The sequence below is a fragment of the Eptesicus fuscus genome, chromosome 17 (genome assembly GCF_027574615.1).
Source record: "Eptesicus fuscus isolate TK198812 chromosome 17, DD_ASM_mEF_20220401, whole genome shotgun sequence".
NCBI lineage: Eukaryota > Metazoa > Chordata > Mammalia > Chiroptera > Vespertilionidae > Eptesicus > Eptesicus fuscus.
In genome coordinates, this window is record NC_072489.1 from 3,783,199 (window position 1) to 3,892,500 (window position 109,302).

The 109,302-nt window shown below is 48.5% G+C and overlaps 1 protein-coding gene and 1 pseudogene across 1 annotated transcript; one reads left to right on the forward strand and one right to left on the reverse strand.

Moving 5' to 3' along the window:
* Window positions 1–30,791: 30,791 nt before the first annotated feature.
* On the reverse strand, window positions 30,792–87,180 carry FRMPD2 (FERM and PDZ domain containing 2). Its single transcript, XM_054729328.1, is given in 24 exon segments — window positions 30,792–30,840; window positions 36,449–36,763; window positions 40,786–40,867; window positions 40,870–40,893; window positions 40,896–40,920; window positions 42,771–42,795; window positions 42,797–42,911; window positions 42,914–42,959; window positions 43,144–43,184; window positions 44,588–44,734; window positions 45,806–45,837; window positions 46,676–46,727; window positions 46,730–46,753; window positions 47,568–47,661; window positions 48,654–48,761; window positions 50,618–50,823; window positions 59,109–59,285; window positions 62,048–62,132; window positions 63,418–63,448; window positions 63,450–63,544; window positions 74,315–74,390; window positions 78,349–78,578; window positions 86,686–86,884; window positions 87,143–87,180. Coding segments are annotated over 24 exon segments (2,316 nt in total).
* LOC103292891 (40S ribosomal protein S24-like) lies at window positions 87,163–87,667 on the forward strand (annotated as a pseudogene).
* Window positions 87,668–109,302: the final 21,635 nt, after the last annotated feature.

Below are 109,302 nucleotides of genomic sequence, written 5' to 3' on the forward strand. Positions count from 1 at the left end.
CCGGTGTGCCCGGTGCCCGGCGGTGGGCTGGTCCGGTGTCGCTGCGTCGGCCCTTGGGTCTGCAACGGTGGCCAGTCGCTGAGCGTGCGCACCTGGCCACTTCGGGGCATTGAGATTCTTGAAGGACTCGGAGGTCAGCAAGCACGGAGTCTCCCACCCCATGTCTCCCAGGGGCTCGTCTGTCCGCGCTCGGCAGCGAGTGGAGCCGTCCCCTCAGCCGGAGACCGCCGGGGGAACTGCGCCGAGCACGTTCCAGGCCCCCATTGTGTCGCCTGAGCCACAGTTCTTAAAGTGTGGACTTTGGGTCACCGGCATCAGCATCATCCTGCGTACCCCTCTCTTTTATTCTAGTTGTAGAGCATCTGCTCAGCCAGCCCCCCGGTCTTTCTGGCTGGTGTCTGCTCTGCTCTCCCATCGTAGTCTCAATATTGTTGTGGTAGGCAACGATCAGGCTGCCGCCCTATGTCTCCATCTTGGTCCTCCTTTGTACAGTTAAGTCTTGATTGTTGTTGGTGTCACTGGGAGGAATTGTCCTCCAGGCCAATTGGCCGTGAGGACCCTCTTTGTCTATATAGGAAGAGTTGCTGTGCAGGAGACATGTTTGTGGGCCGGGTCTTGATGCAGCAATGCCTTGGCGCTCACTGAGTCTGCCTCTAGAATGCCTCCCTTATGCAAGTGATTGAAATCTGGTGTCATCTCCCACCAACCACTAGATGCCCTCATTTCTGGGTCTCCAATGTAGTGTGGGTCAGCCACTACCTGAGGCACTCAGCAGGAAAAAGCTTCTGCTCAGCTTGGCTGGGGCGGAGCTACAGGGTGGAGCCTACAACCTTGGCTTCCTGTCAGCCCCGCCCTATGAGGCTCCTGTGTCTGTGTCCCTCTGTATTCCTTGCAAACACCTCTGAGAGAAACGCGCCCTGGAGTTTCGCCCACTGACAAACAGTCCAGTCCCTCCCCTAATGAACCTGGACTCCCAGATTCTCGCCTGGAACTGGGTTTCAGTGTAGTTGGAACTGGGTCTCAGCGCAGTCTGGCGTCCCTGTCTCCTTCCCAGCAGGGCCACCCAGTGGCGCAGGCAAAAGTCCGTCCTCTGCGCACCTTCCAGTGCGCGTGTCTGGAGCCGCCGCTTCTCTGTGCCTCCGCCACCACAGCCCAAATTCATTCCCCCAGCGTGCGCCTGGCTTCCCAGGGTTTCGCCCGGAACTGGGGTTCAGTGCAGTCGGAACTGGGGTTCAGCACGGTCCTGAGCTTATGTCTCCTTCCCGCTAGGGCAGTTCAGTGGCGCAGGCAACAGTCCGTCCTTTGCGCCCCTTCCCGTGCGCGCCTCTGGAGCTCTGCCTTCCGCCGCTCCTCTGTGCCTGCGCCCCACAGCCCAGATTCATTCCCCCAGCCTGCGCCTGGCTTCCCAGGGTTTCGCCGGGAACTGGCGCTCAGTGCAGTCGGAGCCGGCGCTTAGCGCACTCCGGAGCCTTTATCTCCTTCCTGCCAGTGAACGCCGGCCAGGCCGTCAGCCGCCCCTTCCTCTCCGGCTCCATCCTCCCCGCAGGCGCGCGTGCTCGTGTCTCCGCCAGTTTCTCCATACCTCAGGTTTTTACGGCTCCCCCGATTGTCCCCGTGGCCTTCTCCTTCCCCCCAGCTGTGGGCATTTCAGTCCGCCAGCTCTCCTGTGGTTCTGGATGATGTCCGTTCTGACCTCTAGTTGTGCCTTTGAAATTGTTGTGCCCGGCTGCAGGTTAGGTGTTTCACCTATGCCGCCATCTTGGTTTCTCTCCCAGTTTTCTTATATCTGGTTGGTTATTTTTAGTTTGTGATGCATTTTTTTCACGTACTAGGCAAAGTGCCGAAAATTAGGTACAGCGGTATAGCAACAGATTCGGAAATTACCAAAAAATCAGTACAGCAGTTTGGTAGGGTTAATAGCATGCTATTTAGCCTCCAAATGTTTGATTTTTTTCATTGTTTTTATTGTACTTGATTTCTAATTTTATGCCATTGTGGTCTGAAAAGATGCTTGATATGATTTCTATCTTCTTGAATTTGAAGAGATTTTGCCTGTGTCCCAATATGTGGTCTACCTTTGAAAATGTCCCATGTGCACTTGAGAAGAACATATATTCTGTAGCTTTGGGGTGAAATTTTCTGAAGATATCAATTAAGTCCATCTGATCTAGTGAGTCATTTAGGATTACTGTTCCTTTGCTGATTTTTTATTTAGAGGACTTATGCAGTGGTGTCAGTGGGGTATTAAAGTCCCTTACTATGACTGTATTGCTGTCGATCTCTCCCTTGATATCTTCCAGGGTCTTTTTTTAATGTATTTGGGTGATCCTGTATTGGGTGTATATATGTTTACAAGAGTTATATCTTCTTGTTGAATAGCACCCTTTAGTATTATGAAGTGGCCTTCCTTATCTCGTTATGGCCTTCACTTTGAGGTCTAATTTGCCAGATATAAGTATTGCTATGCCATCTTTTTTTTTTTTCATTTCCATTCACCTGAAAAAAAATTTCCATCCATTCACTATCAGCCTGTGTGAGTCCTTTGTTCTGAGGAGGGCCTCTTGTAGACAGAAAATATATGAGTCGTGTTTTCTTATCCATTCAGCTACCCTATGCCTTTTGTTTGGAGTATTTAATCCATTTACATTTAAGGTTATTATTGATAGGTACTTGTTTGTCACCATTTTTATTCTTAATGCCTGTGTTCTTTCTTCCCTTCCTATTTCTTCTTTTTAAAGCAGTCCCTTTAGCATTTCTTGCATTGCTGGTTTGGTGGTACTAAACTCTGTTAGCCCTTTTGTGTCTGTGAAGCTCCTGATTTCACCTTCAATTTTGAATGTTAGCCTTGCTAGGTATAGTATTCTTGGATTCAGTCTCTTACTTTGCATCACTTTGTATATATCATTCCATTCCCTTCTGGCCTGATGTTTCTGTTGCAAAATCAGTTAATAGTCTAGTTGGAGATCCCTTGTAGGTAACTTTCTGTTTTTCTCTGTCAGCCTTTAAGATTCTTACTTTGTTGTTGGTGTTTGCCAATTTAATTATGATGTGTCTTGGTGTTGGTCTTTTTGGGTTCATCTTGTTTGGGACTCTGTGAGCTTCTTGGACTTGTATGAGTTTTTCTTCCCAATAACAGTGAAGGTTTCTGTCATTATTTCTTCAAACAGGTTTTCTATTCCTTTATCAGTTTCTTCTGCTTCTGGCACCCCTATTATGTGGATGTTGTTTCATTTCGTGTTGTCCCAAAACTCCCTTAGGTTCTCCTCCTGTTTTTTAAGTTTTTATTCCAGTTGCTGCTCTGCTTGGGTGTTTTTTCCTATCTTGTCTTCTAGCTCACTGATGCAGTCCTCAGCTTCTTCTAATCTGCTGTTGATGCTTTCTATTTTGTTCTTTATTGCAGATATGTCATTCTTTATTTCTTCCTGGTTCTTCTTCATTTCCTCTTGATTCTTACACATGTTGAATTTTTCTTACATCCTTTTCAGCATAGTTATGACCATTTCTCTGAATTCTTTCTCTGACAGGTTGCTTGCCTCCATTTCATTTACTTCCTTTCCTGGTGATCCCTCCTTTTCTTTCATATGGGAGCTATTTCTTTGTCTCCCCATTTTCACTCCTCTCAGGGTGTTGTTTATGTGGCTCACTCCCTACCACATTGACCAAAAGGCACATAATACAACTCAACAAGACACAACACAGAGGGAACAAAATACGAATGTATTCATGACCCCGAAAACCCCAAGTAAAGGTGGCCATTCTCTTTAAAAGAGAATTAGGGGAGAGAAAAGAGTGCGAAAAAATGATATTGAGAAAAGGAAAAAAGGTAAGAGAGAAAAGAAGAAGAAGAAAGAAGGATAATATATATATACTAGAGGCCCGGTGCACGAAATTCGTGCACGGAGGGGGGTTGTCCCTCAGCCCAGCCTGTACCCTCTCCAATCTCGGACCCCTCAAAGGATGTCCGACTGCCCGTTTAGGCCCGATCCCTAGGATCGGGCCTAAACGGGCAGTCGGACACCCCTCTCATAATCCAGGACTGCTGGCTCCCAACTGCTTGCCTGCCTGCCTTCATGATTGCCCCTAACTGCTTCTGCCTGCCAGCCTGATCACCCCCTAATCACTCCCATGCCAGTTTGTTTGCCCCCAACTTCCCTTCTCTGCTGGCCTGGTCACCCCTAACTGCCCTCTCCTGCAGGGTTGATCACCTCCAACTGCCCTTCCTTGCAGGCCTGATCCCTCTCAACTGCCCTCCCTTGCAAGCCTGATCCCTCTCAACTGCCCTCCCTTGCAGGCAGGGTGCCTCCCAACTGTCCTCCCTTGCAGGCCGGGTGCCTCCCAACTGCCCTCTCCTGCTGGCCATCTTGTGGTGGCGATCCTTTGTCCACATGGGGGCAGGATCTTTGACCACATGGGGGCAGCTATACTGTGTGTTGCAGTGATGATCAATCTGCATAGTTCTCTTTTATTAGATAGGATAGAGGCCTGGTACAGGGGTGGGGGCCAGCTGGTTTGCCCTGAAGGGTGTCCCTGATCAGGGTGGGGTTCCCTTGGGGCGTGGGGCGGCCTGAGCGAGGGGCCTGTGGTGGTTTGCAGGTGGGCCACGCTCCCTGGGATGCAAGCGGAGACCCTGGTATCTGGAATTTATTTTCCTTCTACAATTGAAACTTTGTAGCCTGGAGCAGAGCCAAGCCTGGGGCTCCCTCCGAGGCCCGAATCCATTTGTGTTGGAGTTATAATTGAAACTTTGTTGCCTTAAGTGGGTGGGCCCGGCCAGGGTGTGTGGAAAGCTTTGCTTCCCCTGTTGCCGGCGGCAACCCTGGCCTGCTCTCTCAAGCTCCATTCTGCCGCCATTTGTTTGAATTTATTTACCTTCTATAATTGAAACTTTGTAGCTTGAGTGGAGGCTTAGGCCTGCAACGGCTGGCAGAAAGCTTGGCTTCCTCTGTTACCTAGGGAACCTTGCTCTCTGTGGCTGCAGCCATCTTGGTTTGAGTTAATTTGCATACTCGCTCTGATTGGATGGTGGGTGTGGCTTGTGGGCGTGGCTTCTGGGTGTGTCAGAGGTATGGTCAATTTGCATATTTGTCTATTATTAGATTATATATATACACACACACACACACACACACACACACACATATTTGGGGGGGAGGGGAACTCCCCAAAACCAACAACTAAAACAAAAAATACAAATAACAAATACCCAGAAAAAAAGGAGTGGAACTGTATCTGAAGAGGCAGAGCTTATTTCCAGATGGTAAGGTAAAGGAAGTGAATGAATGGGGGAATGGCCATGATTCAGTATGAAAGTGGTAGAAAGAGAATGAGTGTATACAAAGAAAAGTAAAAAACAAAATACTCAATAAAAAAGAAATAATAATAAATAATTTAAAACAATAATTAAAAATATGTATTAAAATTTACATATATAAAAAATTAAAAATTTTTCCCCTTTCTTTTATCTATCTATCTATCTATCTATCTATTCATCTATTTTTGGAAAAGGAGAATAGAGTAAGGAGCAGATAGGCCTGAGTTTGATGAATGAAACTAATTAAGTTATTAGTAGATGAAGACAACAAGCAAGGAGAGGAAAAACAAAAGCATAAAATAAAAAACAAACTAACAAGCAATCAAACAATGACATCAGGAAAAAATGGCTAGTGAAGAAAGAGAAAAGAGAAGGGTGCATGGACTTGGAGAAGGGGAGAGGAAATTAGATATATGAGTAAGCCAACTGAGACTACTATAATAGTAACACATCAGTAGAGCAGATAAAGGAGATAAATTTTTAACAAGGAGTAAACAGAAAGGAGAAAAACTAAAGTAGGAATAGGAGAGGAGAAACAGGCTGAAAAAGGGGAAAGTGAGGAAGAAAGGGTTGTCATAAAGAAAAAAATGACATACAGTAAAATAATGATAAAAAATAAAATAAATAAAAATAGAATGTAGAAAACTAATCCAAAAAAGGTTTAAGAAGGTTAAATAATAATAATAAAATTATAATAAATAAATATAATTTTTAAAAAATTAAAGAAAAAGTATTTTCTTAAGTATAAGATTTTTAAAAAGTGAAGTAGTGAAGTTTGTTCAATTCAGCTGAGTATTTAATGTCCCATGAGGGCTGGTCTAAGACCCCTCTCCACTGTTCTGTCTGCCATGTCTCCGCTTCCTACTAGACAATCAGCATCTTGTTGAAGCTCCCAGCGATCCACCACTTCTCTGTTTCAGACGCCACAGCCTTGGTTTCAGCCAGGCGGGACCAATCTGCCCACTTCGTTTTCCTGCCTGCTTTCAGTTGTATTTACACAAGTGTTTATATTTCTGACACGGCCTCTAGGTGGCAGTGTTTCTGTATTAGTTTCTGGGACCAAATGGCCCCACAACCCAGTCCCCGAGGGCTCCCTGGGGGTATTTCGAATCTTTGTTTCCCTGCCAATCTTAAGGCTGGGTGTGTCTGTGCTGCTAGGAGGGGCCTAGTCTTCAGGAGAAAAATGTCTGTTCAGGGTTGGAGGGATTGGAGAGTCCCAGAGTTGGCTTCCTGACCACCTTCCCCTATTTTGTTCCCCAGCTTCCATAAAACCACCTTCCTCTGCATTGTAGCTTTGGTTAGTGTTTGTAATTTAAAGATCCTGAATTTAGCAAGTAAAAGCAAGGGAATTATAAAGACAGAGCAACTACGCTGCTAACGTGGCTCTCTTCCCCTAGGTCCGCCGCCCTGGCAATACGTGGCCATTGCAGAACTTCAGAACTTCAGGCTGCCTTTCTGGGCACAGCCTCCCACAGCTGTGGGCTTAGATCTAGAGTCCCCCACTGCCAGCAGCCCTGTGGACACCCTCCCACTGTCAAGTGCTACAAGTGTCCCCAGTGTACACAGACTTGGTGCAGCACAGGCTCCTTCTGACACTCTAGTCCCAGCTGAGGGCATTTCTCCATCTAGCCCAGATCCCCAATCCCACCAGTCTCCAGGCTACCTCTAATCTTTCTATCCACAGATTATCTCTCCAGCTGTGTTTAATTCGCCAATTCCAGGTAGATATTATTTGATTCAGCTGTTTCTTCTATCTGTTCCGTGAGAAGGCACTGGACCTGTCCACCTATTCAGCCGCCATTTTGTCTCCCTCTGGAGAAACTTTTTAGGAGCCCACAGCCAGGGAGGCTGGTGTCTCAGTGTTCATGGGTTCACAGCAAAGGCAGCTGGTCCATGGCCAGTGTGGCTGTAGGATCCTGGGTGGTGTACGAGGGCTCCCTGGTCTCCCAGACACAGCTGCTCTCCCCTTCAAGATGGCACAGTCTCTGTGGCAGAGCTGGCTGCCCTGTGAGAGATTTCAATGGTAGTAGAGGCTGCCTGGCTAGGAGAGCCTGATCCACCAGTTCCCAACAGTCCTGCAGAATTTAACTGTCCCTCATACACACACACACACACACACACACACACACACACACACACATGCCTCACATGTCCATGCACTCCCCTTTCGCTCTCTCACTCACTCACACTCTCTTTCTCACTGCTGTCCCGTTGGCCGCCATCTTGGATCGTTTCCCCTGCTTTATTTCTTAAAAGCACTTTTCAATTACCTTAAAGCAGTGGTCCGTGAGGTCCAAAAGGCTTAAAGTGTACTTATGTATGTAAGTCCATATGAATCTGCTCACATGTTTACTGTCTATCTCCCTCAATATAAGCACAATGAGGTTGTTGACTGAGTCTCTGGTCACCACTGTGTCACCTCAACACACAAAATGGGCACTCAATACAGATTCATTAAAAGCAGGAATGAGCAGAAAGAAAGCACACTGAGCTAAGTAAATGTGTAGGGGTGTGGAGCCCAGTCACAGTAGTCTGAGGAGGAACAACCTGCTGGTGTGAGAGAAAATTAATTTAGACGAGCAGTCGCCAACCTTACGGACTTCACGGACCACTGGTTGGTGACCACTGCTCCAAAGGTTTTCTTAAATCAGCAATCACCAACCTTTTGGACCTCACAGATCACCAGTGGTCCAGGTACCACCAGTTAGTGACCGCTGATTTAAACCAAAGGGACTACACATTAGAGAACTTTGCAAAATCCCAAGTTCAGGCCACACCAAACCAATAAAATCATGGGACCCAAGCACTAGTTATTTAAATTCCCCAGGTAATCCAAATGTGTAGTGTAGGCTGAGAAGCACTGAGGAAATGGGACCTTGGCTTTGGAGCTATACACACCTGGAAGTAAATCTTGCGCAAGCTACTTAACTTCCCTCAGCCCTAAAATTCTCATCTACAAATGAGTATAATGCACACCTCCTACTTGCTGTTAGATTGAGATTATATATAAAGATCTCAGTAAATGTTAACCTCATTTCCAGGGAAAACTTGATGAAGTATTTATTGTGTGATAAATGCTAATTCAGTTATCAATTCATGTCATTCATTATTTACCTTATTATTAGATTGAATATTTGCATGAACAAGTTTAGAAATGCTAATTTTTTTAACTTTTCTGATAAGATGTTGCCTGAAGTTAAATCTATGTTAAATCTATGAGTGACTAAACTCTGAAGGGAACTCTAGCTAATCATTTAAACCAATGATTCTCAAACCTGGCTACAAGTTAGAATTACCTAAGAAGCTTTTTTTTTTTTTTTTTCTTTTCAAAATACCAACATGAAATGCTCAGACCTCATCCAGGTCAATTAAACCAGAATCCCTGGGGGGGGGGGGGAAGGGGAGTGTGGAACATCATTGTTTTGTTTTGTTTTTAAAGCTAATTGAACAGTGATTCTAAAACAGCTTCAGGGCTGAAACACGTTGCTCTGTACTGATATACCATGCTCACTGCACATCTGAGTCATTTGGGGAGCTTTTAAAAAGTTGATTGAGCATGAACTGCATGGCTCAGTTATTGAGCATCAATCTATGAACCAGGAGGTCATGGTTTAATTCCCAGTCAGTGCACATGCCCAGGTTGTGGGCTCAATACCCAGTGTGGGGCATGTAGGAGGCAGCCAACCAATGATTCTCTCTCATAATTCATGTTTCTCTCTCCCTTGCCCTTCCTCTCTGAAATCAATAAAAGTATATCTTTAAAAAAGTAGATTGATTCCACAATCCTGTCATGACTTACTGATTTAGACTCTGTGGACATGGAGCCTATATTTTGCAAAGCTTCATAAAACTCCCCCTGGTGGTTCTGATGCAAACCCACTGGGAACTCTGCTTCATTTCATGCATTTACTCTCCCTTTTGTGAATTTTCACTGGCCTCCCATGCCATGCCTTTCTAGTTACTTTTAAGCAGTAACTGATGCCACACATCACAGCAAGTCTAAATTTTACAGGTCTTTTCAGAACTTTTATGTACAATCCAACAACAACACTGCCCAGCACCAGCTCTGTAGTCCATTAGCCTTTCTAACAATCTCTCCCATAGGCTGCCCATTTGGGAAAGACAAAATGGTATCACATTAAGCCTTATTTATAAGTGGCATGCAATGCCTAGACTAATGAAATGAACATCATTGGTCAGATGTGTCTGAATGAAGTCTGAGTTGTTAACTGCACTGAGAACCATATTGTTATGTTTGCTTCCATCAGATAGATAATAAAAACAAAGGAAACAAAGCTGATGCCTGAGTTGGGAGCATTAGCCTAATGCTCTGCAATTTTTAAATTCACTCTAGACACAGTCACAGGACACATCCCATATAATAAAAGAATAATATGCAAATAGACAGAACGACAGAACGACCAGACACCTGTGGCCCGCTGTCCCACCCAGTCCCACCCTCCATCGCCCCCCCACCCTGATCGGGGGTGGGGCCAACCAGCAAACTGCCCAGGGCCCCTCACCCCACCACCTCTGGTGGCCCCCATCAGAGGCAGGCTGGCTGGACCCCACCAGTGCACGATTTCGTGCACCGGGTCACTAGTTAATTATGAGGAAGTCAATCAATCATCACACATACCACCATGGTTGCAGGACCAGGCAAATGATAATAGCAGCATTTAAATAAGCTTATTACATGCATTAAGTCATGTGATCCTTCAGGCAGGACTATTATTATTCCCATTTCATGGATAAAGAAACAAAGGTTAAATAATTTGCTCCTAGTCACATAACTAGTAAGTGGCAGCATTTGAACCCAGATAATCTGTATCAGTCCATTACCCCTGCACTACAATATAGATAAGTGATGGCCAAGCAGTCATTTTTCAAAAAGTTAAAGTCTGCAGCAGAAAATGGAGATCAAACTATATATACCTTGGATGAGTTACTTAACTTCTCTGAAACTATTTTTGCATCTGAAGTTTAGATATAACAATAGTACTCGCCTCACAGAGTTGTAGTCCCAAGATTACATATATGATGTGCTTAGAACAGTGCTTGACACTTTCAAGAGTTGCCGATATCCGCCACTATTATTATTTGTACAGTTATCATAACACATCCCAAGTGGTCAGGGAGAAATGACAAACTATTAAAATGAAAATTGCCGGTGATCTTAGAGCTGTAGATTCCATAGACTCCCAGTATATCAGATCCAATATGAAATACCTAATAAAAGATTTTCACAAAAAAACTTACGCACTGCACTATGACAAATCTGCACCGCGTCCAGTCCAAGACTATGAATTAGTCTGACAATGGAGAGCTCTATTTTGCTTATTTTTAGCAAACATCCTCAATTTTCAAGCTATATAAATGCAACTTCATAAGAAGTCAGATTCCAAGAAGATGCAAACTGCAGTGGTCTCTGGTTTGGCTGGAAAACATGTGACAGAAGATCCCATTAGATGCTAAATGTCACCCCTCCTCAGTCCCATTTATATAAACAAAAGAAAAAATGAGGACTCAAAAAAAATATGTAACATTCATCATATACTTCTCACTATACTGTTACCCATGCATTATCTCATTTAATCCTCACAGCACCCTCCCAACATTGAACATTCCCACAGAAAACCACACAACCCCGAATGGTTAATCTCACTTTAAATTTATGACTTTACATCTCAAACGGGTACTCAACACTGCCTAACAATCCAATCCCATTTCCCTAGTTAGTTCACTTTCCCACTCTCCAGAAGGACTGTGTCACTTCTCTCTCCTCCAAGTTCCAGCATCTCTTACCCTCTCTTCTGCCGCCCTTACTCTCAGCCAATGATTGCCTTCACAGACCTTGCTTGTACACTATCTGCATCCGCACCCATTATCTTGGTGTCCCCTCCAGTTACTTTAAAATATGTGTTCCTGCTCATTTCAAAGCCAACTGTCCACCTGCTCTATGATTTCTCAGGTATTCAAGGAGCTCCCCCTGCAATGTTCCCTCTCATATGTATCATGTTTCCTTTTCTGAGTCATTTGGGGAGCTTTTAAAAAGTTGATTGAGCATGAACTGCATGGCTCAGTTATTGAGCATCAATCTATGAACCAGGAGGTCATGGTTTAATTCCCAGTCAGTGCACATGCCCAGGTTGTGGGCTCAATACCCAGTGTGGGGCATGTAGGAGGCAGCCAACCAATGATTCTCTCTCATAATTCATGTTTCTCTCTCCCTTGCCCTTCCTCTCTGAAATCAATAAAAGTATATCTTAGTATATCTTATGAGTTTGAGCCCACTGGCATACAAACATATTCTTTTTTCCTATCTTAAAAAGAAAAAAACCTCCCTTGATCGTAAGGCCCTTTACTCCACTATAGTTGTTCTTGTTAAATTAAAATCCTCTGAATTGCCAAGTCCACCTTACATAGGATTCATCAGCTGACCACCACCTTCCCCCTTTGTTGGCTTCCCTAGATAGAGCACATGCTCTACCTAGATGGTTTCATCCAGTTCCTTAGTTTAAACACCATGTATATGGTGATAATCCCAAAGATCAATTCTAGCCCTGACATTCCCCCAGGATTTCAGACTCAAATTTCCAATGGATTATGTGACATTTCAACTTAAATATCTACTAGGTGAATTTTGTTATGTATATTTTATCACAATAAAAGCTAAATCTACCACGTGATTGACAGATGGAAGAGGGCTGGAGATATGAATAAATGTGTGAAAAAAGTAAGTGTAACTGAATGTTAATGGTGGGATAGAGGTGGAGGGTATACAGAGTTCACTGGAAAGTTTTTTTCAACCTATACTGTTTGGATGTTTTATGTTGGAAAAATCCTACTAGGCATCTCAAACCTAACATATTCAAAACATAATTCTTGATTCTATCTCCCAAAAAATCAGGAACTTTAACTATCTTGTTCATCAATATTCCCAACTTCTAGAACAGTACCTGGCACATAAGAGGTGTTCAAAAACAGCTGTTGAACTAATTGACGAATTACGCTCTGTCTCTAAGTCCCTCAAGCCTCACCGGTCCCGTAGTGAGAATGTTCTTGGCCTCCAAAGCTCCCCAGCCCAAGTCAGCGCGGACCGCGACTCAGAACCTGGTTATGTCTTCTTACCACTCATATCAGCCCCATGCTCTTCAACGAGAGCTCGAGGCCTTTCTGTGCCAGACAACCCGTGTCTCCTGTCCCAAACCTGTCACACACAGGAACCGCTGTCAGGACAGCCGCACATCGCACTGGCAGGCTGTGCCCGCGCCCCGCCCTCGGCTAAGAGCCGCCCAAATCCAGCCCCGGAAGGCCTCCTGGGGTCTGGGAGCCCCGCTCAGTCAATGGCAGCTTCCACTCGGGACCCCTGGGTGGCCGGCCTCCGCCCTCTCATGACACAGAGCAGCGGGCAGTCGGTGCCCTCCCCTTGGCCTACCTGATGCGCCAACTCCCCTCACCTGGCCCCAACTGCCCGCCTGCCCCCACACCGCCCGGCCAGTTGGTTCTCGCGGGAGCCCACATCCCGCGGGATCGGTGCAGTCCAATCCTAGCTGTGCCCGCGAGCCTGCGCACAGAGCCTCCCCCGCGGCCTTCCTTCGCTGACCTGGCTGGGCCGGAGCCACAGCGCCCCCCACCCCCACCCGGGCTGGCCCTCGCGGGCACCACAACGCCCACGCTGGGCTCTTCAGCCATCACCGCTTCCTGAGCGCTGAACACTGTTCGCCAGGGTGGTCCCTGCTCAGATCCGCCCTGAGCCGGCCGCCTCTCAGCGGGCAGGGTTTGGCGTCGGTTCGCAGTGTGGGAGCGGGCAGGTGAGTGTTGAGGCACTGTGGACGAAGATTATTGCAGGGGTCACTCACCTGAACCAGAGGTGCGGTCAGTTGGCTACCAGGTTTGTTGAAGTTCAGCTAGAGGGGCCAGTGGCGGGGGGATCAGGCGTGGACATCCCTCCGCCCCTGGAGCCGGAATCTACCTCGCTCCACGGGGTCCTGAGCAGAGCCCCTCTGAGGTCCCGTCTCCCGTGAAGGCAGGACAGGGTTGCCCTTCTTAGCCCATGGCATTCAGTGTTGGTCCAAGGAGAGGACCATATCCTTGAGCTGAACTGGGCTGAGCAAAAGCAGGCCCCTCTGCCGGGGCCTGGAGGGACCAGCCTCCTGCTCTGTGAGTCACGGGAGGCGGAGGCGTCCTCTCCAGCGGGGCCTCGCCTGCTCTCCGCAGCCAGGCACACCCCGCACCCCCACCCCTACCCCGCCCCCCGTGAGCAGCGCAGTGTCAGCGTGGGATTCCGCGTGAAGATGGACTCGGGTGTGTCTTACAGAACTGCACGTGGTCACTTCACAGCTATGAGCCGCTCGATGGAATCTGAATGTATAGACACAGCTGCATCCCCACGGGGATCGTGGCGTGGGACAGAGGGGAGATTCCCGAGAACAGAACCAGGGAACGGGTGAATGGGGAACAATGAACACTTGATGGGGGTGGGCCCTGAAGTCTCTCCTCCCCTCCTAATGTCCTGCTAACCCACACAATACTCCCAGAAACCACTGCGCCAGAAGATTCTTTTTGGCTGTTTCACTTTTTATTAGAGAAAAAAAAATCAAAGAACTATAAAGTTTAGTGCTTTCACAAGGTGTCTGCCACTCTTTGGAGGCCGTTTCAAATCCCTGTTTCTGCCAGTTATCAGTAGTGCAAGGGTCTTACCGGCCTGGACTTAGTCCCTGCTCTGCCAAGGGATAGCTGGTGACCTCGGGCAAGTTAACTTCCCAACTTCTGCTTACTTTCTCTCTTTTTTAAAAATATGTTTTATTGATTTTTTACAGAGAGGAGAGGGAAAGAGAGTTGGAAACATCAATGAGAGAGAAACATCAATCAGCTGCCTCCTGCACACCCCTTACTGGGGATGTGCTGGCTACCAAGGTATATGCCCTTGACTGGAATCGAACCTGGGACCCTTGAGTCCACAGGCCGAGGCTCTATCCACTGAGCGGAACCAGTTAGGGCTTGCTTTCTCTTTTGTTAGAAAGAAGACACAGGGTAATCAGCCTTTAATGAGACAAAGAGTGGAGCGTCCAGCACCGTGCCTGGCGCCAAGTGCTGCTTCCCTTCCCAGGAGGTTAGAGCCACACGGTTCCCAAGTCGTGGCTCTCCCAGAGCCTCTGTGCTCACTGTGCCCATCTCTCCGTTTCTCTCCAAGCAGAGGACCCGCCGCAGTCATGGTCTCTGTTCTGCTATGGGTAGGGTTGGATACCCTTGACAAATCAGGCCAGATGTATTTCTGCATCAGACAGTTATTTCAAAAGCAGAAGCCTGCCAGGCCGGTGTGGCTCAGTGGTTGAGTGTCAACCTAAGGACCAGGAGGTCACGGTTTGATTCCTGGTCAGGGCACATGCCCAGGGTTATGGGCTTGATACCCAAGGAGGGGGTGAGGGGCAGAGGGCCTGCAGGAGGCAGCCATTAATGATTCTCATCATTGATGTTTCTGTCTCTCTCCCTCTCTCTTCCTCTCTCTGAAATCAGTAAAAGCATATTTTACAAAGAAGCAGAGGTCAGAAGACCAGATTGCTAACGCTTCCTTTCCTCTTGGCTCAGGACTCCATCTCACAGTACAGTCTACTGCACAACCGCAGCCCTTGGTCCTCCGTGCAGGCCTGGCCCCACTCTGGTCCCCAGCCCAGGCCTCAGCTCTGCCTCTCCCAGTCCATTGCTCCAGGTCCCTTTTCTAGCCTGGCTGAGAAGCCTCCTGGTTTTCCCCTCTCTGCTGCCCTCTGACCCCCAGAGACCATTTCTGAATGTCCTGTGTGGCCCTAAGCTCACTGAAGATCCCCAGGGAAGCTCAAATGGGGGAGCAGCAGTGACCAGCACAGGGAGGCAATGCTGACTGCGGACTGTCACTGTCTGCATCTTCGCCCCTGGTCTGAGCATCCAGATTCCCTCTGGGATGGACCCTGGGAGCCAGGCAAATGTCTGCTCTCTGCTAGGGGGCCGTCTGCTCCTCTCGTGTGAGAATTGACTACCAAAATGACCCCTCATCCCAAGCATGGGTCTCCAGGCATAATCAGAGAGGACCCCATGCTTGACGGGCCCCCAGACAGCCTCCAAGGTCCATGGCTCAAGTTCAGGGCTTCTTAACATTACATGGGGCCAGAGAAGGGCAGAGAAATAAGAACAAGAAACAGGGACAGAAAAAAGCAAATCATTTGGGTGACAATACACCTCCACAGGCTTCGCCGCAGTACAGGCCTCAGCTTTGCAGCCCAGTTTATTTTTATATATTTTATTTTTTTAATCCCCACCCAAATATATGTTTATTGATTTTAGAGAGAGAGCAAAAGAGGGAGGAATAGAGAAAGAGAGAGAGAGAGGCATCAATGTGAGAGAGAAACAATTGGTTGCCTCCCACATGTGCCCCAAAAGGGGATCAAACCTGCAACCTAGGTGTGTGCCCTGACCAGGAATCGAACCCACAACCTTTTGGTGTGCAGGGTGATGCTCCAGCCAGCTGAGCGGCCTGGCCAGGGCCCCCAGCTTACTTTTGGATGGTGTTCTTCATGCCCAACAGCACCACGCATGCATCCATGAGGACCGTGGGCTTGGACGAAGCTGTGGGGTATGTTCTGGGTGTTTCTTTCTCTCGGCTCAGCTTTGCGAGGCTTCACATAAAAAACTATAAAAATCAACTGTAGAAAGTACAATGCCAATAAAAATGCTGAAAACTATTTTATTTAAAGTGCAGAAGGACATGTACTGGCCTTGCTGTTAATTCCCAGCTGTGTAGTCCCTGAGCCTGGGACATGGTAGACGCCCAGCATACATTAACTGAGTGGCCCGTTAGTTGGCTGCTCTCCCGCTTCTCAGAGCTGAACCAGTCCACAGCTCTGCATGCACACCCCACAAGGAGAGAGGACCCTGAGGCTTTGCTGGGAGAGCTGCTAAGTTGGCAGGTGAGCCGGCCACGAAGTCAAGTAGTAAATGCCCGTGCCTTTCGCTGCAAGCTCTACTTCCTACGTAAAACAGTGATGTGGCAGAAAGTGCCCTGCAAACTGCCACATTCTAGGAGAGGAGCTGGATACATAGCTTTCATTTCTCGCGCCTTACCACTGGGTCTGCACCAAGCCCTGTGCTTTACAGCAAGAATACAAATGTCACCATCTTATTGCATCTTATTAGCCAGGCAGGACAGAGCGCATGCAGAAGACAACTTTCTTTCTTTCCGATGCCATCCAAACTCAAGGCCTAGATGCTTTTCCCCGGACCCTTGCTTATGAAATCCTGGGCAGGCCCATGGCATTGAGCACCCTGACTGTCCCATTTCAGTGAAAGACTCTCTCTGACTCTGGCCTAGGGGTTGGGTTCTCTCTGCCTTGCAGCCAGGACTGCTTTGGGTTGGAAACAGGCAGCGGAAATTGGAATGTCAGTCTTTTCTCACCACTTCACACCCTCCAGACTCCCCTTCTGATATCTCTGCAGCTGGCATCCAGCTAACCCTCTGGGCTTGGCATATATTTTGAATGGGCAGAGTTCTGAGAGCGAATCTGTGGTTTCCCTAAGAATTCCCCCGGAGATGTGTCCAAGTGCAACTCCTCTGCCTGGCGAGGCTGCCTCTGGCCCCTGTTCATAACGCCCTCCCTGGCCTCCTGCCTTCTGTGGGTTCCCTCCAGGACACCAAAGTCTGCCACAATGAAGGCACCAAAAGGTTTTATGTCCCAATGAGGGCCTCTCAAAGGGAGGAAAGGCCACGCCACGTAGCTCCTCGGCCACAGGAGGTGTTTTCTGTGATTCTCCCCAGGGCAGCCCCTGTGTGAGCGGAAGCTCTGGCTCTCTCTCTGTTTGGGTCCACATCCCTCCTGCTTATGTTGCAGCAGCTCCAGGCTGGGCCCTGCCTGTAGGTCCACTTGGCTATAAAAAGGGCTGGTGCACCCCTACCCTAGCAAGGGTGTTGGCAGTTCACTCCTGGGCCAGTTCTCTTGCTCATTGCTCTCCCACCAGGAGTGTTGTTTCAGCCATCGCCTCACCCTTGGGTTGCTCAGGCATGGGTCAGACACCAAGCCCTTGTGTTCCCCCCAAATTGCAGGAGGCACATATCAAGCCTCACAAATTACCCTCTTAAAGTCACTCTAATGAAAGCAGAGGGGCAGGGGAAGCATATCTCTCTCTCTCTCTCTCTCTCTCTCTCTCTCTCTCTCTCTCTCTCTCTCTCTCTCTCTCTCCTTTCCTCCCCCAAAAGGGGAAACAGGTGTGGAAAAGCCATAGTGTTCCAACAACTCTTCAGAGAACTCTTCTATTCCTGGCTTCCAAACCCTCTAAACCCTCATATGCACCCCTATGTTCATAGCAGCAAAATTCATAGCAGCAAAAGGCTATGGATGGATGATGCCAGTCCTACTGGCTTGCTGGAGGCAGTGACTCTTAGAGCATGAGTAGGTGTTAATTGGATGAAGAAGGGCGAGTGTGCCATGCGGGTGTGTCAAGCCCACAGTAGCATAGGAAGGAGCTTGAGAGCATAGCATATTCCACAAGCTCCATATGACACATGAGAAAGACTTTGAGGATGGCCAAAGAGATGGAACTGAAATTTGGAGAACTGAGTTGTACCAGATCCTGGAGTGTTTTGAATACTATCCTATGAGATTAGCCACCAAATATTTAAAGAGATAGTACATGTTTTTGTTTTCCTCTTAGTATGCTTTCTTTGGGTATAGTGTGGAAAGTTTTGGTGGCCTGGCCGGTGTGGCTCAGTGGTTAAGAGTCAGGAAGTCACGGTTTGATTCCTGGTCAGGGTACATGCCCGGGTTGTGGGCTCAATCCCCAGTGGGAGGCGTGCAGGAGGCAGCAATCAATGATTCTCTCTCATCATTGATGTTTTTCTCTCTCCCTTCTTTCTGACATCAATAAAAATATTTTTTTTAAAAAAGAAAGTTATGGTGAAAGTGGAGATTTCTAAGAACTTTAGTAAGCAATATTCAGAGGATCTTCCAATCACTAGCCATGGTTAAAGCAGAACTGGGAAGACCATTCTTTTCATTAAACTTTTTTGAGATAATTATAGATTATCACACAATTAGAAGAAATAATTAAGATGATTCCCTTTACCCAATTTTCCCCAATGGTAATATCTGACAAAATTATAGTACAATATCACAACCAGGAGATTGACATTGAGACAAGCCATCCCTCTTATTTAAATTTCTTTTTTTGTTGTTGTTGCTCTTTCTTTTTTTTTTTTTCCTTTTATTGTTGAAAGTAATGCAGGTGGCCCTTTGTTTGTTTTTCCCATTGACTTCCTCCACCCTGACACCCGCTCCTCCAAGGCCTTCACTACTCTATAGTCTGTGTCCACATGTGCATATAAGTTGCCCAGTTAGTCACTCCCCACCCTCGCTCCCCGGACTTCCCTCTGAGATTCCGCACTCTGTTCTATGCTTCTACGCCTTTGGATCTATTTTGTCCATCCATTTATTTTGTTCATTAGATTCCATATATGAGTGAGAGCATGTGATACTTGTCTTTCTCTGACTGGCTTATTTCACTTAGCATGATACTCTCCAAGTCTGTCCATGCTGTTGCAAATGGTAAGAGTTCTTTCTTTTTTACAGCAGCATAGTATTCCATTGTGTAAACATACCACAGCTTTTCATCCACTCATCTGCTGATGGACACTTGGGTTGTTTCTAGATCTTAGCTATTGTAAACTGTGCTGCTATGAACAAAGGGGTGCATATATCCTTCCTGATTGGTGTTTCTCTTTTCTTAGGATACATTCTTAAAAGTGGGATCACTAGGTCAAATGGGAGTTCCATTTTTAATTTTTTGAGGAAACTCCATACTGTTTTCCACAGTGGCTGCACCAGTCTGCATTCCCACCAGCAGTGCACGAGGGTTCCCTTTTCTCCACAACCTTGCCAACACTTGTCATTTATTGATTTGTTGATGGAATCCATTCTGACAGGTGTGAGGTGATACCTCATTGTCATTTTGACTTGCATCTCTCAAATGATTAGTGAATTTGTGCATTTTTCCACATGTCTCTTGACCTTCTGTATGTCCACTTTGGACATCCAGAACCACTGACTCCTAACCACTCACCTGCCTGTCTGCCTGATCGCCTCTAACCACCTTTGCCTGCTGGCCTGATGCCCCTAACTGCTCCCCTGCCTGCCTGATCGCCCCTAACCACCTTTGCCTGCCAACCTGATCTCCCCTAACTGCCCTCCCCTGCCAATCTGATCACCCCTAACTGCTCTCTCCTGCTGGCTTGATCACCTCTAACTGCCTCTGCCTCAGCCCCCACCACCATGGCTTTGTCCAGAAGGACATCCGGAAGATGTCCAGTCTAATTAGCATATTACCCTTTTATTAGTATAGATTCTGATACATATATAGAGATATCTTATTAAAGGTTTGAGTTTACAATTCTCTAATAATTGATGAAGTTGAACATCTTTTAATGCTCTTATTTGCCATCTGCTTATCATCCACAGTGAAATGTCTATTACCTATTTTCTAATTGGATTTTTGGGTTTTTTTACTGTTGAGTTTTGAGAGTTCTTTATATATTCCAGATACTGTTTCTTTGTTGGATATGGGGAAAGACCAATTTATCCTTTTTTTTTTTTTTTATGGATCATGCTTTTATGTTAAGCCTAAGAACTCTTTGCCTAGTCCTAAATCCCAAAGTTTTTTTATTTAAAAAAAATCTTATAGCTTTACATTGACTTTTAAATATGTGATCCATTGGAGAAACCAAGATGGCGGCATAGGTTAAACACCTAACCTGCAGCCGGGCACAACAATTTCAAAAATATAACTAGAGGTCAGAACGGACATCGTCCAGAACCACAGGAAAGCTGGCGGACTGAAATGCCCACAGCTGGGGGGAAGGAGAAGGCCACGGGGACAGTCGGGGGAGCCGTAAAAGCCTGAGGTATGGAGAAACGGGCGGAGACACAAGCACGCGCGCCTGCGGGGAGGATGGAGCTGGAGAGGAAGGGGCAGCTGATGGCCTGGCCAGCGTTCACTGGCAGGAAGGAGATAAAGGCTCCGGATTGCGCTGAGCGCCGGCTCTGACTGCACTGAACCCCAGTTCTGGGCGAAACCCTGGGAAGCCAGGCGCAGGCTGGGGGAATGAATCTGGGCTGTGGGGCGCAGGCACAGAGGAGCGGCGGAAGGCAGAGCTCCAGAGGCGCGCACGGGAAGGGGCGCAAAGGACGGACTGTTGCCTGCGCCACTGAACTGCCCTAGCGGGAAGGAGACAAGGGCTCCGGACCGTGCTGAACCCCAGTTCCGACTGCACTGAACCCCAGTTCCAGGCGAAACCCTGGGAAGCCAGGTGCATGCTGGGGGAATGAATTTGGGCTGTGGGGCGCAGGCACAGAGGAGCGGCGGCTCCAGAGGCGCGCACGGGAAGGCGCACAGAGGACGGACTGTTGCCTGCGCCACTGAATTGCCCAGCTGGGAAGGAGACAAAGGCGCCAGACTGCGCTGAGACCCAGTTCCAACTGCACTGAAACCCAGTTCCAGGCGAGAATCTGGGAATCCATATTCATTAGGGGAGAGACTGGACTGTTTGGCAGCGGGCGAAACTCCAGGGTGCGTTTCTCTCAGAGGTGTTTGCAGGGAGTGCAGAGGGACACAGACACAGGAGCCTCATAGGGTGGGGCCGACGGGAAGACAAGGTTGTAGGCTCCACCCTGTAGCTCCGCCCCATCCAAGCTGAGCGCAGAGGCTTTTCCCTGCTGAGTGCCTCTGGCAGTAGCTGACCTACACTCCATTGGAGACCCAGAAACGAGGGCATCTAGTGGTTGGTGTGAGATGACACCAGATTTCAACCACTCGCATAAGGGATGCATTCGAGAGGCGGGCTCAGTGAGCACCAAAGCATTGCTGCACCAAGACCCGGCCCATAAACGTGTCTCCTGCACAGCAACTCTTCCTTTATAGACAAAGAGGGTCCTCACGGCCAATTGGCCTGGAGGACAATTCCTCCCAGTGACACCAACAACAATCAAGACTTAACTGTACAAAGGAGGACCAAGATGGAGACATAGGGCGGCAGCCTGATTGTTGCCTACCACAACAATATTGAGACTACGACGGGAGAGCAGAGCAGACACCAGCCAGAACCACCAGAGGGCTGGCTGAGCAGATGCTCTACAACTAGAATAAAAGAGAGGAGTACGCGGGATGATGCTGATGCAGGTGATCCAAAGTCCACACTTTAAGAACTACGGCTCAGGCGACACAATGGGGGCCTGGAACGTGCTCGGCGCAGTTCCCCCGGCGGTCTCCGGCTGAGGGGACGGCTCCACTCGCTGCCGAGCACGGACAGACGAGCCCCTGGGAGACATGGGGAGGGAGACTCCGTGCTTGCTGACCTCCGAGTCCTTCAAGAATCTCAACGCCCCGGAAGCGGCCAGGTGCGCATGCTCGGCGACCGGCCACCGCTGCAGACCCAAGGGCCGACGCAGCGACACCAGACCAGCCCGCCGCCACGCACCGGGCACACCGGAGCTTCGCTGAGCCCGCCGCCCAACGAGTTCTGCGGCAGCCGCCCTGGAGCTCTGAGAAAATGACCGAAGGAATTGCTGAGAGGAAATTGACCAACAGGAATTGGGATCAAGAAGACGAATCCCCGCTGAGACCCGAGTCCAGGCGAGGCTGCGAGCCTCTGGGCTCAGGTGTGGTCACACGCCCTTGGGTCTAGGTGAGGCCTCACGCCCCTGGGTCTGGGTGAGGCCACGCGCCCCTGGGTCCAGGTGAAGCCGGATTCCGGGTTCGGGTGAGGCCACGCGCCCCTGGGTCTGGGAGAGGCCACGCACCCCTGGGTCCAGGTGAGGCCATGTGTCCCTGGATCCGGATGAGGCTGGGTCCCGGGTCCGGGTGAGGCCACGCGCCCCTGGGTCTGGGAGAGGCCATGCGCCCCTGGGTCCGGGTGAGGCCATGTGTCCCTGGGTCTGGGAGAGGCCACGTGCCCCTGAGTCCAGGCGAAGCCGTGCCCCTGGGTCCGGCCGAGACCAAACCAGAGGGAGTCGGACCTACGTTACCACCATTTGTCCACCATCCAGAGCTGAGGGGTCAGTGCTGACATGTACACATAAGGAACTGGTGGACATTGAAATTGGGTCTCTAAAGAACTGTTGGTCCAGAAGGAAACTCACTGCAGACTGATTCATTTGCCTGTCAGCATAACTATTATTGCTCGTCTCACATTCAGTTCTTATAAGTATATCTCTAGGGACACATGATCTCGCTCATCTAGGGGAAATGATGAACAACATAGACTGATGAACAAGAACGGAACCAGAAACAAGGAGGCATCGATCGGACTAGCGGGCCTCAGAGGGAGGATAGGGGAGGTTGGGGGGAAGGCGGAGAGATCAACCAAAGGACTTGTGTGCATGCATATGAGCCTATCCAATGGTTAAGTTCAACAGGGGGTTTGGGGCATCTGTGGGGAGGGGTGTGGGATGGGAATGGGGGGATGAGGACAAATATGTGACACCTTAATCAATAAAGAAATTAAAAAATAATAATAAATAAATAAATAAATAAATATGTGATCCATTTGGAGTTCAGATTTGTACAAGGTGTGTAGTTTATGTTAATGTTCTTTTTTTGGTGTGGATATCCAATTGTTCCAGCACTATTTGTTAAAAGACAAATTTTTATCAATTAAAAAAAATAAATTTCTTCTGCACCTTTGTCAAAGATCAGTAGGAAATTTCTGTGTAGGTCTATTTCCAGGGTTTCTATTCTATTCCATTGATCTATATGTCTGTCCATCTGCTTCTACTATAATGTTTTGAGTGCATTTGCTATATAATAAGACTTAATATAGAGTACAGTGATTCCTCCCACTTTATTCTGCTATTTCAAGATATTTTTGTAATCTAGGTCTGTGCCTTTTCCTATAAATTTCAGGACATATTGTTTTGTTTCTATGATGTAAATTATGTTAAAAACATAAAATAAAATATATAAAATGAATTTTGGAATAAGCATGTTTCTTTTTACAAAACACCTTGCTGGGAATTTGATAGGAATTGCAATAGGCCTCTAACTTAATCTTTACTGTTTTTGATTGAAAAGCCCACTTTTGCTTTAAAACTTAGTGGTAAGCATGCATATGTTTGAGCAACCTTATACAAATGGTGTGCTGGCACATAATGGGAGCTTAGTAAATGTTTGTGGTGAGGATGGAGGATGGGAAGGCCAAGCAAATTCTTGAAGTGTGTGTGGGTCATTGGTTCCCAAACCTGGTCTGTCCCACACCCTCTTCTGAGCTTCATAAAAGTACAGATTTCTGGTTTCACCCAAGGCCTGCTGATTCAGAGTCCCCAGGGATGATACTATCAATCTGATTGTTTTTCTTTTTTTATTTAATTTTTGTAATTGAGGTAATATTGGTCAGTAACATTATATAAATTTCAGGTGTATGAAATTATAATTCAATATCTGTATACTCTTTTGTGTGCTCACCATGTAAAGTCCAGTTTCCATCTGTTACCATATATTTGACCCCCTTTTTCCCATTGTTTTTAAAACTGGCAAGAATTCATTCTCAGGTGAGCGGGGTACGCTAGAGAAGCAGTTTTCAGGCAATGAGATGAGTCCCTCAGGACTGCATTTTTCTGACATTTGCCCTGAAACAAAGTGAGTGGCAGTTGCTATCAAGTTTGCATAAAACAAATGAACAAGTTCTTCATGAGATAGGACTCAAAATGAGTAAAAAGGCCTGGGAAAAGGGGAGGCTAGGTCCACTTTGAACCTATAGCCACCCATTTCTTTTCCAAATAGGAACTGAGGAGCCGAAGTTCAGCAGAGGGCAAGCAGCTCCAAGCAATACTGTCCATTCACTGCTCTGTGGGCTTGATCAACTCCCTGGCATGAGGCCGACAAACTCTGGAAGACAGCACCCTGCACCGAGGGAGCTGCACTGGGAGCCTCTGACACCAGACTCTTCAGAGCCTGGAAACTTCTTTTCCGTAGACAGCAGAACAAGCCAATTGGAAGGAAATGAGAAGGAAAGGCACACAGAGGAGAGTGCATAAATTAGTTTTTAGAGCACAGGTTTTTAGGCATTTTCAAACCTTTGTTCTATTTGTTTGTTGCTTTCTTCTTAGTTTTGTTTTTGTTGTTTTGTTTGTTTGTTTGTTGGCTGTTTCAGTCTCTTTATTTTTAATGTAAAATTCATTACATAAGTAATCTTATCTAATAAAGAGGGGAATATGCAAATTGACCATTACGCTGTAACACAAGATGGCTGCGCCAACAATGAGGACCGAGTTCCTGTAATGAGCCTTAACGAGCAATCAGCAGTGACCTGAGGCTGCGTGGCACTGGGCCGGGGCAGGGGACCTGAGACTGCACCCGCCCCCCGCCTGGTGGGGCTTGAAAGGGGACCTCAGGCTGCGCCCCCCACTCTGGCACCAGGCCAGAGGACCTGAGGCCACATCCCCCTCCATGCAGGGCTTGACGGGGACCTCAAGGCATGCCCCCTGCCCTGGCCCGGGCCGGGAGACCTCAGACCACGCACCCCACCCCGGGCTGGGGGACATGAGGCTGCACCCCCCACCTGGCAGGGCTTGACGGGGGACCTCAGGCTGCGCCCCCCCCCCACCTGGCGGGACTTGATGGGAGTGGGGCTGGCTGGGTCTGGATCTAGCCCAATGGGGGTGGGGCCAGCTGGGTCTGGGTCTCATGCAATTTCAAGGCACACGTGGGTGGGCAGGGACTTGATTCTGATTCCCATGGCATGCCCCACACTCTTGTCAGGAGGAAGATTTTCATATACATTTTACTAATTTTCTGTCATCTCTGACACTTCTATTATAGAGAAAGGGCAAATAGCAATATTGAAATATTTCCTCTAATTCCTTTTAATGTGCATGAATTTCTTGCACTGGGCCACTAGCAAATATATAAAAGTAAAGGCATCTTTAACAAGATGAAGTACAGTCTCCTAATTCCATTACCCAGGCACTAGGTGATTTTTATTTTTCTGCTGCACCTGCCTTCTATTCTCTGACCTGTGTGAGTACATGCTCTTCTGTAGCTGGCATCAGGGAGCGCTCAACTTGACATTACTATTCCAAACACTTTTCTTAGTTGTCATTTTTTGTATTTATTTTATTGTTTTCTTGGCTGCATAAAATTCCTTTATGCTACTGTACCCTGTCTGTTTTCCCATCACACTAATATTACTGTATTTTATTCTATCACCATTTCTACTTTTTTCATTTTTCACCATGTTGACATCATTGTCTATAATACTACCATATTCTAAGGCATTTTAGCTATTTTCAATCTGTTGTTTTTACCAAAAGCACTTCAATAAACATCTTAAAATATACAGATTTTACTTCTGATTTCAAATTTCTTTGGGATAAATTCTCAGGAATGGCATTGTTAAGTCATTGGACATAAGCATATTTATAGATTTTAATATTTCTGAGTCTATCAGCTTCAAAATTTTGTCAAAATTGGATTTTACTTTTAATTTTGCAAATATTGTTGAATGAAAATGAATACATTAACGTTATTTTGATTAGAATATGTGATTGTCTGCCATTTGTGTTTCATTATATACCTTGCCTATTAAAATCTTTTATTAATCCATTATAAATTATAGTGGGCTTTACAAACATTATAGAAATCAATCTTTACTCACAATTATGTAAATGATTTCCCAATCCTTTGCTATTTTTCATTAATTTTGTCATTATTTTAATATCATCAACTTTGTAATTCTTCATCGTTATGCTTTTTATATATTATTGTAAACCAGAATAAAAATATGTCAAAACACATGACTCTGTAGATCTGAAACGAGAAAGTCTGTTTTCTACCAGCCTTTTTCTGATGTGTTCCTGTGCATTTAATCTATCTGAATGTACTTTTCGTAGATGAAATACCTTTGAGTCTAATCATGGGTCAGCCATCCTTGTCCTCTGTGAGGTGCCCTCTCTCCCCCACACAGAGACACTGACTGCCATGTGTCTCCATCATGTAGAGCTGAGTATGCCCCCTGCTCACACCTGGGTCCACCAGATCTATTTCTTTTGTGCAGCTGCTATTCCCACCTGGTTTAGATCTTGTCATGGTATTGGCTATATGTCTTTAACACCTGGTAATGCTGGGTCTACCTCTTCACTCTTCCTCTTGTATTATATGTTCCCATCTTATATTTCTTTAATATAATCTTTAGAACCAGGTTGAGAATCAGGTTGTTGAATCCCAAAAGAAAACACTTTCAAAATAATTTATACCCATAGGGAGTTGCATAGGAAGAAACAGAAAGATGTCAAAACACATGACTCTCATGGCCTTTGAGCCAAGACCCTGAGCTGAATAGGGACATATTGAAAACCACAAAAACTGTTTCAACTAATGGGGAACTAGATGGTGCAAACTAGAACAATGCACCTGCCCCAGAAAGTGGGTACCAGCGCCTCCCCTTGTTCCAAGGTTGGGCAAGTTTATCTTAATGTAGGAAGCTGGTTCTCAACATCCTGCACAGATGGAAGTCCCCGCCCCAGCCATGAGTGCAAGGGTACACACACACACACACACACACACACACACACACACACACAACATACACCCCAGAACTGAAGAGAGGTCATAGACACTACCCAAATGAGCCTCAGAAGTGACAGGCATTATCTTTTCAACGTTAGTTCTGAAAAACTGGACCAGACCCTCCATCTCAGAGGGTGGACATCACGGTCATCTTCTCAGGCACCTTCTTTTTCCTGGTGGTGGAGCTTGATGGCATATTCTCTGGATCAAGGTCATCTGAGGGCTCTTCCATGTGACCACAGTCAAAAGGACATCCACGCAGAAACTTCAGGTCCTCCCTCGGGAGACTGTATTCACCCAGACAATGCAAAGCTCTTACTGGGTGGCCTCTGCCATTTGGCCAGCAGCCTTTCCTAAACAGAACATTTGCATTGACTCCAATCCCACTGAATAGCAGAGCTTGTTTTAGCCTCTTTAGGGAGAAATGTTCTGTAAGGGAAAAGCAGGACTCATGACACGTGATGGAAAGGCATCTATGTTATATTAAGTTCACACCGAAAGACACATTAAAGGGAAGTGCAAGAATGTGCCAAAGGTAGAATCAGAGAGATGCAGTGTGAATCTGCCTCTCTTAGCTGCCTGATCTTGGAATAATTAAATAAACATTTTAAGTCCCATTTATAAAAGAGGAATGAGAATATCATTCAAAGTTGATGTGAGGGTCAAATTCAATCACTGATAGAAACTCCCTCTGCACTATTCCTGTCTAATAGGACAAAAGAAAATAATTTGTTATATAGGTTCAAAGGATGCACTGTTCCATCTGTAAGCACAGTCCTCTGTGCCCTCCAGGACTTCTCCCCGCACCGGGATGACAGTGGAAATATTTACAACAGAGGTAGGTCCTCAGCCTTTTGGTTATAGATCTCTGAGAAAATTTAAAGAATGTGAAGAGCTGCTTTTTCCAAAAGAACCACACAAGTCAACATTCCAGGTGCAGAGGTCGATGGACACCTTGAAGCACATCCGTGGGCTGCTCCATGGGGCCCAGGCTAAGCGCGCAGGCCTTGAGCAGTCCCACCTGCACGCCCACCTTCCGGCAGCAGGAAAGGAGGAGTGACGGTGACAAGACTCAGCCTAATTACATCCTAAGCCATTGTCCACAGCTGAGGGCTATTCAGTCCATCCCAGACCCTGGCCATCTTCCCGATTTTCCCCACCCGACTCCACACCTCAGGGAACAAGTCTGACTGCCAGTTCCTTTGTCAAATGGGGAAAATCCAAAAGGATTGAATGTGTTCATAAGGCTGCATCATCTTACTGATGTTTCTTCCTCCCTTTTATTTATAATAAAAATAGCTAACACCTTTTTAGCCCTTACTACATGCCAGGCAGTGTGCCAAATACCTGGCACGGATTGTCCCCTGACTCTTACAATAACAGCATGCGGTAGGATTGTTATCCCCATTTGGCAATCAGTTAGCTGAATCTCGGATGGTTGAAGACCATTTTGCTGCAGGTCACCCGCTCTTGAGGGTGGAGCTAGGTTCAGAGCCTGAGCCACTCTGCCTCGAAGCCCCGTTCCCACCTCTCTGGGCTCCACAGCCTCCCTCCATTGCACGGAAGGCTCCTGGGCATTTCACAAGCCCAGCACTCATGGGCGTCCCTAGTCCTCAAAGCTGACTCTTCTCGTAGCCCCAGCCCTGAGGAGCTCTCTCCAGAAGACTGCCCTCCACAGAGCAGCCGCTCCCTGCTAGCTCCACACTCTGTGAATCATGTTTCATTCCCATAGTTGTCAGATGTCCAACTTCCCCATAAATAGCATGTGCGGTCTTCAAAGCTTCCATGTCGTGCCCCCTATTAACTTGTTTTCTATTTCAGATAAGAACGAACCCTCTTGTCCTATTTGAATTTCAAATACCCACCCACATTATCAGCTTGCCTGTCCCTGTCCTCTAAGAGTCCAGTCCAATCGTTTGTGGTGAGAGTGTGCTGGGCCACCATGGATGAAAGTGAACGGGTGTGTTTCAGTTACAGCTCAAATCTGGGAGCCAGTGCTCCAGCACATCTCAGTGCACCTTCAGAGTGTGTTCATGTGGAAGTTTCTTGAACACGCAGCATTCTTTTAAGACTAGAACTACATATGTGGAGGCATTTTAACAGCCTGTCAAGATGTCAACTCGCTCTACTCTCAGTCTGACATTGTTACGCTTCTTCCTCCCGTGATCTCAACAGCACAATCAGACCCCAGCCTGGTGACCCAGCCCTACTTCTAGTGGCTTTCTTGATCAAGAAGGAGCTTGTGTTGAGCCACGGTGGCTCAACAAGAAGAGCCACATTACGTGATACCAGGACTTGTTTTCTGAAATTTTCAATACCAAACCCAGAGGCAGGCAGGAGCCAAGGAAGCAGGAGCCAGCACTTCACAGGCAGCACACAGTGGTTGTGCGTGTGCGAGGCGGCAGGGTAGCACTGAACTCATCCTGCACGGAGTAGGAGACTAGGGTGCACTGGGACTCTGTTACTTACTCACTGTAAGATGCTGGGAAAGTCCCAAATGTGTCATCTGTAAATGTGAGCAATAATAACCTTTTCTTATGGGGTGGTTGTCATGGACATGGACCATGGTGGAAACACTTGCATGGTGACATGTGACCAGAGGGGCCGGGATGGGAGCACGGTGCTGCCCACAGACCAACAGGCAGCCAGAGTGGCTGAAACAGTGAGCCACACTGGGAGAACTCAGTCCAGCCCCATTCTGCCCAAAGTGATACCCACCTGAGGGCACCATCAACTGGGTCTGTGATCTCCTCACCATCCTCCCATTCACTCTCACTATTATGGGACTGTTCCGGAGGCAAGGACTCTGAGAGAGCACCCCAAGAATAGAACTGTGGCAAGGGAATGCTCCCTGAATCGGCCTCCAAACATTTCCCACAGGCAGCCAGTCTCCAGACGCACAGTTGATGGGAAGATACACTTCATCCTCCATGGAGGGAGAAGGGACTTCAGCTGGATGGCACATGCCAGCTTCCACACCATCCAATTCAGGACTAGAGAACAGAAACCCAATGTCTTCTGGCATCGATCAGAAATGCCTCTCCCCATCTTCCCTTGCTTTTCAGGATTCTTTCTCATCATGACACATCACAGGAAAGCCAGCCAAGGTTCAAACAGTTCTTGCCAGAAGCTGCTCTGGGGCCAGGAGGTAAACAGTGAGTAAGACATGACCCCTGGAAGAGCCCCCAATTTAATGGGAATAGTGAGCAGTAAATGTCACAATTCAGGTAATGAGTGCTATGGTAGAAGCAGCACAAAGCATTATGGGTTCAGGGGAAGACCCTGATCAAGCCCAGGAGATCAGGGGGACTTGCTAAAGGGCATAGCTTTGAAAGTAGAACGATGACCCAGTTCCAGGAATGACTCTTCTCATGGGAGTCAGTCAGACCTCGAGCAAGTTTATTAACTCATCTGGAACCTCAGTTTTCTCATCTGAAAAATGGGAAGGTCAAGCAACTTACAGGATGTTGGGATGCTTAAATTAAATAATTCTGACACAGCCATCCATGGTTCCTATTATAAAAAAAATATCTCAGAAAGTAGGAGATGCTGTTACTACACTGACTGTGATTATTAACTTCAACAGAAGAATTCGATGGAAAAGGAGAAAGCAGGGGGTTGGGTGCAACTCGGGCAGGTGACCTTCAAAGCACTTTGTGCAAATATCAGGTCTTTTCCTGAGCATGAAGAGGTGCCCGTTCGGAGGCAGCCACTACATGGACATTTCCTCCTTGTGTGACACAAGAGACAGATGAATGCTGGGATGGTGTCTGGCAGCGAAGACACAGACACAACAATGAAGAACGGCTTCTAGAGGCTGCCCGAAGTAGCTCGCATGCTTTTCGTTACAAAGAGCAGCCCATGCAGACAGAGGAGCATTTTGCACATGCAGAGAAGGTGCTCAGAAAGTATCTGTCGAAGGTCTGGTTAGAGATGACGAGTAGGAAAATCTAAAACTAATGCACACAGATCTAGTTTTTTACTAAATATATGCCTCTTTGTTTATGAGCCTCCCTCCCCACTGCCAAATCAATGCCTTGGCTTTGTTACATTATGGGGTGTAAAGTCTCTTGCACTTGAAATCCGCTCTGGCACCTCCCGACAGCTACAAGCCCCCGACCACAACAGGGCCGTCTTCCTCTCCAGTAGAGTCCAGTGTCTGCTCCAACCTCAGTTTTGCTGTCAAGAGAGCTTACTTCTGCTCATGAGAGCTACAGGGTGCATGTAAATGTGCATTTCATGTAGGTATACACTCATTCCTGTGTATATAAGGAGGCCATGCAACAGACTAAAGAGGAACATTCATTTAAAAAGAAGCAATATTTAAAAATCGCTAAGCACTTCAAGGGAAAATTGGTTTTAAACCTTAAGATACTTGGCTGGATTGTATAGAATATGTGGTTTCTTAATTGTATAGAAATTGTGCTGAAAACCATGGAAGTTTGTCAAAGAACGGGGAAGCCAGCCTGTTGCCCAGCCCCCGCCCCCGCCCCCAGCCCCCCAGCATCATTGCTCTGCAGACATGTCCATCAGCCACAGCAGTGAGGGACTGTCCACCACCACACTGCTCCCACCTTTCTAACGAACCCCTTGCTCTCCTGCTTTGATTTGAGGCTCCAGCTACGGGCCCCGCCTGAAGAGAGACCCAGGGAGGCATCAGCTGGGAAGGCAAGGGCAAGAGGTCCAAGTGTTCGGAGATGGCTTGGGACCCCCAGGGTGAAAAGCCCTGGCCATCATCCCTCACAAGTCAGGGAGCGGCTGCCTCTCCTCCCGCCCTTCCTCATACCACCAGTCTGCCCTGAGCTGTGACCTGGAGTTTGATTATGGGTGTGGGGAATGGTGAGCAAGGAAAACAGGGGCCAAAGGGCCTGTGAGAGCCCCAAGTCACAGCCCATTTCATGGAAGGGGCAAGACCTGGAGACTTGGGGAGTGAATCAGAGCAAGGCCAGATGTCTGGGCAGGTGACCACGCCAGGTGAAGAGGCAGAGTCCTTCATCAGGGCTCACAGCCAGCTCAGGGAGCCCGGGAATAATGCAGCAGGACTCCCACCTAGAGCCTGAGGGACCCAAGGTCAAGAGCTCGCTGCAGACCTCCAGGTACAGTCAATGACCTAGTTGCTCCCGTCCTTTCCCCTCCCTCCCAAGCTGTCTGACAAAAGAAGCCTTTTATAGGCACACTAGGGGCCCGGTGCATGAAGATTCGTGCATGGGGTTGGGGTGGGGTGGATCCCTCAGCCTGACATGCACCCTTTTCAATCTGGGAGCCCTCAGGGAGCCCTCTCCAATCCGAGAGTTTCTGTCTGTCTTTGCAATCATATGAGCGAATTGTCTGAGACCCCAACCCAGTTTGGTTTGGTGCTCACAGAATAATAGAGGTCTTTTTTTTTCTTTGCTCCATTGGTGGAGATTTCCTAGAAGTTGCAGGATATCTTCCCTTTAATTTTTCCTCGACATTGCGACTTTACTTATGTCTCTCACCTTTGCTTTCCCTCCATCCCCCACCACAACAGTAACTTGCTCCAGGCTCACTTTGCCCTAGTGTCTAGACAGTGATGGGCAACCTTTTGAGCTTGGTGTGTCAAACTTCACCAAAAAACTGAGCATAACTCGGGTAGTGTGTCACTTTGAGGAAAAAACTAACTCCAAGACTCTAGTCGCAAATGTTTCATCCTCAGGAGCAGCAAATGTTTCATCCTCGGCATGCGGCCGCATGTCGTCAGAAATAGCTACGCGTTTCAGTGCTGACACGCATGTCATAGGTTCACCATCACTGGTCTAGGAGATCCCACAATGCGTCTGCCACCAGAACTACAATTCCCAGCATTCCTGGTGCTCCCCACGCTCTGGGCTTCCGCTTCCAGTCCAGGAGCTGCCACCAGAACTATGATTCCCAGAATTCCTGGTGCTTCCTGTGCTCTTGGTTTCTGCTTCCCGTCCAGGGGCTGCACAAAGGAAAAGGACTTCGAACTCCAGCTGCCCCCAGGCTGGGCTGACAGGACCGAACACTCCAGTGGTGTCCCCAGGACCCCGGCCACTTGGCGCCGGTGTGCACACACGCTGGCCATAGGCTTGAAGCGGGTGGGGTCCCAGGGACGTCCACCCCACCCCTTGGCACCTGCGTGCTTGGTGCCAAGTGGCCAGGGGGTGGGAACGCCCGCTGCATCGCTATGGCAATGATGCCAGTGTCCCGCCCCACCCCCTGCCGCTCAGCGCCTGCATACCTCTGAAACACCCACAGGTCCACCATCTTTGTTGGGTTAATTTGCATACTCACTCCTGATTGGCTGTGGGTGTCACAGATGTATGGTCAATTTACACATTTGTCTATTATTCTTGTAGATCCTAGAGAAGGATCGGGAGACCCCAGGTGAGCTCCCCACCCAGCCATCCTCCTCACACAAGCTGGCAGGGCCCTGGAACCCAAATGCAGCCGTGAATTCTTCCTGAGCTGCTTCCAAGGAGGAGGCCCGCCAGGCTCCAAGCCAATGAAGTCACTGTGAGGCGTTTGCTTGTAGAGGGTGTGTACTTCCCTGGACAGTGCTCCTGAGACACGTGGTCACCAAAATCAGTCCACCTTCCAGGAAGATAAGTCAAATAAGTAGACGGCATCTCTAGGCTGCAATACTACGGTTTTGTAATCGCCCTAATCGCTGTGGTTAAACTCACAGCCAAGCTCAGGTCCTGTGTCTTTCTGTGAGGCTGAGCCTTCTCCAGTTCTCCAGGGACAGGCCCCACCCACGTTCCCATCAGCCCTGGTTAGCGTGGCGGTGGGGAGCTCAAGGCCAAGTTCCAAGAGTCCCGAGTTTCACATTTGGAGGCGGGATTTGCATGGTCTCTAGGATGGCTAGTGGAAAAGTCAGTGGCTGCTGGGCTTGAAGCTCAAATGATGATCCTGAGCTGGAGATCAGGATTTGGGAGTTGTCACGGTGTGTATCAGGTCGAGGCGGCAGTAGGGGCAGTCCCCTGGGAGCTTGTATGTGGAAAGAACCTGCTGAAGGCAGCACCAGGCCCAGCCTACTGAGGGCTCTGCTCTGCTGTTAGACCATCCTGTTCCTAACCAGGCATCTGCCTCATTGGCTCCCCTCAGCTCACAGGTCCCCTGTGTCCTCCCATGTGACCAACAGCCCTCACCTGGCAGCCTCATTCACGGCTCAGCCAGCTGCTCTGATGACACACCTGGCAGGTGAGCTGCAGTGTTAGACCTTTAGCCTCCTATCACCCTTTGTTATTCCAGGGACAGTCCTCCCTCCCCGAAGCTATGCAGTCACTCAGTTTATTTCAAGGACTCTTAAGTGGCTCTGAAGGCTTCCATCACCTCTTTCACCAAGTGATGGCTGCTGAAACTACATGTTTAATTGCATGAACTTAACTATATGTGCTGGGGGGTTGGAGGGAGAGAGAGAAAGAGAGAGAGAGAGAGAGAGAGAGAGAGAGAGAGAGAAACTAAACATTCTGCAGTGACCAACTTTCCACTCAGTGAGAGTCAGCCCTGAAGTGAGTGTGTGTGGAAAGTGAACCTGCCGTTTCTTCATCCCAACAAGCCAGCATTCACAGATGAGCATTCTGCAGAGCCCACAATGCAAGTCACCAGACTTCACCTGAGGTTCAACCAGAGAAAACGTGATCTGTTCCTACACCATGGGGGACGTCACATCTTCTACAGTGATGCGAAGGGTAATGTGGCTTGGTGTGATTTTCACCTTATTCCTAACTTTGGGAATATGATGATAAAATGGGTCACCTCAAGAAGAAGCGAATTCTGCACCCCTAGAGATACTTAAGCAAAAGCAGGTCCCCTATTTCAGGGATGCTGCAGAGCAGATTCCAGCATGGGCTAGGAGGTTGGGTTCCACTGTTTTTATACTGAAAAACCCCAAGCTTCTGTGAGTTAATGAATGAAACAGTGACTATGCCGGGGTTCTTTTCCCAGCCTTACAAAGGGTTCAGCATTCTGGAGAAAGGGGCTGCGTGTAGATGATTAAAGAGTCCATGGACGAAAGATAGTTTTGAAAGGCATTGGGGGTCAGAGGAGCTTCAGCTGAAGGAGCTAGAAGACTCTCCTTGTCTCAGGACCCCTTGCTTTTATTCAACACAATTTGTCCCAAGGCAAGGTGGAAATATACACTTCAAAGGGTAAGGTATCAAAGGGTTTACAGAAATTGTCAGTTTGGGGAATAGCCTACAGTTGTTCAGGTGTTTGGCCAACAGGAGGCAATAAAGTGCCCTGAGCTGTCTGGCAGCTAACAATCCCATTCAGGTTTGGGGGAAGTGCCCTTTAGCGGTTCCCAACAGGTAAACTACATTATGTGGCTCACCCTTGTTGAGCCCCCCAAGTCCCATCAACCTTTTGACGGAACTGTTATAATTATTACATGCTGGAATTGGTTTTGGGCAGACTACCTATACTAATAATTAGGGGGGAAAAGTAGTAATATTAACTGATAACTATGTTAGATTAAAGGCACATGGCAAGTCCAACTCCAGGCTTGTACCTAAACCCAGAGTCTCTTTTTAACCCAGCTCTCAGGGTCTCTGTCCATCGCCCCAAACTAGCTGGCAGTAAAACCGTTAAAATCCGAGAGAAGCCCCACGTACAGGGAAGTACAGTTCCTTGTATGTTTCCTATAAGATCATATCAATAGTTGTCCTTAGATTAATCTCTGTATGTTATTTCTTTGATCATTTAAGCAAATATTCCAGTTACGGCCTAGAATACACTTGTGCATTTTCAGACAATGAAAAGAATACCACTGACGAATGTGCTTACCCACTTTTTTTTTGCTTTTCAGGCTAGTTGGGTTTTTTTTGGCAAGGAATTCTTTAAAAAATGTGTCTAAATACTTTTAGGGAACATATGTCTGGCTCCCATTGGTCACAAATCTCACCTTCCTAATGCAGTTCGTCAGCTACCTCATACTTCCGGTCACCGGCCAGTCCCTACAGATCTGCCCTTGTCAGTCTTCTAATATGATCAACAAAATCAAGCCATGTAATCTCAGTGGGTTTGCATGGTTCCACACCACCCTTCCTCATTACTGTCTGCTTTGTGCGCATGCACACACGCCTAGGCGCAGTACCCCACCCTTTCTCAGTATTTGTACCGTCTCTCTGCCCGTACCAGGTCTCCGTGCACCTTGGGTATCTGTAATAAATACTGCCAAACTGAACCAAATAGTATGCCATCCATCAGGACAGGACTGTAGATCTGTTTTCTTAAGAAAAGTTGAGTGTGAAGCATCGTATTAGCATAGAAATGAGGATGCACAGCGGGAATTCTTTACCGCAGTGCTTCAAGAGGCCAGCGGGAGGCGGGACCGAGCTGTGCTGCAAGAGCCCCAGGCCTGCCATCTCTAGCCCCCGGGGCACCACTGGGTGAGGCTGGCTTTCCGGAAAGCTCTCGAGCGGTGGTTACCATGGCTCCAGATGTTATGCTTCTCTGGATTTTTCCTCCCCTCCAATGCAGGTGGCGTCTGAGCACAGTTACCGACTGCTTGGTTGGAATTTCTAGCAATGAAGGGCATACAGCTCACAAATTATCTGCAAATGTGGTGAGTCTCACCTTGCAAGTCTTCTGATATCACTAACCGAACTGCAGCTTTGCCTCACATCTTCCTCCAGAGCCTAGCCAGCGCCGCAGCCCCGACTTCCTGCTGCGTCCGCCCGAATGAGGCTGGGAAGCCCAGCGCGGCAGGGTCGCTCTCCATCTGGGTCCCATTGTGCCTCGCTGGTGGCCTGTTGGAAAGACTCGGGCCTGGGACCCAGGCCTCCCCTGTGTCCGGGGAGGCACTGCCCGCCCCCTCCTCTGCTGTCCTCTTGATCCAGGCTGCGGCTCCCAACAATGCATGATGCCCGGGTAAATTCTTTGTCTGCAATGCTAAGGATTAATAGATCCATGGTGCAGCCTGAGCAGAATCTAAAAATTGCTTCTTTAAAAAAATAATCATGTGTTTTTCATGTGATTGTAGAACAGAATAGTTACGAGCAGCTCTGGACCATCCTCCCTCTGTCCGAACCCCAGCTCCCGCCAGCCTAGGCGCAGCCTTAACCATCTCTGAGCCCCTTAGCTTGAGCTATTGGAAGCTCTTGATAAATGTGTTATTTTCTAGTGAAATGTATTTTGAGCATTTAAACAATATGAAAACAAGTAACACTGCCCTTTACCCTGCCTTCCAATAGGAAGCGTTTTTAAGATTGGCTGTCTTCATCTGTCCTCACCCCGGACGGCCTCTGCACAGCCTCCCCTCCTGCCATGCTGCCTTCCGGGTCTCCTCCTCACTTCCCCAAAAGCTACTTGATTCTCCTCAACTGTCTACATTCTCACTGGGCCTGTTAGTTCTGATTTCGATGGCTATGGTGCACTAACACCATTCACTTTCTAGAGCAAGCATGTCAAACTCAAAGGCTAACATGGGCCAAATAAACAAGGTTTAAGTTTATGTGGCCACAAAAAAACAAAAGCTTCAATTTTCATAGAAACATGCTGAATACAAAGGGCTAAAATAAATGAGTAATATTTACAACCTGCTGTAGAGCCTAAGACCATCGGAAAACACAGATATTTACATTACAATTCATTAACAGTAGCAAAATTACAGTTATGAAGTAGCAGTGAAAATAATTTTATGGTTGGGGTCACCACAACATGAGGAACTATATTAGAGGGTCGTGGCATTAGAAAGGTTGAGAACCACTGATCTAGAGAAAAGAAGGAACCTGTACTTCAGGAGGAAACTGTGCTTCGTCCACAGCACCCCGATGGTGATCTCACCGAGCTGTAGTCACTGCTCTGAGATATTCCATAACTCTGCATAAACAAACGTGCTCTTTGAAATCTCTTTGGCCTACCTTTAGTATCTGCCTGGTTCCCTCAATGAATGAGTTAGATAAAATATTTAATAAGTGTTCGTTTTTACATCTACCTGGAGTCATGATTTTACCTTTTCCTGAAAATTATCTTTTGTTACTTCATCCCAGGACCCACATCCATGGTGCAAGGGAGCACATGGACTTTCAGGCATGCGGGGCTGAGCCCCTATCCCTGCCATCACCTACAAGAAAAACTTCCACCCAGCCTCGCAGTCTCCTCACCCATCTGATTGCTAACTCCCCACAATGAACGGGACCCACAAATATGTTCTTTTATTTCAATATGAACCATAAACACTAGGTCTCTATTAATATACAATGTACATTATAAAGGGTATAGCAAAAACAAAATTTGACATGGGTAAAAGTAAATAGGAAAAGCAATTATTATTTTTTCTCTCATACTCTTTGGGAGAACTCCACAATCTCATTGTTAACCATTGCTCTCCTTCCATCCTCTTCAAAACTTCCAGAAAATACAACTGCTGCGATTTCACCACCACTCTCCCTCCAGGCACTGATGTCCTCACTCTCCTTTTTCTCTGCTTAGATCCCATGGCTGTCAGCCCCATAAGCAGTCTCTGAAAAATAAAGAAATCCTGCCTGGTCAGTGTTGTTCAGTGGTTAAGCATCAACCTATGGACCAGGAGGTCACAATTCAATTCCCAGTCGATCGATTCCCAGTGGGGCACATGCCCAGGTTGCAGGCTCAATCCCCAGAAGGGGGCGTGCAGAAAGCAGCTGATCAATGATTGTTTCTCATCACTGATGTTTCTCTCACTCTCTCCCACTCCTTTCATCTCTGAAATCAATAAAAATATATTTTTTAATTTTTTTAAATAAAGAAACCCTGAGGTCTCATCCTCTTGCCCCCTCTACCTCCATCACACATTAACTTTCAGGTGCTATATTGTAATTCCAATTCCTAGTGAGACTGTGTACATGTGGACTTCGCGCCTGCCTGAAGTGAGATACTGACAAATACCAAATGTATGAGTGCAGAGGTCAAATGGACACTCAAGACTTCCATATAGTCTTTCTCTACTTTCTCAGTAAATTCTGTTTCCTGTTCTCTCTATTCTCTAAATTGCTTCTCATCTTCCAGCCACCTTGGATCTCTGCTCTTCAAGGAGTACCTGTACGCACTATTTCTGTACCTCTCCCTTCTCCCTTGCACCCTCACTAACCAGGTTTCTGTCCCCATCATTCAGTCACCAACTGAAATTGCTCTAATTAGGGTCTCTAATGAACTACTTCTTTCTAAAGTGCAAGGACAAGTCTCTGTCCTCATCTCACTCTACCGCTCAGCAATAGTCAACATAATTGGCCCCTCACTCATTTACTCTAGTTAAATGTCAAGTTGACTCTGAACTCTGTCCTTACCTGCCTTTCCTACCACCTCCCAGGCCACTTCCTCTCAGTACCAGCTGCTAGGAGTGCCGGCTGCTGATGGCACTCAGCTAGCCCCTTATGCAGCTCAAGGGAGCTTCCTCAGCCAAAGTCAGAGTCAGGCCCCTCCCTTGAGGCAGCCATGCCCAGTGCAGGTTGATGCTCATGAAAAGGCACGGGCTCCCTTGCCCCACTTAAGGACAGCTCAGAGAGGCCCTCCCAGCTCTGAGATCTCTGTGGGGTCAGCCAAGGCCCCAGTTACAGCTGCACCACATTCCTTCCACCGCCCTGCCTCCCTCATCCTCCCAGGAGCAGTAAATCTCTGCTGCAGAGTCTGTGCCCCAGGCACCCAACACTCAGCATTGTAATGGTTAATTTTTATGTGCTAACTTGACCAAGCCACAGTACCCAGTATTTGGTCAAACACTAGTCTAGATGTTTCTGTGAAGGTATTTTTCAGGTGAGATTGATGTTTAAATCAGTAGACTGTGAGTAAAGCAGATTGCCCTCAGGCCTCATCAATCAGTTGTAGGTTTTAAGAGAAAAAGGCTGAGATCTCCAAGAAAGAATGAACACTGCCCCCAGACTGCCCACATGCCCTGCAGAATTAGACTAGCCAGCCCTGACAATTCCTTCAAATTTCTCTCCATTCCTCTCTCCTCCCCTTCCCACCCCTTCCTTCTCCCTTCCCTACTCACCCTCTCTCTCCCTCCCTCCCTCCCTCCTCTATGCATATACACTGAGTGGCCAGATTATTATGATATCTGAATGCATAATAATCTGGCCACTCAGTATATATATGTACCGGGCCTCATATACATACATGTATATATATGTATGTATGTATATATATGTATATATATATATATATATATACATATATATATATATCTATATATATGAGGCCCGGTGCATGAATTCGTGCATGGGTGTGGTCCGGCCAGCCTGGCCAGGGGGAGGGGACATAGGTAGTTGGCTGGCCTGCCTGCTGGTCGAACTCCTGGTCAAGGGGACAATTTGCATATTAGCCTTTTATTATATAGGATTATATAAGATATACACTGAGTGGCCAGATTATTATGTGTTCAGAGATCATAATAATCTGGCCACTCAGTGTATATGTACTTGCTATTGGCACACATATATACCTACACACACACACACACATCTTATTGGTTCTGTTTCTCTAGAGAATCCAATACAGGCATCAAGGTAAAACTTCTGAATTTGCCTGATCCCAATGCCTTTCTTTTCCCGGGACCACATGCCAAACTCATGCTTCAGGAGAGCGGATGCACATTCTGTTCCCCATTCCACTCCTCAGAATGGACACTAGTTTCCCATCTATTCCCCTTGTTTCCAGTTTCCAATAATCAGCCTGGGCTGCCGGGGAGCCTGGCTCTAGCGCTTTCGTGGCCTAGATCTGCACATGTGATCACATGCAGGGAAATTCAAAGGTCAGGAGAGGCAGAAGCAGGAAGGGGAAGGAAATGGCAGAGATAAGACCTCAGGAACTTGTTGCAACCAATGGAGGTTTGGGGACCAGCTATTTTCCGGCCCCAGTGAGAAGGTGGCATTGAACCCTACCTAAGGCAAAGCTGGGTTTCTCAGAACCATCAGCCAGGAAACGGGGTGCCTGACATGAGGCCTATGGAGAGGGCAGGAGCACCACATCTTGCCTGCCAGCCCTGGTCCATCTCAGGCAAGACCCCCGGAGGGGTGGGCAAAGCAGGAGCTTGACTTCGGAGAGGCCCCTCTCAGTAAATGGAGCACCGCCTACAGGAAGCAAACAGGGGCGAGCTGGATGGCTGTGGTCCCCTCTGAGCTCTCCACCACCCCCTGGATAAGCTCCTCAGTTCCAAAAACTGGAGAAGACACTGGGGCTGATTTCCCAGGGTGGGCGGAGGCAAGGACAGAGCCTGCGCTCCCACGAGAGAGTGCACCATGTGGGGCTGGACATGGCAGGAGTCTGCCCAGGGCCTTTCTGTGACAGCGTCTGCCAATAACAATGCCTTCTCTTCAGGGACACAGTGGCTCAAGCAAGTGGCTGTTGCTGTCTCAACCTTCCTTCCCTCCCAAGGCCCTCCTCTCAGCATCATCAGCCAACACTCAGCTCAACCCTCGGAACCTCTCACCTATACTATTGCCCTAGTTTCTAGAGGACAGTTCTGAGATCTGAAGCCGATGGAAAGACATCCCCACCCACACATACACTGTCCTGGGGACTCTGCCCTCCCTACCCACCCTGGGTCCTCCTTACCCACCCCGGACCCTCCTCTCCCACCCTGGGCCCTCCTCACCCACCCAGACCCTCCTCTCCCACCCCGGGGCCCTCCTCTGGCTTTGTCAGCATTCCTTGTGCTCTGGGGGTGTGTCTGTGAGGGCTGCAGGGTGGGAGGAGAGGGAGGCTGGGGAGTGTGTGTGTGTGTGTGTGCACGCGCGCGTGTGTGTGCACATGCGTGCGCCTGCCTTCCTCCCCGTGGAGTAGTCACAGGAGACTGCATCCCTCAGTTCATGTCATAGCTCATTTCAGTGAACTCGCTCCATCCAGCTCTCTCAGCTTCTGGGGTGTGGTAATTGTTCCTTCCCATGTCCCTTTGGACTTGGGGGAGTGGATCACTGCACCCTAGTTCCCAGCCCCAGGGCTCCATTATTTCCCTTGCCCACACCTTTATTAAACTCTCCTCAAATGACTCAATTTTCTGTCAGGACCCTAACTGATATATACAGTGTTCCATAGAGCTTTTGTGCTATAAGCATTGAAAAGCATCCTCTTTTCACTGTCTTTTATAAATTACACTAGAGGCCTGGTGCACAAATTCATGCATTAGTGGGGTCCCTCAGCCTGGCCTGCAGGATCGGCTGAAACGGGCTCTCCGACATTCCCCAAGGAGGTCCTAGATTGTGAGAGGGTGCAGGCCAGGCCGAGGGACCCCACTGGTGCACGATCAGGGCCAGGGGAGACTGCAGGAGTGCTCCAGGGCATATCCGGCCCATCTCACTCAGTCCTGATTGACCGGACCCCAGCAGCAAGCTCACCTACCAGTTGGAGCATCTTCCCCCTGGTGATCAGTGAACATCGTAGTGACTGTCTGCCCCCTGGTAGTCAGTGCAAATCATATCGAGCAGTTGAGCAGCCTTAGCATATCATTAGCATATTATACTTTGATTGGTTGAATGGCCAACCAGACACTTAGCATATTAGGCTTTCATTATATAGGATTTTTGATCATACAGGATAAGCAATGCAACACTATGCATCAAAAGCTGTAAATTTAGTAGAAAGGGGGGTGGGGGGAGGACAGAAAGGGACCCACTGGAGTCCCTTCAGCCCTCACACTCACCTTCCAGAATGTGTTAGACCTTTAGACAACACAAAAGCCAGGGTTTTATCTTCCATTTTATTATGAACCTAATTAAAGCAAGGCTGACTCAAGGTCATATATTTAAAAACTAAGATGAAAAATTAAATGTGAGAATATTCTGCCGACTGCTCTATTTAGGCGATCACAGGCAGGCGCCAGGGCTGATTGTCAAGAGCCCAGAGCATCCCCGCAGTGGGTGGGCCTGGAAGAGCATGGCTGACACCAGCTTGCACCCAGGCTGCAGCCTTCATGGCCTCCCACCTGGAAGAGGAGCCATCCATGGCTTTCCGTTTGCAGCCAGGATAATGCCACCAGCTGCATGGCCGCTCTCCTCAGCCGGCTGCCCTGAGAAGAGCCGCTTAATCCCCACAAGATCATTCTTGAGGCGGCTGCAGCTCTCTCCATCTGCACCAAGCGGAATCCCACACCACCGGCAGTCTCCCTCACACCCTACCGCACAGCTGACTGTATGACTTCCAACTTCGCACCTGTGTGGTAGGGTGGGAGGGAGATCAGCCCTTCAGCACGTTACACGTGAACCTGACCAGCCTCAGGAGGCAAACTGTTAAGGAGATGGATTCTGTGTTTTATATAAAAATACTTCATTTTGCTAATTTTTATGAGAGTCTCATACATGCTGTAGATCAGTATCGTCCAATGGAAATATATTGTGAGCTACAAATGCAAACCACATATGTAATGTCAAAGTTCTCAAATAGCTACATGTTTAACAACAAAACAGGTAAACGTAATCATGTTTTATTTATGAATATATATCTAAATATATCTAAAATATTACCATTTCCCCTTATAATCAACACAAAATAATTATTAATGAGCTATTTTACACTCCTCTCATTAACCAGGTCCTCAGGAATTGCGAGTGTGTGTTATTGATTTGGATTGGCCACATTTCAAGTACCTAATGGCCACATGTGACGAGTGGCTTTCCTATCGGACAGACGATCAGCAAAGTCTGGCTGTAAAGACCTATCATGGACAGACACAGTCTGCCCGCGGCCTTCAGTAAAACTAGTATCGCACACACTTCTCCGACTCCTTTAGAGCCTCCATCACTGTTTAATTTCCCTGAAACTAAATTTTGCATAATTAGACTATGGAGACAGCTCTATGGAAATGTTTTAGCTGCTGTTTTGTTTAGCCTGATGGGCGGATCATAAGACAAAACGGCTGCCTCTGGGCACCCAAGAGGGACACAATCCAGGAGCCTGGGTGGTCTGGCAGCCGCTGGGCCTCAGCCTCCCCTCATTCCCCTTCCCAGCTCAGCTGGCCATCCGTCAGCGGAGGGACAGAGCGCCTGTGAACTCTGACTTGGGGCAAGAATAACAGCCCCAGAAGCTCTTAGGTTCACCTTCGCCGTCACCTGGCCCCTTCAGCTCATTGCGTGGTGAGTTTCCCGAGTCCTCACCGGAGTCCACGAGCAGCAACGAAAGAGGACAGACTTGTTTCAGGCACCCGTGTGCCGCCACCCAGCCCGCCGCTCTCCATGGCTACCTGCCTGCAACCTGCCTCTCACCGTCCAGAACACCTTACAAAGGGATCGGAAAATGGTAAGCTCCAGATCATGACATCCCAGGAAACAAACCTTTCCCAGCAGGAAACAAAATCCCAGGGGCGCGCAGGGGCAGAGCCCGCAGGTGTGCGGCCGTGACTGTGGGTCTGTTTTCTAAACGCTGCTCCTCTCCCGGCCGGCCCCACCGTTCCTCGGGGCTCCTGCTGCAAATGTCTCTGCTGGAGTGTGGAGCTTTGGTCAGACAATGCACGACCCTTTCCTTTCACTGTCACCCCGAACGTTCTATACAAGCAGCAGCTGATCGGGAACCCGCAGGAGGCTTCAGGGCGGAATGACGCCTGGCAGCCATTTGGGACGGTGCAGTATTCCTCCGGAAACGGATTTTGTTAGCTTGCCTTCGGAAAGCCGCCACATCACGACCACCGCTGCTCACGATCTTGGGAGAACGCACAGGAAGCCTTCCCGCTTCCCCTTTCGAGCCGACAATTTGAAAGCAACCCAGGATGACATGACAATAGTAACACTGGATTCTCTCTCCTCTCACCATCTGTCGCCGAGACACAGCTTGCAGGCCTGCCAGGCAAGGCCGTTGCCAAGGAAACGGCCGTGCATTCAACTCCCGTCCTGCTATTAACGGAAGGACACTGCTGTGCAGTCCTGGGCCTCTTCTCTCTGAGACCAGGCTTGCCATCTAGGATGGGGAACAAATCAGTTTATACTTCACATGGCACCAGGAGGCTCCCCTTCACCCTGCTAATGCTTTTAATTTTCTGATACTTTCAGTAGCTGCTTCATTTGAATCTCAAATCAAAATCTCCAAGCCAGCCTATTTGATAGGATCCGAGGCCGTATTTCCACTGCCTATTGGACAAGTGCTCGTGAAAGTAATGTGCGTGCCTCTATTTCAGGGTATTCAAGGTCAAGTTCATCTTAGTCCCTCACCCGTCCTCACTTCCTCCCCCTCGTTTTGCCTAAAACATTTCTCCCCGTGCATTTGCTCGCCCAGAATGAGGAGCCATCCCTCTACCCTTCCAGGGCCACAGTCGCAGTGGTCCCGCTCTCCCCTCTGCCCTTCCTCCCATCTGCTTCTCAGGCTTGAATGTTCTCCTTCAGGAGCTTCCCCTCAGAGCTTGTCCACTCCCTCTCCTGCCGCCAAGCCCAGCTGGACTGTGGCCAGCTCCTTGGCTTGCTGGACCCTATCTCCTCCTGTGGCCCACCCTCCTCATGGCTACCCACCAGGGATTGATGAGAGACACAAATAGAAAAGGCAACACTCTTGGTTAAGAATCTCCAGTGCAGCCCTGGCTGGATAGCTCAGCTGGCTAGAGCATTGTCCTCAGACGCCAAGGTTTCAGGTTTGATCCCCAGTCAGAGCACATACAAGAATCAACCAGTGAATGCAGAAATAAGTGCAACAACAAACCATGTTTCCCTCTCTCTCTCTCTCTCTCTGCCTCTCTCTAAAATCTATTTAAAAACATAATAATAATGAGTCTCCAATGTTTCCTATCAGCTAAAGTCCCACCCCTAGCATGGTATACCATGCCAACCTGACCCCCTTCCTTCTGGTTCGATTTCCATTCTCTTCCCCCCACATTCTAACTCCTATTACCCAAAGCATGGTCCGAGGGCCAGTGGCTAGATATCACCTGGCTGCTTTTCAGAAATGCCAAGCTTCCATTCAGGGGCCTTGGCCCGACTAACATTCCTCCCCTGCAATATCATTTAGCACTAAGCCCACGATCCGAGCGCCCGTTCCTACCTGTCATCACCACCAATAGGCTGGCCCAGAGCCTTTGTAATCACATTAATTAGCAAAGGTCTAAGGAACAGAGACCTAATAAACCATGATTCTGTTCCCAAGATATGTGAACCGAGGCTGCCAATATAAGTAAATCGCAGTCAGCCAGAAGACGGCTTTGGGAAAGAAAGCAATGTTTGCCAGAAGGGGCCCAGGAGTCCTTTCTGTCTCTGCTGGCTCCCCAGTTCCCAGGAGAGTGATGCGAGCTCTGCAGGTCAGGATGCTGGGGCAAGCAAAAGGCAGAAGGTGGAACACAACGTGGCAATACCCAGATGCCGCCTGGGCACTGCGCAGAATAGAGAGCACCTAGTGGGTGAATGCCCCCAGCTCTCAGTCTTGAATTCCTAGCTCATTGTAATGACAGGATTCTCAGGACAACGTGGCTTGTAACCACACAGCAGCATGGGAATGGTATGAACTGGGCGGGAGTGCAGCATGTGCAAAGGCAGGTTAGCGAGAGGGCCTGGGAGCAGGTGGAATACTGGTCAGTGGAGCTGCAGCAGACAGCGAGAGGCAGCCAGAGCCAGGCGGGGCAGCGGCCACACTCCGTTAGCTCTGTCCAGCTCTGAGATGCCAGAATCTAGGCAAATGACAAGTAAGTTGTTCAAGGCTATTTATAGACAGTAAGTGTTCTGCTTAACATCTGTCTGCCTCCTCCTGGCTTTCACATACATCCACGTGGAAAAGTTGTACTAAAGGAAGAAGCAAGAGAAGAAGAGGCAATTGTTTCCTTCCTGCCCCTCCCACCCAGAGGCAATTGCAGTGTCTAATATTGTACAGAAAGCTCTGGAAGGAAGGGACTCTCCCAGTAATGGGTGAGGGTGCACTTACCTGCCCTTGAGGCACTGCATGGCCTGCTTGTGGGTGAGGCCACTCAGACTCTTCCATCTATCTGCAGGAGCCTGTCACCTGGGAGGGAGACAGATGCCACGCCCACGGGTTCCTGAGGCTGTGGGAAGGACTCTCTGGGAGTCCCTGCCCATGCGCAGCCATGCAGCCTCGGAGAGGCAGGAAGCCAGGCTGCGGGAGCGCAGCCAGGCCTGAGTACCAGCGCCGCGCTGAACACCCTGCAGACCAGGGGCCCTGAACAGCCCACAGGCCAGGGACAGAGAACTCCTTCGATGGACGGGTTAGCCATCTCTGTGCAACCTCAGCCTTTCTCCTGGTTTCCTGGCAAACTGCTTTTGAAAGTTTTTAAAAGTCCCTTTTAAAATAATATTTATCTCCAGGATACTTTTTTTTATTATTTCAAAAAAGATCAGGGAGACCTGGTTGATGCCAGAGACACTGAAATTCTAGGGGAGGAGAAGTAAGGTGCTAAGTTCCCTTTTTATTTCACTGTGGCTTTTGGAGAACAGCGTAAATCCCCCTTCCTTCAGGGAGTGGACATGAGGAAGGGCAGAGGGGAGGCTCAGCAGAGGCCTCTCAGACGCTCAGGCGGGCATCACCCAGCACTTGTCCTTCACGGGAAACACTGTTTGCCCCCACGAAGGAAACGGTAACATGTTTATTTTAAATCTTACCTTTTTAACTCACCTTATGGTTCCCAACGTGCCCCTATAGACATCTGGCTGCAATAGGAACCTATCGGGTGGTGGGCCAGGCTAACATGTCCCTTTTCCAGGCGAGGGAGCCAGGACCCGTGAGGCTGTCACTTGCTCAGGGCCTCAGAGTGGGAGTGGCAGCACTCCCGGCGCCCAGCAAGCACAGCTCCATTCCTCACCCCGCAGGACCGGCCCTTCCTTGGCAGCTGGCCCTCCAGGAACCATGGATTTCACCTAGATCCCTCCATGCAGCACGCCGGTGTTAATGCCACCCTGAAAGTATAATGAAAAACTCGCCACTGAAAGAGCCCCCATCTGCCTGCCACTGTCTCCCATTACACATCACCATGTGACACCGCTTATATATTCACTGGTTTGCTAACCCCATGTTACCCATGAGCAGTAAGGTTAGGTGCTCATAAGAGCTGCGTGGGGGAGCTGGGCCGGACCCAGCCCCAGCAGTGGCCCATGGCAGGTGCTGGAAAATCGGAGTCTTGTCAACGCACCATACTATCTCTCCATAAGCAATAACCAACACAGGTGGACAGAGCGAGGGGCTGGTACCTGGCTCACCCACTGACTGTGCCTGGCATGTCCAGTATCTTGTGTTTGGCTTGTGGATACAAAAGTAGAATTAAACTACATGGTATTCTGCAACTTAATTTTTTTAACTTAATAGTTGATCATGAACACCCCTGCAGGTCACTAGATAAAGACTCAACTCTATTGTTTTCTTCTAATTACTTCATATGTGTACACACACATCTATACAGATTCCTAGATCAGTGGGGTTACATCATCCTGTCCAAGTGTCTCCTCCCTCCTCCAGGGTTTGCAGAAAGAATTCACCAACCAGATGCAAAGTATCTGTCCTGAACAGAGGTCTTGCCAACCCAACTTCGTCCTGAGCTTGGAACTGGGAGCACCAGGTTCTGTCATGACTATGGATCATCCCTCTCACCTTTGGCTTGTTTCTCTCCAGCCCCACCCTGCTGCCCTCTCCTTGTTGCCCAGCAGAACCTCAGAGTTAGCACCATCACCCAGTCCTACCCATACTGCTCATCCCAAGTTTGCCCTGTGTCTCCCAGTTTGTTTTCGGCCTCCCCTTCCTACAAAGGCTCCCACCAACTTTTTGGTTCACCCATTTCCCATGTGCTGCGTGTACCAATGAGCACATTATCAGAGGCTTCCATAGGAGTGGAATGCCCACCAAGGCTCCACATGAACATCTGATTAACTGTTTACTTTCTGAGCTCTCCAATAACTCTTATAGTTATACTGAATCCAAGTATCCCAACTTCTTTAACCAGTTCCACAAAGTAGATTCCACTGGCAATGGTTTCTGAAAGTGATGGAGGACAAGAACTGGCACCCTGCCCCAAAGAAACAAAAACAATAACAGCATGAGGTCAGTTGCCCTGCCTAAGCAGATGGCCCCTCTTAGCTCTCACCTGCTCTCAGGAACTGCTAGCATTGCACACCACAAGGGGCATTAGCTTCAAGGCTGGGCCAACAGGGGATTTGTTCCCAGCTTTATCAGCTCCTCCCTACAAGACCCTGGACCAGTCTTCAGTCTCTCCGTCCTTAGTTTCCAGTCCACCGAACTGGAATGAGAGCTCCTCTTCTAACTGTGACAGCAGATGATGCCCAGCACATAGCAGGGACTCAGCAAGTGTAAGTCCCCTCCTGTCTCTACTCAAGATGCAAATATCATTAAAGAAGAAGTCATCCAGTAGCTTCACATATGACACCAGCCGAGTGATGGCATGCTGGATACCAGATCACAGCAGCTCCTTGAGCAGAAGAAAACCTCAGGAGGACCTCCAATCATCCCCAGCAAGAGCAGCGGTGCTGGGTTTCTACTGTACAGTGGATGAATCCTTGACAGAAGATAAGAATTGTCTACCATATGCCAGGCATCTGCTTGGTATTGTGACAGGAACCACAACCACATCAGAATTATAACTAAACTACAGAACAGCCATCATTGAGAACCACCTGAAGTCTAGCTGAATACAAGTCCTATAACTAAGGATATAAAGAAGAAGCCACATCCAGACTGGTAGGAGGGGTGAAGAAGTGGAACAGGTTGCCCCCCCACACACACATACACACACACATGTGGTGGATACAAATAAGGAGGATATCTTGACTGTGGAGTTGCATCCTGAGGAGTAAGGGGTCCCAGCCCCACCACACCAGGCCCCCCAGCCCAGGGTTCCAGTGCCAAGAAGAGAAGTCTCCATAACTTCTGGCTATGAAAACCAGCAGGGATTGTGGTTGAATGACAAGGAGGAAGCTGGAGTCCCAGGTGTTCCTCTTAAAGGACCCACACACAAACTTACTCAGACTCACTCACTCTGAGCTCCAGCATTGGGGCAGATGCTGGAAAGGTGCCAGGGACATACGGAAGGAACTAAATTGTCTGGCACCAGGGTGAGGGCTGCAGGGGCAGCTTTCTCCCAGGCAGAAGTGCTGGCAGAAACCATTGTTTCTTTGCTGAGCCCTCCCTCCACAGACCCGACAGGCGAGCATCATATCTGCGTCCCCATCCTGCCCTGGTGATTCCCTGAGACACCATCCAACCCAACTTTTGGGCCCACCCAAGCCCTTCCCAGTAGCTTTTCCATACAAACAACCTATCTTGGCTCAAGCTGTGAACTTTCCTAAAATCTCTCAAACTATCAGCATCTGCCCTCAGCGTGTCCCATATTTCACAATAAGTGGCCCCAGACCCAGCACTAGCAGTAGCCAGCTCTGGTTCACAGCCTGTGCTCTCTTAAGCTCCTCCATGCCCAGCACACATAGCAAACATCTGCAGAATATTCTGTAGCTCATGCCAGGTGGACCTGGGCAGGACAAAGGTGGTAGCTGACCTTGGCTTGAACCTCCCAGGAGGCCCCTCAACCAGCACACTCAGTTGACAGCTTCAGACCACATTGGAGCATCTGTGACTAAGGACACTGGAGGCTGAAACACAGACTGTGGCCCAGGCACTGTGCTGGGGGCTTTGCCTTTCCCCTGTATATTCTTCTCAACAACCATGCAGTGCAGGTATTTATTTCCATTTTGCAAATGAGAAAGCTGAGGGCCATAGGAATTAAATAACCTCTCTCCACCTGACATGGTAAACAGAGAGCAAAAAGGGACTTGGAGGCCAGGGCTTATGGGCTCCACAGCCTGTTCTCTTTTCTTCGAAATCTAGAGAATGAACCACAAGTACAATTACCTTTAATGGGAGAGCACATGGCTGAGGCCTCCACCTGGACAGTAAGCTCTGAGTTCCAGGCATTTCTAGCTCTTCAATATTTCTCTTCTGGTTTTGTGTGTGTGATGAAAAACTGCTCTGGTGCCCAGGGCTCAGGCTGTCTGGAGAGAAGACCCCAGAATTGGCTGTGCTATTCTTCTCCTGTCTTGGGGTATTTCCACCAACACCTTCACAAACAAGCCAAGAAAGAAGTCAACAGCTTGGAAAAGCTAACATCTCAGTGGCATGTCTGGGTGGAGCACAGCATTTTCACCAATGGCAGAAAGACCTTTACAGCTCTGGGAATGATGTGAGTTTAGTACCTTGTGAGGATGATGCATTAGAATATAGGAAGGGAAGATGCTGGATGCGATTTAGAGCCTTGGGACACAACTGTGCAAATATGGGAGCTACAGAGTTACTAATGCCAGCTCCCGTGAAGAGCCATGTGTGATGAGCAACACACACACACACACACACACACACACACACACATACACACACACACGTACACCCCTTTCCAACTTTTCATCATTTGCAGCAGGAAGTTGTTATCCCAGTTCAATCATGAAAAAGCAGAGTCAGAAAGATGAAGCAGCATTCGCAAGATCTCACAACCGGCATGTGGTGGTGATCTTAACGCTGGCCTCTTCTGGACAATCACGGTGTGATCCAAAGGTCAAAATATCTGGTCCTTTTGGGGGACTTGATAATAATCATATGGTGGACTCCCTGTGGGTGAAGGCTGGGCCATGGCTTATATTTACCCCATGTCTGACCCTTGATTTGGCACAGAACAGAGTAAAGAACAAGACGTTGAGAATCAAAAGTTAAAACCTGGGGGAGGTACTTTATTCTAGACCTTAATTTCCTTATACCTAAAATAGTGATAATATCAGATACTATATAGGGTTGGTTAGTCTTAGAGGATATATGTACATATGGAGAGAGAGATAAGGAGAAATTACAGCTTGGTACCTGGTAGAGCCTCAATAAATACATTGATTGTCAATATGTTAATATTAGCCGCTCCACAAATGTATGTGGAAGGAAGGCATACAAGTTAGATTTTCTTTAGATCTGGATATGGAAACATACAAGTAGAATTACTGCTTTTGATACAGACTCATTAGCACCCAGAGAAGTGTCCAAACTCACATGTTGAATTCACTTACTTTATTGAAGTAGATTTGAAGTTATTCAAACTAGAGGCACTCAGTAGATAATGGTAGGGCCACTGTCTATAAGGCCATATTTCTGGACATTCATTCACAGATCACTGACCTCCTGCCAATGTTGTAAGCATCATCTGTTCATTTTCTTCTACTCCCTCCATGAAAAGTGAAGACAAGACTTATGACTGATTAAAAAGTTGAGCTGTACAACCTGTGTCCTGCCTAATGGAAAGACAAGCTAGGAGGAGAACTTCTATAGTAATTAAAACTCAATCTATTGTAGACCATGATGGCCACTCATGATGGGAATGTTATGTCTTATCCCTGACCTCCAGTCTACACTGCCTGCCCCAACAGCAGCCTAACCAAGTAGAAATTCATGGCTGTCGAGCCTCTGCCCACAGTCACCCAGCCAGCATCCCCATGGAAAGTTCTTCCTCCAGTGGTAGAAGCTGTGTAAGGGACCTCAGCTGTGGTGAGGCAGTTTTACCTACCAGTGACAGACCTGCGGTGAGAGGTCCTTTAACCCACAGGCATTGTGAAACACTCATTGTCTAAATTCTAATCTGAGACTGTGGCTTGAATCTTGGGACTGAAATCTGGCTCTCTGTGCACCAAAGTCAGCCTGGTCTTCTTCCTCCTTGTGTGGTTGTCAAGAGCCAAGTTGCAGCATGAGGACCAATCAGAGGCCAAGAATGAGGTGCTTGGTTGTCCATAACACAGTAGTCCATTCCTGAACAACACAATTGATCCCCGCTCAACTTTTAAATCAGTTTCTTGATTAAAAAAAAAAAAGGATAGTTTTATTACTCCTTCTAGTCCTACCCCTGTGCAAAGTGTGGGGGGAAGGGCTAACACAGTGGGAAGAACTGTGACATGTCAGGTAGTCCAACAGACAGAGCTGGGCTGCTGTGTGAAGTGCTGGGGCAGGCCCCAAGTCTGCTCCAACCAAAGGATAAAAGGCACGTGGCTGAGGGTCCAGCTTTGCCAGCTCCCATCCTCTCTGGCCCATAGGCAACTGCAAGACCAGGAAAGCCATCTGGTGATGGTGCATTGCATTCATGTGCAAGAGTGAGAGTGTGTGGTTTTTAAAGGGTGAGGCATCTAGAAAATCTGGCTGGCGTGATGAGAATCATTTCTGTACTAAGGGGAAATCGTACACTGAGCCTGGACTTTGAGAGACACCCATGAGCCTGGATTGGCAGTTAAGTTACAGGATCATGCAACCAAAAAGCAGCGGTGGTCCCAGGCAACTAGAAGGAAAGGGGATGTTAACCTTCCCCTATTACCTCCATCACTCTCCAAACCTGCCCCAAATAAACATCATAATATTATTGTTTGCTATGGCAATTGTTTCTCTCTCTCTTACTAAAGGATGAATAAAAGCATCTTGAAAAACCAAACTTCACTCTATTTGTCAGTCTCTAACATGCCAAGTTTTAACCAAGCAAGGCAGTATGCTTACTACACACATTCAGCTCTGAGAGCAGCTCTGTCTTCCTCCCATGTGACTGCCACACACTGTTGGTGACTGTAACTGGTACAGCCACTATGAGAACCAGTATGGAGGATTCTCAAAAAATTAAAAATAAAGTGACTACATGGCCCAGCAATTCCTCTTCTTGATATCTACCCCAAAATTTTGAAAACATTTATTCACAAAGATATATACACCCCTATGTTCATGCAGCATTATTCATAGTGGCCATGACATGGAGACAACCAAAGTGTTCTTCAATAGACAATTGGATAAAGAATTATATATATATATTAGAGGCCTATTGCACGAATTTGTGCACCAGTGGGGTCCCTTGGCCTGGCCTGCAGGATCGAGCTGAAACCAGCTCTCTGACATCCCCTAAGGGTTCCCAGATTGGGAGAAAGCACAGGCCAGGCCAAGGGACCCCACCAGTGTGATCGGGGCCAGGGAGGGATGCAGGAGGTTTGCCAGCTGGGGAGGGACCGTGAGAGGGCTCCAGGGCATGTCTGGCCCATCTTGCTCAGTCCTAATTGGCCAGACCCCAGCAGCAAGGTAACCTACCAGTCAGAGCATCTGCCCCATGGTGGTCAGTGCACATCATAGTGACTGGTTGACCAGTCGACTGTCTGCCCCCTGGTGGGCAGTACACGTCATAGTGAGCGGTTGAGCGGCCTTAGCATAACATTAGCATATTATGCTATGATTGGTTGAACAGACGACCAGACAACTGGACGACCGGACACTTAGCATATTAGGCTTTTATTATATAGGATATATATATAATACGCAGCCATCAGAAAAGATGAAATACTGCCATTTGCAACAATATGGATAATATTGTTGAGAATATCATGATAAGCGAAATAAGTCAGATGGAAAAAGTCAAGAACCATATGATTTTACTCATATGTGAGATATAAAACTGAAAGCAACAAATGAACAAACAAGACAAACAACAACTCATAGACAGACAATATGGTGGTTACCAGGGGGAAAGGGATTGGGGAGAAGAAAGGGTAAAGGGGTCAAATATGTGGTGATGAAAGATGTGACTTTGGGTGGGAAACACACAATGCAATATACTGATAATCCATTGTAGAAATCTACACTTGAGACCTACATGCTCCTATTAACCAATATCACCTTAATAAATTTAATTTTTTTTTGCACCTAGGCCTGGGTGAGCCCAAGTGGCCCTGGGTCTGGGAGTGGCCAAACGTTCCTGGGTCTGGGTGAGACCATGTGTCCCTGGATCCGGGTGAGGCCTCGTGAACCTAGGCCCGGGTGAGGCCACGTGCCCCTGGGTCTGGGAGAGGCCAAGCGTCCCTGGGTCCGGGTGAGACCATGCGTCCCTGGATCCGGATGAGGCCTCGTGCACCTAGGCCCGGGTGAGCCCAAGTGGCCCTGGGTCTGGGAGAGGCCAAGCGTCCCTGGGTCCGGGAGAGACCATGTGTCCCTGGATCCAGGTGAGGCCTTGTGCAACTAAGCCCGGGTGAGGCCACGTGCCCCTGGGTCTGGGAGAGGCCAAGCGTCCCTGGGTACGGGTGAAGCCAGATCCTGGGTCCGGGTGAGGCCGTGCGCCCCTGGATCCATCCGGGTGAGGCTGGGTCCCAGGCCCGGGTGAGACCACGCGCCCCTTGGGTATGGGTGAGGCCACGTGCCCCTTAGTCCGGGTGACGCCGTGCCCCTGGGTTCGGCCGAGACCAAACCAGAGGGAGTCGGACCGCCATTACCACCATTTGTCCACCATCCAGAGCTGAGGGGTCAGTGCTGACATGTACACATAAGAAACTACTGGACATTGAAATTGGGTCTCAAAAGAACTGTTGGTCCAGGGGGAAGCTCGCTACAGATTGATTCATTTGCCTGTCAGCATAAATATTATTGCTCGTCTCACATTCAGTTCTTATTAGTATATATCTAGTGACATTTGATCTCGTTCATCTAGAGGAAATGATGAACAACATAGACTGAGGAACAAGAACAGAACCAGAAGCAAGGAGGCATCGATCGGACTATCGGGCCTCAGAGGGAGGATAGGGGAGGGTAGGGGGAGGGTGGGGGGAGGGGGAGAGTTCAACCAAAGGACCTGTATGCATGCATATAAGCCTATCCAACGGTTAAGTTCAACAGGGGATTGGGGCATGCGTGGGGAGAGGGGTGGGATGGGAATGGGGGGATGAGGACAAATATGTGACACCTTAATCAATAAAGAAATTAAAAAAAAAATAAAAATAAAATAAATTTAATTTTTTAAAAATTAAATGGTTAAGATGGTAAGTTTTATGTTACATGTGTTTTACTGCAGTGAAAGTAAACTTTTTAAATGCAAACCTTAAAAAAGCCATTTACTGAAAGCCTCCACAGGGTGCCAGAGTGAGGGAACAGGCCTGTTGTGTTGTCTGGAGGTTCACTGTTTAACCAACAGACAGGTAAATGCTTGTGGATGTTGGGGTGTAGGGGCTAGGGGTGCTGCTCTAAAGGGAGCCAGTGATGTCAAGCAGCTACCCTTTTGCCAGAGCTTCACAGCAAAGGCGATGAGAAGCAGGTGGCCAGCTCCTTGGTGGAGAAGGGCAGGGTGGAGGTTGTATATCAGGTTGGCACCCCCCTGGTATCCTTAGTCTAAGGCAGGGGTGGGAAACCTTTTTTCTGCCGAGGGCCATTTGGATATTTATAACATCATTTTTGTGGGCCATACAAAATTATCAACTTAAAAATTAGCCTGCTCTATTTCGTCAAACATTTAATTAACTCACCCCTAATGCCTTGGCAAGGCCAGACCAAATGACTTCATGGGCCCTAATAGCCTGCAGACCGGACGTTCCCCCATTTCCCCCCGCCGCCCCCCATTCTATGGGTTGCTGAGTAAACAACTGCTCAGGAATAGCTGTGGGTATGGAGCCCACCTCTTCCATGTACATGCCTGCATGCGGTCCCACCCGTCCTGTCCTGGCTCTGGACCACTCCGTCTCATGCCCTGGACTCCAGACCAACAGCACGCACTGCACCTTCCCACACAGGCCCTGTTTTGTCACTTCTGAGAGCACCATGGGGCAGACACTATGTCTGTTCTGATGGCTGATGACCTCAGTACCTAGCCCAGGACAGGCACACAGCAGGTGCTCAACTAATTTTTCTAGCAAGACTACTTGGGCCTTAGCTCATGGCATTCCTGCACGTCTTCCCTCCCTCTCATCCTACTGATGTCACATACCCATGCCTCCCCGAATCTCCTTACTTGGAAATAACCTCACCCTCAAGGGAGCCATAACACTGTTGTATCTGTGTCTTCCTTAGACCTTAACCCCATTCTATTCCCCTTTAGAGGGACTGTGTTCCTACATCTCCCCTAGAGACAAGGAGAAGGGCACCAATATTAGGACACTAATGTTCATTCTTTTATAACACCATTTAATTCCCACAGTCACCCAGAGTAGTGGGTATTCTGTTATCATCACTGGACAAATGAGGAAACTGAGACACGGGTGTGATAACTTGATCAAGATTACAGAGCAGTGGACAGCTGAACAGGTATTGGCAATGGATTTCAAAACACTGGGCTCACTCCAGAATTCTGTCTGAAGGGGAACCATGGCCGAGCCATCTATAGACCAGCCCCGCAGAAATGCTGAGTGTCCCATCCATGTCACAGACATCAACGGCCGCAGGATGTCAGCCCTTGGCCCACCGGACTTCGACCACAGCGACGGTGGTCAGTTCCACTGAGCTCAGGCTTAGCCCGTGCTGACAACATCCTGTGTCAAATTTGGTCCTCCTGTCCTAGAGTTCCTTGTACATCTTGGGTGCCCCCCACCTCCACTGCTCCCACCTGGCCCCAAAGTAAAGGAGCGTTAATACCTCCCAGACCACCTTCCCCCAGAGGGAGTGGGAGCAGTGTCCACCCTCTGTCCTTCAGATGAACAGTTCTGGAGGCCTCTGTGAAATCTAATTGAAATGAAGCCGATGCCCACACTGCTACCTTGATGACACTGAGCCCCCACCCGCTTTTGACCTTCCCTTCTGCGCCACCTCACTGTCTGTGCTCACTCCTACTTCCTGGAATCGTCTCCACAAACACCACAAGCACCAGCTCTTTGTCTCGGGCTGTGCTCTGGGGGCCTTCCAGATGACCGAGGGCCCAGAGTCCCCTTTTCATGTGAGGTTATAGGGAGCTAGCAAGGGTTGTGAAAACCTGGTATTTGTAAACTAGAATTAGAATGGTACCAGAGTTTATTGAGGACACTAACCCAGCTTTCTATTGAGAAGGCTGGCTGCCATGCCATGCTCAAAGCCCCTACTGCGCGTGCCCACTGGCAGGTCATCAGAAGCCCCACCGTCCTCGGGAAGGATACTTTGCAATCAACACCTCCTGAAGATGACCTTGAGCCAGTCACAGCTTCCTCAGACTCTTAAACTATGAAGTGCTATAAAGTACTATTACTTTGAATAACAGATTAAAAATGGCCACAAATTTTTGGACACTCTTACATCAAGAGGCCGAGTCTGTTCCTGCTACCCTCGAATCTGCGTTGATCTTCGACTACTTGACCCAAAGAGAACGGCAGAGCAGCGCTGTGCCAGCTCCACACCCAGCCTTGAAGAAGACTGGCAGCCTCGCCGTGGCCCTTGGAGCCCTGATCTGCCACGTGGAAGCCAGACTACCTTGCTGGAGGCACCACGTGGAGAAGACCTGAGACTGCGGGAGTGAGAGGGGCGAGGGGAGCTCGCCGTCCCAGCCTGCCCACCATGGGGCGGGCACATGAGCACAGCTGTGCTGAAGCCTCCAGACAGCCCTGCCAACTCCAGTCAGGTGACTCCAGTCAACACCTCCTAGCGGAAGCTCAGCCAGCCTGGCCATGCTTGATTTTCTAACCCAGGAAATGGTGAGACAGGGCAGCAAAGCGGGGCTTGCTTTCAGCCACTGGGCCTTGGAGTGGCTCGGGGCCCAGCGACAGATGCATGGACAGTTTTGCTCCACTACTGACTTAGTCTGCAGTACATGGTGATACATATTTGCCTCAACAGGATGTAAGACAATAATTTTTAAGAATTACTTTAAGAGTCAAAGTTCAAATGAAACATCCATACCCTCTTGCTGAAGCAGGCGTGTAACTTATCCAAGAACACGGCTCCTTCAACGACCTTCGCCGGTCATGTGCTGCCTGTGAATCTGTGCTATTTATATAGTTTGCCAAGTAGGTGTAATCCAATTTCTAGGCTATTTTTGAATTTATGAATCATTGTGTTATAACATCGAGTTGTGTTTATAAGCTCATTATTTTTACTTGCAAATTAAATTCCAAGTAATCCATTAAGAGAGAAAGTAGCCTAGAGCAGAGGTTAGAAGTAACGGCAACAGGGCTGCTGCGTGGGTTCGAATCCCAGACTCTGCTTCTTCCCCACATCGTCGGTAGCACAATGGACACTACCATGGAGGGTTGTGAAGGTTATTGATGTATACAAGTGCTTAGAACAGCTCATGATGAGACCAAATCGGCTCAGTGCAACTTATTTATTTTGTCCTCTTCAATTTAGTATTGTCACCTAGTTCTTTCTCTACCAAAAGATAGAGTAACATGCTGGGGAGATGGGATATCTGCCTGTAGTGTTGAGCACACCCTTTCCCCAGCTCAGCCTTCAGGGAGCCTTTGATAGTTTCCCAGTGAATGCATACTTCCCTTGGACTTCTGACATCCTTTGAACAATTTCTTTAGGCACAGATGGCTCTTCGAAGCACCGAGTGCATGCTGGTTTGAGCCAGGGAACAGATGTGTCCAGCCCATCTGCCTCCGATTTCTGACGGCCCCCGTCTCCTCACCAGTGGCCATGGAGAAGCTGTCCAGTGACGTGCCCAGCAGGCCTCCTACAGCGTCCTCCTGCCTGGATGCAACCAGCACTCTTTCTGAGCGTGACAATCTCTGAATCCAAGTGACAGGCTCAGGCTGGGCCAGGTGTGCAAGACTCGAATTGGCCACTTGCTCACACCCACCACAGTCTGAAATTTGGCAGAAAAGGATAAAAAGACATAAACACAAGAATGGCGCTGGCCCCATTGCTCTTGTGGCAGCAACACCTCCCAGGCCCCACGTTCTGTTCTGTTTTCTTTTCCTGCTGGTTTTCCTCCTGTGACTTTGGGGAGTTCTTGCGATTGGCCCAGAGATGCCAAGTCTCCCTAATGAGCACTCGCTAATGAGAGAAACCTGGGAGACATAGGAAGGGTGAGGAGAGATGCTCGCCCTCCCCCTGTGGCCAACAGGACTCTGACCCAAGGTCTGATGTGTGGGAACTGGCAGCACCCTGGGCCATGTCACCAGGCCTGCAGAGCCCTGTGTAAACGCCACTGCCACCATCCGTTCTGCAAACACTGCTGTAACCACAAACACTGCTATAACCAATGGGCTCCCAAATTAGGCTCTGCCCTGTGGAATATAGTCTTTACTCTCTACATAGTTTAGTTCCCTGGTAATACAATAATCTCTAAATTAAAGTCAGATTTTGTAAAATCTATAGACATATCTGATGTGTTGAGCCCCCAGCTTTGCCAACCCTTCCGCCCTCACATAGAAAGATGGGATAAATGAAGTCCTAACTTGAGACTGTGAAAGGAGACTCTCACTGCTTCACTGTTCGTGTTGTTCAGAAGAAACGGGGATTTGATTGATAGATCCTGTAAGCTAACTAGCCTTCACACAAAGCCAGTTGTATTTTGAAAAAAGGAAAAGAAGGACTATGTTGCGGCCACTTGCTCCCTGCTAAAGCCCAGAAGGAAAGAGCCTCCACTGGGAGGTTCTGTGGCCCTCATTCCTCAGACAGACCCTGCCTTCCCCACAGCGGCCTCTGGTTCATTGCTAGCCCTCTGCCTACTGAAGCAGGCAGCCTTTAAAAAACGCTTTGGAAACTTCCTATGCCTGTGAGGCATTGGTATCATGACTCACATAGAGTGAACAAGAACGAACCCAGGAAGAGAAGTGAGTCAGGTGTGACCTGCAGCTCTTGCACAGATTGCATAGCATCTCACTCCAGAGCGTGGATCTGTTCAGACACATAGCACAATGGTAACCTCAACAGCAACCACTCCCGTGTGCTGATGTGCCGGGCACAGCAGCAAGCACGGGACCTGCATTGTACCATTTAATCCTCACCATAACCCTGTGGAGTAGACATTATTAGACCCATTTTATAAATGAGGAAACGTGAGGTCAGAGAGGGTTCATAATTTTCTCAAGGTCAGGACTGGTGGGTGGCAGAGCTAACTCTCACTCAAGTCAGCTAACCCACACCGGGAAATGGATATGCCGAATATACAGAGACAGAGCAGTGCACAGCCCAGCCTCCGACCAGGCCCACGGGGACTGTGAGCTTAGCTAAGCCTGATGGATACTCATGCCCACAGAGAGACACTCCAGAAAGAGATGGTGGTGGCGGGGTCTCAGCTAGAGAGGTTTAGTGGGTTTGAAGGAAGCCTTTGCACAGGGGTTGAGGGTACAGAAAGAAGGGGCTGTCCCCTAGGGGCGGGGTCTCATGGAAGGTAGCTGGGAGAGCCCCAGTGGGCTCCAGGCAGGGCTGTCCCCAGCAACAAGCCCGATAGCTCAGGGCTCTGTGGAGGACAGAGGCCACAGAGAATCAAGGAACTGGACCCCAGATGTCACACAGTTAGCATCAGCCGCTCAGCACAGAGCCGGGCCGGTGGGGCTGGCGGGGAGCATGTTACCATTACTAGGCCACAGCTTGGGAGTTTAGTTGGCTAGACAAGCAGTGGAGGAAGAATTGATTGGTAGGTAAGAGAGCCAAGAGTTGATAACGTCAGGAATGAAAGGAAGTGTTGCCAAAAATGTTCCAAAGTCACCAACCAGCATGCCAAGGAGAGTGGATGGTTTCTGTCCATTGGCCATCGGTGATTCACAGCATGAGTGTGGCACCAGGAAAGCAGCTGACAAATGTCCCAACTGGTCTGCATGGCAAGCTCTGGGATCCAGGTTAGTTACAGTGTTTCAAGGGCACAGGAGTCACCAGGGTCAAGGGCCATGAAGAAAATGACAAGGGAACCAGGGCCGGATGCTGGGCAGCCCTTGGAAGAGCCGCAGAGTTTTACAGCCACCAGCTGTAAGAACGAGAGCCCAAGGCCCCACTCTGCAGTGCTGACAGATGACAGCCTGCCTGATTTAGTCCTGAAATTATGCACTAGTATAATCATCGTGGTTTTTCTCTCTCCCCAGGGAACCAAGTATAACTAACTATAAAGTAATATGCTCATTGAGACAATTCACCTAAGAACAACTAAGAAACATTTGGGAAATGTTCAACTTCTCAAGAATCAAAGAAATGCCAAATAAATTATCAGTGAGAAATCATTTTACCTATCAAATGCTCAAAGGCAAACATGATAAAATCCATTCTGCAAAGATGCAGTGCAACAGGCAGGGTGATACTGGGCATGGGAACCCAGGAAATAGCGAGGGCCTTAAAAATGTCCCAGCCTTTGTACCCAATAACTACATTTCCAAGACCTAGCTTAAAGGTATTGCAAGGTACAGAAGAAATTGTCTTTCAATGATGTTTATTGCAATATTACTTAGAATACTGAAGAATGAAAAGCAACTTAAAATCAAAATAGGAAAGTGATTAAATGATTCCATTTCCACACTCAAAAATCATCCCATCATTCAAAAAACCCTGCATGGCCACCTCCCACTTGACAGAGCTCTGTTCCATGCTAGAGCAGTGCAGGCCGTGGGCCACTGTCCCTGCCCTGCAGACCAGAGGCAGACAGGTCCACAAATATAAGGGGCAGAGAAAGCAGGTGAAAGGATGGAGTCTGCACAAAAGAGGGAGTGGTCAACACCTGTAAGGGAGGACAGGGCCAGTCAATCAGAACTTTAGAAAAGGCTGTCCTTGAACTCATTCTTGGAGAACTGGGCTTACCGTGGTGATCTGAGTCTGGGAGAGGGCAGGAACCATGCCGAGCACACAGGCCTCAGACCTGAGACATCCTTGTCTGTTCAGCAGTGTGCAAGCAGCAAGCAGCGCAGCTAGAAAGCACAATGAAGGAGTCACAGCAAGGGCTAAGTCAGGGCTGGGCCAAATGCCAAGTCTCACATGCCATCCTAAGAAGTCTGGGCTTGTCCTTAGAAATAGCAGAGAGCCACTGACAGATTTTCAGTGAGGAAGAACATGATTGGATTGGTCCTTTTGTCACTTGGAAGGCTGAGAGCAAGATGTTTTTGGAGGGCATGACTCCCAGCACTTGGTGGCAGGTGGGGTGGGAAGATAGGGTGCAGATTTAGACCCTCCCAGTTTCTTACAAGGTGGATGAGTGGTTTCAGTTGAACAAGACAAAGATCATGGTGGGGAAATTTGTGTGAGAAGATGAGGGCAACTGTGGGCATACTGTGTTTGAGGACTCTATGGGGCCATCAGATGAAGATGGCTGGTTCTCACCTGAATGCAATAATTGAAAATGGTGTCTGTAGAGAGTTTCTAATATGAAGAAATTTTTTTAAAGACAAAGAAAAATTGCTTAAGTTTTCTAAAGAATACATACAAATGTCTATCAGGTACATGAAAAAATGCTCAACTTCACTAATTATCAGGGAAATGCAAATCAAAACCACAATGAGGTATCATCTCATACCTGTTAGAATGGCTATCATCAAAAAGGCAGAAAATAGTAAGAACTGGTGAGGATATGGACAAAAGGGAGCTCTGTGCACTGTTGGTGGAATGTAAATTGGTAGAGTCACCATGGAAAAGAGCACAGAGATTCCTCAAAAATTATAAATAGAACAACCATATGACTCAGCAATTTTACTTCTGGGTATATACTTGAAGGAAGTGCAAACAGGCTATTGAAGAGATATCTACACTCACATGTTCACTATAGCATTACTCAGAATAGCCAAGATAGAGAAACAAACTAAGTGTCCATCAACAGTGGTTATGTATACAATGGGATATTATTCAGCCATTAAGAAAGAATGTACTGCCTTTTGGGATAACATTGTTCCTTTCAAAACCAAATAAGAAATGATGATTAGAGATCAACCGCAAATGTGAGAGTCTAGCACTCAAAGCCAAATCTCTCCAGGTTGAGAACATGGTGCCTACTCACCAGTTGCAAGTCAGGGAGCATTCATCTGAGCATTAAAGCCATGCTGGGCAGCAGAGGCCCAGCAAATATTTACAGGTCTTGGCTGAATCAGTGACAAACATGTGCTTTTCCCCAGTGATGCTACTTGTGATGGCGAACTTCTTTTGCTGAAGGAAACAAACACAGACATTAATATATTGACCAGTCTTACCCATTAAAGCATGACTGCCCAGAGAGTAATCAAATGCTGGGCCTCAGTTCAATGTCAAAGTTCTAGGCATAAGAAATGTATGGTACATGTCATCTGACTACGGCTCAATGTTTTCTTTCTGATTAAGAAAAATCCCTCTTTTGATTTTTCCATCACTGATAAACCAAATGTTTGCTGATCAGGTGACCTGCAAAGGTGTGCTAGGTGAAGAATTACTAAATGAGTCAGGTACACATAACTGGCCCTGAGCAAGGACTGATCCTCAGTGCACATTTTGAAGGCCATTGAATATACATAGTTTTCATTGTACAAACTCTAAGAAGTTGCAGACAAAATCTCAGCTAGTAGGGTGATAGAAAAGATAAAGCACTGTATATGTTCTCATATTTCTTACAATATGAGCCAAGCTCTGTCCTAAGTGATTTCTGGATATTAATTCACTTCCTCCTTAAAGCTCCAGATGAGGGACAGCCTAATATTGTCCTTATTCTATGGTTAAGGGAACAGACCAGCAGCTCTTAGGATGCAGCAGGAATTCAGGCCCCATCACCATGAAACACTTCCCTGCATGTATACCTCCAAGGCCCACATACAAAGTGACAACCTTTGCACAGCTCATCGGGATGCACTGCAGAAGATTATCTGTACAGAGTTATCTATGTGGAGCTTCATGGAAAAAATCCATAACTTTTTGTAACTTACAGTTCTAAGAAGGATAATAAAATACAAAGTAATAGAGATGACATTAAATATAAATTTATATATAACTTGTGAGAGGCCATGTCCCACGTGGCTTAGGGTTCGGGATCTGGAGAAGGGCCACGGGCAAATGACAAGACAAGACAAGAAATAATAATTTGGAAATTGAGGGCCAGGCGGAGAGCCCAACGCAAGAGGAAGGACTTCCCTGGTGCCCAGGCCTTGCCAACCTTTTATTCAATTTTGGATACACATGTTGCCCTTGCCAACCTTTTATTCAATTTTGGATACACATGTTGTCAGGGAGGTAATTCTGGTAGTAGACAGACTATCTTAAAGGTCAGTAAATATTAGTAAAGATTTACTTTGAAACTATTTGGTCAAGAAATTGCTTGAGCCACCATTGTCTCGACTAAACAATTGATGCATAGCTCTGGCCCTTGCCAGAGCTCAAGGTTCACGAGCCTTCTGTGCTCCTTGTTTACACTTTTCTGATAGTGAAGACAATGGGTATCTTCCAACATCTCCCCCTTCTCTTTTCCGTAATAAATCTTGAAAAGTGAATGCCGCCTGAAGGGTTCAAGTCCTTTTAAGACTCTTCATTTTGCATCTGCAGACTAGAAATAAACATATAAGAACAAGAATGAGACAAGCAATAGTGGTTATGCTGAGAGGCAAATGTAAGGAGATCCAGTAGAAGGGATTAAATTCTTTCATGTCTTTTTTAAATTGCTGCCTGGCATCTAAGGAATTAGTTTGTAAGTTTGCTTGGGTTAATTGTACAATATGCTGTTGTTATTCTGAAATATCAAGGGTTGTGTTACCTTTACCCCAAGCACCAAGAAGGTGATTTTTTTTATTGATTCCCAAGGGTGGGTGTAAGGTACTATTATAGGGAACAGGGGTAACACAAATTTGGGAAAAAGTGTAATGATACTGCAAAGATATTCTTTGCTCTAAGCTGTGGATTTTATCACCCATCCACAAGACTGTAGACTTTAATGCCGATAATTCTACCTCAAATTGGCTGTCAATTCTTTTTTGTATAGACAAAGGTCTTAGTTACATTTTCCTTAACTTGTACAAACTGAGAAGTTTGGACAGTTTGTACCATGGATGAAGCAGCAATGCCCACAGACGTAAGTAATGTTACGAGGGCAAAGATTCCTGCAATTAACATTCCAAGAAATCTTTTTTGTCTTTTTAAGATTTTTATCAGATCATGTAACAGTTGGTAGATTTGATGAGACTCCTAAGGCTCAATTAGATTAGTAGGAAACTAACCAAAAGCAGGTTGTTTTAAAATCATAAGGGAATCTTTTTGGAATGTAGAATTAATACAATGGGATAGTGTGCAGCCTGTGCATGACACCTCATACACATGGCTTGTAACATTAAGGTGTATCTGGATGGGGCCTGAGAGGAGTACAAACTGATCAAATACACAGGTGGTGGCAAATATTGTCTTATTGGAAGTTCCCCATGAGATACGAATGGAATTACCTGAGCTATAGTTAAAGCTATACTGTTTCATTGGTGCAAGTGCAGCAGCTAATTTCCATTGCGTATTTTGTAGGGGCCAGTTGTCATGTTGCAATTGAGATTCAACAAATCCTCCTCCATGCCAGGAAATGGAGTTATTAGCTTCAACATATAGATAGGATGTGTTCCCCTTCCATTTTAGGGTGCGATTGTTACTATATGCAGACCCATAGGGACTACAATCCACAAAGGAAAAACTGTTATTAAGTTTGCTGGTGGTAGGGTAATCACTATAACAGTCTTGCCAATTAATTTCTTCCTTGGTGGGGTGCCATTCATAAGACTTTTTACATAATGGCTTAGTGGTGAGGAGGGATGTCTTAGTAAAGTTACATTTTCTGCACCTCTCCTCAGAGCAAGTAGTGATAGTAGATGTATTTGGGCTTTTGCTTCCCCCTCCTTTGGTGTCCATGCTAGCCAGAGCCTCTTTTTTTATTTTACACACAAAGGAGCTTGGTTTTATCCTGTGTCATACAAAAGGGAAGCTGGGTGGCAATACCTGTGTAATTATTCTTTGCCCGTATACTTTCTTGCCCCACCCGTGATCCTCCTGGGTGACCAAGATGTTTGGTGTTATTGGTGACTATGTTAGGCAGGGGATCGGCCTACATAAGGGGTCTTACCCATGGTGGGTCAGGAACTTAAGTCCAAAATACTTCCCCATTTGCCCCTGGTAGTATTACCGCACAGCTGATGACTGTTAGGGCAAGAAAGACGTTCTCAGGTGTTCTTGGGGTTCTGGTCTCCTCACAAATTCACTCATCTTCATGGACCATCTTCTTCACCATGTCGCAGGTGACCTCCAGGCTATTTGTCGTTACCTTTTCCTCCTCCCACTCCTTATCTTCAATGGGTTGCTTGGTGCTGCTGTTTTCTGCAGCTGGGGTAGTCAATTGTCTGCAGCTGTAAGGCATGGCTCCTGGTGCAAGGTCCTCATTAACCTGGCCAGTTTCTCCCTCGGATCCATGTTGAAATTTAATATTTCTTGCAGGAATCCACACGGGCTTCGAGAAATTTTCTGGACATATAAAAGTGTACCCTCAACCAAATGTTAACAGGGGATCAGGGCCCTTCCATAAACCAGACTTGGGATCTTTCCATTTAACCAGAGCATTTTCCTTTGGCTTATTCTGACACCAGTGTATTTCCATGGGTGTCTTGCCATCGGCATCACAAGTGAAAAAATTTAAAGTAATTAAGGCTTGGTGTAGTCTACCTACAGGCCATTTCTCCATATTCCCCCCTTTCTGTTTTTCAAGTTGGTATTTTAGCCTTTGATGTTGGCATTCTATAATTGCCTGTCCCTGTGAGTTATATGGTATTCCTGTAATGTGCTAAATTTTCCACTTTTTACAAAATTGCTGGAAATGACAGCTTGTGTAAGCAGGTCCATTGTCAGTTTTAATAATTTTTGGAATTCTCATGATAGCAAAAGCAGCTAGGCAATGATTAGTAACCTGTTTTGCTGTTTCCTCTATAGATGCAGTAGCCCATAGGACCTTTGAAAAGGTGTCTACAGAGACATGCAATGCCCCAAAGCATCCAAAAGGAGTATAATGTATTACATCCATTTGCCAGATATGGTCCCTTATCAATCCTCTAGGGTTGATTCCTGTGTTAGGCCCTTAAGGAAGATGTAACATGTAAGTGGAACATTCTCTGATAATCTGTTTTGCCTGCTGTTGAGTGATTGAAAATTGTCTAGATAGTATTTTGGCTGGCTGATATAAAAGCTGATGAGATTCTGAAGCCTGTTTTAATAAAGCAACCAATTGACCAGCATGTGCATTTCCTTTAGTTAATGGGCCAGGTAATAAACTGTGAGCCCTGATGTGAGTGATATAAAAAGGATATTGTCTCTGTTGTACAATCTGCTGAACTTGTTGAAATAGCAAAAATAAACTTTGGTCACTGAGCCATTTTAACCAAGCAGTTTCAATTCTATTGACTAGGCCCGCAACATAAGAAGAGACAGAGATAATATGAAGAGGCTCTTGGAAATCCTGCAATGCAGCCTTAATAGCTTCTAATTCAATTCTTTGTACAGAAGTTTGACTGGTCAGTATGACTCTGTCTGAGTTCATTGTATGATAGGCAGCTTTACCATTCGGTGATCCATCAGTAAAAAAAGTTAATGCTCCAGGAATAGGTTCCTGCCTAGTATTTTTGGGTATAATATAAAAATTGTAGTAATTTGTCTTTTAATAGGTGACAACTAAGTTCCCCTGAATATCCACTTAGTCCAATTTGCCAATTCAAATCAGTTTGAAATAACATTTCTAATTGCTTCCTAGTGAGGGGAAGGAAAATGCATTGGGGTTCTTCTCCTCTAAGCTCCCTGCAGCGCTTTCTAAGTTGAGATATCAACTGAGCCACAAGTTTTATATATGTAACTGCAGTTTTAGAAGATTGATGCCCTAGGTGGACCCATTCAATAATAGCAGGAGAATTTTTATTTTGGAAGATGACTCCAGTGGGACTATTTGCAGTAGGGTTAATCTGTCCCAATAAAGGCAATTCAGGCTGTACCCATGCTACTTGGGCTGAGGAGAGTGTCTGCTCAATTCTTAGCCACTCCTTCCTAGATTCATCTATTAATTTTTGGGATGAGGAAAGATTAGAGTCACCCCTAAGTATATTAAATAAATTTGTCATTTCTCCCATAGAGATTTTCAGATAAGGTCTTAACCAGTTAATGTCCCCTAATAATTTTTGAAAGTCATTTAAAATTTTAAGGCAATATTTTTGTATTTCCATCTTTTGAGGCCTAATACATTGGTTTTCAATTATGGTTCCCAGATATTTGAAAGATGTTTCTTTCTGTACCTTTTCTGGAGCAATTTTTAAGCCCCATTTAGGGAGTTCCTTTTCGAATTGGGAAAACATTGCCAAAGTCTGCTCTTCTCATGGACTTGCTAAGAGCAAGTCATCCATGTAATGAATAAATAATGTAACATCAGGAATATTTGTCCCTTAAAGGCTGAACAACTTGAGCTACATATTTTTGACACAAGGTAGGGCTATTGGCCATTCCTTGAGGCAAAACTTTCCACTGATATCTTTTCATGGGTTCTATATTATTAATAGCTGGCACTGAAAATGCAAATCTCTGTTTATCTTGAGGTGCCAAGGGAATAGTGAAAAAAAAAGTCCTTAAGATCTTCTACTATCAGAGACCAATCTAGAGGGATTTGCGAAGGCGCTGGGAGTCCAAGCTATAAAGTTCCCATGGTATGCATAGTAGCATTAACTGCTCTAAGATCATGTAACATTCACCATTCTCCTGTTGCCTTCTTGGGTATAGTAAATATAAGTGTATTCCAAGGACTATTGGAAGGCTCTATGTGGCCAGCCTCTATTTGTTCCTGTATTAATTCATGAATATGACCTAATTTCTCCTTGGTTAATGGCCACTGATCCACCCATATAGGTCTATCATCTTTCCATTGTATAGGATCTGCATGAGGGTGAGGAGATTGAGCAGTGACCACTCCTCAAAAGGTTGACATCCTAATCCTCATCTTCCTGGGTTTCCTTTCGCTTGGATGGGCTCTTTAATTCCCTGATTATTTTTTCCTAAGCCTTGACCAGTTTGATATCCCATCTGAGTTATTAACTGCTGTCCTTTTCTGGTAATAATACAAGCTTGTAAACCTTCTAAAACATCCCGGCCCCATAAGTTGACTGCAATCCCAGAGACTATGTAAGGCTGAAACCATCCTGTTTGTCCTTCCTCATCTTGCCACCTTAACACTACTGCACTGCATTGTGTATTATCAGGAACTCCGACTACCTGATAGAGCCTATAGCTTCTACCATGGACCAACTTGGAGGCCAGAATTCTTTGCTGATAATGCTGACATCCGCTCCAGTGTCTACTAAACCTTTAAACAGTTTCCACTCTATTCTTAAGTTAACCATAGGATAGGTTTTGCTAATTTCATGTATCCAATAGATATCTGAGCTTCCAAATCCTTGTGTTCCTCTTTTCCTATTTATAGCTTCACCTTGTTGAATACAAGGTAGAAGTAGTATCTGAGCAATTCTTTGTCCTGGAGTAATTTGCATAATATGATTACATTCTAGTATTACCTTAATTTCTCCCTCATAGTCTGAATCTATGACTCCAGGCAGAACAGTTAGTCCTTTCAGAGTGTTTCTACTTCTCCCTAAGATTAATACTAACGTTCCCAGTGGCACAGGTCCCCAGATTCCTGTAGGAACAGCTTGCTGAGCCATATCGGGGGTCAAAGTGACTGCTATAGTACTGTTAAGATCTAGGCTTGCACTCCCTGGAGTGGCTCAGATGAGGATGAGGGAGTCCACTGTGGGCCTTGCAGGGCAAACTTCCCCTATTAATGACAGGGCTGGGGGCCACCCCTCTGGCCGTTTCCCTGCGGTTGGCCATTCCATATGTTTTGATCTAACGGCTGCCCATTTTTATGAAATTTCGATCTGCATTGACCGGCCCAATGGTTTCCCTTCTGACATCTAGGACACAGAGAAGTTGAATCTGCTTTGATTGAATCAGGAAGCAGAATGCTCACGCCTTTCCCTAGAGCGCTACCTTGGTTTTTATAACATATTTTATTACTGTTACAGCGGCAGTGAGTAAATTTGCTTGAAAAGTGCCTGACATGCTTGAATCATTTCTGTAATGGTACTATTTTTTCTCGGAGGCATCAGACATTTCTTACAATCAGCACTGGCATTTTCATAAGCTAATTGCTGAATTAAAATGTCTCCTGCTGTTTCATGTTGAATCTGTCATCTCACTGCTCAAGTGAGGTGAGCCACAAAGTCAGAAAATGACTCTGTAGGCCCCTGCATACATTTACTAAAAGCTCCCTCAGGGTCCCCTTTTACTGGTAAAGCCCACCAAACTTTTCTTCTACAAAGTCTAATTTGCTCATATGCCTGTTGCACATAATTTAGCTGATTTTGCACATCATTATATTGTCCTAGTCCTGCCAGCATTTCATAAGTTATTTGAGCATTCAGTCCGCAGTTTGTGTGGGCTTGCTCCTGACATTTCTCCAAATATTCTCCCTTCCATAGTAAATAATCTCCTACATCCAGAGTTGCACGAGCCAGAGAATACCAATCATAAGGAGCTAAGAATGCTTCAGAAATATTAGTCATAATTTCTCTGGTAAAAGGAGCTGTAGGACCATTCTGGACTACACTTTCATGCAAGGCCTTTAACATTTTAAAGTCAAATTTTTCATGCTGTCACATTATATGATTTGGGAGCTGTGGGTCAGCTACCTGTATAATAGGTAAAGCAAATCTGTCATCCACCGTCATGTCCTTTAATCCTTCTCGAATAGTTCTTAGCATTGGTGATTCTATTAATGGTGAATTAAATGTTTCAGGATTAGGACATGGTGGTGGAAGGGGCCATCAAGGCCATTCCTCCAATTTTTCTTTTTGCTCCTCTTTAGGAGTGGACAGTGCAAGAGGAAGAGGTTTATCCTCTTTCATCTCTCTAAAAGGCTCTAGCAAATGCAATTCCATGTTCCACAAGGAGAAACAATTTGGAGGCAAATTTTTCCCCTGCTGCTGAGCTTTTTTCAAATTCTGACCAATTCTTTCCCAACATTCAACATCTAATGTACCTTCTTCAGGAAACCAAGGGTTATGTTCTATAATAAAATGCAAAAACTGTAAGAGAATAGCTTCTGACACTTTTAATTCTTTATCCTTAAGCATGCAAACCAAAAGTCTACAATAAAACTTCTCCCCTTTTGACAAATTCTGCCCCATTAGCCTGGCTAAAACAAGATGTTCCCACCCTACTTACAGATCGAGACTTCTGCAGCTGGCCCTGGGCTTTGCATGCAATGAATTTCCCCACCTATCCAGTGAATTCTTTTTCTCCATCTTGCCAGTGAAACTTCATTTTTCCACTCTGGGCGAATCTTCTTCTCCAGACATCCATCATTTGAGGCACCAGATGTGAAAGGCCATGTCCTGCTTGGCCCAGGGTTCAGGATCTGGAGAAGGGCCACAGGCAAATGATGAGACAAGACAAGAAATAATAATTTGGAAATTGGGGGCCAGGTGGAGAGCCCAATGCATGAGGAAGGACTTCCCTGGTGCCCAGGCCTTGCCAACCTTTTATTCAATTTTGGATACACATATTGACACATTGCCCTTAGTCAGGCAGGCAATTCTGGTAACAGACAGACTATCTTAAAGGTCAGTAAATATTAGTAAAGATTTACTTTGAGACTATTTGGTTAGAAAATTGCTTGAACCACCATTGTTATGACTAAACAATTGGTGCATAGCTCTAGCCCTTGCCAGAGCTCAAAGTTCACGAGCCTTCTGCATTCCTTGGATACACTTTTCTGATAGTGAAGACAATGGGAATCTTCCAACACCGAGTCAAGTAGGAATTCTGTCCTGTCAGGGGTTACCTCATACAGTTGTATATACTGATCACCAGTGCACCGCACAGCGTTTTCTCTCCTGAAGGGAACTACGTGAAATTCCATTTATCGGATGTCTAGTGTTGGTAGCATAGAAACCTGTGGCAGCGCTACAAACAGCAGCTACTCTCCGGGCAAAGCTGCATGTTTTATGCATCAAAAATAAAGCAATCTTCAATCAGCCATGCTAGAAGAAAGACTAAATTGTATTGTTCTCTAGAGAAAATATTACAAAAGTGTCATCATATAAAAATGTAATCAGAGTAGATGTCAACGAAAAGTTGAAAGAAAAAAAAGAATTATAGAGTTTTCCAGGGAGTTAATAAAAACATTATTTTTTGGCTTTTGTGGTTTTGCAGTATTTTTTCAGTATTTTTTTAAAAATGCACACATTGTGTATTTCCTTTCTCATTCTAAATGAATATTCACTTGCATATTATAATTTTTATTTTGAACTTTTGCATTATTTTTCTTCGAGAGAGGCCCACAAAGTCTGTATTTTTCTCTTCAGACGTTTTGGCTATTGCTAACCAAGGTCAGTGACCAGCACCACTGCACAATGAACATGTTCTCGAATGAGTAACTTCTGAACTGATGCTGTCTCTGTCACAGACAGGCTGCCAACGCACCCACAAGTTACCGTCTTTGAAAAGGGCAATTTTCTCTATTTCTTTTGCTACTTCCCAGCAGGCAGGCAAGATGGATGATTTGTGATTGTTTGAACATTTTGGCTTCCACTATTAATTAAGCAAATTCCAAACCAGCTTCCTGAGTCCATGCTCCATTGTTCACAGAGTCCCTATTCTGTGTTTGCAGAAGCGTGAAGAGTTCAAGTCATCTTCTGTGTAAGACACCTGGTTTGTGGCAAGCAGCTGGTAGAATTACGCCTCTGGCGACTTTATTCTAGAAAAGGCGTTCATGCTGAGAAAGAGGGTGCTCATGAGGGCATGGAAATCCCAATTGTGACAATGTCGTTATCAAGCTACCCAGTTTGACTTGTGAACCTGATGACTATTCAGCTGTAATCAAGAAATTATCCTTGGTTGTGGGTAAAATAAACATCTGTAAAAATTAAACCAACTGAAGTATTAGTTAGGGAGTTGTTCTTTACAATTTCAAAAAATTCTATTTTGTAAAATTACTTTTTAGGTTATCTGCGTTTTTACAGATTTGTGTTAAAACAAATTACATTAAAAATTTGGAACAATTAAACATTATGTAAACAAAATAGGGAGTAATGCAATGGTATTAAATTAATTCAATAATAAAAATTCTCCAAATAATCTTCAATTGAATTGAAATAATGTGTCATTAAAATTCTGAACATCTGCCGAAACCGGTTTGGCTCAGTGGATAGAGCATCGGCCTGTGGACTCAAGAGTCCCAGGTTCGATTCCAGTCAAGGGCATGTACCTTGGTTGCGGGCACATCCCCAGTAGGGGGTGTGCAAGAGGCAGCTGATCCATGTTTCTCTCTCATCGATGTTTCTAACTCTCTATCCCTTTCTCTTCCTCTCTGTAAAAAATCAATAAAATATATTAAAAAAAAAATTCTGAACATCTGCCCGGCTGGCATAGTTCAGTGGCTGAGCTTAGACCTGTGAACCAGGAGGTTGCGGGCTTGATCCCCAGTGTGGGGCGTGCAGGAGGCAGCCAATCAATGATTCTCTCTCATCATTGATATTTCTATCTCTCTCTCCCTCTCCCTTCCTCTCTGAAATCAATAAAAAGAAGGAAGGAAGAAAAGAAGGAAGGAAGGAAGGAAGGAAGGAAGGAAGGAAGGAAGGAAGGAAGGAAGGAAGGAAAGAAGGAAGGAAGGAAGGAAGGAAGGAAGGAAAGAAGGAAAGAAGGAAAGAAGGAAGGGCCTCCTGATCACTCTCAGATATCCCCTGGTTCACTCCCTCCCAATGTGCCACAGTGCACATAGCACAGGGCAGCTGGCAGGCTGAGCTTATCTGGACAAGAGATCACGTGACCCCATTGCTCCTTTAAAGAGGCAACAGATCAAAGGAAAATGAAGCATTGGCCATTTTTCAGCTGAGCTGCACTCACATAAGTTGACATCTTCCCAATTTTTCTCCACTGAAATCATAAAGTTGCAATTCTGCTGCTGTTTTTCACTTCATATATTGATGGGGAAAATGAGACATTTTTAGGGGGCTAGCAATCTGAATCTGCTAACATAATGCACATTTTTTTTTTATTTCTTTATTGATTTCAGAGAGGAAGGGAGAAGGAGAGAGAGAGAGAGAAACATCAATGATGAGAGAGAATCATTGATCGGCTGCCTCCTGCACAACCCCCACTGGGGATTGAGCCTGCAACCCAGGCATGTGCCCTTGGCCAGAATCGAACCTGGGACCCTTGAGTCGGCAGGCTGATGCTCTATCCACTGAGCCAAGCTGGCTAGGGCGCACATTCTTATTAGCCTATAGTCTAGCCACTGCCCCTTTAATTGTCTGGTCCTGCAAGTCCTGTTTACTCCCATTTTAGAGAGGCCATAAACTATCCCCAGACAGAGTTATCAGTGCTGGTGCCAGGCCAGGCCTTTAGTTGTGATCTCAAGGCCCCAGCACATGGGGCTCTTCAACGACTTGCAAAGGGGACTGGAAAAACCCTTATTTGGGAGACAAGGGGCTGGAAAGATATAAAAGGGGAAGACTTCTTCCATGTTTTTGCTCAGGATTTGGAGAGAAACAGTCTCCCCTGAGTCCTGAGCTGGTACATGTGAAGTGTCTGGAAATAAATGGGTTTTTCCTGTGCCTCCGGTACTCCTGCATATTTTTCGGTAAATTCTGTAACAATATTATGAGGCCCTTGGCACAAATCCCCAAGGCCAGTGATCTGCAAACCACGGCTTGAGAGCCACATGCAGCTCTTTGGCCCCTTGAGTGTTCTAATGCCACTTCTTCAAAATAGACTCGCCCAGGCCGAAAACCGACTTCTGCGCATGGGCCACGAAGTTTCAATCGCACTGTACGTGCGTGCCTGCACGTGGTATTTTGTGGAAGAGTCACACTCAAGGGGCCAAAGAGCCGCATGTGGCTTGCGAGCTGCGTTTGCCAACCACTGCCCAAGGCCATCTCCCCTCAGAGCCTTGTATTCTCTGGCAGAACTCGGTGAACCAATACACCATATTCTGGAAGCTGCTGAGTGACCTGGAGCAAGAAAAAGGCCAATTTAGAAGAGACAGGCACACTGGTAGAAATAAAGGGCTTCAAGCCATTCCATGAAAACGCCTTAATATATGTTTCAAAAATAAAGAAGGAAGGAAAGAATAGGATTGCCAAACAAGTTTAGGAAACATTGAGCTAAACAGATCTCCTTACTTAATAATTTCTCTCCACCTCAGATATGATAGCAGTTTCTTTTTTTTTTTCCTTCCCCCTCCCCCCCAAGGGATCCTTTTTTAAAACAACACCTGAAATACAGTTGCTGTGAAAATGAAAATAGCATGATAATATTCTGGACACATTTTTAGAATTCAGACTCTTCTGGGTAATCTCACAGTAAGGAATTCCTTTTTCAATTGCATCAATCAAAGTCAGCTGCAGAATTACCTGGTCCAACCCCTTCCTTTTATAGTGAAGTTAAGGCCCAGGTACAGAAAACAATGCTCCAAATGGGTAACATCACCGTTAAAGCAGGATGAGCCATGAACATCTGCAGAGAAAATGACCAGCCACTGGTATTTCTTACCATGTGGCAGCCCAAGGTCTGTCCTCAGTTCACCAGTTTACCAGGTTAGGAGACTGAATTTTGCCAGTGGCCTGTCATCCAAAGCTGGGACTGCATCAGGCCAGCCACACCCTTAAGAAACTGGTGTATAACCGAACCAGGCTTTTAGTTGCGTCCTGGCTGGGTCGCTCCCATCCTCATCTTCACCTGGACCACTCCAGTTCTCATCAGAAGGTTGGTGCACCTGGACTCACAGCAGCAACATCTTGCTCCAGGTATTTGACAGCCTCCCAGAAGGGTTTCAGTGGTGAAATCCCGTTTCTCGTCTGTCCTGCCCCAGCAGAAACACTATGTCCTGTCCAGTCGCCCTCACCCCCAGGCAGGGTCACAAAAGCAGGGACAAATTGCGGCTTTTGAGAGCTCCTCTCTCAGGCTCCTCTCTCCTTCTGTTGATAAGTGAAAGGAGTATTTAGGGGTAAAATAGGCAGGTTTGGGAAGTTTTAGGAATTAGGGGGTCGGCAGGGGTGAGGGACAGGGGCGTGGGGAGGGAGGCACAGTTGGCTGGGGACTTGGAGCTGCCAAAAGGCATACATTCACAAAGAACAAAAGGTGCCACAGGACAGGGGAGAGGAAGACACCCATTCACAGAAGGTAGGGAAAGCCACAGGGAGCAGAGAAATGCTGACAAAAGGGAGAAAGAGGAAAACAGATTTTCACAGGGGTAGAGAATTCTACCACAGGAGGGGGAAAAACAGAAGGTGGCCCATGTGGGGTTTGGGCTTTGAAGCTGCTATAGTGACCATCAGGAGGGAATATCAGGACACAAAGCACTGCAGCCTTTATAAACCTTAGAAAACAGGGGGCTTAGTGAGCTACCCGCTTTGGGACCCCCTCCTGACGGGGAGTCTGTGCTTGTTTTCCAGTAAATTGCCACCTTTCCATATGCCACCTTTTGTCCCTGGCTTCATTCTTCGAATCCACCTGGACAAGAACCCGGGAAAGAAAGCACCTTTGCATCCTGCTCAGAAGAAACCACGCGTTTCATAAGTAATCTCTATAGATAAATTCTGCCGCCCGCAGAGCCTTCAGGTCTTCATAGAATCATGATTTTTTTCTGGACCCTGAGCCTCCTTCTTTTAACTTTGGAGAGACCTTGTTATCATCATCATCATTGTCACCATCAACCAAACAATATTTATTGATGTGGAAATAACCAATGGCCTGTGTTAGGCTGAGGCATGGGGGAAAGACCACAGCCATGCAAGCATCCGCAAGGTAGATGGTGACAAAGATAACTGGCGCCTTCCCAGACCCCTGCCCGAGGCAGGAATTCCACACCTCTCATGCCCTCCACCCTCCCCTCACCAAACGGCTGTATAAAAGAAGTACCTAAGCCCCCGTTTTGGCGCGAACTCCCCTGGCCCACTCTCGGACCCGGTGAGTTTCGCCCGGGAGCGCAAGATTAAAACCTCCCCCCCTTTTCCATGGCCTGGACTCTGTGTCTTGTTTCCTGCGTCGCAAACCTTTCATCTGGTGCCGAAACCCGGGTGGGGATTGAGTGTGTATCCCATTTGGGGTACCCCTCCCCACTTGTCTCCCGGAACCCTCAGGCTTCTTTCCAGCTCGGCAGCGTCAGTTGGTGAGTCCCAGTCCCTATTGATTCCTAGGGTCCTCCGTCGGCGTCTCTGTCCGTAAATCGCGGTCCGCGTCAGAGATTGCTTTCCGGGCGTAGCCCTCCGGACCTTTCCAGGAAAGGTTCTGACCCTGGGGTGTAGTGAAGACGTTCCTACTCCACCTCGGTCTCCGGCCTTTTGGCCTCACTCTGATCCCAGGGGGTCGGCGAGAGACGTCTCCCACCATCCCTCGGATTCCGTCCGTAGCCTTGGCTCAAAGATTGGGACGCTGATCCTTGGGCCTCGCTACTGACCCTAGGTTTCAAAATGGGCACCAGAAATCCAAAACTGACTCGCAGGCGCCGCTGGGTGCCTGCTCACCAATCTGGCTAAGCTGGGCCTGTCCCAGGATCTGCGTCCTAAACGCCTCTTTGCTTCTGTACCGTGGCATGGCCTCAGTATGAATTGGACAACAGGTCACAGTGGCCTGAACATGGGACTTTGATTTTAACATCCTGACCGACCTTAACAACTTCTGCCAACGAGCTGGGAAGGGGCTGGAGGTTCCATGTGTCCAGGCCTTTTTCAATCTGCGCTCCCGTCCCTCCCTCTGCTCCTCTGTTCTCTCTGACTCTGTCCTCTGCTCCTTCTATTCTCTGACTCTTTGGATCCAGCTGCTCTCTCGCTTCCACCCCTCTTCTTCCCGCCGAACACTTTCGGCCCCCTCCTCTTCCTCCTCCTTCGCCATGGCTCCCTTTCTTCCCCGTGGCAGGTGCTTTCTTGGCAGCACCTCACCTGCCCACCCACGACTTCCGCGGCTGCAGGTACCACCACCGCGACCGCGCCGCTCCCTCCCGCAGCCGCCGCTGCGCTTTCTTCCCCGCGGCCGCAACCATCGCCGCTGCACAGCAGGAGAGCCGCCCGCCCGCCATCCCGCCCGCCGCTCCGAACAGCTGGCTCCCGCGCTCCGGGGTGGGGTAGCGGAGGCGGCAGCGGAGCAGGCGTGGGGAGGGCGAGCAGTGCCGCTGACTCAGGCACAGGACGCCCCGGACAGCACCGGGCTCGGACCCCCGAACCCCCGGGTCCGCGGCCCCGCCTCCTCCTCCTCCTCCCCTCCGACTCACCGGCCTCCCTGCAACAGGGCTCCTTCCGCCCTGCCTCCTTCTGCCCTGCCGTCCGCTCCCTCCCTTCCCCCATCCTCACTCCCAGACCTCCCCAGGCCGTTCCTCATCAGGAACCAGGCTGGGTGTACCCACTAGTTACCCCGGAAGGGCGCCAACATCGCGACCAGATGCCTAATAGCCGGCCTACAGGCCGTCTCCCACAAGGTAGTTAACTTTGACAAGCTGAGGGAAGTTACTCAGGGACCAGATGAGAACCCGAGGTCTTCCTTAACAGGCTGACTGAGGCTCTGACCTTATAGACTCGCCTAGACCCTGGGTCCCCGGCCAGAGCAACAGTTCTAGCCACTCACTTCATTTCCCAGTCAGCCCCAGATATCCGAAAAAAAAAAAAAAAAAAAAAAGGCAGGTGGCCCTCAGACCCCTGTCCGGGATCTGGTGAATATGGCATTTAAGATTTTCAATGCCCGTGAGGAGCAGGCAGAGTACGCCCGCCTTCAACAGGAGATGAGTCTGCAAACCCAAACCTTGCTACCTTTGGGGCCGGCCGGCAGCCACGTTTGGTCCAAAAGGGACTGTGCGTGGTGGGGGTGCAACGAGAGAATGCTTCCAGTGCAGAAACGAAGGCCACAGTGCCCCCAACCCTGGGCTCCAGCCCAGCCTTGCCCGGCGTGTGGTCAAAGCGGCCACTGGAAAAGTGACTGCCCCTGGAAAAGTGACGGGCCCTCTGCGTCTCAACGTAGAGGGGCCGTCCTTCCAGGTCATGACCCGCCGCTGGCCACACTGGAACTGGCTGAAGGCTGAAGATGGCAGGACTCGACGACCCATCACCCTCGCCGGGCCCCCAGGTAAACGCTCAAGGTAGTGGGTAAGCAGATCTCCTTCCTGATCATTCAGGGGCTATGTCTCTGTCCTTGCCCTCCTTTTCCGGGCCATTGCCCCTTCCACGATCTCGGTCATGGGTAGTGATGGCAAACATGCTCTGGCCTCAGCGCCTTCTCACCCCGCCCTCTCCCCTCTCCTCCCTCCCTAGAGAACAACTTTCTTGCTAGCACAGGCTTATCAGAAACTCAGTTCTGAATTCAAGCAGTTAGAGGCCTGTTCCAAGAAGTTTTAAAGTTAACTGTTGACAAGGATTTTAAAAGGACCCACTCACCTGGACGGTCCTGCCCCAGGGGTTCAGAGACAGCCCTCATCTGTTTGGCCAGGCCTAACAGAGACCTCCGACAATGCTCATTAGAACCCAGCACTCTCCTCCAGTATGGAGATGGTCTCCTTCTCTGCAGCCCCTCCCTGGACATGTCTCAGAGGCATACAGCTGGCCTCCACTGGTAGGATTCTTCCAGCCTTCACCCCGCAGCCTACCTGACCATACAGCTTGATCCCACGGTTCGGGAATGGCAGCCCTGCCTCCGGGCTCTGGCTGCAGCTGCTGCTCTCACCAAGGAGGCCCAGAAGATTTGCCTCCAGCAACCCTTACAGGTCTTCTCCAGGATCTTGTCACACCGGTCCTTATCTCTCCTTGCCCCCTCTCCCATGCAGGAACTCCATCTCCTGCTCCTGGAGAGTCCTGACATCTCCCTAACTCAGTCCCCAGCCCTGAACCCAGCCACACTCCTTCCTGCTGCCTCCACCCAACCTGCAGCAAAGTACTCCTGCCCCGAGGTCGTCAGAGGCCCTCACTCAACCTCTGGCAGGACTCTCAGATCTTCCTCTCTCTAATCCTGATTTAACTCTGTGGATGGAAGCTCTTGTCTAGACCCCCAGGGACGTCAGAAAGCCTCGCGGACCCTGGATACGGCCTTCATCCCTCTTCACTTCGCCCACACTGCCAGAGGCAGCCACAAGTGCCTGCTCCTCCTGCTCACCCCAGGGACGTCAGAAAGCCTCGCGGACCCTGGATACGGCCTTCATCCCTCTTCACTTCGCCCACACTGCCAGAGGCAGCCACAAGTGCCTGCTCCTCCTGCTCACCCCAGGGAGGAATGCGCCCCAACTTTCCTACCCATCAAATGAGGGGACACCTCCCAGGGCAGGACTGGCAGGTAGACCTCACCCATATGCCTCCCCACAAGAAGACCAAATATCTGCTTACCATGGTAGACACCCTGACAGGGTGGGTAGAGGCCTTCCCTACTCGCAAGGAAACTGCTGAGGTTGTGGCTGAGACCCTAATAACACACATAATCCCTAGGTTCGGCCTCCCCACCTCCATACAATCAGACAACGGCCCGGCTTTTATATCAAGGGTCGTTCAGCAGGTTAGCACCTCACTTGGCATCTCCTGGAAACTGCACATACTCTACCGCCCACAATCATCGGGTAAGGTCGAGAGGGCCAATGGCCTCCTTAAAGACCATCTAACAAAACTCTCTCTAGAAATTCACAGCTCCTGGCCGGATCTCCTGCACATGGCCCTGACCAGAATCCGGGCTACACCAAGGAGCCCCACCTTCTTAAGCCCTTTTGAACTCCTATATGGGAGACCCTTCTTGCTCAACCATCGTCTCCCTACTGACCCTCCTCTCCTGGCTCTTATCTTCCATACCTGTCTCTACTCAGGCAGCTGCTCCGGGAACACGCTGACAGGTTTCTGCCCAGGCCAGAACCAGCTGACCATGGCTCGCGAGGACCACCCCTCCAGCCCGGGGACTCAGTTCTCCTTAAGAATCTACATCCCAAGGCCTTGGAACCCAGGTGGACGGGACCTCACACAGTTATCCTCACAACCCCCACTGCAGCCAAACTACTTGGAGATCCATCGTGGCACCACCTCTCCAGACTCAAGAGGACCCCGGAGCAGCATGACTTCTATAAATGTGAGGTGTTGGGCCCCACTAAGGTCCGCCTTAGCCGCCCTCCCCCTCCTTCTTCTCCTCCCAGCCCTGGGCAACCTACACCCTCCTACACCTGCTTATGTGTGGAGGTTCAAGGTCCATGAAACCTACAACCAGGACAGCACACAAGTCACCCGACAGGTAGGATCTCAGGACTGCCCTCTGGCCGGATGCCAGGCGGAGATCCTGATTGCTGTCAACCTCCGGTCAGTGTCCAATGGTGGCCGACCATACGCCTGCTTTGCTTACGACCAGCGGAACCCAGACAGGTGTAATCGAGACGTCAACACCTGTGGGGGTTGCCGCTGGTCAGGCTGTGTCATCCATGATGCCTACAATGAGGTCAGGTCTGGTCCCTTTTTCTGGAAGGACGGGACCTTCAACATCAGGGTCCGGGACCCCTGGGACCAGCGATGAGTTGCAGGCGTTATGGGAAAACTATATGGGGATGGTTGGAGCTCAACCCCTTCAGGGACCATCTACATCTCCCGGGAATATGTCATGGCCCAGGAGGCCCAAATCCAGGTCTCCAAAAGCATCCTACAGGCCAAAAATTCCCTTAAAGGGAAGCTGCCTGATTCCCCCCCCCCCCCCCCCCCGGGTAGAAGTCCTGTCTTCTTGGCTCCAATTTATCCAACACACTCTACTATTCCTTAAGGAGACCCGCACCCTGCCCAATGTCTCGCACTGCTTTTTATGTGTCTCTCTCCAAAGACCTTTGCTGGCTGCCGTCCCACTCATGACTCCTCCAGGAACTCAAGGACATGGTGAATGTCAGCCTCCCCTGGCTGGCATTCCCCTCTACGAACCCGAAACTCCAGAGCCCACCTTGCCCCTGCGGATATGCTACCCGACCAGCAACCCGGTAACTGTGGGACGGGTCACTTGGAACTGTACCCAAAACCACACTGCAGCCGGTCCCACCAAGGCCAGCCCGGGTACCTTCTTTTGGTGCAACGGCACCTTGAGCAACTGCATAAACTCCTCTGACCCCGGGCCTTGCTTCGGGGTCACAGTAGTTCCCCAGCTAACCTTGTATGGAGAGAGCTTGCCTGGTTGCTCCCTTCATCCCACCCCTGGGCCCGCAGGGCCGCCTTCCTCCCTGTCATGTTGGGGGTAAGTATTGCTGCCTCAATAGGCCTCGCTGGGGGGTCCTCGGGAACAGCATAATCTCTGCTCAGGATTTCAATGACAGACTCCAGATAGCCCTGGAGTCTACTACTACCTTCTCAGCCTCCCTGCAGCGGCAAGTAACATCGGTAGCCCAAATAGCCCTGCAGAACCGATGGGCCCTAGACCTTCTTACTGCGGAAAGAGGAGGAACCTGCATGTTCCTTCAGAAAGAATGCTGCTACTACATCAACGAGTCCGGAGTGGTGGAACAGAACGTGCAGACCCTGACTGAGCTGAATGAAGAATTACGTGCAAGACACTCCTGGAACAACTCTCTTTAGAGCTACCTGGACCCTACCCCTGATAGGGCCCCCAATTCTCATCTGTGTCTTTTTTTCCCTAGCTCCCTGCCTCCTCAAATTCATCCGCTCCCGGATCGCAGAAATGTCTCCGGTGACTGTAAACCAGCTCCTGCTCCATCCCTACACTCGGCTGCCCCTCAACCCGCCTCTACCTGACCCTGGCCTTTAACATCCCCCACCCTCTTCGCCCCTGGTCAGCAGGAAGTAGCCAGGACGATTTCGGCGCCCCCTATCACCAAAAAGGCTGGGATGTTAGGTTGAGGCATGGGGGAAAGACCACAGCCATGCAAGCATCCGCAAGGTAGATGGTGACAAAGATAACTGGCGCCTTCCCAGACCCCTGCCCGAGGCAGGAATTCCACACCTCTCATGCTCTCCACCCTCCCCTCACCAAACGGCTGTATAAAGGAAGTACCTAAGCCCCCCGTTTTGGCGCGAACTCCCCTGGCCCACTCTTGGACCGGTGAGTTTCGCCCGGGAGCGCAAGATTAAAACCTCCCCCCCTTTTCCATGGCCTGGACTCTGTGTCTTGTTTCCTGCGTCGCAAACCTTTCAGCCTGACTAGGCATGTGCTTGAGATATGACAAAACAAGTCACCCCAAAACAAGTAGGTGAATTATTTTAAAGTATTTGATGTGATATTTCTAAAACAAAACCCTAAGGCATTAAAGTCATCTTCATTATAATAAATATGCCTTTCATAGGCTTGCTTACATTTTTAATTATTTAGTATAAACTTTATTTTTAATTAGAGAGAGAGAGAACACTGAAATATTTAGAGCCACAAAATTCTTAAAGTGGTAAAACACCATTCTAATATTTTCCGTAAGAGAGAGCTGTAACTATGTCTTTTCAGCTGAGAAAATGGGGCACAGAAGGGTTGAGTAGTCTGCCGAGGTTCCCAGTGGGAGTCAGGAATGGAAATACGAGTCTATTTGCTTCTGAGTCTTCCCGCTCAAGTACAGCGTTTCTGTAAAGTCTGGAAATATGGTGAATATACGAAGGTCAAGGGCACCTTCAAGCCGTAAAAACGTAGGTCACATCTCCATGCTCTGCAAGGGACCCTTCTGCGGCCGCGCTCCTGGTCCCGGGGTGCTATTACCGGCCTTCCTCTCAGTGTCCCTTCCTAGCTGCGTGCTTAGGACCATCTCACTTGCTTCCCTTCTTTCTTAAAGGGGCAGCAAGGTTGAGACTGGACTCAGACTCTCGGGGCTCCCAGCCACACAGCACACTCTTTGTATTGAAAACTGTTGGAACAAATGGATTATTTCCAGATATTTGTCAAGAAATTCATAATTCATATCCTCTGACCCTATAACTCCACCCTGGGAATCCGTCCTAAGAGAATGTACTATACAATCAGTACAAAGCCTTCTCGTAGCAATGTTCAGTGTAGACTTGCAAGATCGGGTTGGGAGGACCAGACCCAGAGCTCAATGGTTTCCTAAAGACAGGACTGCCTTGAAAGGGATTATCAGGCAGTTTAACAAAGGATATTTACAAAGCGTTTGCAATTACCCGGGAATGCAGATGTTATAATGCTAAGTGGAGGAAAATACAAGATACAATCAGTATGATTTCAACAGCAAAAGATGTTTCAATAGCAAATCAGAACCCCTAGTCATGCGGGAAATGGCTCCATGGTTGGGGTACTTGGAAAACACTGAGTTAACCTTGAACATGTTCTGGGGTTTACATGCTAATGAAGTTGTGAATCTTTCAGGCAGAGTAAGTATGTTACTCAGCATCACTCAAACTGGACTGCTGCCAAGTCTCCCAGTGCGAGATGATGAACTACAGGATTCGTCATCCGTGAACCAGAGACCAGCAGCACCATCTGATCATGGAAAGGGGAGCCACAGGGAGTGGTAATTAAATATGGAGCATCTGGGCTCTCAGAGGGGCCCTCTGGCACTTACAACCTAGGAGAGGGACCGAGAAATACACAGAGATGCTGCAGCGTAGCGTGTTAGCATGTTCAAATGTTCAAAATGTTCACATCTTCTGCCCTGCCATTCCGTTCATGAGCTTCTATTCCTAAGGAACTGAGCAGAGTGCAGCTAAAGACCTATGTAAAAAAAAAAAGTACTGATCTCAGTATTGTTTAAAATAGTCCCATGTTTAAAACAATTTATATGCTAAACAACAGAGTATTGAGAAAAATTTAAAATATATACGCATATACACCTGTGAATGCCCAGAACATAGAGAGAGGAATAAGTACACGCAGTGTAACTGTGCTATCTACAGGGGCAGAGTCGGGACCAAAGGTTGCTTTTACAATCTTGGGGGGGAAGGACTTTGTTAACAAACACTCACTCCAACATGGAGGGTCACAATGTGCTCTGGGCTGCCACGCCCTCGGGATCCTGCCTCTGCACTGCAGCGGGTACAGTCTCATAGAGCCAACCAGGGGAACTTGGAAAACCACTTCCTTGAAACTGATAAGATCCCTGCCACAGAAATCAGATCTATGCAGGGTTTTGCTCATAAGATGGTGGCTTCCTTTACGATCAGTTTCATTCTTCTACCAGGGCAGCGAGGGACACTGTGAGCCCGGCCACAGAGCCAGGCCTGAGCAGAGGTGGGCAGGGGTCCTCAGTCCTGCAGGACCTCCCCGCTGGCTCAGTGGCTCTGTGGCTGCTCTCCCCCAGATGTGTTCTGATGGCCTGGGAGTCCCCTCCTGCCCCCTGCCACCCCTCTTGACAGGGAGCACATGAGGCTGGGTTCTGCAGGACTGCTCACATGACCCCCTGCTGGTTGCACGCACTGGGTGATACAAACAGTTCTGCCAAGTGGCCCATCAGAAAGGAAAGGCCAGCCCTCCCTCCGCATTTGGCGTCCTGATGCCTGTCCCTATCAAAGGCAAAACACAATGACAGAATATTTCTATCTGCCTGGGAGACTGTGTACAGAGAAATGTGCAAGTTTTGCAGCTTCTTTTAGAAAACGCTTCCAACTCTAAAGGCCCGCCAAGTACCCTGCCCTGGAGGAGCCTGGGGGCACTCCTCCCACATGCTGCCAGCTCCGTCTCCAGGGGCATAGGGGTCACCCGCTCCCACCTGAGAGTAACCGCTATTGCCATTGGCCTCTGGGCAGTTATCACAGTGTAGGCCTCTGGGCACTCCCTGGGGCAGGCAGCAGTGCCGCAGTGCCTGGCTTCAGCAGGCGTGAGCCTAAGAGTGAGCAAGGCCTACTCTTTATAGACTCCGTGCCCACAAACATGGGGCCTGAAATGCTGCTCCCGTTGCTAAGAACTGAGGAGAGGGCGGACCCGAGGGGCACCCGGGTGCATGGACCACACTCTCTGCTGTGCTAAGGAGAATTTTCTGGAAGGTGCAAACTTGGGGTCTTCCAAGGGCTTTGCTTTGGGCTCACACCCCAACCTTGCACTTCAGTTGTCCCACGTGTCATCTACGAGAAACACTCCCAGAAAAGTGACTATGAGCCTAAGGTTGAAGAAAGGCCCTGCCGTACCCACCCTGGCCCACGAAATCCTACCATCCTTTGGGATCATTTCCAATGCACCTGCTTCAGGAGCCTCTCTGCCCCACGGGGCACTGGAGCTTCCTTTCTCCCCAGCCTCGCTTGTACCTCCTCATGGGTCTGAGCACATGAGCCCTCAGCGATGGCTTTAGAGGGGATTGCTGATGTGTGCCCTTGAGCACCCACACCTCTTCCAAGGGAGCCAGGCCTCACCCCCAGCAGGGGGCTGTGGCGGTGCATCGCTGAGACTGGGACCTGGACCCCGTGAGCAGTCATCTTCTCGATCAGACTTGCTGGGATGAAATCTGCAACATGGAAGTAGGCTTTGGTTGCTGCCTGCTGGAAATAAGATGCTGAGCAAAGGGCATAGCCAGGTTGCCTTCTGTGGCACTCTGGGCAGAACAGAAGTCTGCTGCAGTCAAAACCCAGGTGTGGGCCCGGTGGGCGTGACTCAGCAGTTGAGCATCGATCCAGGAACCAGGAGGTCACCAGTTTTATTCCTGGTCAGGGCACATGCCTGGGTTGTGGGCTCAATCCCCAGTAGGAGTGTGTGCAGGAGGCAGCTGATTGATGCTGTTTCTCTCGTCAATGTTTCTATCTCTCTATTCCTCTCCCTTCCACTCTCTCTAAAAATCAATAAAAAATAAAAAATCATTAAAAACAAACAAACAGTTTTTTCCCCCTGGCTGCTTGAAGATAAATCTTCATCATGAATGACACGGTAACCATTCGGACCAGGAAGTTCATGACCAACAGACTACTTCAGCGGAAGCAAATGGTCATTGATGTCCTTCACCCTGGGAAGGCAACAGTACCCAAGACAGAAATTCGGGAAAAACTAGCCAAAATGTGTAAGACCACACCTGATGTCATCTTTGTGTTTGGATTCAGAACCCACTTTGGTGGTGGCAAGACCACTGGCTCTGGCATGATTTATGATCCTTGGATTACGCAAAGAAAAATGAACCCAAACACAGACTTGCAAGACATGGCCTCTATGAGAAGAAGAAGACCTCAAGAAAACAGAGAAAGGAACGCAAGAACAGGATGAAGAAAGTCAGGGGGACTGCAAAGGCCAATGTTGGTGCAAAAAGTGAGCTGGAGATTGAACAACAGAAGGAGTAAAGATTCTTCGGTGACTTTATCTGTGATGGTTGTGCAGATTTTTCGTGAGAGGATTAATAAACTATAAACTTTAAAACAAACAAACAAATAAACCCAGGTGAGGTCCCCAGGGCAAGGATGCTCCTTCAGAGTGCCCACCGGGCACACCTTTTTCTATGTTAGAGGCTGGGCCAATCATATGACAGGAATAGAAGGGAGAGAAGAGAGGAAGCACCCGTTAGTGAGCCCTCTGTATGCCAGTGGGTCCTCCGCCCACAGCTCTCTGGCTCTCACAGTAATCCTTCAGGGGCAGCATTAGTATTGCCACTGCCAAGATGAGCACCATGACCAAGGAGGGACGTCGCCCAACGGGGCCAAGGTCACACCACTTGTAAGTGACAGAAACAAGATGTGGTCACCAAGCCCTCCCACATGCCATGACGCCACGCCACTTCCCACAGCACAGAAAGCCCTGGAGCTGAAATTCTGATTCTTTTCATTTCTATGCATGTGTGCTCCTGGCGCACTGTCCCCTCCTCCAAGGGAGCTCTTGCCTGTGACGCTGTCTGTCCACAGCAGGTGATCAGAAGTTGCCCCATGAGCCAGGGAGGACCTGACAGCCCCACCTGCGCCAGGTGAGCCCCCACCAAGGCTGCTCTTCAGCGGACCTGAGGCTGCAGCGCACGAGCAGAGCAAACCACTGTGTCGGTTTCTACAAAACTAACCAGACCCTTACCGTACGATCCGGCAGCGTGCTCCTTGGGAGGTAACAACATCTGTTCACACAGAGACCTGCATGCAGATGTGTATAGCACTTCATTCACAATTGCCAAAACCTGAAGCAAGAGCTGTCCTTCCGTGGGGATGGATAAATAAACTGTCCATCCAACTAAGAGGAAATGAGCTACCAAGCCATGAAAAGACATGGGGGGAAGGTAAGTGCATATTAGCAAGTAAAAGCAGCCAATCTGAAAAGACTCAGTACCACAGGGTTCCACCTATATGACATTCTGGAAAGGGCAAAACCATAAAGACGTGAGAAGGTCAGTGGTTACCAGGGGTTAGTGGGAGGAGGAGGGACGACTAGGCGGAGCACAGAGGACTTTCAGAGCCGTGAAACTAGCCTGTATGACACTGTGGCACTAGATATTTGTCATTATAAACTTGTCCAAACCCATAGAATATGCAACAGCAACAGGGAACCGTGCAGTAAACTATGGTTTTATGTGTCGGTGTAGACTCATCATAGTAACAAATGTACCACTCTGGCGGGGGATGCTGAAAACGGGGGAACCTGGGGGGAAGGGGGACAGGCAGTATTTGGGAACTCTCTGTACCTTCCTGCCATTGCTGTGAACTGAAAACTATTAAACTTCTGTTAAAGTCTTTATGAATTTTAACCCAGCATCTCATTGCCAGGAACATGTCCAAGAGGAGACGTCAGCGTGCAGCTGCGACAGCTCCAGCACCAGCATGGGTTTCCACGTCATTTATTAAGAGGGAAGATCAGCAGATGGAATAATAACAACAGCAGTTACCACTTTGATGGCACCTCTAGGTGATGCCCAGCATTCTGACCACCAGCGAGTGGAGTCCAGCCCTGAGGGTCACACAGAGCTGTCCCCAACAGTCACGAGGCGGCTGCAGTTCATGGGCCATCGGGTGAGAGAGGGATGCAGCCTGGCAGTATTCACACCGTGCGCCTCTCCGCACGTGACACGGCTGCAGGGGAGGCGCCCAGGGGAAGGCTGTTCTGCTGCAATGATGTGATTTAGAAGATTTATTTTTATACCAAATTGTCTTTGTCTCTTTTTAAAATGCAAATGTAATCATGTCACTTCCCTGCTTAGAATTCATGCGTGCTCCCAATCTTTCACTACGTGATTTTCAAATTATTTTTTTCCATCACCAGAACCATTTATCAAACAAAATGCAAGCCCCTTAGGAGGGCACACTAAGTCCTCCTGGGCCCAGGGCAGTGCCGCCAGCCCACAGCCCCTGCAGCCGCGGTGGGATACCCACTGCGCTCTGGACAGGCAGCCTTCTGTCCTAGGCACTGGCTGACACTCGCAGGAAGGGGCTCTCCCTCTGAGTCCCCCAACGCCCTCTGACGTGCCCACCACAGTGGCTGCAGAGCAGGGAAGCCAGGCCCGAGAATGGGTCCTCGCGGTGCTCTCACCAGCTCCCCTCCCCTCACAGAGGCAGAATGTTTCTCAGCTGCAGAGAGGATTGCACTGGCTCTGCAGGGCTGCCACAGGCTTAGGTGATGCCGGGCACCGAGCAGGCCCCCATGAACAGTATGAGCGAGTGGGCACACGGTGAATGTCTGTGTAACCTGCTGCCTTTCCACACACAGCACAGGGGAAGGTCTGCCTTTGGGGGCCACGTGGGAGCATCAGAGCTCTCAGAACGACTCCGACCCCAGGGCAGTGGGAGAGGTTGAGCTTGGGCAGGGCCTGGGAGAGGAGACAGAGATGGAGGGTGAGATCAATAAGGTAGGAGATGGGTGAGGTTCGTCAAAAACTGGACAGGCACAGGGAGGCACCAATGGGCCACCCACAGACAGGTCTGGGCCCCTGAGCCTTGGGACGAGTGAGCCCATAAGAAGGATCTGGGCTGAGTCTTATTCCGGCTCCCAGCTGCCTTCAGGGGACCTGGCCCACAGCATCCACCAACTCGAGAGTTAAGGTCTCAGCTTCTACATCCCACACCCGAATCCCGAGGCTGAAAGCCGGGCCTTTGTGTGATTTATAGAGAACTCCTAACTCCGGGGGCGAAGGAAGTTTGCAAAGAGCAGTTGCTGCACGTGGGGGTCATACATGCAGAGCCACTGCCGCCCTTATGGAGCTTTGCAGGGACCGGCGATTGTTCCCATTTTGCAGATGAAGAGCTGAAGCTCAGAGAGATACGAGGTGTCTGGTTAATAATGCGGATTTTGTCATCAAAGAAAACACGGTAATTTCAAGAGAAACATCAAAAGTGCTTTTTTCAAAGTAATTTCCATCGCTAGCTATACATTCCTCCATCTTTCAGGTAATTGGTGGATACCGTCCCAATAGAACTTTTCTTGTTTAGAGGCAAATGATTCAGAGACACAATTTTCCACTTCTTTGCATGTGTTGAAGTGCTGCTCAGAAAGTGCGTGTGCCATCGATCAGAACAAGTAGTAATCTGAAGGAGCAAGGTCTGGTGAATACAGTGGGTGGGTTAATACTTCCCAGGCAAGATCTTTTAACGTGTCTTTAACTGGTTTTAAGTGTGTGATGGTGCATTATCATGAAGCAAAATTACTTTGCCGTGTCTTCTGGAACATTCTGGTCGTTTTACAATCAAAGCGTGGTTCAAATTGATTATTTGTTGTTGGTAGCGATCAGTCTTAATGGTTTCTCCTGGTTTTAGAAGCTCATAATACACCACACATTCCTGATCCCACCAAATGGAGAGCATTTTCTTTCTGAAGCGATTTGGCCTTGCAGTCAATGTTGATGGTTGACCTGGATCAACCCATGATTTTGTGCGTTTGGGATTCTCAAAATAAATCCACTTTTCATCACCAGTCACAATTCGATGCAAAAAAAGACTTTCTTTCATGCCATTGAAGCAACATTTTACTGATGACTTTTCGGTTTTCCATTTGTCTTTCGTTCAGTTGATGTCGCACCCATTTTCCTCCCTTGAAAATCTTTCCCAATGCTTGTAAACAATCGGAAATTATTTACTGAGCAATGTTTAATCTTCCTGCAAGTTGTTTTTGAGTTTGACATGCATCTTCATCCAATAATGCTTGTAATTGTTGGTCTTCAATCTTTTTCGGTTGACCTGGACATTCTTTCTTTGTCTTTCACATCGAAATCATCACTTTTAAAAGCATTTAAACCAGCGTTCTCAAGTATCTTGAGATGGAGCATGTTCACCATGAGCTTCCCGAAGTATATGATAACTTTTTCTTCAAAATAAAGTAATGCATTAAAACGTCCCGCAAATGCTCTTTTTTTGGCATGAAATTTGACATTTTTAAGCATAAAAATATCTATGATGTTAACACCTTCAGAAAATTTGACATATGAAGTTTTGAAGCTTGCTCTCAATACAACAAAATAGCATATATATCAAATCACATATATATCAACATATGTGTAACTCCATCTATTGAAAAAAATTCGTATTTATTAATTGGTACACCTAGTAACGTGCCCAAAGTCATGCACGTAGTGACTAACCAAAACAGGCAGGGTTTGGATCCAGTTCCATCTGACTCCAAAACGCGGCCATTCTGCTCAGTGGAGCCTGTAGGGTGGACTAGCACAGCGGCTGGAAGCCGCCCTCCCCTGTCCAAATGGCCACACACTGGATCAGACCGGAGGCTGCAGCAAGGATGTCAACCACTTCACTGGGCCCCCGGCTTAGAGCCTCTCCAACTGTCAGAGTCCTTCTCCTCCCAAGGCCCCCCAATGCAGCAGCACAGGGCAAGCAGGAGCTGGCTTAGGCATTAAGGACTCCCTCGTGGGCTGAGGGTACAGTGTAATCGGGGACAGGGCTAAGTCCTGTCAAAGGGGCAGGGAGGAGGCTCCGGGACCCAGGCCTGTGCTGGGAGACTGCCCTCCCAGGCTGGGGCAGTGCCAGAGGAGCCAGTGGAGCCAGTCTCTGCAGACAAGGTGGGCACAGGGGTGTGAGGGCAGAGGGGTGGCTGGGAATTGAGCTACAGTTATCACCTGACAAGCAAGGTGACTTTGATCCATAGTGTCATCCAGTCCCATGCCTGTACCCCACTCATTCACCAATAGCTCTTGAGCAAACTTGCTGTGACGCAGGCACACTGTGTGCTGGGGAAATGGCAGGATAAAATGAACCAACCTTTCCCTTCAGGCTGCTTTCATTCCAGTGGCGAGGACGCTAGACTGGCAAATAAAGGTGGTGAGAAATGTTACAAGGAGAAGCTTTGCCTCAGTTCTGTTATCGTGCACTGTGTGTGTCGGGTTATAAGGTCTTCTTTAGCATGGGTCATGGCACAGAGCGTTTGAAAGCCACTGGTCTCAAAGAACCCTTTTCATGCTTGAGCTGGTCCTTGCGCTTAAACCAGGTTCCTGGGATGAGGCAGGCATGCTGTGGCTGAGGTCCCGCCCGCCCCCTCGCCGTGCCTGGAGAATGAGGAACAGAGAAAGCTATGGAGGCAGCCACTCTGCAGCTCCTCCTCTTCTGTCAATTAGTGCGGGGCTGCCATGACAGCACAAGCTGATGGGCTTAAACGACCGAAATTAGTTTTCTCACAGCTCTAGAGGCTAGCAGTCCGAGATCAAAGTGCCAGCGGGACGCTTTCTCGGGGCCTCTACCCCGACCTGCAGGCAGCTGCCTTCTTACCGCGTCCTCTCATGGCCTCCCCCCGTCGGCCTGCATCCCGCTGATGGTCCGCATCCCCTCGCCTTGTAAGGACAAGTCCAGTTGGATTGGGGGCACCCAGACAGCTGCCCTTTAATTCATTCACCACATGAAAGACCTTTCTCCAAACACAGTCACATTCTGAGGTGCCCAGAGTTAGGGCTTCCACAGATGAATTATGGGGAACATACTTCAACGCATAACACAAGTCCAAACTCAGATGACCCCAGCAGACGTGGAACTTCAGCCAAATGCATCTTCTTTGCTCACCACAGAGTGCTCACTGGTGGACACGTATTTTGGTCACGTTCAATGGCGCCCCCTTTTCTGGAAGTGGGAACCACCCTCCCCCCTGTCGCGCGAGTGTTTTGCTTAGTGTAAGCTCTAACCCTGGCTCCCAGGGTGGCCATGCCACTCCAGTCCAGCCAATCAGTGCACAGCATCTCCCTGCACATGGATCTGTGTAGGGCAGGCTCGTGACCCTTTCAGAATCAATGCGACGGAACGACAGGATTTCGTGGCCTCAGGGACAGGGGCCTCTCCCCCTGGGTCTGGGTCTGGCAGTGGTCTGGCCTTGGTGTCAAATGTACCTGAGCTCAAATTTAGATTTTACCACTCTCTTGCCACATGACTCTCAAATTGCTCTTCTAGAAAATGTGAGTATCACCCGTGCAATTTTGTTTTGATGGTTAAGTGAGTTAACACTGTGGAAAATGTCTAGGTCAATGGCAGGTACACAATGACCTCTTAATAAAGGTTGGCCGCTCATGATGATGATGATAACTCAATAAATTAGTAAATCACTGTTTTTAGGAGGGACCTTAGACTAGAACTACATTGCAATGTACACACTTGACTAGTTCATCTTCCAATCCCCCAGCGCCTAGCAAAGATCCGAAGGGTGGCCCTCACGGAGGGATTAATGTAAAGAGAAGAGGGAGCGACCAGGGTTCCCTCTGCCTTGTGTGACACGCTGAGAAGACGACTGGCCACAGGCAGGGAGAGAGCCCTCCCCTGGAAGCTCAGGCCTGGCCTTGGCCGCCACCTCCAGAGCTGTGAGAAATAAGCATCTGACCTTCAGGCCCGGGTACAGTATTTTGTTTCAGCAGTCGAGCTGACTAAGAGGGAATAAGTGGAGCCTCATTTGCCTTTTGACCGGAATGTTGCCAGCTGGAAAACTCCGTCATGCCAGGCTCAGGACTTCAGCTCCTGTTGAGTCTGCCCTGGAGCCCCTCTGGAGGGAGGAGAACCACTGCCTCCGGCCCTGCTCCCTCATGCTCCCTCAGGGCACCTCCCCCTCGGCCTGGGTGCCCGGGCCACACCCCCTCACCCAGGGCCTCCTGTGGATGGCCCAGGCCTGCTCTGCCGCCCCCTTCTCCACACTCCGCCCTCAAGCAGAGAACTCCAGGCAGTGGATGGCCCAGGGGTCCTGCGGGGCATCCCTGGGGAGAGGGAAGGAGGTGTCTGTGGAAGTTCAAACAGCAGTCAGCGTGCAGCGCCAGTGATTTTGATAAAACATATTAATTCCAGGTTGGCAACATGTTTTATTAATGGTTTGATTTAATAAAAGACAACAATATAAAAGCAAAATTAAGTGCTTAAAACATTTTAGGGAAGCACAACTTCAGGAAAAAAAGGCAGAAATCGATATAATGATTTTGAGAAATGGCCTCCTAAAGCATAAGCCAACTAATTGTCACCACGTTTCCTCCCCACCCAGGGGAGGGGGCACAAGAGGCTCTTGATAATAAAAAGTACCAGGTCTTGGTAAAGGAATACCGAAGTGCCAAAAACGAAAACTAAAAACACTCAAGCAACCTCATCTGGGTTCCCGTGCCTTCATCTTCGCAGCCCAATCAGACTCCCACAGCCACTCACCCTTCCCTTAGGGTCACTTCCCCAGGGAATGCCAGGTCCCTGCTACAGTTTGGCTGGCAAACCCTCCCAAGTTTATATCCAGACCCAGACTGGTCACTTCTGAGTGACTTACCCAGGAGGCCCCAGCTAAACGGCTCTCAAAGTCTGAATGGGAGGGTCCGAGGCCAGCACTTGCCCGACCGGAAGGAGGTAGTGAGGGGAGGCCAGGTGTACTCCCAGAGCAAGCTCACTGGTTTTACTTGACTGCATGTTACAGGCCAATAAAAACAATGTTTCCTAACAATTATTCTATTCACAATTTACAAAAGATGGAGCACAGATCAATTGATCACATCAAAGCATAGAATGGTTGCTCTTCTTACTCAGGAGAGACATTCCTAGGTCTGCTGCGAACTATGGCGGGGGGGGGGGAGACCACTCCCCTAATCCCGATGGCCTGCTGAATGACCCACGAGAGCTGTAGCTCCTCCCACGGTGGGGTGGACGGAAGAAGAGAAGAACACCGAGATTGACACCTAGCAAGGTGGCCTGGGAGCGCCAGGGTTTAGCCGAAGGCCCACATGACCCCAGCGCGGCTCCCTTCCCATTGCTCCACACGGTGGTTAAAGGGCTCCAGCCACAGCGAAGGGACATCAGAGGGCGAGGGAAGTAGAGTCCCTCCGTGGAAGGCGGAGATGAAAGGCGGGTGTGAAGACCCTTTTCTTTGGCTCTTCAGAATGCTCCTTGACGCAGGGTGGGGTGCTCATTTCCCATTAGCACTGTATTATTAGATGAAAAATTTTAAAATTTTTATTGTGATAAAACACACATAACATAAAATTTACCATCTCAACCATAGTTGAGTGTACAGCTCAGTAGTGTTAAGTACGCTAACATTGCTGAGCAACCATCGCCACCATCCATCTCCAGACCCTTCCATTTTGCAAAACTACAACTCGATCCGCATTAAACAGTATATCCTCACCCCACCTGCCTCCGCCCCTGGCCACCACCATCACTGTCTCTGTGGATTGGACTACCCTAGGGACCTTACATAAGCGGAATCATATAGTACTTGTCTTTCCTGCAATTACTTTACTTAGTACAACGTCCTCACGTTTCATCGATGTTGTAGCCTGTGTCAGAGCGTCCTTCCTTTTTAAGGCTGAGTTCCATCCCACTGTGTGATGTGCCACATTTCGCTGATCCATCCATTCATCAGTGGACATGGTTGCTTCCACATGTTAGCTGCTGTGGGTAACGCTGCCAGAAACAAGGGTGTATAAGCATCTCTGACAGACGCGTTTTCAAGTATTTCAAGTATTTATGCAAAAGCAAAATCACTGGATTTAGGTAAAACTAGTTGTAGTTTTTTGAGGAACCACCCTGCTCTTTTCCACAGTGGTGGCACCATATTATAATCCCACCTAGATAGAAACGTTTTCAACATTTCAGCATGTTTAACATTTGCTTGTCACTTCATTGAGATGGATGGACCAGACCCAACACATCACAGAAGCCCAGATCTCCTGCGCTGTCACTACCGCTTCCCACACTACCAGACGCTGCGCAGCTGGCGCGCACGGCTCACCCCCAGGTGCGCAGGGTCGGGCCCAGGCCCCCTGTGGAAGGCAGAGTGCTCGGGGGGCCTAGATGCCTGAGTACCTGAGGCACCAGGCCAGCTGTGGACTCCCCAGGGGACACTCACCTTTCCTCTAAGCCAGGCCAGAGTAGGCGAGCGCCCCGAGGTGGGCGAAGGCCACGACAGCGTGGAAGGTGTCACACGGCACCTCCAGACCCTGCCGCTCAGCAGCACCACGCAAGGGCCTGCGGGTAAGTCACTCCAAAGGATTTCCCCTTTTTGGTCTGAAGACAATAGTATTATCAACTGTATCAATAATTGTGAAACATGGAGCCTTTCCCAGGGGCTCACTGTTCAGCAATGAGAAATGGGGTTCAGCGATGGGAAGGCGCCCCTGCCGGCCCGCAGGACCAGGACGCCTGGAGGCAGGTCTCACTGAGCCGCCCGGGAAGCCCCGCTGTCCCTGGGGCTCTGCTTCCCAAACCGACTGCCAGGGCTTTATCCATAACACATACTCCCCAGGGCCGCTGTTCCACCGGACACTGCCCCCCAGGCCCCCAGAGCCCGGCTGGGTGAACCTGGGCTGCCACACATCCCATGGAGAGAGGGCGGAGCCAGGGGATCGCTTGGCATTGAAAACGGACAGCAGAGACCCGTCCAAACACACGCAGCGACAGCCTCTCCTCTCACAGCACAGACCAAGTCCGGGCTCCCAAGTAACAGCCACACCCTGGCCACCACAGCCACACCCCGGCCACCACAGCCACACCCTGACCGCCACAGCCACACCCTGACCGCCACAGCCACACCCTGACCACCACAGACACACCCAGACCACCACAGCCACACCCTGACCACAACAGCCACACCCTGACCGCCACAGCCACACCCTGACCGCCACAGCCACACCCTGGCCGCCACAGCCGCACCCTGACCACCACAGCCACACCCTGACCACCACAGCCACACCCTGACCACCACAGCCGCACCCTGGCCACCACAGCCGCACCCTGACCACCACAGCCACACCCTGACCGCCACAGCCACCCCTGACCACCACAGCCACACCCTGACCGCCACAGCCACACCCTGACCGCCACAGCCACACCCTGACCGCCACAGCCACACCCTGACCGCCACAGCCACACCCCGACCACCACAGCCACACCCCGACCACCACAGCCACACCCCGGCCACCACAGCCACACCCTGACCACCACAGCCACACCCAGGCCACCACAGCCACACCCTGACCACCACAGCCACACCCCGACCACCACAGCCACACCCCGACCACCACAGCCACACCCTGACCGCCACAGCCACACCCTGACCACCACAGCCACACCCTGACCGCCACAGTCACACCCTGACCATCAAAGCCGCACCCTGACCACCACAGCCGCACCCTGACCATCAAAGCCGCACCCTGGCCACCACAGCCACACCCTGGCCACCACAGCCACACCCTGGCCACCACAGCCACACCCTGACCACCACAGCCACACCCTGACCGCCACAGCCACACCCTGACCACCACAGCCACACCCTGGCCACCACAGCCACACCCTGGCCGCCACAGCCGCACCCTGACCACCACACCCTGACCACCACACCCTGGCCACCACAGCAATACCCTGACCACCACAGCCACACCCTGACCATCACAGCCGCACCCTGACCATCACAGCCACACCCTGACCACCACAGCCACACCCTGGCCGCCACAGCCACACCCTGACCACCACAGCCACACCCTGACCACAACAGCCACACCCTGACCGCCACAGCCACACCCTGACCACCACAGCCACACCCTGACCGCCACAGCCACACCCTGGCCGCCACAGCCACACCCTGACCACCACAGCCACACCCTGACCGCCACAGCCACACCCTGACCACCACACCCTGACCACCAAAGCCACACCCTGACCACCACACCCTGACCACCAAAGCCACACCCTGACCATCACAGCCACACCCTGACCATCACAGCCACACCCTGGCCACCACAGCCACACCCTGGCCACCACAGCCACACCCTGACCACCACAGCCACACCCTGACCGCCACAGCCACACCCTGACTGCCACAGACACACCCTGGCCACCACAGCCACACCCTGACCACAACAGCCACACCCTGACCACCACAGTCACCCCCTGACCATCAAAGCCGCACCCTGACCACCACAGCCACACCCTGGCCGCCACAGCCGCACCCTGACCACCACAGCCACACCCTGACCACCACAGCCACACCCTGACCACCACAGCCACACCCTGACCACCACACCCTGACCACCAAAGCCACACCCTGACCACCACAGCCACACCCTGACCACCACACCCTGACCACCACAGCCACACCCTGACCACCAAAGCCACACCCTGACCATCACAGCCACACCCTGACCACCACAGCCACACCCTGACCACCAAAGCCACACCCTGACCATCACAGCCACACCCTGACCACCACAGCCACACCCTGACCACCAAAGCCACACCCTGACCATCACAGCCACACCCTGACCATCACAGCCACACCCTGACCACCACAGCCACACCCTGACCACCACAGCCACACCCTGGCCGCCACAGCCGCACCCTGACCACCACAGCCACACCCTGACCACCACAGCCACACCCTGACCACCACAGCCACACCCTGGCCACCACAGCCGCACCCTGACCACCACACCCTGACCACCCCACCACTGCTCAGCAGCCAGAATGCCTCCTCCCACTGCCCCAGCTGCCAGCCTATCTCTGCCTACACCGTACACCACATGGAGGGCTTCTCCCTCCGTCCACAGGGCAAGCTCCCTTGAAGGGGCCAGACTCCTCAGGGCCCTGCCCTTCTCTGCTCCTACAGCATCTTGTGCCTCAGAGCCCAGCGTGGGCCTGGCCCAGACCTCCCTGGGACATTCTCCTTAGAGGACAGTCATGGGTGGACAATGACATTGTGGCTTTAGTGCCATTGAGACCAGCCCACACCCCGATCCTCCAGGCACTCCAGGGGCCAGTGCAGATCTGAGGACGCTGGGGGAGGGGATTTGTGCAAGATGCCCAGAGTTCATTGCTGGTGCCGCCTTTGCTGCCCCCCGGGACCCCCTGAGCAGCTGCTTAGCGTGGGGTTCAGGGGGAGAGAGAGAGGGAGAGGGAGGAAAGTGTCACCCATGTTCGGAAGGGCGCTGTGCTTGGTTCAATGTTCTGCAGTTGCCCCCGTGAGATCGTAATGCTTCTATCTTTGAACATGTGTTTTCCAAGTGTGGCCAAGGGGACAAAAGCCATGCATGGAGCGTGGGCTCACAGAGTCCTGCCTCCCCACCCTGGCAATGGGTTCTGGCTGCCAACTCCTCTGCTTCCTGGTGCCCCAAAACCCGCCTGGCCCCCCATCCCCATCCCCACCCCCACCCCCACCCCCATCACCCCCCGCCTGTCCAGTGACTACAGGCCCACTCTGGCCAGGCACTGCAGCACAGGCCTGGGTCCCCCAAAGTGTGTCCCCCCTGGGACTGCCCTCAGCCCTAGGGGGCTGTGTAGGGTTTCCTGATATCTTACATGACCTTCTAGTGCAGTGGAACCATTCTTTGCATTACCCTGCCCTGTTTGGACCAGGAGTGTGGGTTCCAGCTCCGGATGGGCCACAGGCTGCACAGCGTCCCCAGGGGCTGACCCCCTCCTATCCCTGGTGTGCCCCCATGCCCAAGCGGTGGACAGGCCAGCGCTCTCCCCGCCCCCATGCCCAAGCGGTGGACAGGCCACCGCTCTCCCAGCCCGCATGCCCGGAACAACTGCAATGCCAAGGCAGAAGCTCGCCTTCTTCCAACTTGCCCCGGGCCATGGGTCCGAGAAGGCCTGCCCCCCCAGTGCAGCTCTGGGGGCGGGGGGCAGTGCGTGCAGGTCCTACTCACTGTCATTCTCGGGCTGATCAAGAAGCAGCACCCAGAAATGTGTTTGGGAAGCTTCACATCCACCACCCTGTACCCCACACCTGCCACTCAGATGTCCCGAACACCCCCCTTACCCTCACAGGGGTCCTCCAGGAGTCGCCAGGGACAAGAGCGATCAGATGTCCTCCTCCAGCAGAGCTACGCCCCGGACCTGCTTGTAAGAGGCTGGCTGGCTAATAGGCTCTCAGTGAATGAGAAATAAATAAGTAAACTCCCAAATGACGGGCTAGGTGAATAAATGAATGCACAAATGACATGTGAATGGCGCCCCCCCCCCCCCCCCCGGGCTGGGTGTGAGCTGCTGCAGAGAGCGACCTCTGCCAGGTGCAGCCCCTCGCCCGCCCGCTCCCTTCCCTGGGAACTGGGTTAACAACCCGCTTGCCTGGGATACATGGGCCAGGTCTCTTCCTCTCCAGCCACCACGTGCGAAGTTGGATTTGGTCCCAGCCCCAGTCCTGTCTCTAACGGTCCCCAGCACCCGTCTGACGAGAGGAAGTCGCTAGAAGCAATAGCGAGGCCGAGGCCGTGTTTGGGAAGGTGCAGACTCGCAGGGAAGCGCCAGGCTGCTCTGCTGGAGGCGGGTGCAGAAGGCTGAGCCTCTCTTCCCGCTCTTCTTAGAAGAGCTCCTTGAAACCAGCGCTGACATGTACATGTCTGTGCCCCTGGCAAGGCTGCCACCCACTGATCTCCATCAAGGAGAGCCCAGGCACAGTGGCAGCAGGAAGAGGCCAGGAAGGCTTCTGCTATCATTTACGTCACGGATCATTGTACAGCCAGAGCTCAGGGATGGTGGTGCTATGCTGGGGGCGGGTGGGAAGCTCACCGCGGCACCCAGCCCTCCATCCAACGGGCTCATCCAAGCTCTGCACTCACCAGCTGCTCAGCCCCTGCTCAGGCCTCTGAGCCCAGCCTCCTAAGGCCCCAGCAAGACAGGCAGGTTCCCAGGAGAAAGAGCCCTCCTCTTCCACCTGCCCCCGGGGCAGGAGGAGCTTTAGGTGTGAGGTGTTACTTACCCCAGGAAGCCTGGGGAAGAGAGACTGTTGATCCATTACAGACAGAAAAGCAGTCCAAGGTTCCGGTCAAAATGGATGGACTCACAGCTGAAGTCCAGGAGGCCGCTCTTGTTTTATTTTTTCTTTTCTTTTCATCCTATTCCCTTTTTTTTTTTTTTTTTTAGTATATTTTATTGATATTTTACAGAGAGGAAGAGAGAGGGATAGAGAGTTAGAAACATCGATGAGAGAGAAACATCGATCAGCTGCCTCTTGCACACCACCTACTGGGGATGTGCCCGCAACCAAGGTACATGCCCTTGACCGGGAATCGAACCTGGGACCTTTCAGTCCACAGGCCGACGCTCTATCCACTGAGCCAAACCAGTTTCGGCCCTATTCCCTTTTTTAACCTTTGTTTGAAACCTATGGAGTAGGCATTCCCATTGTTTTTATTTCTAATCAATCTAAGACTAAAAAAATGCATTAAAAGTCTTCTAGGCTGATGTAGCTAATTAAGACCTCATTTCAATATACTAATTCAATAGAGAAAGAACAGCCTTTTCAAGAAATATTGCTGGGCTCATCATGAAAATAGTCACACCTTATACAATGGATCATAGAGGTAAGTAGAACATGAAACTATTTTTTTTTAAATAGAAAATATTCAGGATCTAAGACTAGACAAACTGTTCTTAAACAACACCAAAAGCACACTTTCTGAAAGAAAAAATTGACAAATTGGACCTTATCAACATTAAAAACTTTTGCTCTGAGAAAGACACTGTTAAAAGCTACAGTATGGGAGAAAAGATTTGAAAACCCCATACCTGACAAAGTACACATAAATGGAATACATTAAAAACTCTCAAAACTCATCAATAATAAAAACAACTCATTTAGGAAATGGGCAAAGGACATGAACAGATGCGGGAGCCTGAAGCGGCGGGGGCCAAACATGGCGGGGATCTCCCTTTTCCGCGTCCCACGCGGAAAGAGAGATGAACAAACCGGTCCTAAATGGAGGCGGCCAGGGATTGAGAAATATTAGAAATAAAGAAAACAAGACGCAGAAATAGATTCATGAAGCTGGGGCTGGGTGGGACGCCATCTTTCCTCTCTGGTGGAGAGGCAGCATGACGACGACCCTGAGCCACACAGCAGGTTTATCTTATATCCCAAAAATCCAGGAAGTAACACCAAAACTTAGGATCAAAGGAGCTTATTTGCATTCTTAACTAGGCCCCAGCATTACTGGATTTACATATCTAGTCCCTCCCCTGCCAACACCTGGGCTGCTGTGAAGTCAGAACTGATTAACATGTCCAGCCTCATTGGGGAAGCATGTTCCCAGGACGTGACTAGGCCTATGCCCTGAGTTTGGCTGACGATAATTAAGGAAATGCCCAGATGCCTCCCAGGCGGCCCTCTACAAACAGATATTTCATCAAAGAGAATATGCGAATCATAAAGAAGTTGAGAAAAGATGTTGGAGGCCACTAGCCATTAGAGAAATGAAAATTAAAACCATGACAGGATGCCCCTGCGCACCTACCAGACGGCCAGTGGCGAGAACTGTGACTCCAGGGCGGGGAGGCTGCAGACACGCTGGGCCCTCAGGCCGGGCTGAGGAGAACATGGGATGGCGCAGCGACCTGCACAGCATTTGGCAGTTCTTATAAAACTAAGCATGCAATTAGCATTCAACCCAGCAATCACACTTCGTGCATTTACCCCAAAGAAATAGTAATTCATGTTTACATACAAACCTATACATGAATGTTCGTAGCAGCTCTATTTGTAATAGACAAAAACTGGAAGCAAAACAAATGATCTTCAATAGGTGAATGATTAAGCAAACCAGGTACTAAATAAAATGCTATTTAGCAATTAAAAAGAATGAACTATAGACACATACAACTTAGATGAATTCCAGAGAAATATGCTGAGAAAAAGTCTCAATGGTTATATACTGTATGATTCCATTCATATAACATTCTTGAAATGACAAAAATTATAGAAATAGAGAACAAATTAGTGGTTGCCAGAGCTTAAGGATGGAGGAGAAATGGGTGTGGTTATGCTAGTAAAGGCAGCAGATGGGGTCTTATGGGGATGGAACTGTTCTTTTCAGCTTAGTGATGTAGGCACAAACCTACACGTGCGATAAAATTACTCGAACTAACACCACTGCTAGTACAGGTGTTACGCGAGTACAGGTGGGAAATCAGAACCAGGTCTGGCCTTGCCTCCACACCATCTCCTGGCTGTGATATTCTACTATAGCTTTGCTAGATGTTGTCATTGAGGGAAATTTGGTAAAGAGTACATGGATCTCTTTGCATTCTTTCTTACAACTGCATGTGAATCTACAATTACCTCCAGATTAAAAGTTTAATTAAAAAAACACAATGAGATATATTTTCATCAACTAAATGGGGAAGAATAAGAGGTCCAGCACCACTTGTTGGCAAATATCTGGACTAAAGTGAGACTCACATCCACTGCAGATGAGAATGTAAATTGGTTCAATCAACCATCTTGGAAAATAAATCAGCATGAATTAATACATTTTAACATGCATGTAAAAATAAAACTTGCATGTCAGGTTGCTCAGTTCATGGGGCTCTCAGGCATGGAGTGACACTGGACTAGGTGAACATGGATGGCACCGTGTAGACACACCCTCTGGCGTGCACATGAATGCACACATATGTGTGAAATGGTTACAGTTGCCATACCTGCTTCTTCAGCAGATATATCCTGTGGTGATACTCTAACATCACCTCTTGAAGAGCTACAATTGAGCAGAAAAATAATATTTTGCCCACCACAGGTTTCTGTGCAGACTTTTAAAATGAAGAGACTGAACTTGGGGACTTGGAGATATTGGACATACATTTCCAGTCTTTGAACAGGAAGGGAAATGTATGTACTGTATATGCTCACACTTGCAACTTACCACAGGCCAACTAGAGGCAAGTGAAAATATATACAACACGCAACAGAGATTAGAATGATACGTAGAACAAAATAAGCATTTTGTAAGTATTAACTTTTATGATTATTACTGGGCAACTCTAACCCAGCATGCATAGGTAGTTAATGTACTATACTGAAATATTACTAGTTATTATAGTTATAGATGGTCTTGGACCTAAAAATCTAGATTAACAAACCAATATATTGAATTTTCTTATTTAGTAGCCAGTTAAGAGGACCTAGGCTTTGTTGATTACAACTTCTGCCCTTTTTCAAAAATATATTTTTTATTGATTTAAGAAAGGAAGGGAGATGGAGAGAGAGGTAAAAACATCAATTATGAGAGAGAATCATTGATTGGCTGCCTCCTGCACACCCCCCACTGGGGATCGAGCCTGAAACCCCCGCATGTGTCCTGACGGGGAATCAAACTGTGACCTCCTGGTTCATAGGTCAATGCCCAACCACTGAGCAATGCCAGCTGGGCAAAACTTCTGTCTTTTTTAAAAATTTAAAATACACATGTACTTGCCTCCCTGCTTAAACTAAACTTGACTGCATTACAGATTTGCCCTAAAAATTCAAACATCGTGCCTCCGTAGAATGACTCAGCACCATCTGAAGTCCCACCAAAGGGGCCAAACCTGAGTCAGACCAGGGCGCTGCACTCAGCTGCCAGGCTGTGAGCTTCACAGGAGAACATGTTGAAATGCAGAGCGTGTGCCACTGCAAAATCCAGCCTGGGAAGCTGCAAGTCACACAGCTCAGATTCTCCAACAGATGAACAATTGTTTAAAAAAATGTTTAAAGAGCCCTGGCCAGGGAGCTCAATTAGTTGAGCATTGCCCTGTGCACCAAAGCATTGCAGGTTCAATTCCCAGTCAAGGCACATACCTAGTTGTGGGTTCAATCCCCGGTAGGGGCACATATGGGAGGCAGCCAATCGATAGATCTCTCTCACATCAATGTTTCTCTGTCTGAGAAACATTTCTCTTCTCTCTCTCTCTCTCAAAATCAGTAAAAAACATATCCTCAGGTGAGGATCAAAAAATAAAATATTAAAATTATTAAAAATAACAAAAATAAATAAAAAATAAATAGATCATAAGAAAAGGGGGAATGAGGTAATGGGAATGCCAGAATCAGAACCTCTAAAAAACTTTCCCTCCATAAAAGCAACGATAAAACCAGCTTAGCAGACACTGTAAGGGTCAAAACATGGTTGTAGGTCTTTTAAACCCCAATGTTCAGAGAATTCTCATTATTGGACTTTACAATGATAACAAGATCAACCCACCTATAATACAGAATAACTATAAATCTATATGAACCTGAAAACCATGCATCAAAGCACATGAGGCAAAACCTGACAGAACTAAAAAGAGAAATGGGCAGTTCAACAATAGCAGAGACGTTAGCACTGCATGTTCAATAGTGGATAGAGCAGCTGTGCAGGGACCAACAAGGACTTACCAACACTCCAAGTCAGCTAACCCCAGAGGCGCTATAAACCTGCCACTGGACCATAATTATACAAGTTATGTACCCAAACAATGGAATGAAATTATAAATCAGTAAGAGGAGAAAATTTGGAAACTTGACAAATGTGGAAATTATAGAATACTAGAGGCCTGGTGCATGAATTCATGCACCGGTGGGGTCCCTCGGCCTGGCCTGCACCCCTTCGCAACCTGGGACCCCGTAAGGGATGTCAGATAGCCAGTTTCGGCCCAATCCCTGCAGGCTTGATCCAGACAGGAGGGAGCCCAATCCTATGCATTGAGTGTTTGTCCCCTGGTTGTCAGTGCATGTCATAGCAACCAGTCAGTCGGTCCGTCAGTCACTTAGGTTTTTATATATATAGATATTCCTAAATAATCAGTGGCTCAAGAAGAAAACACAAGGAAAATTAGAAAATGCTTTGAGATAATAGAACAAAAATCTGACATACCAAATCTACCAGTTGCAACTAAAGTAGTCCTTAGAGGAGAAGTATATGTGCAAATGTTTATATTTAAAAATAAGAAAGAGCCCTGACCAGTTTGGCTCAGTGGATAGAGCATCAGCCTGCGGACTGAAGGGTCCTAGGTTCGATTCCAGTCAAGGGCATGTACCTTGGTTGCGGGCACATCCCCAGTAGGGGGTGTGCAAGAGGCAGCTGATCAATGTTTCTCTCTCATCGATGTTTCTAACTCTCTATCCCTCTCCCTTCCTCTCTATAAAAAAAAAAAAAAAGAAAGAAAGAAAGAAAAGAAAGACCTCAAATCAGTAACCATATGTTCCACCTTAAGAAACTAGACAAAGAAGAGCAAAGTAACCCAAATCAAGCAAAAGGAACATAAAAAATAAAGCCTAGAGTGAAAATGAATTGAACAGACTAGAAAAACAATAGAGAAAATGAACAAAGGAAAAGTTTGTTATTTTTAAAAATCAGCAAAATGGAAAAATCTTTAGCTAGATTCACCAAGATGAAAAGAGAGAAAACTTAAATTACTAAAATCAGTAATGAAAGACTGGACATTACTATCAATCTTACAGAAATAAAAGTAATTATAGATGAAATGGGAAATTCCTAGAAAGACACAAATTGCTCCGACTGACTCTTGAAGGAATGCCAATCTGATTAGGCGCCCACAGATCAAGTGAACAGACTGATTACTAATCAAAAACCTTCCCACAAGGAAGGCTCAGGGCATATGGCTTCGCTGGTGAAGTTGTAAAGAACATTTAACGAAGAATAAACACCAACATTCCCAAGTCTTCCAAAAGTAGATGAGGAGGGGACACTCCTCAGCTTCTTCTATGAAGCCAGTAGGACCGTAATACCAAAGGACACAGCATCCTAAGACCAGACACCCACGGAACAATGTGACCTCTTCCCTGGGGGGAGACTGCTGGTGGGCCTGGGTTCCTGCTGAGGAGAAGGAGAGCAACATTCTGGAATTAGTGGTGATGGTTATGCAAGTCTGTGAACATACAAAAACTTCTGAATTGTCCACTTGTATAAAGTAGATTTTATGGTATGTGAGCTACCTCTCAATAATTTTTTTTAAAAAGAGAGAGAATATAGGGATGGAGGAGAACCTGTAACTAAAAGACATTTTAACTTTTTAAATGAGCAAGACTTAAAACAGCATCTAGAAATGCACGTTGGAGGGATAAAACCATAAGAAACAAAAAGGAAGCGGCGACTGCCATGGCCAGAGAGCGGCTTCCTTTGGGGGAGCAATGGCGCTGTGATTGAGACGGAGGGTATCGCGGGGCTTCTGGAATGGGTGGCAAAGTCCTATTCCTTGGCCTGCGTGATGATTACAAAGGTGTTTGCCTTATAATGACTCACTAAGCTACACATTTGTTGTTGGGTCTCTGTATCTGTTATTTTACAAATAAAAGCTTAAAACAATTGCAAGCATTGCCCTCATAAAAATATTTTAAAGCAAATCCAAGAAAGAGCATATCACATTTCCACCTCTTTTCTTAAAAATTGAATCCAAAAGCTTTCATCAGTTGGTTAAACTTGTCTGAAGAGAGTTATCCCGAAACCCTGCTAACAAATGCTTACCTGGTAAATGCCCGAGATGTGTTTCTTCCCCCCAGGAGAGAGAGGGAGACCCGGAGGTTAACATCTAGAAAACCGCGCAACTGATCATCCCCAGGCAGGCCCCGGTTGGGGACGTGTCAGGGTGACAGTTTTCACAGCAAACGCAGCCTTGAACCCAGGAGTCAGTGCCAGCAAAGTATTCCCTACCCTTCCCATTAAGCAAAACAAACCAAAACTGCCCCACTTGTTCCAAAGCACATGCTTGATCCTACTGCAGGAAAATGTGTACTTTCATTTTTCTGTATACAAGACCCTGTCCCACGCCGTGTCACAGCTGAGTGCCAGGACCTGCTCCCAGGGGTGGGCTGGCGCCGGAGAATGCCGAGGCCTGGGAACCGCAGGCCTCTGGATTCTCCAGCAGCTCTAGCCACACCCCTGCACTTCAATGCGGACAAAGTACTGGGGACACTCCAGGGACTTCTCTCAACCCCCCGCCCTCACATTAACATTGTTATCTCTGTGTCCTGGTGAAGATTCCCTTTCAGAGCCAAGTGGTGCTTCCTCTAGGACAGTGGTCAGCAAACTGCGGCTCGCGAGCCACATGCGGCTCTTTGGCCCCTTGAGTGTGGCTCTTCCACAAAATACCACGTGCGGGCGTGCACGTACAGTGCGATTGAAACTTCGTGGCCCATGCGCAGAAGTCGGTTTTCGGCTCTTAAAAGAAATTTCAATCGTTGTACTGTTGACATTTGGCTCTGTGGACTAATGAGTTTGCCGACCACTGCCCTAGGACAACAGGTACTTGCTATGCGCCTGCTGGTGGCTGTTCCGGACGCTGCGCCTGTGCTCATCTCAGGCTATGAAGTTGTCACCAGGAGCCTTTCACCGCCCGCGGCAGTGCCTCTGTGCTTCTCTTCCAGTTTTTCTCACAGTCTGGTGGCTGAGGTAGCTGCACCGTGGACTAAACAGGGTCGTTAACTGCCTGAAGGATGGGCGGGTCCCCACACAGTAAGCCCGGTCCTCCCCAGGGATGCTTGGGAAGAGCCTCAGCCATGGGTGCATCTCCATGCGCCTTCCCGGGGAGCCCCGTGGGCGGAGTCCTCTCTGCCCTGACTTCATTCCCTGAGGCCCCCATGGTCGTCTACTGCCTGAAAGTCTCCTTTCCATCCGAGGCCCATGGCCCATCCCAGAGCTTCCTTAGGTCGCCCTGAGTCCTTGGTGTGGTGCATCCTGCCTCCCAGGGACTCTCTTTTGGCCTCCACCGCCCAGCCCCTTCCCCCAAGCCTGGCCCGGCCTAGGAGCCCCACCTGGGCCCAGGCTCCTCAGTGCCTGGCATGGGCCACTCCCTGGCGTGGGCCCTGGGGCAGTGGCCCTGAACTTCCTGTGGGAAGTTGTCCTCACACCCTTGCCTCAGCCATCCCTTAGTTAACAAATG